Source organism: Drosophila pseudoobscura, chromosome X, assembly GCF_009870125.1.
Source record: "Drosophila pseudoobscura strain MV-25-SWS-2005 chromosome X, UCI_Dpse_MV25, whole genome shotgun sequence".
Taxonomy (NCBI): Eukaryota; Metazoa; Arthropoda; class Insecta; order Diptera; family Drosophilidae; genus Drosophila; species Drosophila pseudoobscura.
Window position 1 is genome coordinate 26269560 of NC_046683.1, and position 144179 is coordinate 26413738.

The window sequence follows — 144179 nt, forward strand, 5'->3', positions numbered from 1 at the left end:
GTTAAGATCCTGAAGTGCAATGATGACCCAACCCTAAGGTGGCTGACGCGTACGGTCTGCCAACTGGAGGCGATGTGGGAGGGGGCCAAGCTGGAGGTTGTGGACCGGGAGCTTATCCCGTCCAAGCCTAAGGCGAAGGTACTCTTCCCCATCACGATCCAGGGGGACCGAGCGCTGAAGCTCCTTCAGCGGCAAAACGCGGACGTGCCAACGGCCGATTGGAGGATCCTACACATTGGTAGCCCACTACCCAACGAGGGGGGCCAGTGTGTGATCCTCCAAATAAACAAGGAAGCAGAGGATCTGCTATACCCCAAGTTCGGGAAGATGGCGTGGGGCATGGGTAGCGTCTACCTGCGCCTCAAAAAGCGCCACCCTGAGGACAAGGACGCGCATACCCTGCAGGCAGGCGAGGTGGAAAAGGACCTAGGTCTCGAGTCCATCGTGGAGGCCGCCCAGGGTCTTGCGCTTGAAGATGAAGAAGAGGAAGACGGTGACCTGACGCTGGTAGTCAACCCGTCAGGTGCAAGCGAGCCAGCCACCCATGCTGAGTGTGCTGCAGCTCAACTTGCATAAAAGCAAGGTAGCGTCGGCGGAGCTCCTCATCGCCATGGAGCAAGGGCTCGCCGACATAGCTCTAGTCCAGGAGCCCTGGATTGCGACAGGCAATTCAGTGGCCGGACTAAAGTCCTCAAATCATAACCTGTTCTACTCAACATCGGTAAGCAGGAGCAGAACCGTCGTACTCGTACGAAAGGGAATCCATGCTTACCTTATGTCTCATTACAGCACGGATGACCTGACGGTTGTGATGCTGGAAAGTGAGGAAAAGCGCCTTCTGGTGGCTTCCTGCTACATGGCTCACGACAGACCCGCACCACCCGACGAACTCAGGAGCCTGGTGACAGAAGCCGGCACCAAAAACTATCAACTCGTCATCGGAACGGACGCCAACGCCCACCACAATGTGTGGGGAAGCACCGACATCAATGACAGAGGTGAGTCACTCTTAGACTTTATACTAGCAACTAATCTATATATAGCAAACGTTGGGGAGGAGCACACCTTCGTAGGTCCGACCTCATCTAACGTGCTAGACCTAACACATGCAATGGGAAACAGTACTACGGTATCTAGCTGGAGGGTCCTCGATAGACCATCCTTCTCAGACCATAAGTACATTCAGTTCAAGTGCGAATTCAAACACCTTTCGAAGACAACAGTCTATAGAAACCCCCGGAACACAAACTGGGCAAAGTTTAAAAAGACAGTTACTTCGAAGCTCGCGAATCCGGGCTCAGTGAAATCCGCGGAGGATATAGAGAAGTCCCTAAAGACCCTATCCAACGAGCTACTGAACGCCTACCATGCATCGTGCAAACCCTCGAGAACGAAGAGGAGGTCCAAGCCACTCTGGTGGAACCGAGATCTCTCTCTCCAAAGGAACAACCTCAAGGAATTCTTCAAGATCGCCAAACAAGCGAACGAGGAGATTGTCAATGAGGAATATAAAATCCTACTTAGGAGCTACAAGAAGGAAATACGTAAGGCACAAAGGAACTCGTGGAGAAACTTCTGCTCCAACATCGAGAAAGTGCCCGAAACCGCCAGGCTTCGGAAGCTGCTTTCAAAGCAGCCCACAGTACAGAGCCAACTAAAACTAGACAACGGACAGTGGACAGAGGGCAGCAAAGAAGCCCTAACAGCACTAATGGAGGCGCACTTCCCTGGATGCACCGAGGTCACTGACGCCAAGGAGCATCAGGCCCTAGCAACCGAGGAACAACACCCTCCAATAGGTCTGTTAACCACTAAGAGAATACACTGGGCCATAGACTCCTTCGCGGGCATAAAAGCACCAGGACTGGACGGGATATTCCCAGCCATGATGCAGTTGACCAAAGAGGTTATCACCCCATGGCTCCGCGCAATATACTCAGCATGCCTAAGTACGGGCTATATCCCCATCCAATGGAGAACCTCGAGAGTTGTCTTCCTCCCTAAGGCAGGAAAGTGCAGCCACGTGAGTCCCAAGGACTACAGACCGATAAGCCTTACCTCCTTTATACTAAAAACACTAGAAAAGCTGTTGGATTTGCACATCAGGAATGAGGTAGAGGGACTGATGTCAACAAACCAACACGCCTACACTAAAGGGAAATCAGTGGAGACGGCACTACACTCGCTAGTAGCCACCATCGAGAGCGCCCTTCACAACAAAAAGTATGCTTTGGGAGCATTTGTGGACATCTCAGGAGCATTCAACAACGTGGCCACAACCGCAATAACAAGTCGCCTAGAAGCGAATAACATACACCCTGCAATCAACGTCTGGATCAAAAACCTCCTAAGTTGCAGACGGGTGCAATCGGAGTGGGGCACTGCTTCCATGGTAAAGGGGGCACACAGAGGCACACCTCAGGGTGGAGTCCTGTCGCCACTACTGTGGAATCTGGTGGTCGACGACCTCATCAAGAGATTTGAAAGGAAGGCCCCAAAGATAACGGCTTATGCAGATGACATAAGCATACTTATTACGGGTGTATGTCCATCGACCCTCAGCTCCTTAATGGAACGTACACTCAGGGAGATACGTGAGTGGGCGGAAGAGGTAGGACTCAGTATCAACGCGGACAAGACGGACCTCATCCTCTTTACCAAGAGGTACAAGGTACCGATATGGACCCCCCCGAAAATTGACCAAACTAGGCTGACCCCAAAATCACAGGTGAAATACCTAGGCACAGTACTGGACAGCAAGCTGGCATGGAGGCCCAATGTAGTGGAAAGGGTGAAGAAGGCTACCATTGCGCTTTATGCATCCAAGAAGATGCTTAGCAGCACATGGGGCCTGTCACCTGCTCTAATGCACTGGATCTACATCTCGGTGGTGCGACCAACTCTGCTGTATGGAGCCTTAGTGTGGTGGCAGGCTACTGAAAAGAAGACATACCATAAGCTTATGGAGAAGACTCAGCGACAGGCTCTGCTCTGTATTACAGGGGCGCTGAGGTCAACCCCAACAAAAGCACTCGAAACCATACTCGGAATCGACCCCCTGGACATTCAAGCTCGCCTGATTGCGGGAAAGGCAGCACAACGCCTCATAGCATCAGGAAATCTATCGCCACAAGGATACGGGCATAGTTCAATCGGCAGGGAAATGACCAGATCAACTGACTACATGACCCCCCAAACTTGCCTTGACGTCAAAACAACCACATCTCTGGGACCTGAAGACTGGAAGATTGGAAGGGACCAAACTGAGCACCTCAATATATACACAGACGGCTCCAAGATGGACGGAGGAGTAGGAGCGGGCCTATACTGCACAGACCCCGTGATAAGGCTGTCGTATAAGCTACCCGACCCATGCAGCATATTCCAGGCAGAAGTTTTTGCCATCGGGAAAGCAGCGGAGGTCGCTCTCCGCACAGAACGAACACACGATGCGGTCAACCTATTCGTCGACAGCCAAGCGGCGATAAGATCCATGCAGTCGTCCGTGGTCAGTTCCAGAAGTGTCTTGGCGAGCAGGGAGGCATTAGACATCCTAAGCACGACAAAGACAGTGCGGATCTATTGGGTTCCCAGCCACCAGGGCATCGAAGGAAACGAACGGCGGACGTACTAGCTAAGGAAGGCGTCGGGCTGGAGAATAGGAGAACCGAGAACGTGCCTGTCTCCCTCAGAACGCTGCAAGGCGATCTAGAGAAGCAGGCTAGAGCACAGACTGATAGCAGGTGGAGGAGTACCACAACCTGCAGAACCTCGAAGATAATGTGCAAGGAGCGCAACGAGAAACTTAGCCACTACCTACTGCACCTACCACGAAAGGACTGCAGACTGATGGTGGGAATACTAACAGGTCACTGTCTGGCTGCTGCAGATGCAGCAAAGCTAGGCATCACCAACAGAGACAGTTGCAGGAAATGTGAGGAACCTGGGGCTATCGAAACCCTGGAACATCTCATCTGCAACTGTCCGGCTCTCTCAAGGGCAAGGAGGAGATACCTGGGCGCCCCAGTGTTGGCATCACTGGAAGATGCCTCCAAAAGGACGCCTCAGGAACTGCTGGCCTATGCTAAAAACACCTCGATTCTCGGGGACTTTTTAAAACCACATTAACACTCCCGCGACGGTTCATACACCCCCCCATCCGGATAACTAAGGGCCATATTGGCCTATGCGCGGCCCCGCTGAGGGCCGTCCGGGTTAACCTAACCTATTACTCTACGGAGTTACGGTGTGGTGGCTGGCCCTATCAAAAAGGACGATCACCAAACAACTTGGCAAAGTTCAGAGAACTGCCGCCCTATTTATCAATAGGTGCCACAGCGCATAGGCCACTCGACCACTACTAGACAAGAGCAACATCGTCCCCGCTAAAATGGACTACCAAGTTCCAAGAGAGTACACCTTACAATACTATCATCCCTTACAGAGACGAAGGGCTCGAGGGACTTCCAGGCTCAGATGGGGACATAAGCATCTTCACGGATGGATCGAAGCTGTACGACAGAGTCGGAGGAGGAATCTACTATGAACAGCTAAACATAAGGCTCTCAATTAAGCTACCAAATCAATGTAGCGTCTCCAAGGCGGAAGATATAGCGATCAGGGAGGTTCTGAACTGCCTTCAAGCGCGGCAACCCACCTATACATTTATAGCTACATAGCCAAGATGCGATCAAATCACCAAATGCGATTTCCTCGAAAAATGGCCACCTCTTCACGAGATGGCTCAGCAATTTGCTATTAGCCTGATATGTGCCCCGCATTTTCAATTTCGAAAACGTTTGTACTTGATTTTTGGACAGCTTTATACTCACTTTCGGTCAGTGGTTCTTACTAATTTTTCCATTTTCTCCTTTGAGAGCGTCCGTAAGGGGCCTGGCGATCTTGGCGTATTCTTTTATGAAACAACGATAGTAACTTGCAACGCTTTGAAATGATCTAAGGTCGAAAAGTGTGGTTGGGGTTGGGAAGTTTGTTGTTGCTTGCAGCTTCTCGGGTGAAGTTCTTATCCGCCTCTGGATACAATGATTCCCAAGTATTCTACGGTTTTCCTTTTAACTTGCATTTTTCCTGGGATATCCTCAAGGCTCATGAAAACTTATAATATCGACTGGGTCGACATCCATAAAATGATCTTTTGTTGTCTCTCTAAAGTCATCGTCGATAGCCCTCTGGAAAATACAAGAGGAGCTTTGTAGCCCAAACGGAAGTCTACAAAACTTAGACTTCCCGTTGTTCCTTTCCCCTTTCCTTTTCTGCTTTGGACCGAACAATACGGAATTTTCGAGATTGTAGTTGAAACTGCAGAACTAACTCAACATGCCACGAGAAATAAAAGAAGTTCAAGATTTTCTTATAAAAGCACGTCGTTCAGATGCGCGTGCTGTGAAAATCAAGAAGAATCCTACGAATACTAAATTCAATATCAGCTGCTCGCGCTTTTTGTACACGCTAGTGGTACAGGATAAGGAAAAAGCGGACAAAATGAAGCAATCTTCGCGCTCAGGATTGCAAGTCAATGGGATGGGATATTTACCATCAATCGTAATTTGATTCAGTTTCCTGAAATAACCAGCATTTACTTCTTGACACCGTTCTTGTCGGTACTCTTTCTATCAACGACCCATGTCGGGTTATTGTAGGGGGACTTTGAGGGTCGGATAGTGCCGTTCGCCAGAATCGGAAACGCCCACGGGATGTGGGTACTGCATTGCGTAAACCGGTTCCCCGTTTGTACGTATAGTTGCTATAGTATTAATCTTGTACGGCAGAGCCTTATCTGAGTCTGCAAATGCTTTTATTCTATTTTCGATCATATTGTTAAATGATGCCCTGACGGCCACTTGGACATCCGTGTCGTCGAAGTGAATGTAATTAATGTTCGGCGAACGTGTGAAAAGAATAGGTTCTGAACAATAATCTTTCTTTATTATATTTTTAGCAATGTCAATCATTGCATTTCCTTTTTTAGGTCAAGTGCTATAATTCGGACGAATTTTGATAATGTATCTATAATAAAAAAATAAGATTTTACACGAAAGAAATAAATGAGAACTTAAAATACTAAACGAGCTGGCCTTATCCTGGCCGCCCCTTGAGTTTCAGTATAATGGGACTCTTTCTCTGACCACCTTGATTATAATTTTCGTATAGTTTAGTTTTTCTGCTGGGTACTACCGCGCCAATTCTGGCTTCTATGGGTAGCAGGCTTTTGTGATTTTTCCTCAATTCGTCTGGCGAAACAGGCTAAATATTTCAAATTGTAATTAACTAACATGCCTGGAAAACGTCGAAGAATGTCTAGCTCTGCACAAATCGACAACGTAGAGGCTTAAAGATAAATAGTCGTCATTCACAATGGCGTTAATAGAGTACCGCATGGACATCTTAGAGTCCTATATTACAAGGGCTTTCAATTACAATTAGAAATTGAATATGTCTACCCTGATTTAGCTTCTCAAGCCGAACTTGAGGAATTATGTATCGTGACTAAATCCACGCTTAAGTCGATGGCTGCGCAATTCGAACAAAGGGCAGCCAATGACTCGGTAAAAAACACATCAATTTCTACAAGTAGACAATTGAAAAAGGTAAAATTGCCAAATTTAGTGGCGATTATACCGAATATAAAAATTGTATCGGCTTATTTACTAGCTTAGTGGATAGCGACTCCATATTAAGCAATATAATTGAATTGGCAAAAAGTCTGCAGTTGAAGAGAACTCGAAAGCATATTTGCTTTTAAGCTATTGGAAAGTCCAACTTATCAACACATTAAGTTGTGCAAACAAGATACACCCATTTGAAATGGTGCCAGATTTTGTAATCTTAAAATCAAGTTCCTTGCATCACACAGAAAAGAATTTTCCAACTTGTTCAAGCCAGAAGCAAATAATTTCCAAGCACTGTGCCAACTCCGTGCGCTCCGGTTCCAACTCGCTCTCGCGCGCTCGCAGGGGTGCTCGGGAGACTTACGATCCACGATCCTAGAGCACAGATCATAAGGCTTAGTTACGTTTCCACCCCCGATTCAAACGGCCGATCTACCGCGAGACCACAGACCCAAATAACAACCTCCATACCACGAAGCACAGCAGTATTTTCATTTCTCACGACGGCTGCTAAGAGTTTCACTGGATCAACGATTTTGATGTTGGAGAATTGATCTTCGATCCGCCCCACTATAAACATTGGTCCTTCGAGCCGGATCGTCGCCTTCTCCATAAGGAGAATCTTACCTCAGCCAGCAACGGCGGATCGCTCCAAGTTCAAGATAAGTACTCTTCAGTGTGCCCAGTGCAGTGATTTTGTGCGAGTTTTACATCCCAGTCCGAGTTCCCGTGGCATATGTACATACATATGTATTAATTGCTATAATTCCGACGAATTTTGATAATGTATCTATAATAAAAAATAAGATTTGACACGAAAGAAATAAATGAGAACTTAAAATACTAAACGAGCTGGCCTTATCCTGGCCGCCCCTTGAGTTTCAGTATAATGGGACTCTTTCTCTGACCACCTTGATTATAATTTTCGTATAGTTTAGTTTTTCTGCTGGGTACTACCGCGCCAATTCTGGCTTCTATGGGTAGCAGGCTTATGTGATTTTTCCTCAATTCGTCTGGCGAAACAGGCTAAATATTTCAAATTGTAATTAACTAACATGCCTGGAAAACGTCGAAGAAATGCCAGTCTATAGCCTCGACCAAGCAAAAATCCAGCAGCGCCTTCTGATGGTCATCGCTGAGGACCAGGCGCTTCAATTCCATCAGCTCATTCTTAGCGCCAACAAAATTGGTTGCGTTGTCTGACCAAATTTGCCGCGGCTTTCGTCTGGTACATATGAAGCACTTTAGTCCATGTAGAAAAGCAACTGTGGATAAGTCCTTTATAAGCTCCAGATGAACAGCCTTGGTAGCGAAACAAATGAAGACGCAGACGTAGCACTTGATTGGAGCCTTGTTTCGTGCCTCCGGTTTGTAGAAAAATGGCCCACAGAAGTCCACGCCTGTGATCTCAAAGGCATGAGAACCATCGAGCCGCTCCTTTGGAAGATCCGCCATAATATGCTCCAATACCCTGGGCTTCAGTCGAAAGCATCTTACGCACTTGTTTACTGCCTTGTTTACCGTCTTCCTCCCCCCAATAGGCCAAAATTGGGATCGAATTAGTCCAAGCAAAGCTCGAGGACCAGCGTGCAGATTCCGCTCATGAAAATGGGAGATTATTGCAAGAGTCAGTGGATGGCTGCTGGGCAAGATGATTGGATGACGGCCATCAAAATCCAACGAAGAGTTTTTCAGTCGACCATCTACCCTGAGAAGTCCAAACTTATCCATGAATTGCGATAACGATGCGATTGAGCTCGATGAGGAGACTGATCCCCTTGCCCGCAGTGACTTCATGTCCTCCCATAGCTGAGTACGCTGGACTAGTCGTAGCAATACCTGGGTTCCATGTTCAATGTCTGAGACAGTGAGTCCGGGGCGCCGAATTCGGTTGCAAAACTTGTGAATGTATCCGAAAACGCGTTGCAAAGAAGCAAATGAATTCGCATACTTGGAATCAGCAATAATGTCCATCTAGGGCGATTTGACCAGAAGAGCCTTCCGACGCAGTTCAAGGGCTGGCTTATCAGGTAGCACAGTGGGTGGCCAGTCATCTGAGGAGCCGCAAAGAAATGGAGGACCATGAGCCCAAAGAGGTGACTCATTCAGCTCAGTCAGATGAGCCCCTCGAGACAGAATGTCGGCTGTGTTTAAAGCTGTGGGAACATAGCGCCATTCCATTTTTTCGGTCATTTCCTGAATCGTTGACACTCTATTTGCAACAAAAATATTAAATCTTGACGGCTCGTCCCGAATCCAAGAGAGCGCAACGGCAGAATCACACCAACAGTAACACCAACAGTAACACCTTGAAGACATTCATTCCAGCTATCTCAGATATGAGCCTAGCCAGCAACTCCGCTCCACAAAGCTCCAACTTTGGTACTGTAAGTGTCTTCAAAGGAGCCACACGAGATTTGGCACAAAGTAAGTGACTGCTGAAATGCTGACCCTTGAACACCACATAAATGCATGCACCATAAGCCTCGATGCTGGCATCGCAAAATCCGTGAATTTCCAGCGTAGAGTCTGGAAGAAATACAAGCCGAGGAAATTCAAGTCGACGAATCTGACCAAACCCGGTGCATATTTCCTGCCACTCGGTGTTCAGTGCGACTGGAAGGCTTTCATCCCAGGACAACTTCTCTTGGCACAAACGCTGGAGAAAGATTTTGGATTTAGTAATTACGGGACCAGCTAGTCCGAGAGGATCGTAGAGTCGCGCTATGGATGATAAAACAGAGCGCCTGCAGGAATTCAAAGAAGATTTAAGGGCCGAGAACGAAAAAAAAAATTAGATCAGAAACCGGATCCCAAGCAAGTCCTAAAGTTTTAGTCACATGGCTGCCATCGTCGAACTTCAAAAATGTTTCCTTGTCCTCTTCCGGAACTCCATCCAGCACAGCAGGGACGTTCGAACACCATTTCCTCAATCTGAACTGACCTCTAGCCAAAATTCCAGAAGTTTGCTCCCGAATTCGGATAGCCTCTTCCTGAGAGCTGGCTCCAGATATCAAGTCATCCACGTAGAAGTCACGGCGAAGGATTTCAGCTCCAACTGGAAACGCCATCTGCTCGTACATTGCCAACTGATGCATCGATCGCACAGATAAATAACGGTGACGGTAACGGTAACGGTGTCCAATTGAAACACACGCAAGTCTTCTTCCCTGGAGTTTCTCCACAGAATACACTGCAAGTTGCTATCCTCGGTCGACACTCTTACACAACGTTACATCTAACAGATATCTCCCGTAATCGCAACGGCGTATGACCGAAATCTAGCAAGAATATGAATGGGTTGGATTACGGGACCAGCCATTAAAACGTCGTTCAGGGAATATCCAGATGAGGTTGAAGCGGATCCATCAAAAACGACGCGAAGCTTGGTCGTAGAACTATCTTCCTTCATGACGCAATGGTGAGGCAAAAAATATCGGCAGTTGCTGATTGACTGGGCAGGAACCTGAGACATATGGCCCAAATCAAGGTACTCCTTTATAAATGCTGCATACTGAGATTTAATATCAAGGCGCCGATCAAACTTTCTCTCAAGGGTCGGGAATCTACGAACCGCTTGATTGTAAGATTCTCCAAGGAGATCCAAATTATATTTTGCTGGCAGCCGAACTCAATAATCGCCTTTATGTAGTCGACGGAAATGCTGCACAAAGTGTGCTTCACAATCTAGCTCTTCTTTGGTAGACTTTACTATTGGTTCGATGCAATTTTCTACCTCCCAAAACCTCCGAAGAAGCACCTCAAGCCGATCCTCTGGACTATTATCCTCAGCAGCTACGGCCCGAGCGCGAGAGACCATAAACGAGGAACCTTTTAAGCGCGAACAACCTCCAGACACGACCCATCCCAAGCGCGTTTTCTGAATTGAAGGCAATCCTGGCAGTAGCTTGACCTGATCAACACACAGGAGTTCGAAAAACAGACTTGCGCCGATTAGCAGATCGACGCGCTGTGGCTCATAAAACTCCGGATCAGCTAGTGGTATGTTCGATGGAATGTTCCAGTTTTGAGTGTCAATTTCAAAGCTTGTCTGTCGATCGGTTATGCTAGAGGCTAAAATGGCAGTGATGAGAGTTGAGTAATCCAATGAGCGAGAGTGAGGCTAACGTTGACCGAAAATCCATCCGTGACGAAGCTAGAGTCGCCTATTCCCGAGACTGCAGTCGATGATTTCATTTTTCGAATCTGAAGCTGATTCGCGAAACGAGAAGTTATTAGATGCAACTGGGAGCCGGAATCCAGCAACGCTCGGCAGGGAACTAAAACTCGAGAACGATTTTTGACTAAGACCGTGGCCGTGGCAAGTAGAACAACACCATTCCTGAGATCATGGGCAATAAGGGCAGACGAGGTAGCCGCTGAAGTATAGGGCTCAGTGGTATGCTCAGAGGGCGTAGACTCAGACAGCGCAGATTGAGATGGAGTATACGGAGCTGATTTCCCTTGGACTGCGGTATCTTCAGGGCTACCAAAATGAAGGAGGGTATGGTGTCTACCCCCGCAGGTACGACAGTTGCTCGAAGTGCACTGAAGTAATCGATGCCCTGTTCTGAGACAATTTATACACAACGAAAGCCGCTTGGCTTCTTTATGGCGATTTGTGGGGGACAGCGCTTTAAACTTCTGACAGTGCTGGACCTCGTGAGCACCATCGTTGCACAGCGCGCAGCGTGCTACGGTTTGGTTCGTTGTAACCAATGTGGACCTAAAATTATTATGCTTTCTACTTCTGCCAACCTGATTGCTCAACGCATAGCTTGCCATAGAAAAGTCCATCGTCTCCAATGATCTGCATCGCTGCTCCAAGAACGAGGCCATAGATTCCCACGACGGAATTAAGTTGGCGAATGCGGGGTCGTTGAATCGTTCCTCCCACTTCTCTTGGCTCGCTGGATCCAGTTTTCGGAGAAGCTCCTGCACGATGATGCATCCTGAGATCTGCTCAGTGGTGCCCAAACCCTGGAGCGCGCGCATATGTGAATTGAACTTGTCTGAAAGCTCCCGAAGCATGACCACCGACCCAGGTTCCACAGCCTGAAGTGCCAAGATCTCATTGATGTGTGCCTGAAAAACCAATCGCCGATTATTGAATGCCACAGCATAATTGCCATCTGAGATTTCCAGCGACCGAACAGTCTCCAATGCCGAATCCCGCAGACAGGAACGCAAATGCTGGAGCTTTTCTATGTTTGTTAAGTCCGGATGGCTGTCGATTATGGTGGCAAACATTGAATAAAAGTCCGTCCAGTTCGCATACCCGCCGCTAAACGTCGGCAATTGTATAGGAGGCAGGGAAGGTACTCGTCTACGGTGAGGTATAAATTGCGAGCCGGCAAAATCAAATCAATCAAAATCGTAGTGTTTCCTCCAGCCAAGGTAGAATGAAACGGCATGCGGCCGCTACTTTTAGCCATTTCCCTCATAATCGCCGCCTTCAGCGAGCTTGCAAGTGACTCAAAAATGTCACACAAACCACTGTGAATTTCGCTTCGATCCAATTCCTCAAGCTCGCCGTGAAACATCTCAAATTTGCCGATCAACTTCTCGACTTGCTCTTGCTTTACCACGAGCATGTAGTAGTCACAGTCCAACGACTCATTCTGCCAAGCGGTAGCTAACCTTTTCATTTTCTCGCATAATTCCGTTGACGTAAGCTTCAAAAAAGACACCCTGTTTTGCTCACTGGTCATTGGAATTTCGTTAGCAGCATTAATTTCCATGGTAGCGGCAGCGTTAGCAGAAAGATCAACGTCTCTAGCGGGAAGATGATCGCAAAGAGTAACACGAGCAATAGACGACAAGAACCGAGCCCAGCAAGCGAACAGCTATGTACGAACTGTATATACAAAGGCGACCGGTGCAAGAAACGTTTCTTGCGGGAAGATGACCGAAAAGAGAAGCGCAAGCCAACAACTATGTACGTGCACTACCGAATATGCAGGGGAGGCCGGTGTGGATAACTTATGTGGTCGATGACACTGGTTGAGATGGCAATTAGTTTAGATCTTTGAACGCTATATTAGTTTGTTATTGCACTGATGGATTATTTATTGCACAATCACGTCGGGGTCACCAAATGTTAAGCTATTAAGCGTTTTTAATAACTGTTGCAATTTGAAGTTAATGAAAGTCGAGAGGCTGTTTATAATTCACAATTTATTTGCATATGTAAACCAACTTATCGCGTATGTACATATGGGGATGATTGGGCGAACGATTGATGCGAGGATGTTAATCTAATAGCTGCGACGATTAGCTCAAGACTGAAAATGCAAGGACTGACGGGACAAATGGCCGGACCCTATGCAGCTAGCTTAGACGCGAGCGAGAGAGTATGATAGCCCGGGAGCGTTAGAGCTGCTCGGGGACGCTGTTAAGCCGAGTCCGAGAGATTGCGACATAAGGAGACGAAAGAATTCCGCTGCATGCGCATATGCGGTAGCAAATGATCTTTGCAGTGGGGGCATTGGAAACGACAACACCAAAATGCATTTCCTTTGGGCCGCACCACTGGCAATAATTTAAAATATTTAAACTGCTTGACCCGACAGACGCGCTACCCTGCATTTCGAGTGTATATTGTTTTTCAACGATTGGTACCTGTGACTCAATATTATTGTTCATACTCAATTTTTGTTCTTGGTTGGACATTTGTTTGTTAATCGTCGTATTTATATCTATATATTCCGGCCACGGTGTACGATTTCTATAATAAAAGTACTCGCAATAAATTCTACCAAGACCACATATCCACGGTTCGTCGTTCAGAACTTCCACTTTTCCATTTCCGCTCACCTGCTTTGCGACTCTGGTACGCGTTATCGCAAAGCCATTAGCCAGCCACGCCCACTGGTGAAAAGAAATCTCGCAAGGAATTTAAGCGGGTGAGTTCGCTGAGTTTGACCATCCACACAGCTCCAACGGCTCAGTCACTACGCCCACATCTTTCCGTTCGGCCCCAGTTAAGCGAGGCCCGACCATGTCCAGAGCTGTCAGACCACCTGCCTTCGAGGCCTTGTTGCTCCCCTCGATAGTCGCTCGCACGGTTCCTAGCACTATGGCCCAATCGGCCGACAGTTCCGCACGGTCTAAGTTTGCCTTGGCTGCAAGCAGACTGACACGCTTCGACCAGAAGCTCAACGCTCCATCGAGATCAACTCCGAAGTCTGTGGGTTAAACTGGACGCGGGGTTCGAGCCTGTGTGGGGGCGATAGCGGAAGCAGATCCAGAGGTCGTAGCTGACGTCCAAGGGATGTACGATGACTGCTACGCGGTCTACGCGCAATGCCTTGCCGAATTGAACGATCAGCGCGAGCCCCAACTGTCCCTCACACGCCGCAACTGACCGTTCAAGTGCCGACTTCCGGCGGTTGCCGCCTCCCACCATGTGACACTGAAGTTTTCAGTGGGGACTACCAGCAGTGGCCTTCGTTCCGAGACCTGTTCACCACCATCTACATAGGAAACCCGAAGTTGGCTCCAGTGGAAAAACTGTTCCCCCTCAACAAAAAGAAGAGTGGTGAGGGCCACGACATTGTGGCACAGGGTCCACTCACGAACGAGGGTTTCGTCCGCATGAAACGCCCTCCGTGAGCGTTCCCAAAACAAGAGGCTGATACTCAAAGCCCAGCTGAATCTCCTTTTCAGTCGGCCCCAAATCCGTACCGAGTCAGCAGTAGCGCTAAAAGAGCTTCAGAGAGCCGCCCACAAGTGCCTCACGACACTCACCCACTCCGAGGTCTCCACAGACAGCGTTTTCGCTGACGGAGTGCTAGTGTACCTCATTTCCGCTAAGCTGCCAAAGACGACCTTTGAGCTTTGGGAGCTATCCGTGACCTGGCACGCCATGGACAAATTCCTGGCGGAGCGGTACCTGTCTCTCGAAGTGACCGATGACGGCCATCCAGGCATGGAGACTCAGGCCCACTCCAGGGCGAGCATACCCACTTCAGACAATTCCAGTAGCAATCAGTTTCGGACTCAAGGAAGTCCTTATCCTAGGAGTGTCCACTCGTTTGAGACCACAGTGAATCAAAAGAAAGAGTATCATCCAATCTGTTTTTGGGCCTCTCTTCCTTCAAATATCCGCTGACGCTCGCTCCGACTACATTAAGAACTAGGGTGAATGTTGTGAGTTGCTGCGGACACCGCAACTCTACAGTTATACCCGATACTAAGTCAGTATGGCTCTCCTCCGGCAGCTCCGCTAATATTAAACGACACGACAAAGAGTGCGTGCGAGAGAGACGGAAAATCAGTCTGAGCGTGACATCGGGCGCTGCGTAGCCACTGCAAATTGATTTGTTCCTTTTGGCTATAAAAATGATCTGATCTGATCCAGATTCAGCAATCTGATAGATATGGTCATTATCTATGATTCTGCGTTTTTAGTTCTCTCAAATCTGCAATATTGTGGATGCAACAGATTTTCGTAGTTTGTGGGGGCGGAAGGGGGTGGGGCGAAATTTTGAAACAAACTCGTCTCGGCCCGATATATTAGGAGTGTGGATACCAAATTTGGTTGCTCTAGCTTTTATAGTCTTTGAGATCTAGGCGCTAATGTTTTACTCTAAACAAAGGCGCCTATGCTACGTGTGTGTTAGAGAGAGACAGGGCGAGAAAAAATGAAATTGTTTTCTTGATGCTGGCTATAATAATAATACGATCCAATTCCGATTCCGCAGTCTAAAAGATATGGTCATTCTCTACGATTCTGCGTTTTTGGTTTTCTCGTATCTTTAAAATTGTGGATGCCACAGATTTTCGTCCTTTGTGGGGGCGGAAGTGGGCGGTGCGAAGTTTTAAAATATTTTTGTAGCAGTGACATATCACAGAAGTCTGGATCCAAAACATCGTTGCTCTAGCTCTTATAGTCTTTGAGCATTAGGCGCTGAAGGGGACGGACAGACGGACAGACGGACGGACGGACAGACAGACATGGCTCAATCGACTCGGCTATTAATGCTGATCAAGAATATATATACTTTATGGGGTCGGAAACGATTCCTTCTGGACGTTACACACATCCACTTTTACCACAAATCTAATATACCCCAATACTCATTTTGAGTATCGGGTATAAAAAGCAGCTTTGTTTGAACTGTTTTGCAAGGGGCCACCAGATACGAGCATGCCAAAGCGCCCAGAATTGTATCACTTATGGAGACCGGCACCACACGCTTCTACACCGTAGCAATCCAGCAAACTCCAGCGAAGCGATTTCCACAACGGCATAAAATTCCTCAGCGTGGCCCAAGCTACAAGAACCAAGCGTGCAAAATACAAGTTCGTCCGAAGCCCAGCCAACCGTTCAGGCGTATTTCGCCTCCGGCACGAGGACTGTCCTTCTAGGCACGGCCATCGTTAATATTTGCCACCTGGGGAAAAATTTCCACGCCCGCGCTCTGATCGACTCTGGCTTCGAGGCGACGTTCATTACGGAACGTCTTGTTGATATGATCAAATACCATTCCAACGTATACAGGCACAGGTCTCCGTCCTAAATAATGCCGTATCCGCTCAGTCACAGAAGCTCTGTAGTTTTTCCATTCGGTTTACAACTAAATGCCACAGCCTAGTTATTCCGGAAGTGGCCGCGAATATTCCATGCCATCCGATCTCGCCAAGGTTATTGAAAGACCTGCCGAACCTCTCATGCGATCTCATGGATCCGACGTTCTATGACAGTTCACAAATAGATGTTCTGATTGGAGCGGATATCCATCCGTCCATACAGTTAAGTGGCTCACTGACCAACATCTGTGGCTCTCTCCTCGGGCAGGAAACCATTTTTGGCTGGGTACTCACAGGTCCAGTGCCACAAGTGATGAATCAAATCTCATCGTTTTCGAGTCAAATTTCCAGACGACCTATCAAACTGGTAGAAGACTCGGGGTCTTTTTACGAAAGCAAAATATTCACTGTATGAAAGCTCAGCGCTCCGTTCCGAATTCAAGTCTGAACTTGAATCTGAATCCGCCCTTAGGTCAACACAGCCTCACAAGACAATGTAATCGGGCGGTAATTTCCAATCGCAGTGGCGGGCTGTGCAGGGTGTGTGGCAAGAACCACCACACGCTACTCCACGTAAGCCGCCCTCGTCGCGACGGCACCGTCACCATCTACATCGGCCCACGCCGAACGACACACTCGTCTCCCCGTGAGCCGCCCCGTCGTAGGAACCACGGCGCCGCCCATAGACTCCTCAAGCCCAGTTTTGCGCATCCGCACACCGATTCGACAGTGGAGCGATACTGAGCCGACGTCCTTGTCAAGTGCAGAGCACTGTTTTTGGATGAATCGGGTCCAGGGCATGCACCCAGCCATAGGCCACCCAATTATACTTTGCAATCCTGCAAGGGAGGGGGGGGGGATGTTCAGGCCAGCAGCAAATAATTGCCAAGCACTGTGCCAACTCCGTGCGCTCCGTTCCCAACTCGCTCTCGCGCGCTCGTAATGGCGCTCGGGAGATTTACGATCCACGATCCTAGAGCATAGATCATAAGGCTTAGTGACGTTTCCACCCCCGATTCAAACGGCCGATCCACACTGCGACCACAGACCGAAATCACACCTACATACCACGAAATACAGCAGTTTTTTTATTTCTCGCGACGGCTGCTAAGAGGCTTCTAAGAGGTTCACTGGATCAACGATAGATGTTGGAGAATTGATCTTCGATCCGCCCTACTACAAACATAACTGATTCATTAATGGATGGTACTGAGTACTATCCATTAGCTGATCCTATCTTTAATAAGCCACAAAAAGGCGATTTGTTATTAGTTCTAGACGCCTTTTTCGATACGTGGCTACGGACCCAGCGGCGCTCAAAGTATCACAGAATCGACGCAAGTCAAATCAGACCTACCCAGCCATGCGGCTAAGCCAGCGCGAACGACCCCGCGGGGAACCAGCATCGCTCTACGCCACGACCCGCTACGCCTGGATGACGACGTGCCAAAAGGACATGGACGGGTCAAGGTAGACCACCTCGCATCTAACCCCCCAACGGATTATCAGCATGGCCCATTATCCGATGCCGCTGCCGGTCGACAACGCAACCCTTTTCGATGGCCAGACTCGACTAACCCTATCACCGTGAACCTCGCCATCATAACATGTGCCCTGCGAGAAGAATTCTCGCCCCCCATCATCGAAACACCCCTCTCGGCGTGGGCGGCCGAGTTCTTGAAGCAAGAATTGGCCAGCGAGAAGGCGACACGACTACAGGAAGTTTTAAAAAAGGTACTGAAGAACACTCAACGTTCATCCCGAGAACAGAAGAGAACATACGACCTCCGAAGGCGCGTGTTGGGACCCGAACTCGGAGCACTGGTCCTCCTTCGGCAGCATCAGCTGTCCAAAGTCACTGACGGCTTCGCGGCAAAGCTGGCCCCTCAGTATGACGGGCCGTACAAGGTAACCAAATCCTTGTCTCCCAATGTAGTTCGACTACAGGCTCACCAAGGAAAACGAAAGAAGCGGCGAAAGTCACCGGCGCAGCAAGAGACGCCGAAAGAGAGTAAAAACAAGTGCGCCAGGTCTCTCCTGCAGCAAGAACAGAGCCAGCAGAACGCCGGTTTTGCGCCGGAAAAGGTGCAGAGAATTAAGAATAAAAGAGTTGATCAGAGAGTGCCGAGCGGAGTGGACGCGTTCGCGGTGAAAAGAAAATCAAGTCCGTTTGGCTGCAGAAAAATCGCGAGTGGAACGGTAAAATCACAATTAGTGGAACAAAAGAAAAGTATCCTGCACCGACGCCGTGCCTACGGAGGAGAAGAAGCTGCCGGCAACTATAAGCTTGGGAATTCAGGGGGTAAGCGAGTCTCTAGTCGTGCATACGGGCTGCTGAGCGGTACGATAGGCAGGGAAGTAGAAGAATAAAGAGAAGAAAAAAAGGATATAATGAAAACCAGGCTATGTTTTCATTATATCCTTTTTTTCTTCACCAACAGTCCGCAGCTATTAACTGGGGAAACTGGATGTCCGGGGTCTCGCCTTCCCTCTCCATCCTTATGCCTCTTGCCGGAGTCTCCCTTTTGTCCCACCCACGTGGTGATCCGAATTCGTTACAGTTGCCCGTCGGTACCCTGCATGATTCCCTCCAGTAGATCGTAACACAACAGGATCCCAAGGCAGCTACCCGGTGATTGCCTAGGCGCTCTTGGTGATACCTGTTGACGCTCCCGCATGACTCCCTCCAGTAGTTTGTAGCCCCGTAGGATCCCGAGGCCGCAGTCCGGCGATTGCCTAGGCGCTCTCGGTGACACCTGTTGACGCCCCTGCATAATTCCCTCCAGTAGTTTGTAGCCCAGCAGGATCCCGAGGCCGCTATCCGGCGATAGCCTAGGCACTTTCGGCGATACCTGTCGGTATCTTCGCATAGCAAAGACCTCCGTGGTATTTTGAACGCGTGGTAGGACCCCGAAAACAAGGTCTGGCGATTACCTAAATGTTCTCGGCGAGATTCGTCTGTACATCCCCAGTTACGGATCCCAGCTTCCGTCGATATCACCATACACCATCAAGCCTCCCTGGAATTCCGATAGATGGCGCGACGCCCTCAGCACTGGATCAACTATCGGTCAGGTGGGACTGGAACACAAAGGCGCCGCATCAAAGCGGATGAAACTGGAATGTCTGGAGGAGATTGTTCGGAAAATTCTTGAAGTCCAGAAGGAGCAGCAGAAATTACAAAATGAGCATGAGGAAACGAAGCGAGAGGTACTCCAGCAAATTGCGAGCAGCCAAGACCAGATCCACTTCCAAACAAAGCTGCTGCAATTTAGGGAGGCAATCAGAGAGTCCAAAGAATAACGTTTATTGTACATATATGGATTTTTGTGTTATAGTTAATAATATAGCCAATTTACTAAGTTTAAATTGTGAAAATTTCACAATTCAGACTATAAATTTATAAATTTATAACTGTAAACCACTCCCTGCAAGCACAAAAACTAGACAATTTATGGTTTCCGCCTTACCTCCTGAGATGGATTTCTAGCTACCTGTGATCCAGGTCTCAAGGAGTCCTCTTCACAAACCTCCTCTCTTCATCAGTCAAGGTTACTTCTCGGGTACCTCAGGGCAGCAATCTAAGCCACTTACTCTTCACACTCTTTATTAATGACTTGCCATCAGTACTAACATAGTCTCGAGTACTTATGTATGCGGATAATGTTAAGCTCTGTGTCCAGTATAATGACCTTTTATTTCATTCTCGGTTGCAATCCGATCTCAATAATTTTCAGTCATGGTGTTGTGCAAACTTTTTACACCTTAATGCCTCGAAATACAAAGTTATGACATTTCACCATACTAGCCCCTTGTTGGCTCCCTATACCCTATTTGGTGGTTTTCTTGAGAGAATTACCCTGGTGGATGATCTTGGTGTTATGTTAGACCCCAAGTTAAAGTTTTCCGAACAGATTTCTTCCATGGTAAATAAAGGCATGGGCGTGATTGGGTTAATAAAAAGGTGTTCAACAAATTTGATGACCCCTATATAAAACAAAGACACTCTATACCTCGCTTGTTCGTCCGATTTTAGAATACGGCTCCTGTGTATGGTGCCCTCAGTAAAAAGTACACCAGGACCGTATTGAATCATTCCAGAAAAACTTTTTACTTTCTGCTCTGCGGGGCCTTAGCTGCAATGCAAGCGTGAGATTGCCATCTTACCCTTGTAACGTAGATAGCCCAGACTTGTTGATTTTACGATTCCTTTTAGATACACTAGAGACTATTTACCTTGAACTTTCCGTTTGTAGATCGAATTATTCCCTGCATGAACCGTTTAGGGTCTTATGCCCTATATCATATTATATGCACCACTAATTCACTTCTTAGTAAATTACTAATACTAATGGTAATGGTATTTATATTTTGGATGCCTTTTTAGTTCCTTAGCAAGTTAGTTCCTAAGTTAGTACAGCGTTGTTTAAAATCAAATATAAAGGGAGAAGCCTAGAAATAATTTACTAATAAACAGGTACGTATATTATAATTAAATGGTTTCATTTAGAGATAGCTGCAATCAATACTACAGCTAGCTGGTATTTTAAGCAATTTGCATTTAATATATAATGTCGATGCGGTGCAAGGGGAGAAGGCCCTTAGGACTTACAGGGTCCTAAGCTTTGCTAGGTAAAATACCACTTACACTTCTGGAGTTTATAATTTGTAAACTAAATAAAACAAAACTGAACCCCAGAATGCATTCCGCCTGGAAATGAACCCCCGGAAAGCATTTTACGCAAAGCGATGCAGATGATGAAGGAGAGGGGTTTTAAAGGGGGGTTTCTTTTCTTTAGAAAAGAACTTGTATACATATAATTTCATATTCAGCCAGGCTCCGTTTTTCACATTCACAAAAGTTTTCCGATTTACTTTTGAATACACATAAATTGGGACTCCCGTTTTCACATTCCGAAAGATTTATTCGTTTTCAAAACGAAAACATTTTCGTTGACGAAATGAAAAATAAACGGCTCTTTATACATCGAAACGAACCTTAATTGCAAAAGAAACGAGGGGGAAGTTGCTGCGGAGACCACAACTCTACATTTATACTCGATACTTAGTCAGTATGGCTCTCCTCCGGCAGACGCCGCTAATATTAAACGACACCACAAAAAATGCGTGCGAGTGAGCCAGCAAACCAGTCTGAGCGTGACGTCAGGCGCTGCGTAGCCACTGCAAATGGATTTGTTCCTTTTGGTTTTCTCGAATCTGCAATATTGTGGATGCAACAGATTTTCGTCCTTTGTGGGGGCGGAAGGGGGTGGGGCGAAATTTTGAGATATACGTTTTATAGTGAGATCTAATAGGAGTGTGGATACCAAATTTGGTTGCTCTAGCCTTAATAGTCTCTGAGATTTTTGGATGCCCCAGATTTTCGTCCTTTGCGGGGGTGGGGCGAAATTTTGAGATATACGTTTTATAGTGAGATCTAGCAGGAGAGCGGATACTAAATTTGGTTACTCTAGCCTTAATAGTCTCTGAGATTTGAGAATATCCCCAGATTTGCATCCTTTGCGGGGGCGGAAGGGGGTGTGGCGAATTTTTGAAACAAACTCTTCTCGGTCCGATATATTAGGAGTGTAGATACCAAATTTGGTTGCTCTAGCTTTTATAGTCTCTGAGATCTAGGCGTTAATGTTTTACTCTAAGCAAAGCCGCCTATGCTACCTGTGTGTTAGAGAGAGACAGGGCGAGAAAAAATGAAATTGTTTTCTTGATGCTGGCTATAATAATAATACGATCCTATTCAGATTCTGCATTCTAAAAGAGATGGTCATTCTCTACGATTCTGCGTTTTTGGTTTTCTCGTATCTTTAAAATTGTGGATGCCACAGATTTTCGCCATTTGTGGGGGCGGAAGTGGGCGGGGCAAAGTTTTGAAATATTTTTGTAGCAGTGACATATCACAGAAGTCTGGATCCAAAACATCGTTGCTCTAGCTCTTATAGTCTTTGAGCATTAAGCGCTGAAGGGGACGGACAGACGGACAGACGGACGGACGGACAGACAGACATGGCTCAATCGACTCGGCTATTGATGCTGATCAAGAATATATATACTTTATGGGGTCGGAAACGATTCCTTCTGGACGTTACACACATCCACTTTTACCACAAATCTAATATACCCCAATACTCATTTTGAGTATCGGGTATAAAAATAACAAGTTTTTAAAACCTTTCAGCTCGGTCCATTCCGTTTCGGTGAATGTTTGTCACAAAGTCTAGTTTTACGACCGTATATATTTATAAGGTATAAAATGGTAGTAGTTGGCTTTGTTATGTACTTGTGAAACTATATTTTCTAATTTATTCGTTGGATAACCCTCAGAAACTAAAAGTGTTTTTGGTTTTTGTTTCTCATATAGCTGTTTTTCGTTCTTATTCCCGATGGAAACTATATTATATAGCAGTGGTCGGCAACACCCTTATTTAAATACAAAAATACGCGCTGCTTTGCCCTTTTAATGTGGCTGACACTTTTATTTGTTATACGTAATCCTAACGGTAAAATCGTATTTTGTAATGTGTTCGGTACGAATTGTTGAATACAGGTATAGTAGGTTTGGTCAAACGGCACCATGGCCTTCTATCCAGCTCCAAATCGATCAGAAAAATTTGGTTTGATTCGTTAAGAAAAAAAGTTATACAAAATACGTAAACTTACACATCCGAGCTCAACCCAGCACTGGATAATGATGGAGATATCGAACATTCAGTAGGAGCTCTAGAGTCACTTCTCATCTGAACTGCTCTAAGCGCAATTTTAGAATCGACGCCAACTGACTTAAGAACAGACCCAGTAAAACGATTCGAAGATTCAATAAATAGTAATAGCAGTAAAATAATCACAAAATTCAAAAAATATTCCATTATGCTGCTAGCTACTAGCTGCTAGTTATACTTTGCAGTAGTTACACATAAACAAGTTGACAAAAATTTAAATATCACTTTCGAAGTTCTAAGAAATAGATTTTACTTTTAATTCAAGTAAAGCCAAAAATAGTCCAAAGAGACCGAGAAAGCTGTTTCGAGGTAAGCAGCTTGTCATTCATATTTATCATAATTTTTACAGAATATTATGGTTATAAGCGAGTTGTTTTTGGTAAATATGTCATGTGACTTGCTTATATAAAGCCATTCGTGTTTTTCGCAGTTTATGTGATAGTCGAGAGCGTTGTCAGTTGGATTGTTTTGGTTGACGGTGATGCCATCGGTGATGGTGTCGGAACGAAGAGGCTGGAGGATGCAGTTTCTGTCGTCAAACTTCGTTCTTCATAAGTCCCGGCGCGTTCCTGCTGATTATATATTTCAGTTTGCATGTACATACATATATAATTTTTAATGATGAACGATTTTTATATCTTACAATCGATTTATCGTATTTAAATCGCTTCCAAATATTCGTTTTTGGTTCCATGGGTGTACCATCGACGTTGTAATTCGGATTTGAAAATGTTAGTACAGATCTACTGGAACCGCGAGTGTTACGCTTCTGTTTTTTTCGATTTGTATTGAAAGCAAGCACTGAAAATATTATATATGATAAATATATCAGAAAATATTTAAACAATTAATAGAGGGCGCCTTACTGAAAATGACAAGCATTATTATAACAACCATGACAATGACCACACCTAGCGCGACGAGAACAAAGAACTCCCGCTCATTATCAATTTTGCGATTTTTCTCTTGTTGATCTTCGGTATTTAAGTCACCAAACTGTTTTGGCGGCGCTGAATCCTCTATGAGTTCATCTGAGTATTCAGCTTGTTGATCGTTATCCAATCGGGCATGAACCAACACCTTTGGCCTGGTGGAACATACAGGCTCATTTGGATCGGATCGGTCGGGGCAGGCGCACACATAATCAACTGCACGATATAAACACAGATGCGAACAACCACCATTTTCCTGAGCACAGTGATTCCAACTTTTAGCCTGGCGGTGCAAAGAGACGGCGCGTATGTCCAATGCACCACTTAGAGCATCACGCACTTTAACGTATCCGCTTCGTGGTACACTCTGTGAACGGTACACCGACTTATTGTACCAATCAGTCCAAAATAAATTGTTGTCAAACTTAAAATAAAAAGAATATTTTTTATGCGCAACTGTACATTAAAAGGTCCTTCTTACCATGGTTAAACCAAATGGGTGCGGTGCATACTGTATAATAGTCTGACGGCGCTTGCCATTAAAGTCAACTTGGCCAATGTTGTCTTCCAATGCGTCAGCCCATAGCAGACGCCGGTTTCTACGTAAAATAAAATCCCTTTATTAATATATTCTAATTAGTAGGCTCGCCTGTAGAAAGCTCACTCGAAATCAATAGTAAGGCCTGTTGGAAAGCCAATTCCTGAAGTTACAATTACCGTACGGTTGGTACCATCTAAGAAGCTTCGTTCGATTTTCGCAGGTGAGCTCCAATCTGTCCAAAACAGAAATCTGACAGTAAAAAATGTAAATATTACTCTGGATTAATAAAAGCTTATGAATGCATACATACGCTTTTTTCGGATGGACTATAAGTGACCGCGGGTCACCAAGGTCTTCTTCGATTAGTCTTTTACGGCAGCTGCCATCAATCCGTGCAACTTCGATCAACTTACGATCAGTATCGGACCAGTATAGATTTTCAGCAATCCAGTCGACAGCTATACCATTGGGTGTTAGAACTTCTGTGCTCACTATAACTTTGCTATCAGTAAAGTTCAACAGATTAACTCTCCGTATCACATCCAAATTCACATCGGCAAAGAAAAGAAAATTTTTCCGGTAATGGTAATCAAGGACAACAGCTCCATGAACTCCATTTATAGGCAATACCACATCCATGTAGTCTCCAGTGTTTAATGAAATCATTCCAATTCCAGAACGCAAGGCTATGAGGAGGTAGTCCTGTAAGAAATGAACAACTTATCTTAGATGAATCATCTTCAGTTAACCGTTCTTGGTCAATGCTTACTTCGGGAAGACTCTGACATTGTGTTGTACTGTTTTCTTGCAACCGCAGTCCAATCGGGCATTGGCAAGTGTAACTTGATGGATTACGTAAACAGAGGTGAGAGCATCCACCATTATTTCGACCACACACGTTTTTCGTCATAGATTGACGCTGATAAATTACTTTAATATCCATAAGTCCATCAATGTTATTCATTACATCATGCTTTGCGGTTATATTTCGCCTTTCAGTCATGTGTAAAGCCTTCGACTTCCAGTCTGTCCAATAAATGTGTTCTTCAGTGAGAGCTAAGGCATAAGGATGGTGTAAGGACGACATAATTAACTTGCGCTGGTTCCCTGTGTAGTCACAGGAGTCAATAGTCTTTAGACGCGCATCCACCCAGTAAACGCGCTTGCTTTTTAAATCAAGTGATAGGCCATTTGGCCATCCGAGGTTGGCAGTAACAATTCGTGATCGTTCATTACCATCTAAATGAGATCGCTCGATCTTTCGGTAATGTCCCCAATCAGTCCAAAATAATAGACCCGCTTCATAATCAAGAGCAAGACCCCGTGGAGACTCGAGATCTTTGTAGGCTATAATATGACGGTTACTGCCGTCAACACTTGCCACTTCGATTGTGTGGCGTCCTGCATCGGCCCAATAAATTGTACGACCAATCGAATCAACCACCAAGCCATCAGGATTATCCAAGCTGTCTCCAACGACTTTATGAACGTGCAGACCATCGGGGCTTGAACTCATTATGACATTTTCGATAGTGTCAGACCAAAAAATGTTTCCCGTGTCTCTGTCAACATCCAAAGCTACCGCATTTGATATTGGGGGGAGAGGCAGAACCACGTCTATTAAGTGGTCAAAGTCCAAGGAAATTTGCCGTATATCAATTCTGTGAGCGAAAATTATGTATTTAGTAGGACCTCCGGAACATGTGCGCTTGTCTTCCTTCAGCTGTACTCCAACAGCGCAAGCACAAGTGTAGCTTGTCGGATTCAGTAGACACAAGTGCGAACAGCCACCATTTTCTTTGTCACAAGCATTAAATGCCCGCCTTCGAGTGCGGTGAAAAACACGTACATCCATTAGATCACTGGTATTTGCGATTATTACTCTGCTTTCTTTTCCCGTCAGTTTGTCCGCACTCATTACAGATTTAGTATCCCAATCGGTCCAGTACACACGTCCATCACTCACGTCTAATCCAAAAGGATGTTTGAGGCCATCTATTGCAAAATACGATTTTATCTAATCTATAGGAATCAAACTTCGTTTACTCACTTATAATTACTCGACGATCGCTGCCATTAAAATTCATATACTCCAAGGTCTTCGTTCCACCATCAACGAAATATAGTTTACTTTTATCGAAGTCAATGGCTAGTCCATTCGGATATATAAGTTTTTTTGAAGATATAATAACGCGGTCATGACCATCCATATTCGAACGTTCAATCATTGGTTCCTCTCCCCAATCAGACCAAAACATTAGGCCATCTTTATAAAGAAAAAAATCATTTAAGAGGTTTTATTAATTTTGTTAGACATTATTAAAAACCGGCTTCCAAATGTAAAAATTATTATGTCCGTTAAGCAAAATTTCGGATTTTCACAGCGCCCGGTATTGTTAACTTATTGCGTCAAGCTCCAACTCTCCCAACCAATAAAAAAACGGAAAACGCTAACGGAATGTTTGAATAAAAACAGGACTCGATCGCTATGAGCAAATTACAAAAAAAATTGAGCCCTTGAGCAATTCAGCAAAAAAGAAAAATAACCAAAACGTCTGAAAAACTCTGCTAAATAAGGCGCTAACAAAAAATAGTTTTGCGATTCTTAGTGATTCAAAAGAAGCTGATGATAGCGCTCAAACCCCTATGTGCGTCAAGTAAATTGTTCTCAACTTTTTTTTTTAAATTTAACTGATTAAATTGGCCAAAAACATTGTATGGCATTTTTATAAAAAAGAGGGTAACATAAATGAAACAAAAATACAAGCCAATGACGAACTTAAAAGTAGCAAATGATTATAAGTGGTTATCAAAGATAACAAATTAACAGTTCGAATCAATGGGATAATAGCTGGACTTAAAGATAAGAGCTTTAAAGTCAAAATGGCTCTGAACATAATAAATGGTATTTCTAAATAAATCTTTCTGAAATACAAATGATATTTCACACCACATGACATTAACGCCATGCTCATATCCGAGACTCATCTAACAAACAAAAATTATTTTCATCTTAATGACTACAACTTCTATGCGACAAATCATCCCGATGATATTTATATTTCATGTTAATACGCTAGTCGCATAGAAGTACTGGAGTTCTGATCACGCGTCATTATCCGTTGCCATCATTTGCAACAATTTATCTACAGGCAACATCAATTCATATCGAAACCCATAGCGAATACTTAAACCTAGCCGCCCCCCGCGCTTCTCCGTTTCCGAAACATAATTTTTAAAATTCTTCGACCTAATTAGTAACCGCTTTATAGCAACTGGTGACTAAAATGCCCATGCACAACCATTGGGATCTCAACTCAGCAAACCGAACGAAAAACGAGGAGGAACGTTGTGAGTTGCTGCTGCGACCGGAACTCTACATTTTTACTCGGTACATAGTCAGTATGGCTAAACGACAAAGAGCGCGTGCGAGAGAGACAGAAAATCAGTCAGAACGTGTCGACGGGCGCTGCCATAGCGAATTGATTTGTTACTTTTGGCTATAATAATAATCCGATCTGATTCGGATTCGGCAAGATTCGGCATTCTGGTAGATATGGCCGTTCTCTATGATTGTGCGTTTTTAATTTTCTCCTATCTTCAAAACTGTGGGCGGAAGGGGGTGTGGCCAAATTTTGAAACAAACTCGTCAAGGTCCGATATCTCAGGAGTGTGGATTAAAAATTTGGTTGTTCTAGCTTTTATAGTCTCTGAGATCAAGGCGCTAATGTTTTGCGCTAAGCAAAGCCGGCTATGATATGTATGCTTTAGAGAGAGACAGGACGAGAAAAAATGAAATTGTTTTCTTTATTATGGCTATAATAATGATACGATCCAATTCAGATTCCGCAGTCAAGAAGATATGGTCATTCTCTACGATTCTGCGTTTTTCGTTTTCTCGTATCTTTGAAATTGTGGATGCCACAGATTTTCGCCATTTGTGGGGGCGGAAGTGGGCGAGGAAACGTTTTGAAATATACTTGTAACAGTGACATATCGCAGAAGTCCGGACAGACAGGCGGACGGACAAACAGACATGGCTCAATCGACTCGGCTATTGATGCTGGTCAAGAATATATATAGTTAAAAATGCGACACTTGAGTTTAAGTTTTAAAAAAAAGTTTTATTCTTTCACTTAAACTTAGCGTACAATGGTTAGTTATTGCCCCGGCGATGACTGAGGTCCGATGTCTTGAATGGAATTAACTTGGTTGAATTCTCCGACGGTGTCGCGATTGACGTTTGTCTTGAACAGAACTGCCTTGCCTTCTTAGATGTAGACTATTTATATTATGATGCTCGGTTTGGGATTCGGATTTGGATTCGGAGGCGTTGGCTTCGACTTCGGCTTCGGAGATAGAGTACGTGACTCGATCGATATGTGGGAAAGGCGGCTTTTGATGAAAGGCTTCCGCTGCATAACTTGGGGGTGGCTGAGAATATGGCCTCTGATTGGTCAGCTACGATGGCGCGGTTCTTGAGAATCGATTAGTAATTGATCTCTGAAGAGTGGCGTGATTCTAGTGCGGCTGGATTCTAGTGCGGCATCTATTGTTTTATGTTCAACTTCTAGCTTAGGGTGTTTGTTTAGATTGCCTGCAATCGGCTACGCGTGGTCAATTTCGAGCGTGAGATTGCTTATGGGGGTTCGAAGCTGAGGGTGTCGGATTGTTTATAGTATTGTGGGTGCAGGGTAATCGACATAGACCAGGGTATGCGGAGCATGGACTATAGATATGTCACTATATACTTTATGAGGTCGGAAACGATTCCTTCTGGACGGTACACACATCCATTTTCACCACAAGTCTAATATACTCTAATACTCATTTTGAGTATCGGGTATAAAAACGCCCCCACTTTCTAACCTCTAGAAAAACGGATTGGCTGAAATACAAGAAATATATAACTTTACATATTGATAGCTGCCAAGACATTTACTGTAAAGATGACTTAGAAAGCTCAGTTAAAGCATTAGTTTCTGTTCTATCACTGGCTGCAAAGCACTCCACTGCTATAATAACAGCTAATCAACAGTAGTCGTATTCCCAGCCATTTTGATGAGCTGCTCCGCGGTAAAAGAAGGCTTCGACGAGAGTGGCAAGTCCATAGATCACCTGCCTTGAAGAAGCGGTTAAAAATAGGCAGCCGTTTACTACGCAAAGCCCTAGAAGATGAGAAAAACCGAGATCAAATATACTATATGGAGCAACTCCCCCCGTTACGTACCCAAGCAGGAGAGTGGGCTCGTAGCAACAAAGAGGAGGCAAATACATTTGCCATTTATCAAGCCACATCCAGCAATAAATAGCTTTGTGCTGCCACTAACCAGTAATCTTGAAGCCACCACGCCTATCAATCAGGAGAAGTTATTAGGCCAAGTCTCCAAGCTAAAAATGACAGGGTCACGACTTGGTCTCCCCTAAAATTTTTAATGTTTAGAGTTCAATTATGAACAGTTAAACTGTGTAAATGGGGGGCTACTATCTTTAACAATGGAGGCTGTTACGCGAGCATGCAGGAAAGATATCTGTTAGACTAATATTCGATGAAAATTAGCATTCAAGTTACTGAGAGAACTGGGCATGCATTCAAAATACAATACCACTACAATTACTAATTACTAGAAAGGTGTGTAAGGATTAGTAATTTAATAAGAGGAAGAGAATTAGTGGTGGATAGAATATAGTAGAGGGAACTATAATCTGAGCATAAGACCCTAAACGGTTCATGCTAGGAATAATTCGATCTACAAAGTGGAAGGAACAACGGTATAAAATTTCTAGTAGGTCTAATTATAATCGTGAAGTTTATGCGGCTCAACAGATCAGGGCTGTCTATGTCGCCCCTGAGCAAGTTGTGCATAAAAATCACACCGAGCATTTTTCTACGGTTAACTAAGGATGGGAGGTTTACTAATAGCAGTCTACTAGAATAAGATTGGAGTCTCACACCCGCATCCCAGTTAAGGCCGCAGAGCAAAGTGTAAGAAGTTTTTCTGTATTGATTCTATACGGTCCTGGTGTAGTTTGTACTGAGGGCACCATACACAGGAGCCGTATTCTAAGATTGGACGAACAAGCGAGGTATAGAGAGTCTGTGTTATATAGGGGTCATCAAATTCCTTTGACAAAGTCTTTATAAGCCCAAGCACGCCCATGGCCTTATTTACCATGGTAGAAATGTGATCGGAAAACTTTAACTTGGGGTCTAACATAACACCCAGATCATCCACCAGAGTAATTCTCTCAAGAGAACCACCAATTAGGGTATAGGGAGCCAACAAAGGGCTAGAACGATGAAATTTCATAACTTTTCATTTCGAGGCATTAAGGTGTAACAAGTTTGCACAACATCATGACTAAAAGTTATTGAGATCGGATTGTTAGCGAGAATGAAATTAAATGTACTTATACTGGACACAGAGTTTAACATCATTCTCATACATATGTACTCGAGAGTATGTTAATACTGATTGCAAGTCATTAATAAAGAGTGTGAAGAGTAAGGGGCCTAGATGGCTGCCCTTTGGTACTCCAGAAGAAACCTTTACTGGTAAAAAGAGGGAGTTTTTGAAGAGGACTCTTTGAGACCTGGAACAAAGATAGCTAGAAATCCATCTCAGGAGATTGGGCGGAAAACCTAAAAGGTCAAGTTTATGCGCTAAAAGGGAATGGTTTACGAAGACGAATGCTTTACTGAAGTCGGTGTAAATAACATGCGTCTGTAAGTTACCTTGAGAGCCTTGAATAATGAAAGAGGTAAGCTCTAAAGAGTTCGTGGCGGTTGATCGCCGCCTTATAAATCCATGCTGAGTTGGAGAGATAAGTGACTTGCAGAGCTGTTGCAAGTGCGGAGTTAAAACCGTCTACAACATTTTGGGAATAGCTGATAACTTTGCTATACCTCTATAATTGTTTGCGTCAGACTTGCTACCATTTTTATGGAGAGGAATTATAAACGATTCCTTCCAGATGCGGGGGAAGGAAGAAGAATCAATGGACATGGTGAATAGTTTAAGCAAGGGTCAACACAGTGCCTTGGCGCAGTACCTGAGTACACAACCTGGAACCCCGTCTGGACCTGGTGAAAACACCGGCTTAACTAGTCGAAGATCATGAAGTAGAGAACATTCATTTAAGAAGGGACTGAAAATGCCGTTCGACCTCGGTAAACCGTATGGGTACAGATGACCAGAGTAGAGCTTTCCTCAGAATAGGTGGTTTGGAAAAATTGGGCAAACAGATCGGCAATTGCCTGATCATTATTTGCCGACGTATTACGAAATGATAGCGAGGACGGGTGTGCGGACATTCTACGCTTACTGTTTACGAAGCAGTAAAACTATTTAGGGTCCTGAGAAAAACGTATCCTGCATCGAGATAGGTAGTTCTTATAGCATTGTACATTAAGAGCTGAAAAGTTTGACCGAGCTGTTACATAGCGAGAGTGAGAAGTAGGAAAACCAACTTCTTTAAATTTTGTATGAAGTCTTGATTTTAAGTTTTTTAGACTGGACAACTCTTTGGTAAATCAAGGGGTTTTCCAGATCTTATCGGACAAGAAATCGGGACACAAGAAACAAAAAATGTGCCAAGAGCATTTGTAAAAAATGTTTGTGCCTTTTATGACATCAGTGCACAAGTACAAAGCGGACCAATAAAAATCCCTAATGAGTTTATTAAGCTTCGTAAACTCGGCTTTACGAAAGCAACGGACACGTTCAGGTGGCCTACTCGACCGATCCAATACAGTTGGTCCTATATCTAGCGACACTTCCAAAGTAGGATGGTAGGCGTCCTCAGGTATAGTGAGCGGAAGAACTCAAGATCCAGCAATCGACCCAAGGAATTTTTCACATGGTTGACTTGAGACAGGGACAGGTCAAGTAAGCCGTCAACAAAGTCATGTCGTGACATGGGCACTAGGTTACTAGACTCGTTTAACGAAGACCAAACAGTTCCTGGCAAGTTGAAGTCACCAAGAACTATCATATGATCTCTATCTGATAGCGAGGAAGAAACAGCGGTTAAAGCGGACAAGTGCTGCTCATATACGAAATAATCGAGCAAGTAATGAATATAGTGAAAGTGAATGCTCCGGACAAAATTTGGCGGAGCAAATGGTGTCAAATTGAGTTGGGGAGATGCTTATCTTAAACGACGCTATCTCCCTGGCATAAGAGAAGTTAAAATTCTCCACCTTTAAACCCACGGCTTTTATTTTGCTTTGAATGAAAGCAGTTACATCATTAGATGTGAGGTCAGGGGCCAGCCGTGAAACAAAAACTTGTTTTGGTGGGACTCCCACCAGTGGTTTAGTCACCAGAGGCCTAATACCAAATTGAGATTCCATGGCTAGGAGCCGATCGTACTGCTTTTTAAAGCCAACGGTCAGCTCCTTAAAGCCCTTCCGCGTCTGCCTCAAAAAAGCCACCATGTCATTCTCCACCGCACGGCATGCCTCGCAACTGTAATGCAACCCATTACGTTTGGCTATAGTATCACTCATGAAGCCAGAAAATCCAGAGCATTTTGCGTGCACTACGCTGTCGCAGAACCAGCAGGGGACATTCGGCTGATCGTGGGTGATCTGCTTCTTACCGGTTTTTTGGCGCAGACCACAGCATATTCCATTTTTATTATTTATTTATTTACTCAAGAAAATTTACGAAAGAAAAAAATTTCCAAAACAAATTGGTATCAGACCAATGTGCCAGACAACGCTCAAAGCGGAAATGGTAAAAGATAAGAGCAGAGTAGAGAGCGGTTATAGCGAGCGGTACTGAGTAGAGAGCGCTATTGCTCAGAAAGTTCAAAGAGTGAGAGAGAAAGAACAGTTATTGACGTTGAGATGATAGCGAGAGAGTGATAAAACAATAAAAGCTACAAGATGAGAGCTGTAGTGCAATGTAATTTACTCACGGCAACAACACAAACACAACAATCCGACGCCGAAAAATTTGAAGTTCAATAAATAATAACTAAGCACAAATCAAAAGGCATGCACTCGCGGAATAGAATAGCTATTCAGATAGTAGGTGAATTAGGAAGGTATTTAATGTTTTTTTAAGAAAACACCGGTTGTTTATGTAAAACAAAGGGAAAATATGCGGAACGCAAAACAAAAACGAGGGGGAACGTTGTGAGTTGCTGCGTACAACGCAACTCTACATTTATACCCGATACTTAGTCAGTATGGCTCTCCTCCGGCAGACGCCGCTAATATAAAACGACACGACAAAGAGTGCGTGCGAGAGAGACAGAAAATCAGTCTGAGCGTGACGTCGGGCGCTGCGTAGCCAATGCAAATTGATTTGTTCCTTTTGGCTACAAAAATTATCTGATCTGATCCAGATTCAGCAATCTGATAGATATGGTCATTATCTATGATTCTGCGTTTTTAGTTTTCTCAAATCTGCAATATTGTGGATGCAACAGATTTTCGTCCTTTGTGTGGGCGGAAGGGGGTGGGGCGAAATTTTGAGATATACGTTTTATAGTGAGATCTAGCAGGAGAGCGGATACTAAATTTGGTTACTCTAGCCTTAATAGTCTCTGAGATTTGAGAATATCCCCAGATTTGCATCCTTTGCGGGGGCGGAAGGGGGTGTGGCGAATTTTTGAAACAAACTCTTCTCGGTCCGATATATTAGGAGTGTAGATACCAAATTTGGTTGCTCTAGCTTTTATAGTCTCTGAGATCTAGGCGTTAATGTTTTACTCTAAGCAAAGCCGCCTATGCTACCTGTGTGTTAGAGAGAGACAGGGCGAGAAAAAATGAAATTGTTTTCTTGATGCTGGCTATAATAATAATACGATCCTATTCAGATTCTGCATTCTAAAAGAGATGGTCATTCTCTACGATTCTGCGTTTTTGGTTTTCTCGTATCTTTAAAATTGTGGATGCCACAGATTTTCGCCATTTGTGGGGGCGGAAGTGGGCGGGGCAAAGTTTTGAAATATTTTTGTAGCAGTGACATATCACAGAAGTCTGGATCCAAAACATCGTTGCTCTAGCTCTTATAGTCTTTGAGCATTAAGCGCTGAAGGGGACGGACAGACGGACAGACGGACGGACGGACAGACAGACAGGGCTCAATCGACTCGGCTATTGATGCTGATCAAGAATATATATACTTTATGGGGTCGGAAACGATTCCTTCTGGACGTTACACACATCCACTTTCACCACAAATCTAATATACCCCAATACTCATTTTGAGTATCGGGTATAAAAACTCAAATTTACTTTTAGTTTTCTAACCTACAGTAGACTATAAAAATGTTCATCATACGCATTTTTCATTTCAAATATATATTCTATGACCGTTTAAACCTTAAAAACATAAACAAGGGCTGGCCAAAATAATAAGTACAGCAAAACTCCAAAGCGAAAAACTAAAAGCGTATCAAAATTTGTCCACTTTTTTCTTATAATTTATAATCTTTTACTGGTATCCTATATAGCCACAATTATTTTTGATAACTTCGGCCATTCTTCTTGGCATACTAGCAATAAGTTTGCGGCAAGTCTCCACTGGAATCTCACCAATCTAAACCAAGCCTTGACCAGCTTTAAGGAGTGCTTTGGGTCATTTTCCTCAAGGGCATGTTTTCTGGGTTCATAATTTCATGATTAAGTTAAATATATTTTAGCATTTGCTAAAATATCAAGCTCATAACAATGGAAGCATTTTTAATGATATATATCCAAATATTGAGCTGCATTTTTTAGAAAAATTCAGCCTAACCTACAAAATGGAAACAACCATAAAAGTGTAATGGTCGAAAAGGGTTGTAGCTAATTTAATATACATTAGTTAATAACCACTTTTTTTATTAGTTTAATATAGTTAGAAAGTGACACAAAATTTCACGGAAAAAGTTAGGGATCACAATAGACAGGCAAGTTGGTTTAGCTTTCTCAAGTTTTGAAAGGCCCAAATCAATATGCACAAACTAACAAATATGAACAACATATTTTTTCATTCAGACATTTTACATACCCCGGCCTTTCTAATCGTTTTTCTTCAGGGCCTTTCAAACCTTTCAGGGCTGCATTAAAATCAAAAGGATAAATTCAGTTTTCCTAGCTACGGTATACATTATGATTACGTGTCATTCAAAAAGGATTTCGTTTCCATGACTTTTTTAATTTATGCTAGAATATCGGCCGTCTGGCCCAATGTGTAATATCAATAAATCTATGTTCGATTGCCAGCTAGGAGATCGGAGATCCGATGCATTGGAGAACAAATTTGTAGGTTCATTAGTAACTTCAAAGCAAAAAAAACAGCACTCGAAGACGCATGGAATCGTTTTAACGAAAACGACTCAAAGATTAAAAACATATAAACGCGAAAAATATTTGAAATTCCATAAGAACATACGTATAACACTTAAAAAATACATTGCAATCTTTAACGAGAACATTGAAAAGCTAATGCAGGCATCAAGTGCTCCAGTTCCTAGAACAAAGAATTTGAGTTTTAGGAACAGGAAAGAACACTCAAATATTACGTAGAGAGCTAAAAGCGAAAAGATGAACATTACGAATACCACTTTGTGATGTAAAGAATTTCGCTCAAAATCTCCTTCAGAACGACTAAGCTGGGTGCAAAAGCAAATAATTTGCGTCAAATATTTTAGCCCATCCTCAATCAAACAATCGGAGCCAGCAGATCACGGAAGCTTAATGTAAATTGCCTTCACTATGTCGCCGAGTAAAGGCCATCCAGATTGCGTAAAATGCTATCTGAAACAATTTTCAGAGGCCGGAGGACGCTCATTAAGTGATTTGATAAAATCACCATGGACTCAAGCACGGTCTGTTATATTATATTGGCAAATCAAAAACACGATCATAAGCAGACAAAAACAAAGAAAAAGAGCCAGATCGCATATCCTCTCATCTTCCCTTTTGCGCTTTGTTCTTAAGAGAGCACCAGCATGCAGTTATTTGGCGCTGCGTGTATGGGCAGCAGGAGAGTATTGGAGAGAGAGAACCGCCTATCTTAAGCGAAGAGAGTTTTGATTACGTGAGCAACAAAAATCAAATTTCTTATAAATTTCATTGTGCAACTTACAGCTTATTTTGGGTTTTATACTTGCGTTGATCCACCGATGAAAGTGCTTACATGGCCTGCTGCAAAGTTCCTTTCAGACTGGATTAAACATGTGACAATAAAAAAATCTCACACTTTTTTCAGCAGCTCAACAATTTTAGCACAAGAAAAACACCATTATTACCACTATTTCCGTCTTATAGCTTTCGCTGCTTTTTCCAACCAGAAAAAAAGGCACCAAATATTTAAACTAATAATAGCAATGCTAAATGAATTTGCTAGGAATTTTAAATTGACGGAACAAATGGCTAACGTTGGAGGAGGTTACTTGTTACTCCTCCGCACACCGCAAAGAAGACTACATCCATATCTAGATGTCTGGCGGAAAGATGTCTGTGATGCGACCGACCGGTGAGATAGTTGGGCGAGGAGCAGAAATCCCTCGTTGAGAGCGCCCGCTCTAATAAGAGGGGAATTTGTTGTTGCGCGCTTTCGCAACTTAGCCAACTGTCTTGAAAGTTGCGACGGTATAGTTCCAACGGCTAAGGAAAATTCTCCGCTTGGTAGATTATAACATAGACTATGTTGCTTTTTAGCGAATCAAGTCGAATTAATCTTCACTGTGGAATTGCCCTCTTAACTATATTTTGACCAAATATCATACTATAAGGGCTGGAAGTATTACCTGAGTGAACGCTTGAACGCAATGAACAGCATATATGACTTAGCTGTTCGTCCCAGTTCTTCTGATCGGGTTGTACACTCCCCAACACTTGAATGCGACACTAAAAAACTTGACATAACGCAGATAGTAGAGAATGACCCTATCTTCTAGATTGGCGAATCTTGACCAGATCGGATTATCATTATAGCAAGAAGGGACAAAGCAATTTGCAATGGCTACTCAAGCCCAGCCACGCGCTTACTCATTCTCTTTCTTGGAAAGAAAGACTCACACACACTCTTCGTAGTACATTGTGTGCGCCCTATGGGGGAGAGGAGCCAGACTGACTGAGTATCGGGTATGAATGTAGAGTCGCGGCCGTAGTAGCGACTCACAACGTTCCCCTCGTTAAAACGGAAATTTGAAAAAATGGTCTAGCACCACAAATATACCAATTTTCCCAGAGTGACTCGTAGGTGAATAGATTTTTTTAAGTTTATTGCGTTTCACTCGGTTTTCCAAGAGGCGGGCGAAAGGTGTGATTTCGATATTTTGCGCAATTACACGGTCACAGCTGTTAATATTTTTCTTTACGTCTGTCACTAAGTTTGGCCAGAAAAAATGACGACATAGGTTTTCAAGAGATTTACAACTGCAAGCGTGAGAAGACAAGGGAAATTTGTGAGCGGATTTGAGCATTTCCGGAAAAAGTCTTGGAATCCATAAATTCGAACATAAATCGTCTACAGTCTACAGTGTGAGCTGAGGTCGGACTATGACATAAACTCTTTAAGGGACGTCTGTAATTATAGAAAATGATTGCTCTTCCACATAAGCTCTTAACTTCTTAATGCCCAAAATAGATGACAAGTTTTTTTCCTTAGTTACTGGTTATGAATTATTAGACTGTATTATTTTTTTATATGTTTTATTTGATATATCTAGTGATTACGTAATATCGACGGTGGTTTATATGAATAGCGGGAGTTATTACGGGAGTACGGCGGTACAGCCATATGCGGGCGGTTGGTTGCGACTCGAGTTTCTACGAGTTCAATATGAATTGCTTTGGTGGACAGTTAAACAAAGGTAGCAAACCAAGCTTTGTCTGGATGGTAACTGCTCCAGCATAACCCAATCCAGAATGTAGAAAACGGCGGGTGGGCTAAACTTGAAAAGCGGGAAGATTTGCCAAAAAGTTGCCACTAGATGTCCAGTGGTCAGCTGCTTGCAGTCCACTTGGAAGAATTCCATCTGGGCATGTTTGATTAGAGAGCGGACAGGCGTTCCTTGCAGCGAAGACGATGTACGAGGCGAAAACAACAGCTAATTGTCCGCAAGAGGTGTGACTAGGAGGAAGCTTTGTTGATCATACAATCAAGAGCATTTCGTTCATCGGAAATGTGTAGATTAACTTGAGTCTCACGCGACTGTAGATGACAGCGGCGTATGCCGGTAAATGATCTTCAACTACAAACTGTTGATTCGTAGCGATTCGTTCCATTCGACCGAGCTCAGCCCACTATCTTGAAAGAGAACATTTAGAAATACAGTTATGGGGCAACCAACCCCAGTGGATCGTAGATCTTGGCAAGCTCAGAGAGCAAAATCCGTTCTGACAGAGCACTTGGGGCATCAGGAATGGTCAACTTGAAGGAAATCTCGTCTACAGCCGTGTCCCAGCGTATTTCAAGAACTTTGACATATTGAGTTCGACTATCTTCCTCTAGAGCTTCAAGCGGATACTCACAAAATTAATTTGACAGCGCATTGAGTAGTGACCAACAGCTTGAACTCCATTATCGCAGTTTAAATTGAGCTTGGCTCAATAGCAAAATTAATTCATCTTTGAGAGCATTGAGATCAGATAATTTAGAAATTCTAAAACAGGTTGACTTTTTTCCGTCAAAAAAATCTTGTGCGCTAAGGAAAATGGAATTAGACAAATTTTTGATTATAGTTGAAAATATTCAGAAATTGAATGCAAAATATAGCGATATTAATCTAATTTAATAAAGAGGGAAAATATCAACAACAGCACTAGTTTTAGAAGGCGTACTTCTATAAAGATTCTGGTGAAAACAGCTGATTTTTTGACCTGGCAGCTGTTACACTGCAAATGATATCATTGCCGTGATTAAACACGGAAATTTAGCGGGTATTAAGCCAGGTTCATCTAGTTAAGACAAAACTAAGGAATTCCAGGAAACTAAGCAGGACCAAAATCATTCTGTGCATAAGGTAAAGTTTTATTGTCAGTGAAGGGATTACCTAATTTTGTTTTTATATGGTAGATTGGTTCGTGAAAAAACCGTGTAAAAAAAGACATTGATCGTATGCAAATTGCATTGATTCTTCACAAAATACTAGCATATTTCTATTGAAAAAATGTAATCCCCTTAAATTTACACAAATAGGGATTTCCTATATTGTTGCTATCTGCAATTACTCCGACCAGTAAATTAGCTTGTATGTATGTGTGTATACAAAGAAAATCAAAAGAGAAACAAATATGTACTTATACTCTTTACGATCTATCTTGTTTTCGTTTGGTTTCTAGCTGCTAGTGAGCTGTATGTGCTTTTATCTATTTGTGTTGATATTTTAAACCGTTCTGAATGGAATAAAAACGTTTAAAAAATTAAAAATTTGTATTTTCTAGCCGTGTTATTTCCAAACCGCGTAAGAAATGAGCGTGTAAAAACGGAATTAGATGCACTAGTTTTTATTTAAATTTACATTATGGCTTGCGAAGACTTTGAAAAAGCTGTTTTGACAACGAAGTGCCACATAACTGCGCATCAGAAGCTAGCCCCACAGAGCTGGATGAGTTAATGAAAATAATATAAAATATTAAATATCACTTTAATGCAAAATAGTTCACAACATTAATTGCGTTTTTTTTTTAATTTTTAGCTTTTACTTCGATTTCTTCACATAGACACAGCTTTTTTTCTGATAAAAAGTTGGCAGCACTGGCGCCTAGTGATCAAAGACTATAAGAGCTAGAACAACCACATTTTGTATCCAGACTTCTGTAATATGTCAGGTGTTACAAGTGTTTTTCAAAATCTCGCGCCGCCCCCTTCCGCCCCCACAAAGGACGAAAATCTGTGGCATCCACAATTTGACCGATATAAGAAAACCAAAAGCGCAGAATCGCAGAGAATGACAATATCTTTTAGACTGCAGAATCTGAACCAGATCGTATCATTATTATAGACAAAAAAAAAAAAAAAATTGCATTCAATCTCGCTCTGTCTCTCTCTAACACACACGTTTCATGGTCGGCTTTACCTACTGCTAAAAATAAGCGCCTAGATCTGAGAGACTATAAGAGCTAGAGCAACCAAATTTGGTGTCCACACTCCTGTGGTAACGAACCTGCACAAGTGTATTTCAAAATTTCGCCCCACCCCCTTCCGCTCCCTTAAAGCACGTTCCGTTCAGGTACCACGCAAAACCAATGAACCAATGGTTCTCAACAACGAGGCAAGTTTTTGTCTCCCGGCTAGATGCTTTTATATAAGTCAGAATTAAAGCCGCAGACTTGAAGGTGTAGAAGTTGAGTCCTCTTCAAAAACTTCCTCTCTTCACCAGTCAAGATTACTTCCAGAGTACCGCAGGGCAGCCATATAGGCCCCTTACTTTTCACACTCTTGACTTGCCTTCGGTATTAGCATACTCTCGAGTACTCATGTATGCGGATGATGTTAAGCTCTGTGTCCAGTAAATAACATTTCATTCTCGCTTGCAATCCGATCTTAATAATTCGACGTTCTGGACCTCCGGATATTGCCTACATTTTGGGTTCCCGCCACAATGACGAGTTTTGCTTCACGGCTGGCCCGTGACCTCATTTAATAATGATGTTAGTGCTTTTTATAAAAAACAAAATAAAACCGTCGGCTTAAGGTGGAGAGGTTTAACTCCTCTTTTGCCAGGGAGATACCTTCACTTAAGATAAACGTCTCCCTAACTCCATTCGACACCATTTGTTCTGCCAAATTTTGGCCGGAGCTTAAGCCTAAGAAGATGAATAGGACCCCATAGCTATTCCAAGTCAGAATCAGCGAAATGTTCCATTCTCATCTGCCTTCCAAAAGAACTAATTTCTCTTTATCTCTTTACCTTCTGCGGATATCTCAATTGATGAGCAGCACTTGTCCGCTTTAAATGTTGCTTCTTCCTCGCTATCAGATAAAGATCATAAGGTTAAGGTTACTTCTAGAGTACCTAAGGGCAGCCATCTAGGCCCCTTACACTTCATACTCTTTATTAATGACTTGCCTTCGGTATTAGCATACTCTCGAGTACTAATGTATACGGATGATGCTAAGCTCTGTGTTCAGTGTAAGGATACTTCACTTCAATCCGGCTTGCAATCCGATTTCAATAACTTTTAGCCGTGGTGTTGTGCAAATTATCTAGATCTAGCTCACAATCATCTATAACTGCGATCAAAAAAATAAACAACAATTATTATAACGAATCTATCATAAGATCACTATTAATAAAATATCAAAAATGTTCACTACTGTTTATACCAGGTCAAAAAAATATTGAAGGAAGTAAGCTAATTGACCTAAGCGCCAAATCTGCTTATAATACTTTGTGGATATGAATGAGTGGACTGTATAAATTTTACTAGGTTTTACAGCGATATGCAGGCGGTTGGTTATGAATCTATTTTCCTACTTACTTCCACTTCACAAAAGAATTCGAGCCAATAGGGAATTGAAAGATCACACGATGCGACGGTCCAATGCAAAACAGTACACATCGATGTATGCGTGTGAAGCTGCGGGCTTTAGCTATATTGGACACAAGCAATAACAACCCAGCTATGCGCGTACAAATAGTTACTTAAGCGGTGCAATACAATCATAAGCATATGAATAGGGCAGTTGTAATATAAATGAACATTGAACAAAACTCCGCGTCTAATTTCTCAACATACCGGTTTCCCTGAACGACTGTTCAGAACAAGGAAAGCACAGCAACTTTGGTAATAGTTCTCTTGTAAACTCCTCGGGCTGTTTTTACGGTGACCACTCGAACCCTCTCGTCTTGGCCACGGTTATGTTGGTGGACTCCTGCTGCCATTTCGTGCGAGGTTGCAAGGAAGCAAGATATTCAAGACTCCGTTTCCAGAATCCTTGAATCTTGGCTTGCAATTGCCTCTGACGCTGCAGTCTGTTAATGTTGACGTCTATCAAGGACGTCTCCGGCACCGACATGTGAGGTTGAACTGTAAGAAAATGAGAGCGGGTAAGGGGATCCAAGCTTTGATCGCTGGGCGTACACAGTGGGCGAGAGTTGAGTAAACCTTCAATATGGGTTTAAATTGTTGAATATTCCTCGAAAGTCAGCGCACTGCTACCAATTACTCAGCACAGGTGGTGCTTGATAGATCGTACGCCCGTCTCCCAAAAACCTCCAAAATGCGGGGCAAACGGCGGAATGAAGTGCCAGTTGATTTCCTGACTCGTCAGAAAATTAGCAATATCCTCATCTTGACTTTGAGATACAGCTATCCGTTGCATCCCCGTTAGTTCCTTTCTGGCTCCATGGAATGTTGTGCCATTGTCTGAGTAAAAATCGGATATAGGGCCACGTCGAGACAATAACCGTTTAAAAGCGGCGATAAATGCAGGAGTGGTCAAATCACTGACGACCTCTATATGAATTTCTTTGGTGGAGAGACAAACAAAGATGGCGAACCAACTACTGATGTCTTGATGGTAACTGGTCCAGCGTAATCCAATCCAGAATGTACAAAGCAGCGGGAGGGCTGAACGCGAAAGGCGGGAAGATCAGCCATGAGTTGTGTGCTCGTACCTTTGCGCTGGAGGAAACAAATCTTGCAGTTCAATACAATTTTGCGGACTCCAAGGATCCAATACTCCTGTCTCAACGTGTAGAATATAAGTTCGGCTCCAACGTGTAGCGATGTGACGTGCTGGTGTCTAGCTAGTAAAACAGCAACTGGTGATTCCTTTGGAAGAAGTATGGGATGTTTTGCATCATAGGTTGCCATCGAATTGCCAATGTGTCCTCATACGCGCAGAATTCCTTCGACGTCAACAAATGGAGTGTAGCGAATCAACTTGGATTTTTGAGAAAGTTCTTGTCCAGTGCTTAGCTGTTTGTACTCCCCTTTTAACCAACCAACCCCAGTGGATCGTAGTGGACCGCATCGGAAGAGCAGAATCGTTGAATTGGCCGATGTACACGCCATCGTTTCTGCGGGTGTGCGTATGAACTAAGCATTACTTGGTTGAGCTCGTTCCATGTTCATGTACGATCGAACCAAAGTGTCCAGATCCTCGTGAGCGTGACGTGCTAGTGCGTTGGTGTGAGCATCACTACTCAGATCCAACCAACATTAGTATGAAGTGCAAAAGCTCTAATCAGCTCTTAAAATCACGTCGATTTCGCTTGGTTTACCAAGCTTGTGCGGGAGTGCAGCGTGAATGTGGCTCGACCTCTAGTAACCCCAGCAGGATTTGCGCCTAGACCAACCACTGGTATACGAGCATGCGTGCGCGGCAATCTTATTCGTTGAATAAATGATTCGGCGACCATCATTATAGTTGAACCAGTATCCAACAGTATCCTGCAGGTTGACCCGTTGCTCCAGGAGTCGACTATAGTGACCAAAATCTTTGGCTATATGGCCTGACTCTTGTCCACGAGTTTCCTCCCCAATATATGATGGCCGACGACGGCTGGATCCGCATCAGCAGAGAAATTGGACGAACGGACGGTTGAGTCAGCGGATGTATTGACAGCAGCGGAAGCCTTGATAGAGCGTATATCCTCTGGATGAACAAGAGTGCGGTGCCTCAACTTACACAGACGGCACGTGTGTGTGGAATTACACTCCTTTACTTGATGAGATCGGCTTAGACAATTGAAGCACAAATAACCATCCATTGCGAACTTGCGGCGATCCACAACATCCAGAGCCTTGAACGCATAAAGAGTGCACACATAAAGACTGTGTTGCTCATGACAATATACACTGTCACGAACAGGCGTATTGGGCACGTCAACATGATGAAAGCACCGTGTGTATCATAGATTAGCTGTGGATCTGACAAGACTCAAGGGCATCGCAGCGTGCGAAGACAAAGCCGAACAGTTCATATATGGTCACATTTTCTTAGCACGATTCACTGGAGGTTACCCAAGCATCCTTGTATTCAGGGTGAAAGCAAGATGTGGATGAGGCACACATCGCGGCTGTGGCATTTTGGCGCTTGTAGACCATGTATACTTTCCTCAGCGCTGTCGACTATTTTACGCAACTTGGCGATGTTTGAACCCTCTGTGGTTGGCAACGAAAGAAAATTTGGAATGAACTAACGAAAAATCAGTAATTTTATCTTATAACGATTACTGAGCTTCTCCCATGCGTCCTGGTATTGCAATCCGAACAATTCACTAAACTGACACCAATCCTCGTATCTGCCCGAAAACGTTGGAATGTATATTTTTCCGATATGCAGCTTTGCTGTTACCGCTGTATCCCGAATCTTGGCCAGAAGTTGAGTTTTTCCACCAAATAAGCATTCCACAGTGTTTGCTCAACTTCTCCAAGAGCTCCAAAAAGCTGTTGAAAGTTGCAACCAGTCAGTCCAACTTATTCTCTAATGTTTGCCGAGAAGCACATGACTGTACAAACTCCCGAGCCTCCGCCGCTTCGTGAGCTGTTTGGGGATGAACTAAGGCTTTCATGACGAACAACGTTCAACGATATCACTCAATAAACTCACTCTTTAAACCTTCTGAGCAATAGCGCTCTCTGTTTAGTAGCTCTAGCTATAATCGCTCTCCAACCTGCATTCTTTTTTACAAATTCCGCTTTGAGCGTCGCTGCCACATTGGTCTGATACCAATTTGTTTGAAATTTTGTTGTTGCAAATTTTTAAATAAATAAATGACATGGTGGCTTTTATGAGGCAGACGCGGAAGGGCTTTAAGGAGCTGACCATTGGCTTTAAAAAGCAGTACGATCGGCTCCTAGCCATGGAATCTCAATTTGGTATTAGGCCTCTGGTGACTAAACCACTGGTGGGAGTCCCACCAAAACAAGTTTTTGTTTCACGGCTGGCCCCTGACCTCACATCTAATGATGTAACTGCTTTCATTCAAAGCAAAATAAAAGCCGTGGGTTTAAAGGTGGAGAATTTTAACTTCTCTTATGCCAGGGAGATAGCGTCGTTTAAGATAAGCATCTCCCCAACTCAATTTGACACCATTTGCTCCGCCAAATTTTGTCCGGAGCATTCACTTTCACTATATTCATTACTTGCTCGATTATTTCGTATATGAGCAGCACTTGTCCGCTTTAACCGCTGTTTCTTCCTCGCTATCAGATAGAGATCATATGATAGTTCTTGGTGACTTCAACTTGCCAGGAACTGATTGGTCTTCGTTAAACGAGTCTAGTAACCTAGTGCCCATGTCACGACATGACTTTGTTGACGGCTTACTTGACCTGTCCCTGTCTCAAGTCAACCATGTGAAAAATTCCTTGGGTCGATTGCTGGATCTTGAGTTCTTCCGCTCACTATACCTGAGGACGCCTACCATCCTACTTTGGAAGTGTCGCTAGATATAGGACCAACTGTATTGGATCGGTCGAGTAGGCCACCTGAACGTGTCCGTTGCTTTCGTAAAGCCGAGTTTACGAAGCTTAATAAACTCATTAGGGATTTTTATTGGTCCGCTTTGTACTTGTGCACTGATGTCATAAAAGGCACAAACATTTTTTACAAATGCTCTTGGCACATTTTTTGTTTCTTGTGTCCCGATTTCTTGTCCGATAAGATCTGGAAAACCCCTTGATTTACCAAAGAGTTGTCCAGTCTAAAAAACTTAAAATCAAGACTTCATACAAAATTTAAAGAAGTTGGTTTTCCTACTTCTCACTCTCGCTATGTAACAGCTCGGTCAAACTTTTCAGTTCTTAATGTACAATGCTATAAGAACTACCTATCTCGATGCAGGATACGTTTTTCTCAGGACCCTAAATAGTTTTACTGCTTCGTAAACAGTAAGCGTAGAATGTCCGCACACCCGTCCTCGCTATCATTTCGTAATACGTCGGCAAATAATGATCAGGCAATTGCCGATCTGTTTGCCCAATTTTTCCAAACCACCTATTCTGAGGAAAGCTCTACTCTGGTCATCTGTACCCATACGGTTTACCGAGGTCGAACGGCATTTTCAGTCCCTTCTTAAATGAATGTTCTCTACTTCATGATCTTCGACTAGTTAAGCCGGTGTTTTCACCAGGTCCAGACGGGGTTCCAGGTTGTGTACTCAGGTACTGCGCCAAGGCACTGTGTGGACCCTTGCTTAAACTATTCACCATGTCCATTGATTCTTCTTGCTTCCCCCGCATCTGGAAGGAATCGTTTATAATTCCTCTCCATAAAAATGGTAGCAAGTCTGACGCAAACAATTATAGAGGTATAGCAAAGTTATCAGCTATTCCCAAAATGTTGTAGACGGTTTTAACTCCGCACTTGCAACAGCTCTGCAAGTCACTTATCTCTCCAACTCAGCATGGATTTATAAGGCGGCGATCAACCGCCACGAACTCTTTAGAGTTTACCTCTTTCATTATTCAAGGGTCTCAAGGTAACTTACAGACGCATGTTATTTACACCGACTTTAGTAAAGCATTCGTCTTCGTAAACCATTCCCTTTTAGCGCATAAACTTGACCTTTTAGGTTTTCCGCCCAATCTCCTGAGATGGATTTCTAGCTATCTTTGTTCCACGTCTCAAAGAGCCCTTTTCAAAAACTCCCTCTTTTTACCAGTAAAGGTTTCTTCGGGAGTACCACAGGGCAGCCATCTAGGCCCCTTACTCTTCACACTCTTTATTAATGACTTGCAATCAGTATTAACATACTCTCGAGTACTTATGTATGAGGATGATGTTAAACTCTGTGTCCAGTATAAGTAAATTTAATTTCATTCTCGCTTGCAATCCGATCTCAATAACTTTCAGTCATGGTGTTATGCAAACTTGTTACACCTTAATGCCTCGAAATGAAAAGTTATGACATTTCATCGTTCTAGCCCCTTGTTGGCTTCTCTACCCCATTTGGTGGTTCTCTTGAGAGAATTACCCTGGTGGATGATATGGGTGTTATGTTAGACCCCAAGTTAAAGTTTTCCGAACACATTTCTACCATGGTAAATAAGCCCATGGGCGTGCTTGGATTTATAAAGAGGTTGTCAAAGGAATTTGACGACCCCTATATAACAAAGACTCTCTATACCTCGCTTGTTCGTCCGATCTTAGAATACGGCTCCTGTGTATGGTGCCCTCAGTACAAAGTACACCAGGACCGTATAGAATCAGTACAGAAAAACTTTTTACTCTTTGCTCTGCGGGATCTTAACTGGGATGCGGATGTGAGATTCCCATCTTATTCTAGTAGACTGCTATTAATAACCTCCCATCCTTAGTTAACCGTAGAAAAATGCTTGGTGTGATTTTTATGCACAACTTGATCGGGGGTGACATAGACAGCCCTGATCTGTTGAGCCGCATAAATTTCGCGATTCCTATTAGACTTACTAGAAATTTTATACCGTTGTTCCTTTCACTTTGTAGATCGAATTATTCTTTGCATGAACCGTTTAGGGTCTTATGCTCGGACTATAATTGCCTTTACCATTATATATCCACCACTAATTCTCTTCCTCTTATTAAATTACTAATGCTTACACACCTTTCTAGTAATTAGTAATTGTAGTGGTATTTATATTTCGAATGCATGCCTAGTCCTCTTAGTAACTATAGTGCTAATTTTCCCCGAATATTAGTCTAACAGCTATCTCCTACATACTCGCGTAACAGCCTTCTGCTGTTGTAGATGAAAAAAAAAGAAATGAAATAAAATCAGACGCGGAGATTCGGCTCGAATGCGGCGGTATGGATGACGGGTCTGCATCGATTGCGACGAATAAATTTGTTGTTTCACAGACCGAACGATAGGTCATTATAGATCATTAACCACGGTGATCGTATGGAATTTTTACTGATAGTACCGTTTCCAAAGACATTTAACTTATTTTAGGCAGACAGGCCTATACCAATATTGATGCCTGCAATAGCAAATCCTAAAACTTTTTTTAAATGCCACTCAAATGAATCTGATACTATCAAACGATCATCGAACTAGTTGAAAACTTCTCGCCGTAGGTGGGCTGGAATTGTTTTGACATTGCCTGTAGGGCGTTGCACTACACTACACACTACACGCCGTTTTGTCAAGTGATGATAAGGCCAAAGGTATCTGCCAAAAAAGTCTTTGATGTTGAGCTGGCAAAAATCCTCTAGCTGAACCCTCCACGAGGGTGCCGGCTGGGCAATGGACACTGCATTATCCCGGGCGAGGATAATGCACTGTCGCTTGCCCTGCCCGGGGTAATGCAGTGTCTAGCTAAGGCTATGGTCCATTGTCTTTCCGATCTAAAGTCGGGGGAAATGAACCAAGGCCATGGCTAGAGGTGCCTGGCGGCCAGGCATAAAACGCTAGGGGGTGGTCCCCCCGAAAAACATTAACCGGTATGGACCTTCGGGCCAAATATGGAGTCTGATAAGGAGCAAGCACGGGTTGGGATGTCAACCCAAACGTCGGTGGAAAGCGTGACTGCTACCACCGGCGGGCACGGGGAGGAGCAATCCTCTCGGGCATGGCGGGAGCAGGTCATGTCAGTTGTAATACTTCTTCCACAGATATCACCTCGATATCTATGGTTGCTGATGGTCGCGTCATTACTTCGCTCCGCCTAATAATTATTTTTTTCCGTGATTTAAGGAGAGTAATTACATTATAAAACGTTTATTGTGTTTGTAATTAATCGAGCATTCCGTTTGCTACATGTGCATAACCAGTACTCGTGTTTTCGTGTAGTTATTCCCACATTTTTAATCCAATTTGTGCTTTCTTTCCTACCCCGTCATTCTTAGTCACCGGCAGCTGCATTGTTGTTGACATATGTATTGTCGATGCACTCTATCTGAGCCGCTCTCTCTTCTTATCTACATTTTAATCTTCTCTGCATAAATACTAACACAGTCGTATTGCTTTTGCCGCCTCTCCGCGTCGGACGCTTTGTGTTTTTCGTGTTCGTTTTGTGTTTGTGATTTTGCGACGGCCGTTTGTTCCTTATTGTTGCTGTATTGATCTGCGTAATTGTTTGTGCTACTTGATCATTATTAGTTTCGACTTAAAGTCATCGCTCAAGCATTTTCCTCGAATAATCTCACTTTTCTCATATTTATTTTCCTCATCTTTTCATAATGAGTATTTGTTGTGCTAAACGCTGCCGCTCAGCTGCCACACGGCAAACATTCACCTTCTGCTGGTTGTGTGATAGCATGGCACACACTGTTTGCGCCGACTTTTGGCAAATTGGAGGACGCGTAGTCGACCTCATAAAGACTCGCTGCGGTCTCAACTGGACCTGTTGGGACTGCAGAGCTATTGAGAACGACATGCGGGTTTTTATGAGACAGACTCATACTGAATTCGCTGCGCTCAACTCCGGATTCAAAATGCTACAGGATAAGTTTCTTGCGATGGAGTCTCATTTCAAAAATCTATAAATTTTGACTAAGTTGCCAAAGCGAACGAAGTTTACCAATTATTTGCCAAATTCTAATCCGGTCGTTTCTCTTCCATTCCCGGGATCACCTGCATCCCAATCTCGATCACCGTCACTTATGAATTCTGACGCCATGGACCTTTGTTATAATGGTTACATTGCACCGACTACGACGGTGGCCTCATCTGCAGTCTCTCCTGCAGTCGCACCTGCCGCTCTCCCGCGCCCGTGTCTGACCAGGACGTCGGCCAGAAAGTCAACGAGGAAGCCGTCGCAAGCGCTTCTGTGGTCATACTTGAAGACGCTAACGCTGCCGTCCGGAGGAATGTCGAGGCTCCCTCAACCTCAACTCCCATAACTACTACTCTTCCAACTAACACCTTTACGTCCACTTCTCCCGTCTCAACAAATAATTCTGTGACCCCTCTATCTGTTCTTACTGCGGTTGCTCCTTCAAAACCTATTTTCGTCTCTCGACTCATGGCATCGGCTACGGAGGTCATGGTCCGAAACTTTATATTGTCTAAACTCAACATAGATAGTTCTGCGGGTCTCGTAGTTACCAAATTTAACTTCAAGGTCAAGCGAAACATCTCCTCTTTTAAAATTCTCGTCCCTGATAAGCATGTTAGTAGTTTTCTCGACCCCTCTTTCTGGCCAGTGCATACGATTTGTCACCTCTTTACAAATCCTCCCATCAGCCCGGATCATCGGTCTGCTACATCTTCTGTAGCAAAAAACTAGCTTCCCCTAGTACGTTAAAGATTGCCTATCAGAACGTTCGTGGTTTTGGCAGCAAGCTCAACAAGATACATACTGATAGTGAAACTTTTGAGGCCGACATTATCGCTTTCTCCGAAACGTGGCTTCATCCCTCAATCTCTGATTATGAAATCCTTATTGACAAATTTAACATTTATAGATCGGATCGTCCATCTTGTGGTGGTGGTGTCCTGATTATTGTCCGTTCTGACATAACATCCCAACTTTTTTCTGTCGAAGCTCATAACAATATTGAAATTATAGTAGTTAAGCTTCGACTCTCCTCGATAAATCTATTCATATCGTGCTCTTACATCCCACCGTCCTCTGAATTTTCAACCTACATGCTTCACGCAGCCCTTTTTCAAACTGTTTCGTCCCAACTTAATGAGTCCGACTTTCTTATCGTCCTCGGAGATTTCAATCTTCCAAATGCTATAATAGTTATTTGGCAAAATGTAAGCTAAACTTTAAACGAGATCCTAAACAATTCTTTAAGTTTGTTAACTCTAAACGTAATTCTTCACAATATCCCTCTTCTTTAAACTTTAATGGTACTTACGCAGATAACAATTCCGATATCGCTAACCTATTTGCTTCATTTTTTCAACTTTGCTACTCTGCTCCTTCTAATAACATGCCCCCTATTCTCGCCTCACCCCACGACTATCCTGCCTCGCACTCATATCCTATCCCTTTTAATAGTTCAAGTTGTATCCACCCCACCTTTATTGATTATGATGGCCTTCTAACTAATTAAAAATCATGTAAATTGTCTTTCTCCACTGGTCCAGATTTGGTTCCCAGTGACGTGCTCGAACTCTGTGCGGATTCTCTTTGCGTACCCCTCTTGCTGCGGACACCGCAACTCTACAGTTATACCCGATACTAAGTCAGTATGGCTCTCCTCCGGCAGACGCCGCTAATATTAAGCGACACGACAAAGGGTGCGTGCGAGAGAGACAGAAAATCAGCCTGAGCGTGACGTCGGGCGCTGCGTAGCCAGTGCAAATTGATTTGTTCCCTTTGGCTATAAAAACAGACAGACTCAATCGACTCTGCTATTGATGCTGATCAAGAATATATATACTTTATGGGGTCGGAAACGATTCCTTCTGGACGTTACACACATCCACTTTCACCACAAATCTAATATACCCCAATACTCATTTTGAGTATCGGGTATAAAAAGCTGTTGGATTTACACATCAGGAATGAGGTAGGGGGACGGATGTCAACAAACCAACAAGCCTACACCAAGGGGAAATGAGTGGAGACGGCAGTACACTCGCTAGTAGCCACCATCGAGAGCGCCCTTCACAACAAAAAGTATGCTTTGGGAGCATTTGTGGACATCTCAGGAGCATTCAACAACGTGGCCACAACTGCAATCACAAGTCGCCTAGAAGCGAATAACATACACCCTGCAATCAACGTCTGGATCAAAAACCTCCTAAGTTGTAGACGGGTGTAATCGGGTGTAATGTCCATCGACCCTCAGCTCCATAATGGAACATACACTCAGGGAGATACGTGAGTGGGCGGAAGAGGTAGGACTCAGTATCTACGCGGACAAGACGGACCTCATCCTCTTTACCAAGAGGTACAAGGTACCGATATGGACCCCCCCGAAAATTGACCAAACTAGGCTGACTCCAAAATCACAGGTGAAATACCTAGGCACAGTACTGGACAGCAAGCTGGCATGGAGGCCCAATGTAGTGGAAAGGGCGAAGAAGGCTACCATTGCGCTTAATGCATCCAAAAAGATGCTCAGCAGCACACGGGGCCTGTCACCTGCTCTATTGCACTGGATCTACATCTCGGTGGTGCGACCAACTCTGCTGTATGGAGCCTTAGTGTGGTGGCAGGCTACTGAAAAGAAGACATACCATAAGCTTATGGAAAAGACTCAGCGACAGGCTCTTCTCTGTATTACAGGGGCGCTGAGGTCAACCCCAACAAAAGCACTCGAAACTGTACTCGGAATCGACCCCCTGGACATTCACGCTCGCCTGATTGCGGGAAAGGCAGCACAATGCCTTATAGCATCAGGAAATCTATCGATACAAGGATACGGGCACAGTTCAATTGGCAGGGACATGACCAGATCAACTGATTACATGACCCCCAAAACTTGCCTTGACGTCAAAACAACCACATCTTTGGGACCTGAAGACTGGAAGATTGGAAGGGACCAAACTGAGCACCTCAATATATACACAGACGGCTCCAAGATGGACGGAGGAGTAGGAGCGGGCCTATACTGCACAGACCCTGAGATAAGGCTGTCGTATAAGCTACCGGACCAATGCAGCATATTCCAGGCAGAAGGGAAAGCAGCGGAGGTCGCTATCCTAACAGAACGAGCACACGATGCGGTCAACCTATTCGTCGACAGTCAAGCGGCGATAAGATCCATGCAGTCGTCCGCGGTCAGTTCCAGAAGTGTCTTGGCGAGCAGGGAGGCATTAGACATCCTAAGCACGATAAAGACAGTGCGGATCTATTGGGTTCCCAGCCAACAGGGCATCGAAGGAAACGAAGCGCCGGACGTACTAGCTAAGGAAGGCGTCGGGCTGGAGAATAGGAGAACCGAGAACGTGCCTGTCTCCCTTAGAACGCTGCAATGCGATCTAGAGAGCAGGCCAGAACAGAGACTGATAACAGGTGGAACAGTACCACCACCTGCAAAACCTCGAAGATAATGTGCAAGGAACGCAACGAGAAACTTAGCCACTACCTACTGCACCTACCACGAAAAGACTGCAGATTGCTAGTGGGAATACTTACAGGTCACTGTCTGGCTGCTGCACATGCAGCTAAGCTGGGCATAACCAACAGAGACAGTTGTAGGAAATGTGAGGAACCTGGGGCTATCGAAACCCTGAAACATCGCATCTGCTACTGTCCGGCTCTTTCAAGGGGAAAGAGGAGATACCTGGGCGCCCCAGTGCTGGCATCACTGGAAGATGCCTCCAAAAGGACGCCACAGGAACTTCTGGTCTATGCTAAAAACACCTCGATTCTCGGGGACTTTAAAACCACCTAAACACTCCCGCGACGGTTCATACACATCCCCCCCACCCATCCGGATAACTAAGGGCCAGATTGGCCTATGCGTGGCCCCGCTGCGGGCCGTCCGGGTTAACCTAACCTAACACATCAGCAGGTCGGACACCGAAGTTTGGCAAAACTTGGTTCGCCATCTTTGTTTGTCCACCAAAGCAATTCATATCGAGCTCGTCAGTGATTTGACGACTCCTGCATTTATCGCCGCCTTCAAATGGTTTTAATAATGTGCAAGGAACGCAACGAGAAACTTAGCCACTACCTACTGCACCTACCACGAAAAGACTGCAGATTGCTAGTGGGAATACTTACAGGTCACTGTCTGGCTGCTGCACATGCAGCTAAGCTGGGCATAACCAACAGAGACAGTTGTAGGAAATGTGATGAACCTGGGACTATCGAAACCCTGGAACATCGCATCTGCTACTGTCCGGCTCTCTCAAGGGCAACGAGGAGATACCTGGGCGCCCCAGTGCTGGCATCACTGGAAGATGCCTCCAAAAGGACGCCACAGGAACTTCTGGCCTATGCTAAAAACACCTCGATTCTCGGGGACTTTAAAACCACCTAAACACTCCCGCGACGGTTCATACACACCCCCCCCACCCATCCGGATAACTAAGGGCCAGATTGGCCTATGCGTGGCCCCGCTGCGGGCCGTCCGGGTTAACCTAACTTAAGACATCAGCACGTCGGACACCGAAGTTTGGCAAAACTTGGTTCGCCATCTTTGTTTGTCCACCAAAGCAATTCATATCGAGCTCGTCAGTGATTTGACGACTCCTGCATTTATCGCCGCCTTCAAATGGTTTTGGTCTCGATGTGGCCCCATATCCGATTTGTACTCAGACAATGGCACAACATTCCATGGGGCCAGAAAGGAACTAACGGAGATGCAACGGATAGCTGTATCTCAAAGTCAGGACGAGGAAATTGCTAATTTTCTGACGAGTCAGGAAATCAACTGTAACTTCATTCCGCCGTCTACCCCGCATTTTGGAGGTCTTTAGGAGACGCGTACGATCTATTAAGCTCCACCTTCGACGAGTTATTCAATATAATTTCAATAATATTCAACAATGTTAACTCAGATTGAAGGTTTACTCAACTCTCGCCCACTGTGCGCGCCCAGCGATCACAGCTTGGATCCCCTTACCGCCGCTCATTTTCTTACAGGTCAACCTCACATGTTGGTGCCGGAGCCGTCCTTGTTAGACGTCAACATTAATAGACTGCAGCGTTGGAGACAATTGCAAGCCAAGATTCAAGAATTCTGGAAACGGAGTCTTGAATATGTTGCTCCCTTGCAACCTCGCACGAAATGGCAGCAGGAGTCCACCAACATAACCGTGGCCAAGACGAGAGGGTTCGAGTGGTCACCGTAAAAACAGCCCGAGGAGTTTACAAGAGAACTATTACCAAAGTTGCTGTGCTTTCCTTGTTCTGAACAGTCGTTCAGGAAAGCCGGTATGCTCAGAAATTAGACGCGTAGTTTTGTTCAATGTTCATTTATATTACAACTGACCTATTCATACGCTCATGATTGTATTGCACCGCTTAAGTAACTATTTTTACGCGCATAGCTGTGTTGTTATTGCTCGTGTCCAAAACATAGCTGTAATGTTCTCGCATCGCCTGATATTTCAATTACCTTTTGGCTCGACTTCTTTTTTATTTATTTATTTAATTAACAATTATCTGTTAATAATGGTACTTAGTTACTAAAGGCGGAAAAAGATAAGTTAAAAGTTAGCTAAATTTAAATGATTATAAATATTGCATGCAATTAGTTTAAGAGACAGTTCAGGGGATAGGGTTTGACAGAGGGAGTTATAATTATGGCATAAAACCCTAAAAGGTTCATGATCAGCATAATTAGATCTACATATGGGTAGACGGATAGGCCTAAAAGTACGGGTAGGTCTAGATGGAACGGCCAAGTCAATCTGACCCAAGAGAGTTTGGGAGTCAACAGTCCCAAGAAGGAGCTTGTGCACGAACATTACGCCATTGCATATTCTGCGATGGTGCAACGACGGCAGGTCAATAAGATTTAGCCTAGACCGGTAGGGTGGCAAGATTCTACCTGAGTCCCAGTTAAAGTTCCGAAGGGCAAAAATTAAAAATTGCTTTTGCACGGATTCAATAACAGCCTGCTGTTCTTTATACTGCGGGCTCCACACACAAGAACAATACTCCAATATAGGACGTACTAACGAGATGTACAGTTGTTTTGTAACGTACGGGTCGTCAAACTCCTTGGACCAACGCTTGATGAACGCTAAAACACCCTTAGCTTTATTTACAGTTGCAGCTATATGGGCGTTAAAACACATCTTATGATCAAAAAGGACTCCGAGGTCATTTGAACTCGAAATTCGTTCAAGGACATGATTTCCTAGAACATATGGGACAAAATGAGGAGCGCGACGATAAAATGTCATAAGTTTGCATTTGGAAAGGTTCAGAAAAAGAAGATTAGTTGAACACCACAATAGTAGTTCACTTAGATCAAGTTGAAGGCGTGTGTGCAAATACCAATCAGAGTAAGAAAGACAGATTTTGACATCATCAGCATACATTAGTGCAGTAGAGTATGTTATGACTTGAGGAAGGTCATTCACAAATAAAATGAACAGAAGCGGGCCCAGATGACTTCCCTGTGGCACACCTGAAGTAACATTTACAGTATTTGACAACACGTTAGAAAACAAAACACGTTGAGTGCGGTTAGAGAGATAGGACAAAATCCAATCTAGAAGATTCGTTGGGAACCCTAATAAAGAGAGCTTGTGAATAAGCAGAGCATGGTTCACAGAATCGAATGCCTTGCTGAAGTCAGTAAAAACTACATCCGTCTGCGAACCAATTTGAAAACCACGGTGGATTAGGTTAGAAAACTCAAGAAGGTTAGTCGATGTTGAACGATGTCTGAAAAAACCGTGTTGCGACGGAGATATCAGGCTGCAACAAAGATGTTGCAGTTGCCGGGTGACCAGGAACTCAAGAAGCTTCGGGATGGCGGAAAGCTTTGCGATACCACGATAGTTTTCAATGTTTGACCTTGAACCTTTTTTGTGAAGCGGAATGATATAGGACTCATTCCAAATTACTGGGAGACAAGACTGTTCCAAAGAGAGGTTGAAGAGAAAGGTCAAGGGTTTATAAAGGGACTGGGCACAGTGTTTTAAGATGCAACTTGGTACCTTATCTGGACCCGCAGAAAACGATATGTCCATAGATGACAAACCTTCCAGAACAACGCTTTCCTCGAAAAAGGGCAGAAAAATGCTGTTAGCTTGAGGTAGCTGGTACGGATACGGAGTGGATGCGTTGTAAATATGAGACGAGTACGTTGTTTGGAAAAAGTTAGCGAATAAATTTGCAATACCAACAGCAGAAGCTTCTGTTTTGTTCTGGTAATGAAGGGACGGAGGAAAAACGTTTGACTTGCGCTTAGAGTTAACGAACGAATAGAATTTTTTAGGATCACTACGAAAGTTTCTACTACATTGTGAAAGGTAATGATTATAACACTGACTATTGACGGCAAGGAACAGAGAGCGAGCGGAGGAGTATAGAGCTAAAGCCAACGTGGAGCCCGACTTCTGGTACTTTTTATAGAGCCGGGATTTATTATTTTTTAAGTATGATAAATACTTGGAGAACCAAGGAGGCTTGGACGATACAGGTACAGTGATATCAGGAACAAACGTATTTAGGGCGGAGTAAATAGAACTATAAAACGAGTCAACAGTTGCATCTATGTTCGGTAATGAATAAAGAAACGACCAATCAACACGCGAGAGATGTAGATCTAAATCGATAAAGTTTGTTTTGCGAAAACACGTTATGTGACAAGGAGCCATGGAACTGTCAACACATCCAGATTGTGTACACTCCAGTGATATCAACAAAGTTGGATGGTAAGGATCTTCAGGGAGAGATATTGGACTTGCTCTAGATACCGTAGCAAGAGAACCATCGTTAACAAAGACGAGGTCAAGAAGTCTGTCCCTCATGTTTTTAACGGCATTAATTTGGACAAGGGAACTATCCGTTAGCCCATTGATAAAGTCATTATGGCAATTGGGAAACAATAGGTTAGCGTCATCACAAGGCAGCCAAGAAAGAAATGGGAGGTTAAAGTCCCCCATGACAATAATTCGATCATGGCACCCTAATGCAGAAACAACAATATTAATTGCTGAGAGGTGGTGTAAGTAAAGCTCAGCATCAGACCTGGGAGGAATGTAAGAGCAGGTTAAATAGAAAAATGCGGAGCCAACACGAACTTTGACTGCAACAAATTCAATTCCGTGAATGTTATTAAATGGGAATAACTCAGATGAGAAAACAGATTTAACTGCAATCAGAACCCCACCTGCAAAAGATGGGCGGTCCATTCTATAAATAGTGTAACTATCAATGAAAATTTCATGATCATTGACAGAGGAGTTAAGCCAGGTTTCGGTAAACGCGATGGCATCGAAATCAAAGGACGCGCTATTAGTATGAATTTGACGCAATTTTCCCAGCAAACTGCGAACGTTCTGATAGTGCATGGAAAAATAGTACTTCAGTTTTTTGGAGCATGTTCAGTTATTCTAGGATTCGAATTCGAATCTTTGAGAAGGAACTCATGCACAATTGTATGCTCAGGCCATATTGACGGTTTTAGAGAACTGGATAGTAAAGAATCAGGGAGAAGAATTTTAAATGATGATATGTTGCGCTTATGTTTAAATGTAAATTTAGTCACAACTATATCAACAGGCGAGGTGTTAAGTTTAGAGGAGAGATGTTGTTTAACATCCTCTGTTGTAGCCTCAGGAATAAGACGAGAAACAAATATTGCTTTCCGAGGGACCACTGCTCTAAGTTGAAGTCCCGAGCGAGATCGAGATGGTGGAGCCACTCCTAAAAGAGATCTCGGTCCAAGGGCAGAGGAATTGGCAGCAATGGTTGTAGCAGGAATTGGAGCAGAAATTGGAGCAGGAATTGGAGCAGGAATTGGAGCAGGAATTGGAGCAGGAATTGGAGCAGGAGTTGGCAAGACGTCGTCAGCAACCAGCACACCCGCACTAGGAGCACTCACCGCGTCAGAAGTGACGGCCACATTGCTCGGTGTAAAGAACTCCGGAGCCACCGTTGGCGAATTTACAGACAACGGCGTGGCATGACTACACGGAAATGCTGCCGATGGATAAAGGTGGGAGGCAGGCGTACCAATCGGATTAGATTGCAAGAGATTGGTATCATTATGCGGAATTTTCCGTCTAGGCGATTCGCTCAAGAGTTTGAGCCCAAGAAACTGTGATTCAAGGGCAAGAAAATTCTCGTTGAGAGCAACAAATTGTTTCCGGACATCCAGAAACCCAGTTCGAGTCTGTCTCATAAATGTGCGCATTTCGGCCTCAATCTCCCGACAAGCCAGACATGACCAAGACAGGCCCATGCGTTTCGAGATTAGATCATTCAGCCGGCCAAAATTTCCACCACCAGCACATTTTATGTGGGCAAAATTGTCGCACAACCAGCAGCTAAGAAATGAATCACCAATGATAACACCACCGAATTCACATTTCTTTGCACTACAAACGATTGCCATTATTGACAGCAGTAGAATCACTGTGCACGAATAATAAAAGAGCGGAGTTAGATCGCAGGTAAAGTAGGAGAGCAGACAGCAGAGCGAGCCAGACAATCAGCTGCAGCAGCAATAATTCAAAACAGATGATCCAACGAAGTGCAGAAAACGAGCAGTAAACTCACCAAAGCAGAGACACAAAAGAAAAGTCCACAGAGAGGGAGAGTATAAGCAATCCAGAGAGAGTGAGAGCAACAATGCGAGCAGCCCGCTTATGCTCACGAGAGAGTGTGGGCGATGCAAACGCTGATGCGCGAGAACAGTGCACACCGAAGAAGCGATAACGAAAAGCAGACTGAGCAAAAAAACAATAACAAATTGCCTGCACGAGTCCGATGCGTTACGATTGCAATATTGAATTTATATTAAACACTTGTTTACTAACAAAACACTGGTGGTTAACACAAAGTAGAATCAAATTAAAGAGATGCGATAATATATCAAAACAAAGTCACAACAATGTTGTATGATATTTAGGCAAAGGGCGGAGAATGCGGGAGCAAGAAAAAAACACAACCGGCTTAAGCAAGAGCTAGAAGCGAATGTATGTGAAGTAGAAGTTAGTCGAAATCTCTAGATGAAACCAACCGCATGCATAGTTTATACCGCCGTATCATAGACACCCCCGCTATTCATATACATGTGTAACATAACCACCCATATTAAATAACCAATATATGAAAATAAATAATCTCAATATATTAAAAGATTATACAGTCCACTCCATGGCTCCATGGCTTGGAGCCGATCGTTTTGGCTTTTAAAACCAACGGTCAGCTCCTTACAGCCGCTCCGCGTCTGCCTCATAAAAGTTTCCATATCTTTCTTCACCGCACGGCATGCCAACCCATTACGTTTGGCTATAGCCTCACTCATGAGGCCAGAAAATCCAGCGCATTTTGCGTGCCCGACGCTGTCGCAGAGCCAGCAGGGGACACTCGGCTGTTCGTGGGTGGTCTGTTTCTTGCTGGTTTTTTTGGTTCAGAATTTAAGTCTTTTTACCGAACAACAACTGTTCTCGGTGTCCGAAAAAAATCCCAACGTTAAAACGCTGGATGGCGTGGTACGCCAGCGTTTAAACGCGTTGGAAGATAATACGGACTCGGAGGTAGCAACCTGTCATAGCAAAGAGTCACCCACCTATGTCATAGAGACAACTAATAAACCAGTCAACTGTTTAGAAAATCAAATCATTATCGATGAAACAAAAGTTCCCTAACCAAAAAAACTTCATATTCTTTAAAGAAAAAACAAGACAAATTATAAAATTCTCCAGCCGCGACTCGTTACTAAAAACCCTAATAATTGTGGTAAAAGCCTACGTCGGCTTTTAATAATACAATCATTGCAAACTACCAATATTAGCATTCATTCAGTCTAAATTAGTCCAAGCGTTCCCTTTAACAACATTTAAACATTGTTAGTTTTTTTAACGGACATTACAGATCCTTCTGAGCAGAGAGAAATAATGACAACGGAACATAACCGAGCCCATCGGGCAGCTCAGGAAAATGTTAAACAAGTCTTAAAAGACTATTTTTTCCAAAAATGATACGGTACGATACAGAACACATTGTACCACAAATAGTGTGTGAGAGAGAAAGAGAGAGTGAGCAAACGCGTGGCTGGGTTCTTGCTATAATAATAATCTGATTTGATCGAGTCAGTCTAACAGAAATGGTCATTCTCTACGATTTTGCGTGTTTGGTTTTTTGGTTACGTAGGGGAAAAGGTTCGCACGTGGCGAAGGTTCAGTTGTGGCCCACCCTACTTAAATTTTCACAGAAAGGACTACACAAATCTGACTACAAGTCTACCACTACACAATGTTTTTATGCGAATGGTAAAGAGATCAGACTTCTAGACTATAAATTTATTATATTTTTTTGATTCAACAGCGATAGCCTACATAATGTACGTAATCTCAATTTATTTGTGCTGTTTGAAAATCACTTCCAAATATGGGTGTGGCCACTCAATTTGGTTCGGGTATGGCCACTCAATTTGGTTCGGGTATGGCCACTCAATTTGGTTCGGGTTTGGCCACCCCTTTTTTGACAAATATATCAAAATAATAGAGCTCTACTATCTTCTAGTACCACTGTACTTGTACTATTAGTTCTTTCTACATTCTGCATTGGATTACGCTAGACCAGTTACCATCAAGACATCAGCAGGTCGGACACCGAAGTTTGGCAAAGCTTGGTACGCCATCTTTGTTTGTCCACCAAAGCAATTCATATCGAGCTCGTCAGTGATTTGACGACTCCTGCATTTATCGCCGCCTTCAAATGGTTTTGGTCTCGATGTGGCCCCATATCCGATTTGTACTCAGACAATGGCGTACAACATTCCATGGAGCCAGAAAGGAACTAACGGAGATGCAACGGATAGCTGTATCTCAAAGACAGGACGAGGAATTTGCTAATTTTTTGACGAGTCAGGAAATCAACTGTCACTTCATTCCGCCGTCTGCCCCGCATTTTGGAGGTCTTTAGGAGACGCGTACGATCTTTTAAGCTCCACCTTCGACGAGTCATTGCTAGCAGTGCGTTGACTTTCGCTGATCAGTTCAGCGATAGTTCTTACTCGAACACTTTGTAGCTTAAGCTTTCGTGTACAAAATATTAAGCTTTCAAATTGAAATTTTTTAAACGTATTTTGGGTTTGAAAAATCGGGAAAAGTCGAAATAAATGTATTCCTTTTTTTTCTGGTATACGTACCATAATTGGGCGATTGGTATCGATTTAAGGTTATCGATTGAATGTATAAATACATAGATATTTACAGATGAACGGCTAAGGTGCAGCCATTTGATCAAAAATTTAATTTCCGCGTTTTACCCCTAAAATAAGGTTCGTTACGTTGCTGGTCCAAATACCGAAATCCGCTTCTACTTAGATATATTTAAACAAAACAAAGCATTACAATTGGAGGCTATTTGTAGACAGCTGAAGGAAAGTTTAAAGGCATTTTTTTCTACACAATGGAAATCAAAAGCCGCCTCTTGCAATCGTCCGAGATGTTAATATGAAAGAGTACTATTAAAACAATGACTAAATTGTTTGAAAACACCAGTGAATGGTCGCATCGTGTTATCTGGATTGCAATGAGGTTGTAAAAATACTGCTGGTCCCTGTGCCTATGGGATAGCCGAGATAGAAAAGCGCATTGCTCAAAAAAGCACTGGCCAGAACGGGACGAAAATACTTTGGGACATCAAAACGTACAAATGCACAACTAATAAATATCCGAGATAATTTTATTAAATCCAGCACTGGAAAAGGAAAGGGAAATCGATGATTTAGCTAAAGAGTTTACCGCGAATGTCGCTGGCAAAAATTAAAGAAGGCGTATTTGATGGCAACCGAAAACAACTAAAAGATAATTGAAACTTGAAAATATGTTCTCTACGAATAAGAATGCAGCCTGGATCTCATTCCAACTGGTTTAAACTAATTTCCTTGGTAACAGAAATTGATAACTTGAAAATATGTTCTCTACGAATAAGAATGCAGCCTGGTTCTCATTCCAACTGGTTTAAACTAATTTCCTTGGTAACAGAAAGAGCAAGGATTACGATAAAATATTCTAAGACCTAATTAAGAACGATGAAAAAAGTAGAGCAAAGAAGTCACCTAAAATCCATTTCCTGCAGTGTAGGACTCCTAACCTAGCGGAAGTTCGTGATGAACACGGAGATATCTTGAGCGACTATATGTCGAGAGAGGGCCGTCGGGTGCTATAGGGGGATAAACGGATGTCGGGTCGGCTCGTCACAACTGTAGACTCGGAAAGGGGCACGGGCGCCTCGGGTTCATGGCTTGCCCTGGATCCAAGGCGACTGTGCTCCGCGTCATAGGATACAGGTGGGCACGAGCGAACCGGCACCCGCCGTAACTGTACACACCGGCGGAAGTGCGACTATACTCTCCCCGTGAGGGCGGCTGGAAACAGGTCCTGGTACGGTCATGTCTCTGCCAGGATGCTGGCTAATTGTAGTCGGGCGGAGAGAAGAAAACTCTCAGTGAAATAACCCCAATCCAAGGTGACACTGTCATATGCCGAGGGATGCATGGCCGAGGGGGTGCTCGGTCGCTTATATGCGGACTCTGGATACCTGCCGACCTCCAGTTTTAATAAGGCTTCCCGGGGCACGCGGGCTATGCCTCGGGCGACTAACCCCTTCCCGCCTACTCGTGGGATCAAATATGCCAAATTTAAACATTAACACAAAAAACACCGCAAAGGAGCACGGCACTCCTCCTAAAGTGCCGGAGGGAAAAGACCATCCCTCTACAAACGCATCTGGGAAACCAGTGCCCAAAAAGACGGGGAAGGAGACTAAGTCGGTCCACCGTCTCGAGGCAGCAGGCGCTGTAAGGAGAGGACCGAAAAGCCAATCGGGCCAAGCCACGTCGGGGGGCCCCAAGGGCGACCCGGTTACCGGGGGGGCGACCATGCAGAGCGATATCGCGGCTGGCGGACCCCTTGGGACCGGGAATCCCTTGACAACCCCGGCAGGCGGCGCCTCTGCCGCGAAAGATAGGCCCAAGTTTCAGGACAAAAGACGTGCGGCCTTCATCCTGGGCAACGACGACCCGGTGTTCCTGGCGTCTGCCCAGGGAATCGAATCGCGGCGATGGGCCAAGACAGTCCTGCCCGACTACCAGCCAGCCAAAGCTGGCAAGGCCACAGCCAAGGCCCCAAGCAAGCGGCAACGCTCGGCGGAGAACACCGCCACACAAGTCCAACAGGCCAAGAGGACAAAGACACTGAGCAACCGCTCGTTTGCCGAGGTGGCGAGGGGAAAAACCCTGATTGGAGTCCTAGACAGGGGCTCTAAAGACGGGAAGATCCCTAGGGACAAGTGGCACCTCGTGGAAAACGAGCTCCAAGACCGTTTCCTCCAGGAGTTGGAGGAGAATGGAGGACCACCGCCCAAGTGTGAGGACGCCGGGTGGCACCAAGGCAGGGTGAAAGCCATCGCCTGCCAAGATGCTCGCTCGGCGGCTCTCTACGCGAAGGCGGTAGCGTCGCTCAAGGAGGTCTACCCAGGAGCCCAGCTGGAGGTCGTGAAGTGGGAGGACATCCCCAGCAAGCCGAGGGCCAGAGCGTGGGTCTCGGCGAAGCCTGCAGAGCCGGATAAGATTCTCCGGATTCTGCAGGTCTGCAACCCCCACCTTCCCACAGCCGATTGGAAGGTGGCCAAAGTAGAGGAGAGCAACGGGCAGAGGCGCCAAATTATCCTCGTCCTGAACGAGGAGTCGGTCAGACTTCTCCACGACACGGAGGGCGCTGTGGACTACGGCTACAAGAAAGTAGTCGTAGTACCGTACAAGTCCGACTCCAAAGGCATGCAGCCGACGGTCGAGCCAGACCTTGAGCCTCCGGAGATCCCTAGTATGGAGATCAAGCCTGCGGTGTCAGACGTGGCATCAGTGGTGTCGGATGACATCTTAGATGGTTACGTGTCAGACGTGAGCGATCTCACTAAGGATCTCAAACACATCGGGGTCGCGGAGGAGTTGGACTCTTCGGAGAGCGACCACGACAGGACAATGGTGGAGGTGGACCTCAGGAATGTCACTGATACTCCTGCAGATAAACCTCCACCATTGTAAGGCAGCATGCGCTGCTCTCCTGCTCCACCTAGCCAAGGGTGGAGCCGACATAGTCCTCATTCAGGAGCCCTGGATCCTCGGAAACAGGGTCTCTGGTCTGAGCTATACTGACTGACTATAAGCTATACGTAGCTGACTCCGCAGGTAAAACTCGCACCTGCATCCTTGCAAAAAGAGATTTGCACTTATTTTTGCTCCCAAATTTCAGCAATGAAGACCAAACAGCAGTGAGCCTCGAAGGCCAGGGGTGCTCACTGAGAATCTGCTCCACGTACATGGGTCACGACCAACCAGACCCCCCTCCACAGGCGCTCAGGGCGCTAATCACAGACTGCGAGGCCAAGGACACCGGCCTAATCGTAGGTTGCGACGCCAACGCACACCACTGCCAGTGGGGAAGCACTGACACCAACGAAAGGGGTGAGTACCTTTTCAACTATTTACTGACCACTCAGATGGTCCTTTTAAATAGGGGGAGTGATCCCACCTTCATTATTAAAAACCGCAAGGAGGTCCTGGACCTCACACTTGCCTCTCATGAGTTACACGGGAACATCGTATCCTGGAGGGTCCTGGAAGAGCACTCCTTCTCGGACCACAGGTACGTGGAAACCGTATTCTCTTTTTCACTACCGAGACCAGCTCAATTTCGGAACCTTGGGCGGACAAACTGGGCTCGGTACTCAGACCATCTCTGTCGTGTTTTCCCTGAGACTCCACCTGAGGAGGAGATCTCCAGGAAAGCCACGACTCATCTTGTTAAACTATTTACCGACGCCAGCAATGAGGCGCTCGATAAATCCTGCCCCTCTAGCAAGAGCAGAGGCCGGAAGAAACCTGAATGGTGGAATCCGAAACTGAGGGAACTCTGGAAAGCCTCCCGAAGACTCTTCAATAAAGCTAAGGCGGAAAACGCTGAGCAGAACTGGGCCGATTACAAGGCCAGTCTGTCAGTTTACAATAAAGAACTGAGGAAAGCCAAACGTGCCTCATGGCGTAAGTTCTGTAGCGACATTGAGAATAACTCGGATGCCTCGCGCTTGCGCAAAGTTCTCTCGAAGACTACACCCACTCTGGGCTACCTGAAGAGCGCCGACCAATCATGGACAACGTCCAGCAATGAGTCGCTAAATCTTCTCCTTAACACCCACTTTCCCGGCTGCGATGAAAATAGACCACACTACATCTCGGCTCCCTCCGTTGCCTCAAGTGGTATCATGAACCTGCTAAGCCAGGAGAACATTTCCTGGGCAATAAAAAGCTTCAAACCATACAAATCCGCGGGACCAGATGGCATCATCCCTGCCCAACTGATTCACGCTGGACAAAAGGGCACTAATTGGCTCAAAAGGATATACGAGGGAATCTTCTCCCATGGATATATCCCGGAAACCTGGCTTCATACCAAAGTCGTCTTCATCCCCAAGGCAGGCAAGCCCTCGCACACTGCCCCCAAAGATTTCAGACCCATAAGTCTATCGTCCTTCCTTCTGAAGACGATGGAACGTCTTTTGGGGATGCATCTCACGGTAAATATTCCGCCTAGTCTATTCTCAGACTCCCAGCATGCCTATCGAAAAGGAAGATCCACCGAAACGGCCCTACACACGATCACATCGATCATAGAAGCGTCCCTCAACTGTAAGGAGTACACCCTGGTAGCCTTCCTGGACATAGCAGGCGCCTTTAATAACATCCTACCGACCGCCATCACGGCTGCACTGACGGAACTGGGGGTTGACTCCCGGACGGTGAGCCTGATCGATCAGATGATACAATGCAGGACGGTTGAGGCATCACTGGGGACGTCAACGTCCACCAGATTTGTCAGTAGAGGCACCCCGCAGGGCGGAGTCCTCTCGCCCCTCCTATGGAACGTGGCAGTGAACGAACTGCTGCGGGAGATAGAGGGGGGTGGCTGCCGCGTGGTGGCGTATGCGGACGATGTTGCTATAGCATTCTCGGGTAAATTCCCGCAGACGCTGTGTGAGTGCCTGACAAGCACTCTCATGAAGATGTCAAAATGGGCAGACAAATGCGGGTTAGGCGTCAACCCGTCTAAAACGGAACTGGTGCTCTTCACTAGGAAGTACAAAGTCCCGGCACTGATTCCCCCAAGACTATGTGGGGAAGCGCTAATCTTCAGCAACAACGCCAAGTATCTTGGTCTAATCCTCGATAGAAAGCTCGATTGGAAATTGAGCATAGAGGATAGAGTAAAGAAGGCCACAGTAGCCCTCTATACTTGCAGGAAAGCCATCGGACTAAGATGGGAAATGACCCCCTATATAGTTCGGTGGCTTTACACCACCATCATACGACCGATCATGCTCTATGGAGCGGTAGTATGGTGGCCAGCCTTAGACAAAAGGACATGTCTCAACAAACTCAGCAGAGTTCAACGCATGGCAGAGCTATGCATAACTGGCGGGCTACGCACTACTCCAGGGGAAGCCCTGGATACTGTGCTGGACCTCCTCCCCATAAATCTCATGGGAATGAAAGTGGCAACACTTTCCGCACTCAGAATGAGAGAAGCCAGACTGTGGAAAGCGTCCGCGGTCGGGCACTCGGGAATCCTGACGAGACACCCGCAATTACCAGAGAGGACAGATTATTGTGTCCCTAGTGATCACCTCTCGACGCCTTTCCAGGTATCAATCCCACTTAGGGAGGACTGGGAGATGGGCGAAACAGGACCCGCAAATGCGGTTCACTTCTACACTGATGGCTCAAAGTTAGACGGCCGCGTGGGAGGCAGAGTCTACTGCAGCGAGCTGAACATCAGTCATTGCTTCAGGCTCCCGGACCACTGCAGTGTGTTCCAAGCGGAGGTTGTAGCCATCAAGGAGGCCATTTCCATCGTCTCCAAACTATTTCTAGGCACGCACTTAGTGTGCGACAGCCAAGCAGCTATTAAAGCTCTAGGCTCAATATCGTCGAACTCAGCGACTGTAAATGACTGCCGCAGGTCTCTGCACGAGATCGCAGATCAGTTAGACTTCTTCCTTATATGGGTCCCAGGCCATAGGGACATCGAGGGGAACGACGCCGCCGACGAGCTAGCAAGGCAGGGTACTACAATTCCTCTCCTTATGGAGAGGGAGCAGGTAGCGATGCCTCTGGCTACGTGCAGGCTCCTCACGCACGAATTGTTTGAGCAAAATGCCAATAGGAGATGGCAGCAAACAGCTTCCTGTAAAATCTCAAGATTGATATGGCCATATCGATCGAAGAAGCGCTCAGCCGAGCTGTATAGGCTCAGCAGAGCACAGTGCTCTGCAGTTACTCGAGCCATTACGGGACACTGGCAGATTGGCACTCATGCCTCTAGACTGTCAATCCCTCATAACGACTTCTGCAGGAGTTGTCGCAACGAGGAAGAAGAGGAATCGGTCCCCCACTTCTTCTGCCACTGCCCAGCCCTTGGAAATCGTCGTCTTCGTTTTCTCGGGGCTGCTTTCCTCACAGACATTTCGGACCTGTCCGAAATCAAACCGGGGACCTTGTCCAGATTCATCCAAGCCTCCGGATGGGACTGCCCTTAATTTGCAACAGCCTGTTTCTCCACGGTTTCTAGGCACTGGGAAGGGGCACACGCCCATGCGGCACCACAACGGACCTTCTACAGGTCCAAGTGAGCTTGGGAGGGTTTCATCACTCTCCCAGGCTACCGCCTGAACCTAAACTAACCTAACCATATGTCGAGAGAAGAAAAGAAGATCGCAAAAAAACTTTAATCAACAAAATTGATATCTAACCAAATGTATCAGTAATATTAAAAAACTTCTGGAACTTGTAGTAACATCTAAATTTTATTGCTGAACTCCTCCGAAATGGCATGACCGATTTTCGTGAAATCTTGTGTGCTTATCGGTTAGGTCTGCGCATTCGCCAACATCTATTTTTCATCCCAATCAGATCACTTTTTCGGGTACTTCCCAAACAGGTATGTTCTTTTTTTGGGAGGTACCCGAAGGAGTGGTCTGATCGGGTCAAGATTTGGAAAACATAATTTTTTTTACACGCCCTTATGTTTTGACAAAGTTTGATTCAGTTTGATTAGTTTTGAGGTATAGCATCGTGCGAAGCGCCCATCGCCATCTGGAGCTGCAGCGCATGTAAAACCCAGAAAATTGTTACTACGATTACCAAGCTTATCTCGCCAATCTGAGTCAATAGCGTCATGAAATTCAAAAATCCCAGTAGGACGAAAAAATTCGGTCCTGGGGTTTGAATATTGTGAATGAAATCATTATTCGTTTCATCACGGAAGCGAAAACATATAAAAAAAAACCTTTAATCGAATGCACTTAAAATTCTGAGAAGTTTAATAACAAACATTGTAACCCGAGAATTTAATATTTTTGAGCAAAGTTAATAAGACGCAGAGTGCCCAATTTGAGTCGTCAAACGATCAAGTCTAGAATCATGTAAGACATAAGAGTACGAATTTCAGGGGAACAAATCCAAGAAAATCCAAATCGCAGTTAAACGAATCACAATCGCAAGAGGCCCGAGATGAACGAAATCAACAACGCCAACTGGAACGGAGAGTAACGCGCAGGTACATAGTCGACAGACGTAGAGGAATTGACCAACAACGCAAAAAACGTAGAGGAATTTACCAACAACGCTAACAATGTGAACATGCGCGTTAAAATGCTTCAGGATCCATCCGCCGAAAAGTTCTCTAAACTACTGTTAGATATTGGCGATGGGAAAGTTAGTGTACATGAAAATACTGGATACATACACAAATTTACAATTATCGACTCGCAAAATACTCTCATCGATAACATGTGTATGTGGACCCCATTGACGTCCACATTTTTAAAGATGAAATTTGGAAACACCATGCTTTTCCCACGGACAACTGTACAACTATATTTTGCGTGGGAGAACCATCCAGTTTGTTTGTGTTGGCTAAAGATGGACTAACCAAGAATATTGTATACTCTAAGATTCTCTGATAAGAAATTGATAAAAATGGTTATTATACTTATTTTTATTGAACTGAAAAAATTTCCCAGAAATAATATACACGGCAAAACAACGTTTGCCGGGTCACCGAGTAGCAAATAAAAACGTCTTTATATTTAATTAAAACTTACTCAAAAGACTGAAAATTACTATGTTGTATGGATTAAACCATGAAATTCTATACCCCAGGTAATAATGCTTTGGTTTTATTTTTTGTATTTATTTATTTTCGTGCTCTATCCTAGCGCTACAAGTGACACGAGAACTTTATATATTAGATAAAAAATGTTTCAAAAAATTTAACTATAAAAAAAATGTATATACATATATGTATGTCCGTACAAAATTTCCTTAAGCCAAATCTATCAGAAAAAGTCGGATTAGTTCACAGCGTAAATGTGTTATGAAAGAAACAAATTTGTGAAAAATTACTTGCTTACATTATTCTGTGATACTGAAGTAAATTTATTTAAAATAATGGAATTAAATTCCACTTAATAATGGAAAATAAAGATCAGGGCATGTAGTATCTAAAGAATTTAGTTATATTTTGTGTAGTCCTAGGATTTATGTTTTGTGCAATGTCCAATTTATGTCTAACTTTGTAGAAAATTAACGTGCATTCCCTGTTTAATGGAATAGTACAAACGTTCTTAGGCTTACAAAGAAAAACTGTTTACATCTGTTTATACATATCAAAGTCCTATTCGATCGCCAAGTAATAACTTTGGCCCGTTTTCGCCCCTTTTTTATACCCCATACTCAAAAAGAGTATAGGAGTTTTTTTAGGTTTTGCATATCGCCCAGAAGGAAACGCTTCCGAGTCCGTCCATCTTGTTTGACGTCTACTTCTCAGAGACTATAAGAGCTAGAGCAACGAAATTTTGTATCCAGGCTCCTGTGAGATCACTCTAAATCAAGTTTGTTTCAAAATCTTCTCCACAAAGGACGAAAGTTTGTGGCATCCACAACTTTGAAGATACGAGAAAAATAAAAACCCTAAATCGTAGAAAATTACCATATCTAAAAGATTGCCGAATCAGATCGTATTGGATCAGATCAGAAGGAGCAAAACAATTTGCAGGGCCTACACAACCCCGTCCACGCGCGTGCTTATTTTCTGTCTCTCTCTCTTACACACTCTTCGTTGTGAATGTGTGCGCCCTCTGGTGGACGGGAGCCGTAGCAGCGACTCACAACGTTCCCCCTTGTTTTTATACCCGATACTGAAAATGAGTATCGGGGTATATTAGATTTGTGGGGAAAATGGATGTGTGTAACGTCCAGAAGTAGCATTTCCGACCGCATAAAGTTAATATATTCTTGATCAGCATTAATAGCCGAGTCGATTGAGCCATGCCTGTTTGTCCGTCTGCCCGTCTTTATAACCGCGTAGTGCTCAGAGACTATAAGAGCTAGAGCAACCAAATTTGGTATCCACACTCCTGTGATATCGAATCTGCACAAGTATATTTCAAAACTTTGCCTGGCCCACTTCCGCCCCCAACAAAGAGCGAAAATCTGTGGCATCCACAATTTCATAGATACCAGAAAACCAAAAACGCAGAATCGTAGAGAATGACTTATCTTCTAGACTGCAGAATCTGAACCAGATCGTATAATTATTATAGCCAGAATGACCATTTCATTCTCTCTCGCTCTGTCTCTCTCTTACACACCCGTTACATGGTCGGCTTTGCATATCGCTATGCGGTCAACCCATTCTTCGACAACCAAGCGGCGATAAGATCCATGCAGTCGTCCGCGGTCAGCTCCAGAAGTGTCTTGGCGAGCAGGGAGGCATTAGACATCCTAAGCACGACAAAGACAGTGCGGATCTATAGGGTTCCCAGCCACCAGGGCCTCGAAGGAAACGAAGCGGCGGACGTACTAGCCAAGGAAGACGTCGGGCTGACGAATACGAGAACCCAAAACGTGCCTGTCTCCCTTAGAAAGCTGCAAAGCGATCTAGAAAAGCAGGTCAAAAAACAAACCGAAAGTAGGTAGAGGAGTACCAGAGGAGTGGGAATATTAACAGCCCAATGTCTAGCTGCGGCGCTTGCAACAAAGCTAGGCATCTCCAACAGAGACAGTTGTAGGAAATGTGATGAACCTGGGCGGAAACCCTGGAACATCTAATCTGAAACTGTCATGATCTTTTAAGGGCAAGGAGGAAATACCTGGGCGCCCGGTGCTGGCATCACTGGAAGATGCCTCCAAGAGGACGCCACAGCAACTACTGGCCTATGCGAGAAATATCTCGATTCTCGAGGACTTTAAAAAATCCCATAAACACTGCCGCGACGGTTCATACCCCCCTATCTAGACAACTAAGGGCCATATTGGCCTATGTGGGGCTCCGCTGAGAGCCGTCCGGGTCAACCTAACCTATATATCTCAGAGACTATAAGACCTAGAGCAACCACATGTGGTATCCACACTCCTGTGACAACGAACCTGCTCAACTGTATTTCAAAATTTTGTCCCCACCCCCTGCCGCCCCACAAAGGACGAAAATCTGTGGCATCCACAATATTGAAGATTTGAGAAAACTAAAAACGCATAATCATAGAAAATGAAAATCTATCCGATTGCTGAATCTGGATCAGATCGGATCATTTTTATAGCAAATCAATTTGCAGTGGCTACGCAGTGCCCGACGACACGTTCAGACATGTTTTCTGTTTCTCTCGCATACACTTTTTGTCGCTCAATGTAGCGAGTATAAATGTAGAGTTGCGATCACAGCATTAACTCACAACGTTCCCCTTTGTCAATTTTTTAATATTTATTAAAGTTTGAGTTTTGTCAAAGCGACTTTATCAATCGCAGAAAAAATCTACACAAAATTTTGTCTCAGGTAAAATTTACAGTAAAATCAACACCAAATCAGTCATTAAAAGAAATCTTCCGAAATCCAATAAATTGTTGGTACGATTTGTATCGAATGCTAAATGGCTGGCGTCTAACATATCAATTACTGTTGATGAAAATTGTAAGATACCACAGAAAATGTGACGCAGGCACGCAAATGCAGGGATAAGATTAAAAAAGGAAACTGGCGTCTGAGCTTGAAAATAAAAATAATCTTAACACGAATCTTCTTATGCATGCTGGAGCAATTTTTTCTACAAAACGATGCAGGAAGGATGTGGCCTTTGCCCTTAAAGAAACGACAACATCAACTGAAATGAGAAAACTTCAAAACAACTTACACCAGACGAAATTTTAGCCTACCTTAGCCTTACCGTAGCTTTAAACTAGAACACCAGGCTTTTGAATAAAATTCATTATAGCAACATATATCCCAACTTGAATCATGCAATGAAAGACAAATTATAGTGGAGGCCCGTGAGTACAGACGGAATGGAAACTACAGCTCCAGTGTAATTACAAAATCTTTTGGTTCATTCTGCACATCGAAAATTTAAATTGTAATTTGATGTTTTAAAGCAGGGTCCGGCTAGTTCTGAAATCAAATTAATTTGCAGCTTTTAACAGAGACCTCAAATAAGAGATATTAATGCCAATATTAACTAAATAAATCAATGTAACGGAAATATGTTGCGGCAACATGGAATAAACAAAAAATACATATTTAATTCGTATTTAGCGATATCAGAAAATACTTATATTTCATCTTGATGTATAGAAAAAAAATCATTTAGATTTTAAATTAACAACCTTAAAACAACCAATTTTTTTATAAATTGGATAAGAAGGTGGACATAGCAGTGACATATTAAAAGAATATGACACTTATAGATGTGAAAGCTCTAAACATATTAGCTGGAACTAAACCTACTCAATGTTGTCCAATCTGTGGTGTCACCACAACAAAAATATTGGAAATTGTAGATTTTAGTTCAGCTTAAAGCATTGAAATTTGGGGTAAGTCCACTACATGCATGGATCCGGTTTCTAGAATTTTTCCTGAACGTACCTGTACTTCGTACAGCATAAAGATAAAAAAAATAGAATATGAAAGGGGATGATAAGATTAAAATGAGCATATGGAAAAAATATAGTCAGGAAAGGATTTGGAATGATAAGGGCTACGAAAAAAGATGAAAAAATGAGCTTTTGCAAATAGTAAACTAGTATCGTCCTTTACCAACTTCAGCAAAGAAAAAAGTTTTAAATATATGTTCACATTATATTAATAGAAAGGCGATTCGTAAAGTATTGGATCCACAGTTTTTAAATAAACAATTCGACGTTGGTTTGGATTCTAAGGTAAAAAAGCTTCAGAAGCACGGAATGCAAGGAAAAGTGGTTGAATGAATACTATGGCTGATCTTTTTCACAGAGCGATAGATTTATCGGATCCGTTACTCTTGAGAGTCTGTTTGAAATAAATTAAAGAAAAAAGCAAAGACCTATTTCGAAGAAAGTATTAAGTCTTGTGGAGTTTCCAGGTACCGAAAAAAAGATTCATATGAAAACGAATCCAGCTCGGAATCTGATTATAATGAGGACATTTACGACATCCAACCAGAAGAAGAAGACGATGACATTAAAAAATATAATTTAAAATGTAATCAATTTCAATAATTTGTAAATAAATATATCTAATTCGGCTGAATTCAGAGTAACACCATATTACTAATACTAAATAGGTCGCACTGGCCCAAAAACATTTTTACGATTATTCTTGACATAAAAATAAAATCTGCCATAATGTTAGATACTTCATATGTAACTCAATTTTTAAACTTTATGGCAAAAAATACGACTTCTTTTGGTTAAATAGCTATCTGAATAAAATTGGAAAAGAAGTCTGCAAGTCTTACCTAAGTACCTATGTCAGTAGAAAGTACGTGCAGCATTAAATGGTGGAATCGGATGGATACATTTTGGTGAATACGCGTAAATAAAATAGGTCAATATATCACAGGAGAAGGCAGCGAAGGCATTTATGATAGGTCACTCCTTCAGAGTTCGAGTCATAACTGTACATAACATAATTGCTTTAAAAAATACTAAAGATTATTCAAAAGCAAGAAATATCGCTGCACGGTGAAACAGTTACTGGACGGGCGGTGCCTCAGGACACCTTATCCCCGTAGATCCCATAAGGAGAAGGTTGTAACTTCTCTCTGAGTGAGAGAAACTAAAAATGAGAGCCATCCTCGCTTGTACACTTGAGAATCCTGGCAAGATTCCCGAAAATACACGAGAAGGAAGATTACTGCATCCATAATGAACACCTCTCAATGACCTATCTCTCCCACTAAGCTAAGAATGGGACATGTACGACCCAGGACCGACAACTGCCGTACAAATCTACCCTGATGACTCAAAATTAGACGGCAGAAATCAGAAAAGCCATCTCTACTGTCTCCAAACTATCCTTGGACTCTTCTCGAACTGCCAAGAAACGATTAAAACACTAGGCTCAATATCGTTGAGCTCAACGAACTCAATCGGATATAGGAACATCGATGGGAACGATGCCGCTATGCCACTTTGCCGATGGCCATATGCAGGCTTCTCAAGCATGAAATATCCCAGCTAAAGACAAACAGGCGTAGTGAGCAAACCATCACATGTAGAATTTCACGATCGATATGACCACCTATTTTGCGATCCATGAAATGCCCGGCCAATTTATTCAGGATTTATCCGACTCATACAGAGACTATAACGCTCGGCAGTTACCCGAGAGATCACTGGACACTGTCAGATTGAACCATACATATGGTTAGATTTCACTTTTAGATATATGTAAATTTTTGGTTTTTTCTATTAATTTCTGCTTCACAAATACTTTTTATATCACGACCATTGGGTACAAAAAAAAAATAAAGGTTACATATAATATTAATTGATTTTATTCAACTCACCTATGGGATTGACGACAATATCTCTGGGCTTGTATAATTTTTCCCATATAAGTAGCGTACGCATTTTCCCATTTGTTGTAGCCACTTCAATCCGATTTGTGGATGGGTCTGTCCAATAAAGTTTATCAGTAATCCAATCTAAGGCTAATCCTACAGGCGAAACTAAGTTTGAGTGCACCACACGCTGTTGGTAGCTGCCGTTTATATGCGCCTTATTAATTGTACTACGCTCTACATCCGTCCAATAAATGAAGTCTGTATCACTGCACCAATCTAATGCAACGGCATGCTTAAGGTTGTCCAGTGGAACAATCATATCAACCTCACTTAGCTCTGCTTGATTGTTTTTAAGTTGTCTTAAGCGTATATCCTTACGGCGTGCTACCAGAACCAATTTATCAGCTGTACTTTTGCAAGTCTTGCCATCATCCTTCAATGAAAGGCCGATGGGACAACCACACCGGCGTGACGTTTGGTTTGGCAAACACAAATGAGAACAGCCACCACGCATGCCTCTTCGGTCTTTTTGGCAACGGTCTGGGTATTCAGGTTGACGCGCAGGGTGATAGGCATGAATATCCATGGGAAAATGAAAATTTTCATGAACTGCTCTGAATTCACTTCCAGTTATTTTGTTAGCTGCAGATACTGTCTTTGTGTTCCAGTCTGTCCAGTACATGGTGTCTTCGAAGATGGTCAAAGCAAACGGGTGTGGTAGATGGGTGCTAAGAATTTTAATCCGATCAGTGCCATCCAGATTTGAGCATTCTATCGCATGCTGCTTAGCGTCAGCCCAATAAATTTTTCGATTCGGGTAGTCTATTGCTAGACCATTTGGCCAAGTTACACCATTTGATATAATCACTTGTCGTTGTGATCCATCCATATTAGCGCGCTCAATTTTTGGATTCGGTCCCCAGTCGCTCCAGAATGCTAATGCCTCGCCTGGATGGATAACAATGGCGCGAGGCTTATCCAAATCATTGGAAGCGATTACAGTGCGTAAATTGCCTTGAAAATTGGATACCTCGACTCTTCGAGTACCTGAATCAGTCCAAAATAGTAAGTCATGAATCCAGTCTACAGCTATTCCGCCAGGAGACTCTAAGCCCCATTTAATGACGTCGCGAACTCGTGTTCCGTTCATGTATACCATTTTTATGACATCAGTAGACACATCCGACCAAAACATCAGAGCCCTGCGATAATGAAAATCTAATGCAATCGCGTTGTGCAATCCCTTAACTACAGCTGTATAGCGATTATTGCTTAGCGTAACACGTCGTATATCCCAGCGATTGGCTACCAATAGAGTCATGGCGCCACCTAACGCTTTGCAAGATCTTAAATCTGGTCGAAGTATGTAACCCATTTCACATGAGCATATAAATGAGCCTAGTGTATTTTGGCATTTTTGCGAGCAGACAGGACTAGTCAGGTACTGGCACTCATCTATATCGGTGCAGCTAATCAAATAATACTGTCTTTAGAAATATGGTCGAAATTTAGTATCCTTAACACTTACTTCACTTTGTTTTTATCCATAAGGTAACCAAGTCGACAGGCACACTCATCAGAACCTTTTTTTGTTTTTATACAAAGTTGTTCACACTGTTTAGGTTCGAAACAGCTCTGCTCCTCAGGACAGTTCAATTCATCTTCACCAGAAGGGCAGTCGCTATGGCCATCGCATACGTGTTTTTGATGCACACATATTCTGAAAACGATTACAATCAACTATTATTCTATGAATGCAACTAGTTTTTAAATTTTACTGACTTAAGGTTAGTGACGTTTTGCTTTGTTGGACATAAAAATTGCCCAGGGTCGCACTGTAGATGGCAGTCAACCTCATCCTCAGCTGAAGAACAGTCTGCATATCCATCACAAAGCCATGTTCGCTAAGATATTACATAAAATTTACAAACTTTAGTATATATATACAGATTAAACTACATAGAAATAATATGTTACCAGAATGCAGCGTCCATTGTTGCAGGAAAACTCGTCAGATCCGCAATTCAATGAATGCTCAACTAACCCACAGTCATTTTCATCTTCACCTCCATCACAATCCTGCTCTTTATCACATTTCCAGCGTTTTGGAATGCACGTTCCATCTGAGCATTTGTATTCATTTGATGTACACAATGATGGTTTTTGTGGGCAATTTTCTTCATCACTCCAGTCTCCGCAATCATTATCACCATCACAGCGAAAACGATTGAGTATACATTGCCCACTAGGGCCTCCAGCGCCGCCCAAACCACCGCGACACTTAAATTCGCCTTCAGGGCAGATGTTAATCACTGCCGCACATTTAAACTCGTCTGAGTTATCATTGCAATCGCGTTCGCCATCACACCGAAACGCCAATGAAATGCAATATCCGTCATTGCAAGTGAAATGCTCTTCAGTACAGCTAGAACGATTACAGTGCGTTTCATCTGAGAAGTCTTTGCAATCATTTTCACCATCGCAGAGCCATGTTCGTGGAATGCAAAAGCCGTTCTGGCACTGAAATTGATCATCCGTACAGTTAGTGTATGCTCCGCAATGTGTTTCATCCGAGTAATCACCACAATCATCATCGCCGTCGCAAAGCCAGTACTTAAAGATACATCGAAAAGTTTTTGGACACATTACGTGTACGCCACTTTTTTCGCAGTCCATTTGCAATTTAGGGACCATATCTTCATGATTTTTGCAGGTATTCTCGCTAGACCCATCACTGTGATTCTGGCAGCTGGTAAAGGTTTCAACCATTTGACTGGGATCATCCTGGACAAGCACTGCCAAATTTACTCTAAAGGGTTTCTGTTTATTATTGGGTCCACCAAGAAAGCTTTCACGACCACGTGAATTAATTTTTCGATCACCTTCCCGTGAGCCAATTACTTCAGTCCTACTTTTCTGCGCACCAATATTGCGAAACTTTGGAATATCGCCTGTGTTGAAGTTGCCTGAGCTACCTGTTTTATGTGGGACAACAGTTTCCAAGGTAAAGGTGGGATCATAAAATCCTGTGCCAACATGTTCGCTTTCCTTGTTGTACTCTTTGTGGTTTTGATATGGTGCGTAGTCAGAAATGGAGCTAAGTTTCTCCCCATTTTTAGGAAAATTTTTTGCCAACTTATTTTCATCAAGTTCCTCATCGTTTCCTAGATAAGCTGTCTTGCCTGCCAAACGCAGTTGTGTCTGCTGTAACAAATCCTGACGTCCGGACTTATTTATTGGAACCGTGCCTAAATAAAGATCGCCATGGCTACTGTCACCATTTGCTGAACTATGATCATATTGATCAGCGCCAAATTTTGTTGAGTATGCAAGTCCAAAACCTATTTCAAGAAATAATTTTAAGTATTAGGTAATCATGCTGGGGTTTTTTCTGTGGCCTTAATATGAATTATTACAATACGCAACACCACATTTCCGATGTGAAACAAACCGACAGTTTATGATAGATTTTGAGCCTTACAAATGTTTCAAAATTTTTGTTCTTTCTAGGTGTACTGCTGCTATAAATCGGAACCAACACTTTGTAGTTTAAGCTTACCGTCTGGAAAATATTAAGCTTTCAAATTCAAAATTGAGAATTTTTCGCGGTATTTTTTTTTTAAACTTAGATTTCGATTATAATCGGAATACCCTAGCTTTTTAGTCGTGACACGTTTCGTGAAATTATAATAATTTATATTATATAAAAAAATGTAAGCTAATTTAGCATTGAACAATTGCTGGGGGATCCTGGATTCGATTTTGCGGTTAAGACTTCTGGCGACAATAAATCTCTTTTGGGCAAACAAATTGACAAAATATCGACCAATGTCTGTTGATCCTTTTTATAATGTTAGATTTGGCCTGTTTTAATTTTAAATTGATATAAAATATTCCAGATAGGACTAAAAATAAAAATATGTCACAATGTTGTTTATGGCTTATGCTCAGAGCTTGCGAAAGAGTATTTATTAATTGCTTGAGTTACTTGAGTTACTCTTAATTGAGAGTTACTTGACAAACTGAACCGACCCCTTCCCGAATATTCGTGGGAACTACTACGTCAACTACACTACTTCAAATATTAAAAAAAAAAACACCGCAAAGGAGCTCGGAGCTCCTTTTAAGTACCGGAGAGACAAGACCATCCCTCTACATCAACGGTGCCAAGCAGAGCGTAATCGCGGCTGGCTTACCGGCCGGCTTACCCATAGAAACCCCGCAGGCAGCGTCTCTGCACCACGGGGAGGATAACCGGAGCCGTCCTTGTTAGACGTCAACGTTAACAGACTGCACCGTTGGAGAAAATTGCAAGCCAAGATTCAAGGATTCTGGAAACGGAGTCTTGAATATCTTGCTCCCTTGCAACCTCGCACGAAATGGCAGCAGGAGTCCACCAACATAACCGTGGCCAAGACGAGAGGGTTCGAGTGGTCACCGTAAAAACAGCCCGAGGAGTTTACAAGAGAACTATTACCAAAGTTGCTGTGCTTTCCTTGTTCTGAACAGTCGTTCAGGAAAGCCGGTATGCTCAGAAATTAGACGCGTAGTTTTGTTCAATGTTCATTTATATTACAACTGACCTATTCATATGCTCATGATTGTATTGCACCGTTTAAGTAACTATTTTTACGCGCATAGCTGTGTTGTTATTGCTTGTGTCCAAAACATAGCTGTAACGTTCTCACACATATAGCTAAAGCCCGCAGCTGCACACGCATACATCGATGTGTACGGTTTTGCATTGGACCGTCGCATCGTGTGATCTTTCAACTCCCTTTTGGCTCGACTTCTTTTGTGAAGTGCAAGTAAGTAGGAAAATATATTCATAACCAACCGCCTGCATATCGCTGTAAAACCTAGTAAAATTTATACAGTCCACTCATTCATATCCACAAAGTATTATAAGCAGATTTGGCGCTTAGGTCAATTAGCTTATTTCCTTCAATATTTTTTTGACCTGGTATAAACAGTAGTGAACATTTTTGATATTGTATTAATAGTAATCTTATGATAGATTCGTTATAATAATTGTTGTTTATTTTTTTGATCGCAGTTATAGAAGTTTGTGAGCTAGATCTAGATAATTTGCACAACACATTGGCTAAAAGTTATTGAAATCGGATTGCAAGCCGGATTGAAGTGAAGTAGCCTTACACTGAACACAGAGCTTAGCATCATCCGTATACATTAGTACTCGAGAGTATGCTAATACCGAAGGCAAGTCATTAATAAAGAGTATGAAGTGTAAGGGGCTAGATGGCTGCCCTTAGGTACTCTAGAAGTAACCTTAACCTTATGATCTTTATCTGATAGCGAGGAAGAAGCAACATTTAAAGCGGACAAGTGCTGCTCATAAATTGAGATATCCGCAGAAGGTAAAGAGATAAAGAGAAATTAGTTCTTTTGGAAGGGAGATGAGAATGGAACATTTGGCTGATTCTGACTTGGAATAGCTATGGGGTCCTATTCATCTTCTTAGGCTTAAGCTCCGGCCAAAATTTGGCAGAACAAATGGTGTCGAATGGAGTTAGGAAGACGTTTATCTTAAGTGAAGGTATCTCCCTGGCAAAAGAGGAGTTAAACCTCTCCACCTTAAGCCGACGGTTTTATTTTGTTTTTTATAAAAAGCACTAACATCATAATTAAATGAGGTCATGGGCCAGCCGTGAAGCAAAACTCGTCATTGTGGCGGGAACCCCAAATGTAGGCAATATCCGGAGGTCCAGAACGTCGAATTATTAAGATCGGATTGCAAGCGAGAATGAAATGAAATGTTATTTGCTGGACACAGAGCTTAACATCATCCGCATACATGAGTACTCGAGAGTATGCTAACACCGAAGGCAAGTCAAGAGTGTGAAAAGTAAGGGGCCTATATGGCTGCCCTGCGTTACTCTAGAAGTAATCTTGACTGGTGAAGAGAGGAAGTTTTTGAAGAGGACTCAACTTCTCCACCTTTAAGTCTGCGGCTTTTATTCTGACTTATATAAAAGCATCTAGCCGGGAGACAAAAACTTGCCTCGTTGTTGAGAACCATTGGTTCATTGGTTTTGCGTGGTACCTGAACGAAACGTCCTTTATGGGAGCGGAAAGGGGTGGGGCGAAATTTTGAGATACACTGTGAAGGTTCGATACCACAGGAGTGTGGATACCAAATTTGGTTGCTCTATCTCTTATAGTCTAGATCAAGGCGCTCACTTTTAGCAGTAGGCAAACCCGACCATGAAACGTGTGTGTTGGAGAGAGACAGAGCGAGATTGAATGAAATTTTTCCTTCATTTTGGCTGTAATAATGATACGATCTGGTTCAGATTCTGCAGTCTATAAGATATTGTCATTATCTGCGATTCTGCGCTTTTGGTTTTCTTATATCGTTCAAATTGTGGATGCCACAGATTTTCGTCCTTTGTGGGGGCGGAAGGGGGCGACGCGAGATTTTGAAAAACACTTGTAACACCTGACATATTACAGAAATCTGGATACACAATGTGGTTGTTCTAGCTCTTATAGTCTCTGAGCACTAGGCGCCAGTGCTGCTAACTTTAACAAAGACTTCGCAAGCCATACCTGTATATTTAAATAAAAACTAGTACACCTAATTCCGTTATTACACGCTCATTTTATACACGGATGGCAAATAACACGGTTAGAAAATAACAAATTTTTAATTTTTTAAACGATTTTATTTCATTCAGTACGGTTTAAAATAAAAACACACAGCTCACAAGCAGCTAGAAACTGAAGAAATTTTTCTATACGTAAATTTGTTTTTCCAAAGTTTCCTAATTGTTTCCCTAATTTTAATAGGCTTTAAAAACAAGGAAACAATCACCTATTTTTGCATACGATCAATGTCGTTTTTACCATCTAAAGACAAAATTAGGTGTAATATCCCTTCACTGACCATAAAACTTTACCTTATGCACAGAATGCTGTTGGTTCTGCTTAGTTTCCTGGAATTCCTTAGTTTTGTCTTAACCAGATGAACGTGGCTTAATACCCGCTAAATTTTGCGCGTTTAACCACGGCAATGATAACATTTGCAGTGCAACAGCTGCCAGGTCAAAAAATCAGATGTTTTCACAAGAATCTTTATGGAAGTAAGCCTTCCAAAACTAGTGGTGTCGCTGATATTTTCCCCCTTTATTAAATTGGATTAATATCGCTATATTTGCATTCAATTTCTGAATATTTTCAACTTTAAGGTAATCAAAAATTTGTCTAATTCCATTTTCCTTAGCGCACAAGATTTTGTTGACGGAAAAAGTCAACCTGTTTTAGAATTACTAAATTATCTGATCTCAATGCACTCAAAGAGGAATTAATTTAACTATTGAGCCAAGCTCAATTTAAACTTCGAAAATGGAGTTCAAGTTGTTTGTCACTACTCAATTCGCTGCCAAAGAAAATTTGTGAGTATCCGCTTGAAGCTCTACAGGAAGAAAGTCCAACTCAATATGTCAAGGTTCTTGAAATACGATGGTACACGGCTGTAGGCGAGCTTTCCTTCAAGTTGACCTGACGCCCCAAGTGCTATGACAAAATGGATTTTGCTGTCTGAGCTTGCCAAGATCTACGATACACCGGATTGCTTGCCCCCACAACTGTAATTCTAAATGTTCTCCTTTAAAATAGTTGGCTGAGCTCGGTCGAATGGAACGAATCACTACCAGCGCAGTTATGTGCACGTTGGAAACAGTTTGTAGCTGAAGATCATTTACCGGCACACGCCGCTGTCATCTACAGTCGCGTGAGACTCAAGTTAATCTACACATTTCTGATGAAGGAAATTATCTTGATTGTATGATCAACAAAGCTTCCTCCTGGTCACATCTCTTGCGGACAATTAGCTATTGTTTTCGCTTTGTACATCGACTTCGTTGCAAGGACCGCCTGTCATCGTTTTTGTCGTCATGGGAGCTTCAATATGCCCGCTCTAGGGTAATCAAACATGTCCAGATGGAGTTCTTCCAAGTGGAGTACAAACAGCTGAGCACTGGACAAGCCCTTTCTCAAAAACCCAAGTTGATTCACTACACTACATTTGTTGACGACCAAGGAATTCTGCGCGTAGGAGGACGCATTGGAAATTCGAGGACAACCTATGATGCAAAACATCCCATACTTCTTCCAAAGGAATCACCAGTCGCTATTTTACTAGCTAGACACCAGCACGTCCCATCGCTACTCGTTGGAGTCGAACTTATGTTACACACGTTGAGACAGAAGTATTGGATCCTTGGAGCCCGTAACATAGTCCGCAAAATTGTATTGAACTGCAAGATTTGTTTCCTCCAGCGCAAAGGTACGAGCACACAACTCATGGCTGATCTTCCCGCCTTTCGCGTTCAGCCCTCCCGCTGCTTTCTACATTCTGGATTGGATCACGCTGAACCAGTTACCATCAAGACATCAGTAGGTTGGACACCGAAGTTTGGCAAAGCTTGGTTCGCCATCTTTGTTTGTCTGTTCACAAAAGAAATTCATATAGAGCTCGTAAGTTATTTGACCACTCCTGCATTTATCGCCGCTTTCAAACGGTTATTGTCTCGACGTGGCCCTATATCCGATTTTTACTCAGACAATGGCACAACATTCCATGGAATCAGAAAGGAACTAACGGAGATGCAACGGATAGCTGTATCTCAAAGTCAGAACGAGGAAATTGCTAATTTTCTGACGAGTCAGGAAATCAACTGGAACTTCATTTCGCCGTCTGCCCCGCATTTTGGAGGTATTTGGGAGACCGGCGTACGATCTATCAAGCTCCACCTGTGCTGAGTAATTGGTAGCAGTGCGTTGACTTTCGAGGAATATTCAACAATTTAAACCCATATTGAAGGTTTACTCAACTCTCGCCCACTGTGTACGCCCAGCGATCAAAGCTTGGATCGCCTTACCCGCTCTCATTTTCTTACAGTTCAACCTCACATGTCGGTGCCGGAGCCGTCCTTGTTAGACGTCAACATTAATAGACTGCAGCGTTGGAGACAATTGCAAGCCAAGATTCAAGAATTCTGGAAACGGAGTCTTGAATATGTTGCTCCCTTGCAACCTCGCACGAAATGGCAGCAGGACCCACCAACATAACCGTGGCCAAGACGAGAGGGTTCGAGTGGTCACCGTAAAAACAGCCCGAGGAGTTTACAAGAGAACTATTACCAAAGTTGCTGTGCTTTCCTTGTTCTGAACAGTCGTTCAGGAAAGCCGGTATGCTCAGAAATTAGACGCGTAGTTTTGTTCAATGTTCATTTATATTACAACTGACCTATTCATATGCTCATGATTGTATTGCACCGTTTAAGTAACTATTTTTACGCGCATAGCTGTGTTGTTATTGCTTGTGTCCAAAACATAGCTGTAACGTTCTCACACATATAGCTAAAGCCCGCAGCTGCACACGCATACATCGATGTGTACGGTTTTGCATTGGACCGTCGCATCGTGTGATCTTTCAACTCCCTTTTGGCTCGACTTCTTTTGTGAAGTGCAAGTAAGTAGGAAAATATATTCATAACCAACCGCCTGCATATCGCTGTAAAACCTAGTAAAATTTATACAGTCCACTCATTCATATCCACAAAGTATTATAAGCAGATTTGGCGCTTAGGTCAATTAGCTTATTTCCTTCAATATTTTTTTGACCTGGTATAAACAGTAGTGAACATTTTTGATATTGTATTAATAGTGATCTTATGATAGATTCGTTATAATAATTGTTGTTTATTTTTTTGATCGCAGTTATAGATGATTGTGAGCTAGATCTAGATAATTTGCACAACACCATGGCTAAAAGTTATTGAAATCGGATTGCAAACCGGTTTGAAGTGAAGTATCCTTACACTGAACACAGAGCTTATCATCATCCGTATACATTAGTACTCGAGAATATGCTAATACCGAAGGCAAGTCATTAATAAAGAGTATGAAGTGTAAGGGGCTAGATGGCTGCCCTTAGGTACTCTAGAAGTAACCTTAACCTTATGATCTTTATCTGATAGCGAGGAAGAAGCAACATTTAAAGCGGACAAGTGCTGCTCATAAATTGAGATATCCGCAGAAGGTAAAGAGATAAAGAGAAATTAGTTCTTTTGGAAGGGAGATGAGAATGGAACATTTGGCTGATTCTGACTTGGAATAGCTATGGGGTCCTATTCATCTTCTTAGGCTTAAGCTCCGGCCAAAATTTGGCAGAACAAATGGTGTCGAATGGAGTTAGGGAGACGCTTATCTTAAGTGAAGGTATCTCCCTGGCAAAAGAGAAGTTAAACCTCTCCATCTTAAGTCGACCGATTTAACATCATTAGATATGAGGTCACGGGCCAGCCGTGAAGCAAAACTCGTCATTGTGGCGGGAACCCCAAATGTAGGCAATATCCGGAGGTCCAGAACGTCGAATTATTAAGATCGGATTGCAAGCGAGAATGAAATGTTATTTACTGGACACAGAGCTTAACATCATCCGCATACATGAGTACTCGAGAGTATGCTAATACCGAAGGCAAGTCAAGAGTGTGAAAAGTAAGGGGCCTATATGGCTGCCCTGCGGTACTCTGGAAGTAATCTTGACTGGTGAAGAGAGGAAGTTTTTGAAGAGGACTCAACTTCTACACCTTCAAGTCTGCGGCTTTAATTCTGACTTATATAAAAGCATCTAGCCGGGAGACAAAAACTTGCCTCGTTGTTGAGAACCATTGGTTCATTGGTTTTGCGTGGTACCTGAACGGAACGTGCTTTAAGGGAGCGGAAGGGGGTGGGGCGAAATTTTGAAATACACTTGTGCAGGTTCGATACCACAGGAGTGTGGACACCAAATTTGGTTGCTCTAGCTCTTATAGTCTCTGAGATCTAGGATTTTTAGCAGTAGGTAAAGCCGATCATGAAACGTGTGTGTTAGAGAGAGACAGAACGAGATTGAATGCAATTTTTCCTTCATTTTGGCTATAATAATGATACGATCTGATTCAGATTCTGCAGTCTATAAGATATTGTCATTCTCTGCGATTCTGCGCTTTTGGTTTTCTTATATCGGTCAAATTGTGGATGCCACAGATTTTCGACCTTTGTGGGGGCGGAAGGGGGCGGCGCGAGATTTTGAAAAACACTTGTAACACCTGACATATTACAGAAATCTGGATACACAATGTGGTTGTTCTAGCTCTTATAGTCTCTGAGCACTAGGCGCCAGTGCTGCTAACTTTAACAAAGACTTCGCAAGCCATACCTGTATATTTAAACAAAAACTAGTACACCTAATTCCGTTTTTACACGCTCATTTTATACACGGATTGCAAATAACACGGTTAGAAAATAACAAATTTTTTATTTTTTAAACGATTTTATTTCATTCAGCACGGTTTAAAATAAAAACTCACGGCTCACAAGCAGCTAGAAACTGAAGTATCAATGCAATCAGACGTGATTAGTAAAGAAAATTTTCTATACGTAAATTTGTTTTTCCAAAGTTTCCTAATTGTTTCCCTAATTTTAATAGGCTTTAAAAACAAGGAACCAATCACCTATTTTTGCATACGATCGATGTCGTTTTTTTACACGGTTTTTTCACGAACCAATTTACCATGTAAAAAAAAATTTGGTTTAATATCCCTTATTGACCATAAAACTTTACCTTATGCACAGAGTGCTATTGGTTCTGCTTAGTTTCCTTGAATTCCTTAGTTTTGTCTTAACCAGATGAACATGGCTTTATACCCGCTAAATTTCTGCATTTAACCACGGCAATGATAGCATTTGCAGTGCAACAGCTTCCAGGTCAAAAAATCAGCTGTTTTCACCAGAATCTTTATAGAAGTAATCTGGTCTGATGAGCTCGTGAGGTGGCTCAAAGGGGGCCTAGTTGAGGCCACCGGACGGGTCGCAGGTTGCGGATATCGAACGACCTACCTATATACAGGTCATATAGGTAGGTCAGCTGCGAATAATCGGACATCCCTAGGGAGAGTACCGAAAATAAGCAGCCGCGGACAGCCAGCGGGCAGCCTACCCACATCCCAACCCCTCACATTCAGCTCACACCGGGCCGGACTAAGAGTGTTATTTGACCCGTGCCGAGAGTCAGCCTGGCTGGGGGCCCGGTATATAAAACTAGCCCAGTCGTTAACGGAGAACTCAGGGACTTGGCCCCCTGTTCTAAGTATGCCTTATCCGGGCAACGTGGATCTCTGCCCGAACGGACCGTACCCCTTCTCTGCAGCTCGTGGGAAAAGAATGGAAGATTTTAAAAACAAACAAAATGAGTCTGGCACTCCCCAAATGCCAACAGGGAGCAATCCCAAACAGGGGAAGGCAGCGGCCCAAAGGCCTGGCTCGACCGGAAAATCAGCAGGGAAAACCTGCGCGGCGGAAGATGCTAGGGAGAGCCCAAAGGGGTCCCATCCCGGTGTCGGGCTGGGTGGTGAATTGGCTCCCAAAACCAATACCTTTGAAGAGTGGCTGCGGCTGCTCTGCCTGCTGGTAAAGTGGCGGGTGATGAGTCACCATCTACTAGTGTCCAAGCCAAATCCTTTACATATGCCGATAGAAGGAGTGCTGGCAATATACTCCGTCGGCAGAACGCAAGCCAGATGTCCAGTCCGACGGACAAATGGATAAAGAAGGTTGAGTGGGCCTCGAAGGTGCTGCCGAACTTTGGCAAGGAAGCACCGAAGAAGGAAGCCCCTCAGCAAAAAAGGCAGCGCTCACAGGAGACAGGAGACTCCAAAGCGCTCCAGAGTGCTGCCTAACGCATCGTTCGCGCAGATTGCCAGAGAAAGGACGCTGATTGGCATCCTGGACACAGGCAGCGTGGACTCCCGGATCCCTAGGAACCAGTGGAAGTGGGTGGAAGCGGCACTGGCCGACCGCTGCTTCGACCTGCTGGAAAAGCAGCCTGGACCCCCCTCCCCCCCCGTCTGCAAAGACTTGGGCTGGTACCAGGTCTGCATAAAAATCGTTGCCTGTGAAGACGAGCGCTCCGTACAGGTGTACAAAGCAGCGGTAGCGCAAGTCGGGGCGAAGCTCGTCGCTGTAGACTGGAGCGAAGTGCCCAGTAGACCAAGGGCAAAAGTCTGGGTGCCCGCCTCCATGAAGGAGCCGGAACGCATCCTAAAAATGTTGCAAAGATGCAACCCCCAGCCCACGACACAGGGCTCACAAACCAGGCGGTGGTCGTCCTCAACAAAGAGTCGCTGGCCCCGATTGAGGCTGCCAAAGGCGAGCTCAATTTTGGGTTCAGCTCTGTGACCGTAAAGGTCTACAAGTCGGATGCGGCGGCCGGGGCACGTCCTGTCGACAAGCCAGTCGAGCAGGACGCTGCCTCGGAGATCGAAGCACCCGACGATCACACAGAGATAGACCCAGAGGGCTACTCCACCGATGGCACGCTGAGATGCGACTTCGAGGCGATGTGTTGCCACGAGGAAGTCCAGGACGATCCGGATGCCGACATTACAGTGGTGGAGAACACTAACACGAACACGGCAGCCTAGAGCTGAAAGGGACACATCTAGGGCTGATGTCGTCCTACATGGCCCATGAGGGAAACGATCCTCCCAACGACCTTGTTCGCAAACTAGCCAGCGACAGCGAGAGGTCGGACATAGACCTATTAATAGGTTGCGATGCCAACGCTCACCACACTCAATGGGGGAGCTCGAACACAAATGTAAGGGGTGAGTCACTTTTCAGCTTCATCCTTAACTCAAATCTATTTATTTGTAATCGGGGCAACGACCCCACTTTTATAATTAAAAATCGACAGGAGGTTATTGACATCACCTTAGTGTCTCCCAACCTGTTAGACATAGTCAAGAGTTGGTAAGTCCTTGATGGCCACTCTTTCTCTGACCACAGATACATCGAGACCACACTATCCCTCGAGTGTCCGAAACCTAAGGACTATATTAATCGCAGGAAAGCCAACTGGGAAAAATATAGCTCAGCCCTGGAGGACTTACTCCCCTCCAAAGCACCATCATGCCCTGACACAAAAGACGACCTAGATTGCCTAGTGAACAGGTTCACAGAAGCATGCAACAAAGCCTTCGCGTCAGCATGCCCCTCTAGCAAACCTAGGGGGAAAAAGAAACCCCCCTGGTGGTCAAAACAAACAGACATCCTACGTAAAAGCTGCAGGACTCTCTTTAACAGGGCCAAACAGGAGAGCCACTGGAGAACAGGAGAGCCACTGGGCAGACTACAAAATCAGTCTGTCACTATATAAAAAGGAAACAAGGAAAGCAAAAAGGGCCTCTTGGCAAAAATTTTGCTCGGAAATTGAGGAAACGTCAGAGGCCGCAAGGCTTCGCAAGATCCTCTCAAAAACGAACCCCTCGGTAGGGTATCTTAAAAGGAATGACGGCACATGGACTAACTCCAGTGAGGAGATCCTGCACATTCTACTAGACACGCATTTCCCAGGGTGCACAACCATCGAGACGGTACATCTCTCAGGAGAGGGACCGGTAACCTCGATGGATCACATCCTCACAAAAAGTAACATAAGCCGGGCAATAAACAGCTTCAACCCGTTCAAATCGCCAGGCCCAGACCAGGTAATCCCGGCCCAATTTCAGAAGGCCGGGGATACGGCCATCAACTGGCTACAAGGTATCTTCAGGAAGATACTGGCTGTGGGTACAATCCCGCGAACATGGCTTAAGGCAAAGATAGTCTTCATTCCCAAAGCAGGAAAAGCCTCGCACTCAGCTGCAAAAGACTTTAGACCGATCAGCCTATCGTCCTTCCTCCTCAAAACCTTTGAGAGACTCGTCGGGCAGCAACTGAGGACAACTATACAGCCTCAGTTGCTGTCAGGCGCACAGCATGCCTACCGGAAAGGAAAATCCACGGAAACGGCTCTTCATGAAGTGATCTCAGCTGTAGAGAAATCTCTGCATCACAAAGAGTACTCACTCATAGCCTTTCTCGATATTGAGGGAGCTTTCAACAACGTTGTACCGGGCGTCATTACAGAAGCACTGACTGACCAGGGGGTGGACAGTCATTTGGCGATGCTCATTGATCAATTGCTCACATGCAGGACGGTGACATCATCGATGGGATCGTCCGCCCAGTCAAGGTATGTCAACACAGGCACCCCGCAAGGTGGTGTCCTGTCTCCTCTTCTGTGGAACATAGCAGTCAACAAGATTCTATGTGACCTAGAGGGGGGGGGGATTGGACAGAATCGCGCGGTCTGGGAGTAAATCCCTCAAAAACGGAACTCGTACTATTCACAAAGAAATACAAGGTCCCGCCCCTCAACTCTCCAATACTACAAGGATGCAGGCTCTCCTTTAGCGACAGTGCCAGTTACTTAGGGTTGGTAATTGATAAGAAGCTTAGCTGGAACCTGAATGTCAAAGACAGAGTGAAGAAGGCAATGACTGCAAAAAGCTATTGGGCTAAGATGGGGCATGATCCCAAGCATAGTCCAATGGATATATCAAGCTATAGTTAGAGCAATACTACTCTACGGAGTTACGGTGTGGTGGCCGGCCCTATCAAAGAGGGCGATCACCAAGCAACTGGGCAAAGTCCAGCGGACTGCCGCCCTACGTACCAGCGGAGCTCTCCGCACTACCCCAAATGATGCGCTAAATGCCATCCTATGCCTACAGAGCCTTGACCTCGCAGGAAAGGAACGGGCAGAAGCAGCAGCAATACGTCTAGGAGACTCAGATCAATGGGTGACACAGTGCATAGGTCACTCAGCCATATTAAATAATAGCAGTACCGTCCCCTCAAAAACAGACTACCAAGTTCCAAGAGAGTACACAGTCACTCCCTTCGACACAATCATCCCTCACAGAGACGAATGGCTCGAGGAACTCCAAGGTACAGATGGGGCCATAAACATCTTCACAGATGGATCAAAGCTGACATCTGATCAAAGACGACAGAGTCGGAGGGGGACTCTACTCTGAACAGCTAAACATAAGACATTCCTTCAGACTCCTAGATCATTGCAGTGTCTTTCAAGCGGAAATCATAGCAATCAGGGAGGCTCTAGACTGCCTACAAGCGGCGGCCGTTACGGCAACCAAGCTAAACATTTATAGCGACAGCCTGGCTGCGATCAAATCGCTAAGCGCGATTTCCTCGAACTCGGCCACCGTGGCAGACTGCCGCAAATCTCTGCACGAGATGGCTCAGCAATTTGCTATTAGCCTGATTTGGGTCCCGGGCCACCGGGACATCGAGGGCAACTGTATAGCGGACGAGCTGGCCAGATCTGGCACTACAATCCCCCTTCTCCAAGACAAGGAGGATATCTGTATGCCAATGGCCACCTGTAAGCTCATTATAAGGGAGCAATACAAGCGACTAACAAACGATATGTGGCAAACAGTGCCACGATGTCGCACAACTCGGCAAACATGGCCGACCATGGACATGAAGCGCACCTCCGAGCTCCTCAAGTTAAGCAGGAAAAGGTGCAGCGTAGTCATACGTTCCCTCACGGGACACTGGCTAATAGGGATCCACGCTAACAGGCTGGGGGCCCCACATAACAATTTTTGTCGCAGCTGTAGAGACGAGGAAGAGGAGGAGAGTGTGGAACATCTGTTCTGCTCCTGACCAGCTCTCAGCAGAAGAACGCTACAGCACCTGAGCTCAGCCTTTCTACACGACATCTCAGAGATGTCCAAACTATGTCCCAGGAGGATAGCGAACTTTGTGAGAACATCTGGATGGGATAATTGCTGACAGGAAGTCTCACAACGCAGGAAGGAATGATCCTATGCGGTATCACAACGGGCCGAAACCGGCCTAAGTGTGACGGGTTCCGAGCGAGCCCGGCAGCCGCCTCAACCTAACCTAACCTTATAGAAGTAAGCCTCCTAAAGCTAGGGATCTCGCTGATATTTTCCCCCTTTATTAAATAAAATTAATATCGCTATATATGCATTCAATTTCTGAATATTTTCAACTTTAAGGTAATCAAATTTACTAATTCCATTTTCCTTAGCGCACAAGATTTTGTTGACGGAAAAAGATCAACCTGTCTTAGAATTTCTAAATTATCTGGTAAACAAGTGGTGGTTGACAAACATCGTTAAAACAGAATGATGAACCGGCCACTTTACGTAACCGGTAGCAACATCAAAAAAGCTGAAAAAAAGACAAAACACATTTATAATAAATCTAGAATTCCCACAATCGAACAATTTTTCCCGGATTTGGTCTTCAAAAAAAGCCAGATCTGACGGGAAAAAAGCGTAATCGGCAGCACTGCTAGGCGCTCATGGGGACGAACAGACAAACAGACATGACTGAATCGACTTGGCTATTGATGCTGATCAAGAATATATGTACTTTATGGGGTCGGAAACGCTTCGTTACACGTTACACACATCCATTTTCACCACAAATTTTATATACCCCAAAACTCATTTTGAGTATCGGGTATAAAAATAACGAAAAAAATGATGAAGCTACAAAGTGATCGGGTCAAGTTTTTAGACTGCATTTATCAGCTTTTCAGAATGGCAAAGTTCAAAACAATCAAGCGTTAGATACTTAATTTATGTAAAAAAGAAAAACCACATTATAAAATAAAAAACAATAATTCATTAAATTCATAAATTAATAATTCATGAAAAAATCTATTATCAGAAAATGTCGGTTTGGTTTGAAGCGTAAATATTGTGTTACATAGTATCATAAGCAGATTTGGCGCTAGCTTATTTCCTTCAATATTTTTGTGACCTGGTATAAACAGTAGGGAACATTTTTGATATTTTATTAATAGTGATCTTATGCTAGATTCGTTATAATTATTGTTGTTTATTTTCCGTGGAAATTTCAAACGACATCAAATGTTTAAGAGCTAATATAAGCCCTATTCCATATTCTTTTAGCTCGATATTATTTTCCAAGTTGAATGAAACTTAACTAATTTAACTTATTGGCATTTCATTTTATTAACTTAGATCTGAAAACGTATTAAAATAGGCAAAAGATCACAATTCGATATTTTTCGGTATTTTTATAGTCACGTTTTCCTTACTACTTTCTCTTTAATATTACTAAGTTGTTTGTTAGGGAAAGTGCTTTATGGGAAAATGTGAGGCGATGAGTTAAAAAAACTTTTTTTTTTCTTACAATTTTTTCTTTTGGTAAAAAATTTCAGTTTGGTGGTCCTATGCTGAGGAGGAATATAAATATTTGTGGCTCCGAATGCTTCTTTTGTTCATTCAAAATAATTGGAATTGAAACAATCTGGTGTAACGAACTTAAAAGGATTCGCTACAATGCCACTCCCAACATAGAATAAGAAATGCCAACGTAGCTACTAAGACACGCGCCGGCCCTCAAACCGCCGACTAAGCCCGCCTGGTCATGCGGACTTTCTCCACCCCAAAACCGAACGACCGGTCTGACGCGTTTTCCCGGGTTCGTAGTCCGTGTTCATCAACCACGGAAAGAAGACACCGGCACAAAGAAAGCCCAAAGAAATTTCAGCATATGACCAAACACACCAGGCTGTGCGAGCCTCCTTTTCCCTACTCCAGACTTAGCGACGGTCGGGTGCAATCGTCCGACATTTTTGAGTCACTTGCCAGCTCGCTGAAGGCGGCGATTATGATGAAAATGGCTAAGAGTAGCGGCCGCATGCCGTTTCATTCTATCTTGGCTGGAGGAAACACTACGGTTGAGTTTGCCGGCTCGCAATTTCTACCTCACCGTAGACAAGTACCATCCATGCCTCCTATACAATTGCCGACGTTTAGCGGCGGGTATGCGAACTGGACGGACTTTTATTCAATGTTTGCCACCATCATCGACAGCCATCCGGACTTAACAAACATAGAAAAGCTCCAGCATTTGCGTTCATGTCTGCGGGATTCGACATTGGAGACTGTTCGGTCGCTGGAAATCTCAGATGGCAATTATGCTGTGGCATTAGATTTGTTCGAAAACAGATTCAATAATCGGCGATTGGTTTTTCAGGCACACATGAATGATATCTTGGCGCTCCAGGCTATGAAACCTGGGTCAGTGGTCATGTTTCGGGAGCTTTCAGACACGTTGAATTCTCATATGCGTTCACTCCAGGGTTTGGGCACCACTGAGCAGATCGCAGGATGCATCATCGTGCAGGAGCTTCTCCGAAAACTGGATCCAGCGAGCCAAGAGAAGTGGGAGGAACGATTCAACGACCCCGCATTCGCCAACTTAATTCCGTCGTGGGAATCTATGGCCTCGTTCTTGGAGCAGCGATGCAGATCATTGGAGACGATGGACTTTTCTATGGCAAGCTATGCGTTGAGCAATCAGGTTGGCAGAAGTAAAAAGCATAATAATTTTAGGTCCACATTGGTTACAACGAACCAAACCGTAGCACGCTGCGCGCTGTGCAACGATGGTGCTCACGAGGTCCAGCACTGTCAGAAGTTTAAAGCGCTGTCCCCCACAAATCGCCATAAAGAAGCCAAGCGGCTTTCGTTGTGCATAAATTGTCTCAGAACAGGGCATCGATTACTTCAGTGCACCTCCAGCAACTGTCGTACCTGCGTGGTAGACACCATACCCTCCTTCATTTTGGCAGCCCTGAAGATACCGCAGTCCAAGGGAAATCAGCGCCGTATACTCCATCTCAGTCTGCACTGTCTGACTCTACGCCGTCTGAGCATACCACTGAGCCCTCTACTTCAGCGGCTACCTCGTCTGCCCTTATTGCCCAAGATCTCAGGAATGGTGTTGTTCTACTTGCCACGGCCACGGTCTTAGTCAAAAATCGTTCCGGAGTTTTAGTTCCCTGCCGAGCGTTGCTGGTTTCCGGCTCCCAGTTGCATCTAATACCTTTTCGTTTCGCGAATCAACTTCAGCTTCGAAAAATGAAATCATCGACTGCAGTCTCGGGAATAGGCGACTCTAGCTTCGTCACGGATGGATTTTCGGTCAACGTTAGCCTCACTCTCGCTCATTGGATTACTCAACTCTCATCACTGCCATTTTAGCCTCTAGCATAACCGATCGACTGACAAGCTTTGGAATTGACACTCAAAGCTGGAACATTCCATCGAACATACCACTAGCTGATCCGGAGTTTTATGAGCCACAGCGCGTCGATCTGCCATTTGGCGCAAGTCTGTTTTTCGAACTCCTGTGTGTTGGTCAGGTCAAGCTACTGCCAGGATTGCCTTCAATTCAGAAAACGCGCTTGGGATGGGTCGTGTCTGGAGGTTGTTCGCGCTTAAAAGGTTCCTCGTTTATGGTCTCTCGCGCTCGGGCCGTAGCTGCTGAGGATAATAGTCCAGAGGATCGGCTTAAGGTGCTTCTTCGGAGGTTTTGGGAGGTAGAAAATTGCATCGAACCAATAGTAAAGTCTACCAAAGAAGAGCTAGATTGTGAAGCACACTTTGTGCAGCATTTCCGTCGACTACATAAAGGCGATTATTGAGTTCGGCTGCCAGAAAAATATAATTTGGATCTCCTTGGAGAATCTTACAATCAAGCGGTTCGTAGATTCCCGACCCTTGAGAGAAAGTTTGATCGGCGCCTTGATATTAAATCTCAGTATGCAGCATTTATAAAGGAGTACCTTGATTTGGGCCATATGTCTCAGGTTCCTACCCAAGCAATCAGCAACTGCCGATATTTTTTGCCTCACCATTGCGTCATGAAGGAAGATAGTTTTACGACCAAGCTTCGCGTCGTTTTTGATGGATTCGCTTCAACCTCATCTGGATATTCCCTGAACGACGTTTTAATGGCTGGTCCCGTAATCCAACCCAAACTGTTTCATATTCTTGCTCGATTTCGGTCATACGCCGTTGCGATTACGGGAGATATCTGTTAGATGTATCGTTGTGTAAGAGTCTCGACCGAGGATAGCAACTTGCAGTGTATTCTGTGGAGAAACTCCAGGGAAGAAGACTTGCGTGTGTTTCAATTGGACACCGTTACTTATGGGACGAAGCCTGCCTCGTATTTATCTGTGCGAGCGATGCATCAGTTGGCAATGGACGAGGAGATGGCGTTTCCAGTTGGAGCTGAAATCCTTCGCCGTGACTTCTACGTGGATGACTTGATATCTGGAGCCAGCTCTCAGGAAGAGGCTATCGGAATTTTAAAGCAAACTACTGGAATTTTGTCTAGAGGTCAGTTCAGATCGAGGAAATGGTGTTCGAACGTCCCTGCTTTGCTGGATGGAGTTCCGGAAGAGGACAAGGAAACACTTTTGAAGTTCGACGATGGCAGCCATGTGACTAAAACTTTAGGACTTGCTTGGGATCCGGTTTCTGATCTAATTTTTTTTTTCGTTCTCGGCCCTTAAATCTTCTTTGAATTCCTGCAGGCGCTCTGTTTTATCATCCATAGCGCGACTCTACGATCCTCTCGGACTAGCTGGTCCCGTAATTACTAAATCCAAAATCTTTCTCCAGCGTTTGTGCCAAGAGAAGTTGTCCTGGGATGAAAGCCTTCCAGTCGCACTGAACACCAAGTGACAGGAAATATGCACCAGTTTTGGTCAGATTCGTCGACTTGAATTGCCTGGCCACCCACTGTGCTACCTGATAAGCCAGCCCTTGAACTTCGTCGGAAGGCTCTTCTGGTTAAATCGCCGTACATGGACATTGTTGCTGATTCCAAGTATGCGAATTCATTTGATTCTTTGCAACGCGTATTCGCATATGTACATTCACAAGTTTTGCAACCGAATTGGGCGCCCCGGACTCACTGTCTCAGACATTGAACATGGAACCCAGGTATTGCAGCGACTATTCCAGAGTACCAAGCTATGGGAGGACATGAAGTCACTGCGGGCAAGGGGAGCAGTCTCCTCATCGAGCTCAATCGCATCGTTATCGCCATTCATGGATCAGTTTGGACTTCTCAGGGTAGATGGTCGACTGAAAAACTCTTCGTTGGATTTTGATGGCCGTCATCCAATCATCTTGCCCAGCAGCCATCCACTGACTCTTGCAATAATCTCCCATTTTCATGAGCAAAATCTGCACGCTGGTCCTCGAGCTTTGCTTGGACTAATTCGATCCCAATATTGGCCTATTGGGGGGAGGAAGTCGGTAAACAAGTGCGTAAGATGCTTTCGACTGAAGCCCAGGGTATTGGAGCATATTATGGAGGATCTTCCAAAGGAGCGGCTTGATGGTTCTCATGCCTTTGAGATCACAGGCGTGGACTTCTGTGGGCCGTTTTTCTACAAACCGGAGGCACGCAACAAGGCTCCAATCAAGTGCTACGTCTGCGTCTTCATTTGTTTCGCTACCAAGGCTGTTCATCTGGAGCTTATAAAGGACTTATCCACAGTTGCTTTTCTACATGGACTAAAGCGCTTCATATGTACCAGACGAAAGCCGCGGCAAATTTGGTCAGACAACGCAACCAATTTTGTCGGCGCTAAGAATGAGCTGATGGAATTAACGCGCCTGGTCCTCAGCGATGACCATCAGAAGGCGCTGGTGGATTTTTGCTTGGTGGAGGCTATAGACTGGCATTTCATTCCTCCGAGCTCCCCTCATTTTGGTGGTCTATGGGAGGCTATAGTGAAGACGGCAAACTACCACTTCTACCGTGCGATAGGCAACTCGGTTCTTGGATTTGACGAGTTGCGGACGCTGTTGTGCCACATCACGGCAGTGATTAATTCAAGACCTTTAGTTTCAATTTCAGAGAGCCCTGCCGATCTAGATATTCTAACTCCAGCGCATTTCTTGAATGGTGCACGCAGCTAAACTTCGATCGCCTGGACGGCTACCGCTTATGCGCATGCAGCGGAATTCTTTCGTCTCCTTATGTCGCAATCTCTCGTACTCGGCTTAACAGCGTCCCCGAGCAGCTCTAACGCTCTCGTGCTCGGGCATACGCGCTCGCTCGCGTCTAAGCTTGTTGCATAGGGCCCGGCAATTTGGCCCGTCAGCCCTTGCCCTGTACATACGCGATAAGTTGGTTTACATATACAAATAAATTGTGAATTATAAACAGCCTCACGACCTTCATTAACTTCAAATTGCAATAGTTGTTAAAAACGCTTAATAGCTTAACAGGTGGAAAAGTGCAAAAATTGTATATTTGTTCAACGGCTGCACTAAAAACGACACCCAATTAGTGCAATGTATGCGTATACCAGCAAATTAAAAACCCCAAGGAATAAATTTATTTAAACTTTTCCCAAATTTTCAAAGTTTCATTTAAAAATACCAAAAAAAACTTGTAGTTTTTAATTTGAAAGCTTAATACTTTCCAGACGGTAACCTTAACCTACAATGTGTTCTGGTAGGATTTATAGCTGCATTAATCAGATTTGCAGAATTATAAAGTTCAATATAACCAGATGTCAGATACGATTCTATGATTTCAGGTTTGGGCAGATCGGAAGACGAACATCCGCAAGACGCTGGCCACGAACAAATTAGAATCTCGAGCTACAGGTGGTGGGCCCTTTGCACAGTAATCGCTTGGCGAATTGGAGGAGGATGTGGCAAAGCTATGTGACCTGTTCATACAGGTGGAAGGACTATATGGACCAGCGTATGGACTTCCCACCCCTTACGACCAAGGAGGATGACACTGGGGTTAAATGCGTGTTGGAAGATCTCATTGAGGAGGAACCCTCAGAGAAGGAAGAGCCCATGGAAATGTCGACAATGTCAACCAAAATTTCGAAAGATTTCGACAGAATGGATGCGTTAGAGATGGAGGAAGGAGTTTGAGGTCCAAATGCGCTCTTAAGCAATTTAGCCAAATTTTGGGCAAATTGTCGAAATAATTAGTTTCCTACTATTAGTGCTCGGGCGAAGCCCAAGTGTAAATTTTGTACCATCTTTCTTTTGCCTATCAATTCACTTCTTTTCCATTTTAGTCATTATACTAAACTAACGTAACGTAAGCGTAGCTTATCTATGCTCGCTCAGCAACATGCTCGCATTAATTCATCTAGTCTTTATTTATGCTCGCTCTTGTTATCTTTTCCTATTTTCCTTCCTATGCCGTCGCTAAGCCGTCAGCAGCTGCGCCTGCTCTATCTGTTAGCGCTTGATATAGTTGGAGAACAGACCTTTTTTGTCCCCAATCGAGATCGGCTCGCTTGCCTCATCCAAGTGTATCACTCTAATATTGTAAAAGACTCTGACATCTTCGGCCACCCTCAACACACAAAATACCTATAATAAAATTTATAACGTTTCGGAAATTATTAATTCGTGAAATTATTGAACAATCATAGTCAGCAAAAAAAGCTCGTTGTCTCAACATTTGGTGACCCCGACGTGATCGTCAATAACAATTTGGAAATAAACAACTATAAACAGTGTTTTCAGTGTTCGAACGCGAAGCGGCTAGTTCCCATTTCGTCGCGCGCTTGCTTACAAGCACTAATACAGCTACGTGCATTAGCGGCTTCGGGTTCGCTGCACTTGCGCTTGCATACCAAAAAAAATCAAACGGTTGGTTCTTCGATTCTTCTTTGTGCTTTGCTCGCTGCTGCCTGTCGAAAATGGATGAGTCTAATGACTTGCCAGAAAACAGAGTGTTTTTTTACAAACTAAAGGCACTCTCAATATACAACAAAGCCGTTTCACTTTGAGAGACGATATTGAATGCTGAAAATAACCCAATCAGTGAAGATGCGCTAAGTGTTCATTTAAAATTCTTGGAAAAAATGTCCGACTCATTTAATGTTACTCATTCTAATTTAGAAGAGCATGATGTAAGCGAAATTGGCAGCGACTTAAGCAACAATTTTGAGGATTTGGCGATGGAAATCGAAGTTCGTATTCGCTCAGCACTCCGCAGGACTACCCAGAACATGCCGCATCACTCAACGATACGACCCGAGCTCAACGTTACTGCCTCCGGAAATGTACGGTCACGATATCATATTCCTGACATTAAACTTCCCACTTTCCGTGGAGGTTATACTAAGTGGGCAGACTTTTACTCGATGTTTAGCACATGAGAGCGCTTAGGTCGATGGGTCCCATGGAGGAAATAGCAGGATGCATCATCGTTACTCCACATATATGTATCTCGACTCTGATACCAGGACCAAATGGGAGGAGCTGTCACCCCATAACGTCATACCAACATGGGACCATTTTTCGGTTTTTTTGGAGAGGAGATGTCAAGCCATGGAGACCATGGATCAAGCTATGTTGATTCAAACCCATAACAGTCAGGTTGGAAAACATAAACGAATCACTCATTCAAAACACAGTCTTGTTGCTACAAATACAATCGTATTGGAATGCGTATTCTGTGACAGTAAAGGGCATAACATTTACAGCTGCACTCGCTTTGGAAACCTTTCGCCATCTTTGCGTCTTAGAGAGGCAAGGAAGCTTAGAGTTTGCTTCAACTTTTTGAAGAAGGGACATCGGAATACCTCCTGCAGTTCAGGCTCTTGTCGCACATGCGGTGAAAAGCATCATACCCTTTTACATATCAACAATCCGCTGCCTACGTCAGTTAACACGGAACCTGCAAACGCTACTACGTCTCCTATTTAGACAAACTCATGCTCAGGCCCCAATCTTTCAAGTTTTCTTGTTGCCGCTTTATCACCATGCTCGCCTCCTGCTCAGAATCTTAGCTCAGACGTAGTGCTTCTAGCCACGACAGTCATTATGCTAAAGAGTCGATTTGGTATCTTCTTCCTTGCCGGTTTTTTCTGTATTCAGGCTCTCAGATTAATTTAATAACCTCTCGCTTTGCTCAAAAGCTTCAGCTGAAACGAGCCAAAGGGTCGGTATCAGTATCCGGTATCGGCGCTGATTCGGCATTTCACACGGAAGGTTCAGTTAATTTGGTCATTCAATCCAGGACTTCCGACTACTTCACTAGTCTTACAGCTCTCATTGCTCCACGTATTACAGGAAACCAGCCTGCTTCTTCATTTGATGTATGCAAATGGGAAATGCCTTCCAATATCAGCCTTGCTGACCCACACTTCAACAAATCTCAGCGCATCGATGTACTTATTGGAGCCAGCTTTTTTTACGATATTTTATGCGTTGGACAGATCAAATTGGAGAGGGGACTTCCTATAATACAAAAAACCCGTCTCGGCTGGGTTGTCACAGGTGGAGGTCATTACTCCCACAGCTCAGTGCTCCTAGCCGCCCCTAGTTCGACGGAATTGAGTCAAACGCCTACCGTTGGTTTGGATGAGCTAGTGCGAAGGTTCTGGGAAGTGGAAAACTGCCACGGTCCCGCTACAGAAGCAACAAAGGAGGAAATTGCTTGCGCATTTCAAAAAACATTGCGGTCGGCTTCCAAGTGGCGAGTACTGCGTTCAATTGCCTTTAAAACTGAGTGACATTCTTCTTGGAGATTCTTATCAACAAGCCTATGACGCACTTATAAATTGCAAATTTTTTCTTCCTCATCACTGCGTCTTAAGAGAAGACAAAACCACCACAAAACTCCGAGTAGTTTTCGACGGATCCGCTTGTACATCTACAGGATATTCCCCCAACGATATATTGATGTCAGGCCCAACAATTTAGCCAAAGTTAGCTACGACTCTTCTTCGATTTCGTACCGTTCGTATAGCATTGACTGGTGACATTTGTAAAATGTATAGATGCGTCCGTGTCTCGCCCCAAGATAGTTTTCTGCAGTGCATACTTTGGCTTGACACACCCCTCGAGGAGTTAAGAACATTCAAGATGGATACCGTGACCTATGGAACGAAACCAGCAGCATTTCTGGCCGTCCGTTCTATGCACCAACTAGCGGCAGACGAGAGTTCGTCATATCCAATTGGCTTTGAAGTTGTGCTGCGGCACTTTTACGTGGATGATTTGCTAACGGGGGAGATACTACAAATGGGGTGCTGGAAATAATTCGCCAGGTGACAGGACTCTTAGCCAAAGGAAATTTCAAGATCAGGAAATGGTGTTCCAACGATACATCTGTACTCGATCAAACACCCCATGAAGATAGGGAAACATTTGTTAAATTTACCAATTTACCAATTTACCGTTGTAACCAAGACGCTAAGTTTAGCATGGAATCCCACTTCGGATGAGCTACTATTTTCATTCTGTCCCAATCAAGTCCCTTCGAAACCAACTAAGCGAGTTGTATTGTCAACTATTGCACGATTTTATGATCCACTCGGACTTATAGGGCCAGTAATTACCAAAGCAAAAATATTTCTACAGCAGCTGTGGAAAGAAAAGAAAGAAAAGGAAAGAAAAGCTTCATTGGGATGAATGTCTGCCAGTCTCCTTACGCACAACTTGGATCAACCTTTTTCAGCAGTTTGACTCTATGCAACAAATTTCTTTCCCGCGCCTATCGTTCCGTCGAAGCAGCAACTTTGAAATGCATGGATTTTGTGATGCCAGCATGAGTGCTTATGGAGCTTGCATCTACGCTGTTTCGCAAGGCGACAATGGAGTCAAGGCAAATCTCCTATTTTCCAGATCTCGTGTAGCGGCACTGAAGACTATCACAATACCCAAGTTGGAATTATGTGGTGCAGCGCTACTCGCTCAGCTTATGCATGAAGTGTCTTTGATGAACTTCAATTGCTCTTATTATTGCGGGTGTGACTCCACAGTCGTTTTGGCTTGGATCAAGAATCAACCATCCAACTTCAATGTATTTGTCGCTAATAGACTTTCTGTTATTTAGGAACTCACATCTGGAATGTCTTGGCTGCACGTGCCAACTGATCTAAACCCTGCCGATATGCTTTCTCGAGGATCATTACCAGCTGAGCTCATCAATTCTCATCTTTGGAAGTATGGACCTACATACATGACAGCCAGTAAGGATCAATGGCCAAGTACGCCTGCTCTTCCAGAGCCAGTTTTGGAGGCACGAAAAACCATACTAATTACAAACTGCGCGTCAAGATATTTGGTGGAAGAATCAAAGTTTTGTAAATTCCTTCCCCAAAATGCAACGAATTTTTGCGTATGTATGCAAATTCATTCATCGACGAAAGTCTGGAATAACTGTGGAGGATTTGCGTTTGGGAACCGAGTTGCTTCTTCTTCTTACTCAGCAATCTCGTCAATCTACTGAAATAAGAGCCCTGGAAACGCGAAAGGACATCAAGGCTTCAAGCTCGATCGTCTCGCTTTCGCCATTTTTACGTGATTGCGGTTTGCTTCGAGTTGGAGGGCGTCTTAAAAACTCTACCTTGGACTTCGAAGCACGGCATCCCATAATATTGCCCAAGAATCATTCCATCACTTCTGCTCTGATACGGCACTTACACGAAAAACACCTTCACGCTGGACCCCAGTCGGTATTAGCCATCATTCGTCAAACGTACTGGCCAATCGGTGGCCGAAAGACCGTAGCACACATAATCCAAAAGTGTGTCAGATGCTTTAGAGTGAAGCCTCGAACTCTCGAGCAAATAATGGAACATCTTCCGGTGGACATAGTCAGCGAATCTCGTGCATTTTTAGTTACCGGCGTGGACTATTGCGGTCCGTTCCTGTATAAATCAGAAGTTCGAAACCGACCCCCACTAAAGTGCTACATGAGCATTTTTATATGTTTCTCCATTAAGGCGGTTCACATCGAGCTTGTGAAGGATCTTGCAACGTCTGCGTTCCTCTCTGCTCTTCGCCGTTTCATTTGCACCCGTGGAAGACCGATTTGTATTTGCTCAGATAATGCCACAAGTTTTGTTGGAGCGCGGAACGAACTGGCGGAACATAAGTCGCTATTCCTAAGCGACAGTCATCAAGAAGCCGTGCATCAAGCTTGTCTCGCCGACTGCATCGATTGGCGTTTCATTTCTCCTAGATCGCCACATTTTGGAGGATTGTGGGAGGCGTCAGTCAAGCTTGCTAAACATCATCTTCGACGTGCCCTTGGATCCTCGCTTCTTGGATTCGATGAGCTGCGCACTCTCGCGTGCAATATCTGTGCAATCATTAATTCAAGGCCATTGTTTCCTCTTTCAGAGAACCCTGCAGATCTCGATGTACTCACGCCCAACCATTTTCTGGTTGGCGCCCCCATCACAACCTTCTTGGAGCCTGACTTGGTTCATTTAAACGTCGATCGCTTGGACCGTTGGTAGAAGGTCACACAGCTTCAGCAAATCTTTTGGTCTCGCTGGCGCCAATCGTATTTAACCAGTCTTCAAGAAAGAACGAAGTGGCGCACCCGGAATCCTGAGCTTCACGTCAATGATGTCGTTCTTGTTAAGGACTTCCCTCCTCTGAAGTGGCCTCTAGCGAAAATCCTCGATCTCATCCCAGGAGCTGATGGCGTATCTCGAGTCGCCATGATCAGAATGGCTACAGGTGTTAGCCGAAGAGCACTTGCAAAACTATGTCTTTTGCCTCTACGAGATGAGAAGAAAGGCATGGATCCTTCCACGGGGAGAGTATGTTCGGGCGAAGCCCGAGTGTAAATTTTGTACCATCGTTCTATTGCCTATCAATTCACTTTCCTTTCCATTTTTGTCATTATACTAAACTAACGTAACGTAAGCGTAGCTTTATCTATGCTCGCTCAGCAACATGCTCGCATTAATTCATCTAGTCTTTATTTATGCTCGCTCTTGTTATCTTTTCCTATTTTCCTTCCTATGCCGTCGCTAAGCCGTCAGCAGCTGCGCCTGCTCTATCAGTTACCGCTTGATATAGTTGGAGAACAGACCTTTTTTGTCCCCAATCGAGATCGGCTCGCTTGCCTCATCCAAGTGTATCACTCTAATATTGTAAAAGACTCTGACATCTTCGGCCACCCTCAACACACAAAATACCTATAATAAAATTTATAACGTTTCGGAAATTATTAATTCGTGAAATTATTGAACAATCATAGTCAGCAAAAAAAGCTCGTTGTCTCAACATTTGGTGACCCCGACGTGATCGTCAATAACAATTTGGAAATAAACAACTATAAACAGTGTTTTCAGTGTTCGAACGCGAAGCGGCTAGTTCCCATTTCGTCGCGCGCTTGCTTACAAGCACTAATACAGCTACGTGCATTAGCGGCTTCGGGTTCGCTGCACTTGCGCTTGCATACCAAAAAAAATCAAACGGTTGGTTCTTCGATTCTTCTTTGTGCTTTGCTCGCTGCTGCCTGTCGAAAATGGATGAGTCTAATGACTTGCCAGAAAACAGAGTGTTTTTTTACAAACTAAAGGCACTCTCAATATACAACAAAGCCGTTTCACTTTGAGAGACGATATTGAATGCTGAAAATAACCCAATCAGTGAAGATGCGCTAAGTGTTCATTTAAAATTCTTGGAAAAAATGTCCGACTCATTTAATGTTACTCATTCTAATTTAGAAGAGCTTGATGTAAGCGAAATTGGCAGCGACTTAAGCAACAATTTTGAGGATTTGGCGATGGAAATCGAAGTTCGTATTCGCTCAGCACTCCGCAGGACTACCCAGAACATGCCGCATCACTCAACGATACGACCCGAGCTCAACGTTACTGCCTCCGGAAATTTACGGTCACGATATCATATTCCTGACATTAAACTTCCCACTTTCCGTGGAAGTTATACTAAGTGGGCAGACTTTTACTACATGTTTAGCACAGTAATAGATCAGGAGCCCTTTCTATCAAAGATTGAGAAGTTCCAGCACCTGCGCTCATGTTTGGATGGACCCGCCCTGGAGGCTGTTCGCTCTTTGGAAGTATCGGAGAGCAATTATGATATTGCATTGGACATTTTAAACAATTGTTTCAATAATAAACGTTTAATCTTTCAGGCACACGTCGCTGAGATTCTGAGGCATGAGAAGGTTGAAGATGGGTCAACTACAAAGCTACGTACTTTATCGGACAAGCTTCATTCTCACATGAGAGCGCTTAGGTCGATGGGTCCCATGGAGGAAATAGCAGGATGCATCATCGTTACTCCACATATATGTATCTCGACTCTGATACCAGGACCAAATGGGAGGAGCTGTCGCCCCATAACGTCATACCAACATGGGACCATTTTTCGGTTTTTTTGGAGAGGAGATGTCAAGCCATGGAGACCATGGATCAAGCTATGTTGATTCAAACCCATAACAGTCAGGTTGGAAAACATAAACGAATCACTCATTCAAAACACAGTCTTGTTGCTACAAATACAATCGTATTGGAATGCGTATTCTGTGACAGTAAAGGGCATAACATTTACAGCTGCACTCGCTTTGGAAACCTTTCGCCATCTTTGCGTCTTAGAGAGGCAAGGAAGCTTAGAGTTTGCTTCAACTGTTTGAAGAAGGGACATCGGAATACCTCCTGCAGTTCAGGCTCTTGTCGCACATGCGGTGAAAAGCATCATACCCTTTTACATATCAACAATCCGCTGCCTACGTCAGTTAACACGGAACCTGCAAACGCTACTACGTCTCCTATTTAGACAAACTCATGCTCAGGCCCCAATCTTTCAAGTTTTCTTGTTGCCGCTTTATCACCATGCTCGCCTCCTGCTCAGAATCTTAGCTCAGACGTAGTGCTTCTAGCCACGACAGTCATTATGCTAAAGAGTCGATTTGGTATCTTCTTCCTTGCCGGTTTTTTCTGTATTCAGGCTCTCAGATTAATTTAATAACCTCTCGCTTTGCTCAAAAGCTTCAGCTGAAACGAGCCAAAGGGTCGGTATCAGTATCCGGTATCGGCGCTGATTCGGCATTTCACACGGAAGGTTCAGTTAATTTGGTCATTCAATCCAGGACTTCCGACTACTTCACTAGTCTTACAGCTCTCATTGCTCCACGTATTACAGGAAACCAGCCTGCTTCTTCATTTGATGTATGCAAATGGGAAATGCCTTCCAATATCAGCCTTGCTGACCCACACTTCAACAAATCTCAGCGCATCGATGTACTTATTGGAGCCAGCTTTTTTTACGATATTTTATGCGTTGGACAGATCAAATTGGAGAGGGGACTTCCTATAATACAAAAAACCCGTCTCGGCTGGGTTGTCACAGGTGGAGGTCATTACTCCCACAGCTCAGTGCTCCTAGCCGCCCCTAGTTCGACGGAATTGAGTCAAACGCCTACCGTTGGTTTGGATGAGCTAGTGCGAAGGTTCTGGGAAGTGGAAAACTGCCACGGTCCCGCTACAGAAGCAACAAAGGAGGAAATTGCTTGCGCATTTCAAAAAACATTGCGGTCGGCTTCCAAGTGGCGAGTACTGCGTTCAATTGCCTTTAAAACTGAGTGACATTCTTCTTGGAGATTCTTATCAACAAGCCTATGACGCACTTATAAATTGCAAATTTTTTCTTCCTCATCACTGCGTCTTAAGAGAAGACAAAACCACCACAAAACTCCGAGTAGTTTTCGACGGATCCGCTTGTACATCTACAGGATATTCCCCCAACGATATATTGATGTCAGGCCCAACAATTTAGCCAAAGTTAGCTACGACTCTTCTTCGATTTCGTACCGTTCGTATAGCATTGACTGGTGACATTTGTAAAATGTATAGATGCGTCCGTGTCTCGCCCCAAGATAGTTTTCTGCAGTGCATACTTTGGCTTGACACACCCCTCGAGGAGTTAAGAACATTCAAGATGGATACCGTGACCTATGGAACGAAACCAGCAGCATTTCTGGCCGTCCGTTCTATGCACCAACTAGCGGCAGACGAGAGTTCGTCATATCCAATTGGCTTTGAAGTTGTGCTGCGGGACTTTTACGTGGATGATTTGCTAACGGGGGAGATACTACAAATGAGGTGCTGGAAATAATTCGCCAGGTGACAGGACTCTTAGCCAAAGGAAATTTCAAGATCAGGAAATGGTGTTCCAACGATACATCTGTACTCGATCAAACACCCCATGAAGATAGGGAAACATTTGTTAAATTTACCAATTTACCAATTTACCGTTGTAACCAAGACGCTAAGTTTAGCATGGAATCCCACTTCGGATGAGCTACTATTTTCATTCTGTCCCAATCAAGTCCCTTCGAAACCAACTAAGCGAGTTGTATTGTCAACTATTGCACGATTTTATGATCCACTCGGACTTATAGGGCCAGTAATTACCAAAGCAAAAATATTTCTACAGCAGCTGTGGAAAGAAAAGAAAGAAAAGGAAAGAAAAGCTTCATTGGGATGAATGTCTGCCAGTCTCCTTACGCACAACTTGGATCAACCTTTTTCAGCAGTTTGACTCTATGCAACAAATTTCTTTCCCGCGCCTATCGTTCCGTCGAAGCAGCAACTTTGAAATGCATGGATTTTGTGATGCCAGCATGAGTGCTTATGGAGCTTGCATCTACGCTGTTTCGCAAGGCGACAATGGAGTCAAGGCAAATCTCCTATTTTCCAGATCTCGTGTAGCGGCACTGAAGACTATCACAATACCCAAGTTGGAATTATGTGGTGCAGAGCTACTCGCTCAGCTTACGCATGAAGTGTCTTAGATGAACTTCAATTGCTCTTATTATTGCGGGTGTGACTCCACAGTCGTTTTAGCTTGGATCAAGAATCAACCATCCAACTTCAATGTATTTGTCGCTAATAGACATTCTACTATTCAGGAACTCACATCTGGAATGTCTTGGCTGCACGTGCCAACTGATTTAAATCCTGCCGATATGCTTTCTCGAGGATCATTACCAGCTGAGCTCATCAATTCTCATCTTTGGAAGACTTACATACTTGACAGCCAGTACGGATCAATGGCCAAGTACGCCTGTTCTTCCAGAGCCAGTTTTGGAGGCACGAGAAACTATACTAATTAAAAACTGCGCGTCAAGATATTTGGTGGAAATTTGTAAATTCCTTTCCCAAAATGCAACGAATTTTTGCGTATGTATGCAAATTCATTCATCGACGAAAGTCTGGAATAACCATCACTTCTGCTCTGATACGGCACTAACACGAAAAACACCTTCACGCTGGACCCCTGTCGCTTTAGCCAGAATTCGTCAAACGTACTGGCCAATCGGTGGCCGAAAGACCATAGCACACGTAATCCAAGAGTGTGTCAGATGCCTTAGTGTGAAGCCTCGAACTCTCGAGCAAATAATGTCAGATCTTCCGGTGGACAGAGTTAGCGAATCTCGTGCATTTTTAGTGGCCGTTGACTATTGCGGTCCGTTCCTGTATAAATCAGAAGTTCGCAACCGGCCCTCACTAAAGTGCTACATGAGCATTTTTATATGTTTCTCCATTAAGGCGGTTCAAATCGAGCTTGTGAAGGATCTTACAACGTCTGCGTTCCTCTCTGCTCTTCGCCGTGCATCAAGCTTGACTCAACGATTGCATCGACTGGCGTTTCGCCACCCTCAACACACAAATTACCTATAATAAAATTGATAGGGTTTCGGAAATCATTACTTTGTGAAATTCTTGAACAATTATATTCAGCGAAAAAGGTCGATGTCTCAACAATTAGTTTATTGTGAAAGATATAAAGAATGGTCGCGTATAGCTGATCCATTATTTTCAGCATCGTCGAATTCATTTTTAGTGTCTAGAGGGTCGTTAAATCGAACATCCTTCTCAATTAAGACATTACGTCTTCTACAAATATTATGCAGGGTACAGCATACATTTATAATATGGCAGCATAATTTTGGTTGGTAATTTAAAGTGCGTTGCATGCAACGGAAACGGCTTTTAAGGACTGTTGAATCTGTGCTGAAAGGTGGCTATCTCCGCGAACAAAACTCTCTAAAGCGTAGCCCGAAACAAACCCTTTGATGGTCGTGGATAAATATTCTCTAGCAGGGGAGTGATTTCAAATGAAGGAGTTATGGCAGGAACCAGGGTGCGTGGCATCAATAGTAATTATCTCCATGTTGTAGTTACACACCACCAGGACACCATATTTCATGCTATAAAATACTTTCCTATTATAGAACACGGAGCGGTTTTGTACAGGCTTTAGTATTCTGATGTGAGTTCCATCCACACAGGCAACTATTCGAGGCAACATGCTGTTACTCACAGCTCGTCAGACATTTTAAATACACAAGTGTTGCATCTATGAAGTCTGGATCGTCTTAAATACGTAATTTCTGCCGACCTTTTTCTTCAAAACAAGCAATTGAAAAAAAAAGGCATTTAAATCATGCTGTATTTTTACAAAGCAGCCAGGTCAGCTGATTTTGTTTCTCATAAACGATGAAAATTAAACATATCGATAACAAAAATATGTGAAAACTGGAGCACCTTACAACGACAACGAAACGTTTTGGCTGAAAGCGTGATCCGCAAAAGTAAGTGAGAAACGGAGCCTGCTTGAATATAAACTTTATTTGGTCGGAAACGGGAAATATAATGTTTTCAAATGAAATATTTATGATATTATTAATTTTGTTATAAACAGACAACATTCTCGATAGTACGAGAAAATAATGATTATTCTGGGAAATAGTTTTTGATTATTTCGCTATATATTCGGTCAAATGCTTTTGATGTACAAAAAAGATAGACAAATTTTTCCAGTTTTTATACCCGAAACGTAAAATGAGTATAGGGGTATATTAAATTTGTGGTGAAAATGGATGTGTATAACGTCCAGAAGGAATCGTTTCCGACCCCATAAAGTATATATATTCTGATCAGCATCAATAGCCGAGTCGATTGAGCCCTGTCTGTCTGTTCGTCCCTATGAGCGTCTAATGCTCAGATACTATAAGCATCAGACACCGGCGTAGGGTTGCCAAGATTCTCCCAGCGGACCTGCACAACAGGACGTTCTAAGTCGGAGAGAGCCAGACGATAAATCGCCGTGCCATATACCGACATTCTACTGACCCTGGGCAGCTGATTACTTAAATTTATTTAAAAAAATATTTTATTTTAATTTATTTTAAAAGAAGATAAATGTAGGTTTCTATTGAGTACTTACACAATAAATTATCTCAATTGGTATTTTTAAACTTGAAGTACCGGTCGCAAAACTACAATTTTTCCAATCATTATTGTTTACTTTAAATATACCAAACAAATATCTTTTGCTTATTTTAATTGGGTTTCATTAGTTAAATTAGTTAAGTTTCATTCAATTTAGAAAATAATACCGGGACAAAAGTATATGGAAATGGGGTAGTATTAGCTCTTGGTAGCAAAAAATGTGGACGTTCCTGCCTGGGGACTTGGTGTCATACAAATCTATCGTTGCAGTTTGCGATACCAACCGAACTGTGAATTATCCAATTAAATTCACTGGATTTGACAGGCATTCTACAACAAGATTTAAAATTGATGGTTGAATCTCCGATCATTCTGCTTCGTAACTTGAATCCACCACGGCTGTGTAATGACAAACGATTAGTCATTAAAAAACTAATGAGAAACGTTATTGAAGCCATCATTTTGAATGAAAACTTTCAAGGCGAAAATGTGTTGCTGCCACGAATCCCTATGGTTAATACAGATGTGTCAATTGAATTCAAACGTAATCAATTCCTAATTAGATTGACATTCGTTATGACGATCAATAAGTCACAAGGCCAGACATTGTCTGTATGTGGCTTAGATTTGGAAAAATCATGCTTTTCCCACGGACAACTGTATGTGGCATGTTCGCATGTGTGAAAACCATCCAGTTTGTTTGTGTTGGCTAAAGACGGACTAACCAAGAATATTGTGAACTCTCTTGCGCTGAGAGGTTAATCTTTATTGTTAAGTAATCTTATAATTGATGAGTAAATACCTCAATACTTTATAGTAGTGTAAGTTAGGCTAGGGCTAAGCGGGACCGCTCGCTTCCTCGCTAATCCTGACGAATTAGAACCGCTTTGCCACCGTAGCTTATCAAGGCAAAGCGATGAAATTGTAAAAATAGAGGATTATTCGTTGAAATTGAATACTATCGAACACACAAATTTTCATAAATAATAAATTTAATATCATAGCCACCCAAAGTTTTCGGTACACTCTTTTGAAAAACTATTCTAAAAATTCACAAATTGGAACTGTATTAAACGCTTCGTCCTTCGTACTAAACCATATTCTTGAGATTCAACTTTTTGAATTATTCCTTGCATTTCTCATAAAAAGTGGTCTGCTTAAACACAATGAAATTTGTTCACTTATATGTACAGTAAAAACAGGAATGCGCTTAAAAAAAATCCCCGCCACCCAAGGTTTCAGTGTCAAACCAAAAATCATCCGGTCAGATCGATATAGCTTGTTGCAGTGCACAGTGGTTGCGCCCATAGGCCAAAAATCAAAAAATCAATTATAAAATATTTTGACAACATGTAACCATATCGTCTCATAAATGTCCAAACTTCTTTGTGGCAAACCGGATTTGCAACAGGACTTTCAAAAAATAGAATTGAAATGACGAACACATGCTCACTTTTGCGACGCGTCTCTGCTTTTTATGCTTTTGGTCAAAACAAAAGCGCACTTCAAAGTGATTACACGTTTGGCAAAGTGTTCGAAGATTAATTATTTAAAATGGATTTTATAGTTGAAGGTATTTAGTTAAAGAAATTATTATTGTAACATTAATATAATTAATTAAATCTTTTTGTGTCCTTTTAACCAACTTAACTGTTTTTGTGTATTTGTGTATTACTGTGATTACTGTTTTACCTGCTGATAGTTGCTTATTTGCGTACATTCTTAAATAAACTAAAGCGGTCTCACTATTTTTCAAGGACAAACATGCAATGCAATCAGCTGCTATTCTTTTGTTTATTTGATGTTTCTGTCGTTTTCGTCAATTCTGTTTGTTTATAAAACTTTTTAAATATTATTGTTTATAATTTTGTCTTCTTTTGACATTTTACTATTCATTGTAAAGGAGATTGTCATAGCTCTGTGTTTTCACGCATGCACATCTTTGATCTTTGGTGCCAAGAAAAGGTCACGAATGTCGAAAAAATGTAAGGCATAAATAATTTACTGGAACTTAACATAATAAGCAAAGGCTACGAAGTCAATACGATTGACCTTAAGAAATGCATTCAGTACATTTGCAAAAAGATAGTTGCCTACTGAGTTCTAGTCGTGGACGGCCCAAAAATGGATTTGGCTGAGTCCTCAAAAAGGACCAAACGTTGCCGAATAGCCCTGCTACAAAAGCATGATGAGTCTGCAGCTTCTGTTTTCGTTCATCTGATTCTCAGTCAAAAATGTATGCCACTGAAATAAATATTGAAAAAATCTTGTCGCTTTTCGTGGACATTGGATTGTCCAAGCACCAATACTTTGTCTTTAGATCATTTATCAATTCAGAAGTTCCCTACAACTTATTGCCAAGCTATGAAAAAATTCTTAAATTTAAAACATTGAGATATCCAAATGATATTGTTATAGACGAAACATATGCAGAAGTGGAACTACAAAGTCTTTTAGATAACACGGCTTCAAGTATTTTAGAGCTTCAAAAGACTATAATTGAAGAACGTTTGGAACCTTAGCATTAATTGGAAAATGGGGATTCGATGGCAGCTCTGGTCACAGCGAGTAAAAACAAAAGTTTCCCAATTGTATTGATGACGAGAAAATTTTTTTTGTCACATCGTACGTCCCACTTCAGCTTGTAATCGACTCTAAGATAATATGGAAAAATCCTAGGCCATCGTATACCCGATATTGTAGACCACTCAGACTTCAATTTAAAAAGGAGACCGCCGCACTTTCCGTCGAAGAAGAGCACTACTTCAAGGAGAAAATAGCTGACTTAAAGACAAATGAGCATACAATTTGCAATACAAAATTACTTCGGGTTATCACCACTTTCGTATAAACTGGATGTAAAGCTTTGGCAAATACGATCGGTAGAACTCAAGTCTATTGTGTTAAAGAGAAAACATCAGAGGCAGAGGAAACTCCAGCGATGGAAATACTGCCAGGAAATTTTTCAGTAACCCAAGCTTAGCATCTCAGATTACAGGCATTGATGAAGAAGTAATTGCCCGATGCGCTACGATATTGCAAGCCTTAGCATCAGAATACAAAATGAATATACAAAAATTCAAAAAATACCCCCTAGATACGGCTAATAAATTAATTGAAATGTATCCATGGTACTATCTTCCAGCAACAGTGCATTAAATTTTAATTCATGGACCCAAGGTAATAGAGCACGCTTTGGTTTCGATCGGAGAGCTCTCAGAGGAAGCTGCAGAGTCAAACAATAAAGAAATAAACGAGGGGGAACGTTGTGAGTTTCTGCGGAGACCACAACTCTACATTTATACCCGATACTTAGTCAGTATGGCTCTCCTCGGCAGACGCCGCTAATATTAAACGACACGACAAAGAGTGTGTGCGAGAAAGACAGAATATCAGTCTGAGCGTCGGGCGCTGCGTAGCCACTGCAAATTGATTTGTTCCTTTTGGCTATAAAATCGATTCGATCTGATCCAGATTCAGCAATCTGATAGATGTGGTCATTATCTATGATTCTGCGTTTTTAGTTTTCTCGAATGTGCAATATTGTGGATACAACAGATTTTCGTTCTTTGCGGGGGCGGAAGGGGGTGTGGCGAAATTTTGACACGAAACGGTCAAGGTCCGATATCACAGGAGTGTGGATACCAAATTTGGTTGCTCTAGCTCTTATGGGTTCTGAGATCCTTGAACTCATATTTTGCAATTGGCAAAACCGACCATGACACCTGTGTGTTAGAGAGAGACAGAGCGAGAAAGAATGAAATTGTTTTCTTGATTCTGGCTATAATAATTATACGATCTGGTTCAGATTTTGTACTCTAGAAGATAGTCATCTTCTACAATTCTGCGTTTTTAGTTTTCTCGTATCTTTAAAATTGTGGATGCCACAGATTTTCGTCCTTTGTGGGGGCGGAAGTGGGCGGGGCGAAGTTTTGAAATATTATTGTATCAGTGACATATCACAGAAGTCTGGATCCTATAGGATCCTATATATAAACTCATTTTGAGTATCGGGTATAAAAAGTGCCGTCTGCAGCATACTCGGAAGATGTCTCGTATACTGACAAATACCGATTTGATTAAAACTCTTCTTTTGAGGTCAGACCCTTTTATAACAGGTCAAAGAAATCTGCCAAAGAATCACAAATCCACTTTTATATCATCTACATATGACTTATTAGATAATGTATGTTAATCTTTTTTGTTATTTCTTTTTAATTTTCGTAATTTGTATTATCTTATAATTAAATTGCATTGGCTGTTATATATGATTGAAAAACGAATTTTTTTTTTTAAATATTTTCTCTTTCACAAATATTTACTGTATGCTATCTAAATTCATCTCTAATACCCAGAAACAAATCTCAGCGCTCTATCTTTACGGGAAGTATTTTTGGCCACCAGCCCCATATAAGCGCAACCACTGTGCAGTGCAGTATGACAGAAGTCTGGATACGAAATTTCGTGGCTCTATATATGGGTATAAAAATTACACCTTTAGAAATAGGTGCTTGGTACTGTGGTGCCTATGGCAACGATCACTTGCCTATGTGAATAAAAACCTTTCTCCCTAAGTGCGGAAAATATGAACTATTTGTTAGAGGGTAAGCTTATCTCTGATTAATAAAATGTATGCATATGTACACAAAAATGTGCACGTTTAGTGTTTGAAATCAATTTTTTAGATATTTTTGGGGCAAAATGAAGTCATTACATCTTTTTTTCATCACCTCTCTTTAGGTTGCAGAAAATTTGCAGATCTATAAAAATATATTACAATTGCAATGATCTAAAATTTGCAGGAAACTAAAGAGACTTGACGCAGACAAATTTTGCTCATCTACAATCAAAATTTTCTGTGAGCTCAACTTCGCACAAACGAAGAGACAAATAGTGTTCTACTCAGTGAGAGGGCATGAGTGCGTGGTGTTTACCGATTTTGTCAGTGACCATGATGAATTAATACAAGGCGGTCCGCTCCCGCAACGCGCTCTCTTTTCGGGTCTTATTTTGGCCAGTCCGACTCGTTTGCTTGTTGCGAGTGATTGTGTGTGACGGACGTTCGGAAAAATGCTACAAATTTTTGTGTAATAAAAGAAAAACTTGTAAGAAAAAATATAATTTTTGTTCCTTTGATTTTACACATTTCACAGCAGCGGAAAGCAGCGAGGATTATAAAAACAAGACAAAACGAAACATCATCCATATACATATGTATCTATCTTTTTCTCCGCTCTTACATCAAACATGGCGTCAAAGCGGAGTCAGTAGTGCTGAGCGTAAAATAAGAAAAAAAGTAAGCGGTGGTACTTGTATAATTTCATCATGGCAGGGACCAGACAGCAAAGGAAAGACCGTTATTTTCCAGTTATGCTTGAATACCGTTCCAAAGATAATTACTATTTACTTAGACCATAAGCATAGAAGGAGGTTAGGATAGATACACACGGTTTCGGCCCATTGTGATACCGCTTGCGATCATTCGAAGGAAATTTCTATACGCTTAAATCTGCGGATCAAGAACATAAATATTTTGGGAGAATATACTAAAATACCCTCTGACAGAATATAAAATCATAAACAAAAAAAATTATTTTTTTGAATATACACATTAGACATAATATTATTAAAGTTATATTGTTAAATTCCAAAGAATACTTACACAACCATACAAAGCAACCCAATGAGCGAAATAGAAAGGGTATCCAATACATTGCCACGCACCATACAAAAACTCGAACACTTCTAGGCAACGGTCGCCCGGTACCGTTTCTGGAATTCGAGTTTTTTTGACGGATTAGAGTTGTAGGGGAGGTAGCTATTCAGGTAGCCTGCGTGTTACGACGCTGGAATTGTGTTCTGAATACTTCACTTCACTTATTTTATGAGTAGGTGTAAGAATAATATATAAGACACTTTTATGCGCTACAATGATGTGCATACAATGATGATCAAATTTGTTTTGAGGTATTTTATTTTAACATACATATATTGTTTTTATCACTGATGAGTTAATTTTGAAAGTAAGGTCAAGCTTTGTTAAAAAATGATCCCGGACAGATCAATTCCGTTGCCAGAGTAGGTTCTTCGCACAAAGAAAATGTACATTCTCAAAACCCCGAACGGCCCAGTTTATTTTTAAACTACAGTATGTACATTTATTAAAATGTATTATGTTTTTCTGGTTATTACATTTTTCGTCTTGGTTTTCTAAACTGTTGAAAGGTGCACGGTGACGAACGTAACGGTTAATGGAAATACGTTAAGATATGCCATGCTTTAGCGTTGTTGATGTCCCGCATACATATGCACATATACATATGTATATGTATATGTAGACATACATATGTATTTGTGTACATATGAATGTATGTATGATATGCACATTTGAGTCATGTTATATACATACATATGTACGTTTCGAATTTAAAACGATGACTACATAATCCAAAATTCTTAGTTCATTCAAATTTCATTCAAATATATATTTACATACATCCAAAGGTATATATATTTTGGTTTTAACTACTACTTTAAATTGAATTTAAATTCAAACATTTTTGTAGTGTTATATATATATATTTGTGGTGCTTGATGATGCAGATCACACAATCCAACCGGATATAATTATGTATTTTTATTAATAAAAAGGATACAAAATTCGTTCTATGTATCCCTATACTAAAAGCTTTCTTTTTATTGGTGGGATGGAGGAAAAATACATAGCTCCACTTACATACATATGTACATATACAGTTTGTAAAGATTTTTATCTTTAATATTACGTAAATTGTATATTAATCTGTTTTTTGATCTGTCTAAAGGCATGTAATGTATAGCAAATATTTATATGTATATGTATTTTATGAATATACCTATAAATGTTGCATACATACAGGAGTAGCCACTAGAACATGTGAAGCATGCGCATTATGCACTTGAAATGTTTATATACTCAGATATATGTAAGTATGCAAATGAAAATGTATCACATAAACTTAAGGTCGATTTCTACTTTTGTCTTTTATTGCACATTTATTTACACCCCGTTCGAAATTTGAATTATATATATATTTATGTCCATGCTAGTAGGTGGTTAATCGAATTGTATGTATGCTTTTTAGTTTGGAATCTTGTGTTTGGCACATGCGACGGGAAAAAGCACAGAGCTTGTGCCGTCGTGCTTGGTAAAATGACAAATGTAAGGTATCTCGAGATTACAGCACCGCTCAGCTCAAAAGCCCAGACCGTGAAAGAAACGTTTCACTAGAAGTCCTCTTTGTTATTAAAAGTTTCCTCTGTACACTTGAGCTTTAGCTTGTCAAATTCAAGCTCGCTCGCTATACACGTAGCTTTGGGTGTTGCCATTGAGGGTAAAGTCAATTCAGTGTTAAGAAAATATATATGAAGGACATAATTGAATAGCCGCCAATTTAAAAATGAGTACTGTGTGAGCAGATGTACAGGGTTACGAATCGCCTGTTTTACCCGATACCCAGTCGAAATATATGTAATCTTATGATTTATATGTTATGTATATAATTTATACATATGTATATATGCCCAGACCGCTTGATCAGCGTCTCATGTGTAGGCACAAGAGATTGAAAGATATAGAGAAAAAAAAAAATAATTACAAATTAATATTTTTAAAAAATTTCTACAGCTGTTGCTTAAATAAAGGTGCAATAATATTTGTTGTTCTTGCAGAAAAATAAAGATTTCTTTTTTTAAAATAATAATATATTTATGTTTAAATACTTTTGTCTACCACTGTAACCTGGACTGTCAGTAAAAAGTTTATTTTTATACCCGATACTCAAAATGAGTATTGGGGTATATTAGATTTGTGGTGAAAGTGGATGTGTGTAACGTCCAGAAGGAATCGTTTCCGACCCCATAAAGTATATATATTCTTGATCAGCATCAATAGCCGAGTCGATTGAGCCATGCCTGTCTGTCCGTCTGTCCGTCCGTCCGTCTGTCCGTCCCCTTCAGCGTCTAATGCTCAAAGACTATAAGAGCTAGGGTAACGATGTTTTGGATCCAGACTTCAGTGATATGTCACTGCTACAAAATTATTTCAAAACTTCGTCCCGCCCACTTCCGCCCCCACAAAGGGTGAAAATCTGTGGCATCCACAATTTCGACGATACGGGAAAACTAAAAACGCAGAATCGTAGAAGATGGCTATATCTTCTAGAGTCTATCTTATAGCCAGAATCAAGAAAACAATTTCATTCTTTCTCGCTCTGTCTCTTTCTAACACACAGGTGTCATGGTCGGTTTTGCCAATTGCAAAATATGAGTTCAAGGATCTCAGAACCCATAAGAGCTAGAGCAACCAAATTTGGTATCCACACTCCTGTGATATCGGACCTTGACCGTTTCGTGTCCAAATTTCGCCACACCCCCTTCCGCCCCCGCAAAGGACGAAAATCTGGGGCATCCACAAATCTCAGAGACTATTAACGCTAGAGTAACCAAATTTGGTATCCGCACTTCTGTTAAATCTCACTATAAAACGTATATCTCAGAATTTCGCCCCACCCCCTTCCGCCCACACAAAGGACGAAAATCTGTTGCATCCACATATTGCAGATTCGAGAAAACTAAAAACGCAAAATCATAGATAATGACCATATTTATCAGATTGCTAAATCTGGATCAGATCAGATAATTTTTATAACCAAAAGGAACAAATCAATTTGCAGTGGCTACGCAGCGCCCGACGTCACGCTCAGACTGATTTTCTGTCTCTCTCGCAGGCACTCTTTGTCGTGTCGTTTAATATTAGCGGCGTCTGCCGGAGGAGAGCCATACTGACTTAGTATCGGGTATAAATGTAGAGTTGCGGTATACGCAGCAACTCACAACGTTCCCCCTCGTTAGAAATCGATTTGCGATAAGAAGCGGTTAACGTATCGTTAAACTTTTTTATGCATTGGTTCTTGTCTAATTTGGTGATTGCTTGCAATGGGTGGTAAACGTGAAAGTATTGTCCGCGTATTTTTTTTATTTTAAATTGAATTACGACAACTCTGCACATTAAGCACATCCCAAGGGAACGGTGGGATTTTTTGACAAATGTGATTCACTCAGATTCACACTGGCACCATTCACCATCTACCATTCGTCAAAAACCGGCTGATGAGCATAAAATAACAAAGTTTTGGTCTGAATTAGAAAATTTACACAATTTTAAATTAGTAAATAGGCTATTTAATTGGCTATGAAAAAACAATTTATATATGTGCAAGAAAAGTTATTTTTGCGCTCCAGTTTTGTTGCTTTGGTGGATCGCTTTGATCGCACAAAGATACTGGATACTAGAGCAGTACTCTCATGCCAAATGTTTATATTGAGATTCACCTATGCAGTCCATTTCGACTTGCGTGTATTGTTTGTTTATTTAATGGCTGCAAAATACTAATCATCAAAAAATTCAATACATACATACATTTGTTTACTTATTACGACCAATTTCTGGTTTCTCCATTTTTTATTGTGTCTGTGCCATTTTTTTTTATTTTTTTCTTCTTCGAATTACGATTTGAAATATGTCTAGAGCACGTAATTTAAAAATTTCAAGGGATATCTACAGGTGTGTCATGACAATGTCTGCACTTCTGAGCTGGACCAGGAAAAAAGGATGCTACAGGAGAAGAAACAATTCCCTATCTAATCTTAGCCAGCGTCTTAAAAATATCCAGTCTCTTGAAAGCTGTAGGACTTCTCATGGACTTCTCTTTCGTCATAAACTTCTCTCTGCTGAGGTCGAGTCCACTGCCCGCATCAGTTTTATTGGTTTTGCTGTCTACCCATTCCTCGAGCATCTACATATACTCGGAAAGCTGCTATCAAAGAGGATACCATACAGAATCATACGGAAGGAGGACTGAGGGTAGCGAAGAAGCCTTCCTAGGATGCACCGAGATCACAGATACTCAAAAGCATTAGGACATAGAAACAGAGGATCAGTATTCGCCAACAAATCTGATAAACTTTAAGAGAATCTACTGAGCGGGTGTAAAAGCAGCTGGACTAGACCGAAAATTCCCAGCAATACTACAGGTGACCAAAGACCTGATCACCCCATTGCTGTCCGCAGTATACTCGGTTTACCTACGTACAGGCTATATGTATACCTATCCAATGAAGGATTTAGCAGATTTTCTTCCTCCCAAAAGTGCAGCCATATAAGTTTCATAAGGGGCTAGATTGATGTCGCTCAAGATTTGAGCCTTTTAACAGACCTTTAAAGCTTTGACCTTTAAACGCCCATTCACCACTAAAACTGAAATACAACAGTACATTTGTACAACGCAGATCTAAAACCAATTTTGACATTCAGCTAATAACAAGGGGAAACGGTTGTACTAGTAACTTAGAATTAATCCATAGAGCTCAATCGAAGATCATGAGAAGAACTATTATGAGCTGGGGCACTTAAATGAATGATCTGTTAAAGATGAAATCACAAAGGTAAAAGCAAACTAGCACACTAGCCATACACGACTCCGGCGTAGAGTTCTCCCCACCCAACCATAATAGTTAGGGCCGTTCTTTAAATAATTCAATTCAATTGAATAACTAGAATATATATTGAATATATTAGATGATGATTTGCCTACTTGTCGTTAGTCTCCAAGAGAGAAGATTAAATAAATAAATTACCGTAATAAGAAAAAGGGCCCCAAGAGCCTCACCTCTTTTCTACTTAAAACCCTGGAAAAGCTGCTGGTTCTACACATCAGGAATGATGTAGGCTACTAATGTCGACCACCAGCATGCTTCAATCAAAGGCAAATCGGAGGCGGCGGCATTGAACTCGTAGTAGTTACATACGAGAAAGCCCTTCACAACGAAAAGGATGTACTTGAAGTGTATTTAGTTATATCCGGAACATTCCACAACGTGAGTACGAACGCTATAATAGACCGCCTAGGAGCGACCAACACATACCCCGCACTCAACCCGCGTATAGGCTGGTGTAAAAAGGGTGGGGCACCGCTTCCATGTCAAAAAGGGCCCACAAAGGCACACCTGAGGGTGGAGTCCTGTAGTGGAGACCTCATCCTCTTTACCAAGAGGTTACATGGTACCGATATTCATCTCGTCGAAAATTGAAAAAACTAGGCGGACCCCATAAAATTAAGTCAAACACCACAAGTCAAACAATTGACATGGTGACGTAATGAAGTGGGGAGGGTGAAAACAGCTTTGACTCCTTATTAAAGACGGTGACTTTAACCCTATAAATATTAAAAAAGAAATCAACAGCAACACAATACTCAAAAAATTGAATGCCTTTGCTGCACTTCGTGGTAGACAGCGTTTGTTGTTGTTTGCATTTCTACTCTTCGAGTACGCTGCTCTTCCGGCTCATCGCACTGCTGCCTACTCTCTTTGGCGCCTACTTCTCGTTTGCCTAACAGATCTGTCCGGTGCAGTTTCATTTCGGATCTTCGCCACGTCGCGCAGTGGAGACTTCTGCCATTTCAGCGTTCGAAAATATTACCTTCTGAACGAAATAAGAAACAAAATGAACTTAAAGGAAAAACTTGCAATTTTTTACACTTCACCACTAATAATTTTTTGTAGTATTTTGAGAGTACTATCCATGGTAAAAGGAATTGAGAGCCTCCCATTTGTTTTTTTTTTTTTTGTTGAGGTAAAAGCCACAAAAGAGCGGTCACTCACGCGACTTCAAATAGTCATGTCTTTAGACATCAATGCTAATAATCGGCAAACTCTGCGAATTGTGTGCAAATTTGGAACTTGAAATATTTTTGACATAAATAAGAAATATGAAGCTTTATTAGTAGACTTATGATTTTTCAAAATTTGGCCTGTCCTGTTTTTGCGAAGGATTCTTCTGGGTCACTCACGCGACGTCACTAACGCGACATTTTTTCCAATGCAGTTTTGTGTGCAATTATATTTATAATAATAGTCATCACATTAATATTTAAGCTAAGAACAAGAAAAAATAAAAAAGCGATATCCATGAGCTCCAAACGACTTAAAAATACTCGATGTTACAGAAGAAAAGAAATTAATTTATTTTAAATTCGTTTTTGCTTAACATATTGTTCCAGTCCCACCTGAACGATAGGTGGCCAGGGCTGATGGCTTCCGCCATCTAGCGGAAGTCCAAGGAGGCTCGAGGTGTATGGGGACATCGGGGGGAGCTGGAGCCGTTACTGGGGATATAAGGAAGAGAATAGGATTAGTTATATGTATTAGTAAAGGAAAAAGGGATAAATTGGAGTGAAAATATTAGAAAACGTGGATTGGATTATGGAATTCGTGGAGCGTGGAAGGAAGATTAACGTCGAAAGTTGAAATTTTGTGCTTAAAACAGAAAGTTTGAAGTGAGTACAGAAAAATGCGGGCGAGAAAATAGGTTGTAATGCAGAAAATTTTACTCACAGCCGGCAAGGAATATAGCCACCAGAACCGGGCCAGAAGGTTTCCTGGAGAGGAACACTGGAGTTCGAGAAAGTCGACTGCAGAGAAGAAGACTGTCCAACGTGAACCTGAGTGATTTCGTTCCAGTTGCGCGTGTGTGAGCCAAGTAGCGCGGGACGTGTGAAGGGGGAGGGTGAAAGAGGACGATTTAGCTGCCAGGGCGATTCTAGACACACCGCACGATGGTTGCATCGCCTTCCAGTGCGTGCCACACGTTTGGTCTCATTCACCACGTAAAAACCCCGAAACCCTATTCACACACACACACACACGCGCACACGTATACACGGACCTATATAAATTTAGGGCTGACCGGCCACGGCCAGCGATCGCCCACGTCGTGTGAACTTAAAGAAAAAAAACATAATCCGCACTCCAAACACCGTTCCACATTAAATGTTATTTTGTTCCGTGTGTTGTCCTTTATTCAGTATTTAGTATTAGCTTAAACCGTTTAACGTAAAATCTTGGCCATTGAAAAAAAATATGTAAAAACACCAACACCTTTCACGAACCTAAATCTGCGATCAGCTGTTCAGTTCCAGAAGATTAACCCTTAGTGGGTGACGCGGGGGTCCCACCGTATTTGGTCGAGCGATTTGTGGAAAAATATTGTTTATTGTTTATGTCCCGGGGACCCTTAAAAAGAGCTCTTGGTAGGTTAACTCTCCGTAGAGGCCCGAGTTAAATTAACTCCCGTAAAACTGGATCCACTCATCTACACATATTCCATTACGTATGGGTGAGGGCATCCCTTTTGGTTGAACGAAATTTCAGCAGTTATTTCCGTGTTTGCCTTTGTGTCGAACGTTTTGGTGTTTCTTTTTGGTTAGTGATAATTTTGAGTATATCTTTTTATTAATGAGAAAGATGAAATTGTCAATTTATAATTATTAAAGCTTGGATATATACTGAAGCATGATGCAGTAAATTTAAAATAGAGAGAGGACGCGTGGCGTAAGCCATGGAGTAGGCCAGCCGTTACCGTTCCAGCAGAGGGTGGCCAAAATGAACGTTGTGTTTGGTCCCAGGTAGGGCGGGCGCGCGAAGTGATAACACCCAAGCTTCACCCACTTGATAGCCGTCTGTTTATGATTTTCTTTGTTGTTGTTAGTTTTGATGTCCCGAGAAGTAGTATGTCTCCTGTTTTGTCTACATTTGGCGGGCAAAGGGAACTACCCAGCCCTGGGGTCGACAGCTAGCCGCCATTGCCCCCTGTGAAACAAGCCAAGTGTAACAAATGGCGCCCAATCTATTTTCGAATTCGCATGCATCTTGACTGGCGCAGGTTCGGGTGGTATTACAACAAATGTCACAGATGCAGGGAATGAAAATAAATAATAAATTTTGTGGAGAAGACGACAGCTTGCGAAGTGCAGTTTAGCTGTCCCGGCAGAAGTCGCTGGTGCAGGCTTAAGGTGAGCGTAAAGCTGGTCCTTAATGGACCGGGGTGATTGATGGTAGGGATGGATGGACGGAGGCAGTTAACGGAAATATAAAATATGTGATAGGGACTTACGAATTACAGTTGAACATTTTGTCGCTATTCGATGTCGCAAGTGAACGTAAGTCACTGCCGTTCAACAAAAAAATGGACAGGGAATTTGCGACGGACACATTGCCTGGTGGACTGTGATATCGAATAAATCTGTGATGGAATATGATATTGGAATAAGTTAGAGTAAGTCATGTAGGTAAATGTTCATTATAGTTTCGCACCTGTTTGTTTAAAACAAAGCCGCTTTCGTGTTTTTGAACCTGTTGTCTGTCTGCCGAGAGGTGGTGAGGAGTAGGTGGCCCGGGAGTCGTAAAGACAACACACGATGCATCTGTTGTCATGGCAGATCGGTATGATGGATGACAGGAACAAATCACAAGCAAAGTGAGCTCATGCACCGTGAGGCTTCTCGTTTATCGGCCATCGCTTAGTTTCGCACCTGTTTGTTTAAAACAAAGCCGCTTTCGTGTTTTTGAACCTGTTGTCTGTCTGCCCAGAGGTGGTGAGGAGTAGGTGGCCCGGGAGTCGTAAAGACAACCCACGATGCATCTGTTGTCATGGCAGATCGGTATGATGGATGACAGGAACAAATCACAAGCAAAGTGAGCTCATGCACCGTGAGGCTTCTCGTTTATCGGCCATCGCTTAGAGCGATGACTAGAGTAGATGACAGGCCACACAAAGGTGGTGTTCGTAATTGTAGGATATCCGTAGAGCGACTGTCAAGTGGAGCGCAGAAACTGGAGCGGTTACTGGTCCCGGCTAGTCACGTGTCCCCCTCTTAATGAATCTTGTAAGAAGAAGAAGGTTAGGTTAGGTTAAGGCGGTAGCCGGGAGGGGGGGATAAGAGCCTCCCGCCCCCAAGCTCACTTGGACCTATAAAAGGTCCGTTGTGTTGCCGCATGGGCAAGTGCCCCTTCGCGTTGCCCGAACCGTGAGAGCATACTACTGCAGGTTAAGGGCAGTCCATCCTGTGGCTTGGATGTATTTGGACAAGGTCCCTGGTTTGATTTCGGACAGGTCCGAAATGTCCGTGAGGAAAGCGGCCCCGAGAATACGAAGACGACGATTTCCAAGGGCTGGGCAGTGGCAGAAGAAGTGGGGGACCGATTCCTCCTCCTCCTCGTCGCGACAACTCCTGCAGAAGTCGTTATGAGGGATTGACAGTCTAGAGGCATGAGTGCCGATCTGCCAGTGTCCCGTAATGGCTCTAGTAACTGCAGAGCACTGTGCTCTGCTGAGTTTATACAGCTCTGCTGAGCGCTTCTTCGATCGATGTGGCCATATCAATCTTGAGACTTTACAGGAAACGGTTTGCTGCCATCTCCTATTGGCATTTTGCTCGAACAATTCGTGAGTTAGGAGCCTGCACGTAGCCAAGGACATCGCTACTTGCTCCCTCTCCGATAGGAGAGGAATCGTAGTACCCTGCCTGGCTAGCTCGTCGGCGGCGTCGTTCCCCTCGATGTCCCTGTGGCCGGGGACCCATATAAGGAAGAGATCTAACTGATCTGCGATCTCGTGCAGAGACCTGCGGCAGTCATTTACAGTCGCTGAGTTCGACGATATTGAGCCTAGAGCTTTGATAGCTGCTTGGCTGTCCGAGAAGACGCACACTAAGTGCGTATCTAGGAGTAGTTTGGAGACGATCGAAATGGCCTCCTTGATGGCTTCAACTTCCGCTTGGAACACACTACAGTGATCCGGGAGCCTGAAGCAATGACTGATGTTCAGCTCGCTGCAGTAGACTCCGCCTCCCACGCGGCCGTCTAGCTTTGAGCCATCAGTGTAGAAGTGGACCGCATTTGTCCTGGTTCGCCATCTCCCAGTCCTCCCTAGATGGGATTGATACCTGGAAGGGCGTCGAGAGGTGATCACTGGGGATACAGTAATCTGTCCTCTCTGGTAATTGCGGGAGTCTCATCAGGATTCCCGAGTGCCCAACCGCGGATGCTTTCCACAGTCTGGCTTCTCTCATTCGGAGGGCGGAAAGTGGTGCCACCTTCTTTCCCATGAGATCCACAGGGAGGAGGTCCAGCACAGTATCCAGGGCTTCCCCTGGAGTAGTGCGTAGCCCGCCAGTTATGCATAGCTCTGCCATGCGTTGAACTCTGCTGAGTTTATTGAGGCCTGTCCTTTTGTCCAAGGCTGGCCACCATACCACCACTCCATAGAGCATGATTGGTCGTATGATGGCGGTGTAGAGCCACCGAACTATATAGGGGGTCATTCCCCATTTTAGTCCGATGGCTTTCCTGCAAGTATAGAGGGCCACTGTGGCCTTCTTTACTCTATCCTCTATGCTCAATTTCCAATCGAGCTTTCTATCGAGGATTAGGCCAAGATACTTGGCGTTGCTGCTGAAGACTAGCGTTTCCCCACATAGTCTTGGGGGAATCAGTACCGGAACTTTGTACTTCCTAGTGAAAAGCACCAGTTCCGTTTTAGACGGGTTAGGCGTCAACCCGCATTTGTCTGCCCATGCACTCACACAACGTCTGCGGAAATTTTCCGGAGAATGCTATGGCAACGTCGTCCGCGTACGCCACCACACGGCACCCACCCCCCTCTATCTCCCGCAGCAGTGTGTTCACTGCCACGTTCCGTAGGAGAGGCGAGAGGACTCCGCCCTGCGGTGTGCCTCTGCTGACAAATCTGGTACACGTTGACGTCCCCAGTGATGCCTCAACCGTCCTGCATTGTAGCATCTGATCGATCAGGCTCACCGTCCTGGAATCAACGCCCAGATCCGTCAGTGCGCCCGTGATGGCGGTCGGAAGGATGTTGTTAAAGGCGCCTTCTATGTCGAGGAAGGCTACTAGGGTGTACTCCTTAAAGTTAAGGGACACTTCGATGATCGATGTGATCGAGTGTAGGGCCGTTTCGGTGGATCTTCCCTTCCGATAGGCATGCTGGGAGTCTGAGATCAGACTGGACGGAATGCAGTGAGATGCAGCCCCAGGAGCCGCTCCATCGCCTTTAGAAGAAAAGACGATAGACTTATGGGTCTGAAATCTTTTGGGGCAGGGCGAGGGCTTGCCTGCCTTGGGTATGAATACGACTTTGGTCTGAAGCCAGGTGTCAGGAATGCACCCGTGGGAGAAGATTCCCTCGTAAATGGCTTTATGTCCCGCGTGAATCAGTTGGGCAGGGAAAATGCCGTCTGGCCCCGCGGACTTGAAGGGTTTAAAGCTTCTGATCGCCCAGGAAATGTTCTCCTGGCTTAGCAGTCTCAGGATGGCATTTGAGGCGACAGAAGGAGGCGCGAGGTAGTTGGGTCTGTTTTCATTGCAGCCAGGGAAGTGGGTATTTAGGAGAAGATTTAGCGACTCATTGCTGGACGTAGTCCACGACTGGTCGGTGTTCCTCAAGTAACCCAGGGTGGGTGTTGTCTTCGAGAGAACTCTGCGCAAGCGTGAGGCTTCTGAGTTACTCTCGATTTCGCTGCAGAACTTATGCCAGGAGGCGCGTTTGGCTTTTCTAAGTTCTTTGTTGTAGGTTGACAGACTGGCCTTGTATTCGGCCCAGTTTTGCTCAACGTTTTCAGCCTTAGCTTTATTGAAGAGTCTCCGGGAGGCTTTCCGGAGTTCACCCAGTTTTGGATTCCACCATTCAGGTTTCTTCCGGCCTCTGTTCTTGCCAGAGGGGCATGCTTTGTCGAGCGCCTTATTGCAGGCGTCGGTAAATATCTTAAGAAGACGAATCGTGGCCTCCGTGGAGAGCTCCTCCTCAGATGGGGGCTCAGGAAGAACACGACAGAGGTAATTAGAGTACCGAAACCAGTTTGTCGGTACTGAGAAGGAGAAAACAGTTTCCACGTACCTGTGGTCCGAGAAGGAGTGCTCTTCCAGGACCCTCCAGGATACAATGTTACGCTGTAACTCATGAGAGGCAAGCGTGAGGTCCAGGACCTCTTTGCGGTTTTTAATAATAAAGGTGGGATCACTACCCCAGTTTAATAAGACCATCTGAGTGGTCAGTAAGTAACTGAAAAGGTACTCACCCCTTTCGTTTGTGTCAGTGCTTCCCCACTGACAGTGATGTGCATTGGCATCGCACCCCACAATTAGGCCGATGTCCTTGGCCGAGCAGTCTGCGATTAGAGCCCGGAGAGGCGCGTGTGGAGGGGGGTCTGGTTGTTCATGCCCCATGAATGCGGAGCAGATCCTAAGTGAGCGCTGCTGGCCTTCGAGGCTCACTGCGGTGTGGTCTTCATTGCTGAAATTTGGGAGCAAATGGCTTTCACCTTGCCTTGATGCCACCCTGCGTCCTCACACTTTGGCGGTGGTCCGCCGTTCTCCTCAAGTTCCAGTAGGAATCGGTCCTGGAGCTCGTTCTCCACCAGGTGCCACTTATCGCGAGGGACATGGCCGTCCTCGGCGCCCCTGTCCAGGACACCGATCAGGGTCTTGCCCCTCGCCACCTCAGCGAACGACCGGTTCGAGCGGGTTTTCACCCGCTTGGCTTGCTGGGCTTGGCCTGGCTGATTTGCGGGGTCCTCCGCTGAGCGTTGCCGCTTGTTGGGCGCCTTGGCTGCGCCCTTTCCGGCTTTGGCTGGCTGGAACAGTGGAAGGATTGAGGAGGCCCACAGCCTCTGCTCCTTTCCTTCGGCTGACGCCCTGAAGTTCGGGTCTTCGCTGAACAGGATGAAAGCCGCTCGTCTCCTGTCCTGGTACGACGGCTTTTCTCCCCGTGGTGCAGAGACACTGCCCGCCGGGGCTCCCATGGGTTCTTCGGTCCCGGTGCGCTTACCAGCCGCGATTACGCTCTGCTTGGCAGCCACCCCGGTATCCGCTTCGCCCTTGGAGCCACCCGACTTGGAAGGACCCGATTGGCTTTTCGGGCCCCCCCTGGCTGCGGCTGCTGCCTGAAGACGGTGGACAGACTCAGTCTCCTTCCCCGTCTTCTTTGGACCCGGTTTCCCAGGCGCTGGTGCAGAGGGATTGGCTTGTCCCTCCGGTACTTTAAGAGGAGTACCGAGCTCCTTTGCGGTTTTGTTGGTTTTTATATTTAGAGTGTTTGACATAGTAGTTCCCACGAGTAGGCGGGAAGGGGATGGTCACCCGAGGCATAGCCCGCTTGCCCCGGGAAGCCTGATTTAAACTGGAGGTCGGCAGGTATCCAGAGTCCGCATATTAGCGACCGGGCACCCCCCCGGCCATGCATCCCTCGGCATATAACAGTGTCACCTTGGATTGGGGTAATTTCACTGAGAGTTTTCTTCTCTCCGCCCGACTACCATTCGCCAGCATCCTAGCAGAGACATGACCGTGCTAGGACCTGTTTCCAGCCGCCCTCACGGGGAGAGTATAGTCGCACTTCCACCGGTGTGCACAGTTACGGCGGGTGACGGTTCGCTCGCAACGCTCTTTGTAATAGGGGGGGGTGTGAGACGCAGACCGCACCGGGTATTACTAACCGGAGCGGCTGCGCCTCAGTTCCGAGTTCACAGTTGTGCGAGCCGACCCGTCATCCGTTTGTCCCCCTGTAGCACCCGATGGCTGACGGCCAACGGAATTAGGAATTTTTGTTGTTAGGTTTTGTGTTGTGTTGAATGTGTTTAAAGTTTGAGTGTCTTAGGTGTCGATTGAATATACATGTATGTTATTATTTATTTATTTATTCAAATATTTAATTGCATATATATCGTTAACGGCGCTAGTTGGCGCAATATTTATATCGGTATTTATTTATTTATTTATCGGAGTATTTATTGGTCCGAAGCGTGGTGTTATTTATTCTTACTAGTTATTTCTTTGGGTATTTATTTCTTTATTTATGTATATTATCTTAGTTTACGAGTTTCCCTTTTTTTTGTAATATTGGTGTTGCTCGGTGCAGATGCCACAAGAAGGGGGTAGTCGACAGTATCATACGCGATCACGCGGAAACAAAACAGTGGACCAGATAGGAGAAAGGTCAGGGCGATGTTTGATCAAGCTCGGGAGGAACTTGGAGCTGTGGGTGGGTTGCCAAGAACACCGGTCCGTTGGCCCAGGCTCATGCGACACACAGGGCAGCGAACACTGACTCGATTAGTCGGGTGTTGCAGGAAGAGTTGCGTAAGGGGTTTATCGAGCTGATGCACCAACTCAACGAGGTACTCCAGCCGGTTAGACAGCTGCAGCAGCAGAAGGAACCGCAGCGGCAGGAGGTTCACCACGAGCAGGAGTATCGAGGAGCAATCCCGAAAAGGAAGCCGTCTAGCACCAAAACCATTTTTGTCTCGCTCGGGGCGAGGTGGTATTGGTCCGGAACCGTCTTCAGGAGTAGGACAGACCGCATCCAGTGAGCAGCATCAACGGGGTGGGCGTCAAGCGCGAAATTGGCGAAACCCAATAGCACTCAGACACTCGGGTCAGGGTCGTGGCGAGGGTAGGAGAGCTGGTGGGATTCCTCGAGAAGATCCGCATCCAAATCCCCTGGGTTATAGACCTTGGCTACGGTGGGGCCGAGTCGAAAAATGGGACGTGACGTTCGACGGAGACAGCAACAAAATAACAGTCGAGGATTTTGTGTTCCGAATTGAATTCCTACAAGCCCAATGCCGCTGTCCGTGGGATGAAGTTCTAAAGGGATTTCATCACCTGGTTACAAAAAACGCGCGGGAATGGTACTGGCAGTACATCCGTGATCATGGCGGTGGTGTTTGGCAGGAACTAAGGGGCGACTTAATTGCTCGTTTCCGAGGCACGGCGTCCGAGTTCGACCGCATGAGAGAACTGCGAGAAAGAATGCAGCGGTCAAACGAGAGAGTGGAAGACTTTTTCCATGTCATGAGAAAGCTCGCGTCGAGGTTGGAGATGCCACCACCTGAAAAGGAGATTTTAAAAATCGTCAAAAAGGCACTCATAGATGAGATAGCCAGTTTCGTCTACGGCTTACGGGTTTATTCCTTAGACCAACTGCGGGATGAGTGCGTGGAAATAGAGGCACATCTGAAGAGCAAGGCTCGATCTTCGTGGCGAGGAGCACTCAAAGCCACAAACTATGGTCGCGGGGCGAATGCGAACGTCAGCGAGGTCGCGCAGGATCGGTCGATTAGCGATGAAGAGGCAGAGGTCATTGTGGAAGCGCAAGTGGCACAGCGTGTTCCACAGAAGTTGATTTGCTGGAACTGCGGGCAGACCGATCATGGCTTTAGGGACTGTATGGCATCGGAGAGGCGAATTTTCTGCTACTGGTGTGGAAAGCCCGATGCATATTGTCCAACCTGTCCGAATTGCGCGGGAAACGTGAAGAGGGGTGCGATCCAAGCAGGCGAATCACGCTCACAGAAGGGGCCTGCGCAGAGAAAGTAACTTAAGGAACTTATCATATGAAGAGCGCTTAAGAAATTATTTAGAAACCAGAAATAGAATATTTTCTGAACTACGAGTGGATGGTATGAGAGCACTGTCGGTGCGGGTTAGAAAGGCGAGATCCCGTTTTAAGCAAAGGCGAGCTATGTGAAGGCAGGTGATTGCGTCAGTAAAGCGTTGTTGCAAGAAAGACCCGAGAGTTTTCGCAGAAATCTCTATAATGGGCGAGTCCGTGCGAGGCCTGTTGGATTCAGGCGCTACACACAGCATGCTAGGGTGTAATGGTCACGAATTCCTGGAGAAGCTGGGCGTGGAGGCTGGTCGATATTCTTCTATAGTGAAGGTAGCGAATGGGGAAGATCGCGCAATCGTTGGCCGAGTAGAATTACCGGTGAGATACAAGGGAGAGGTAAAAAGATTAACGTATTTCGTATGCCCTTTCTTGGAACAGGAAATTTACTTGGGGGTAGACTTTTGGCGGGTATTCTCATTGGCTCCTGAGGTGATGGGAGAAGGTCCAGTAGGGGCATCTCACAGATTAGTGGAAGAAGTGCTGGCTGATCAAGTCGCTCACTATGTGGAAGGCCCGGAGAAGGAGATAGTGCAGGAAGAATTGGAGTTGTCAGAAGAGCAAAAGGCAGCCTTGGATCAGGTGAGGGCAGAGTTTCTGACTTTCGAAGCCGTAGGCCTGGGGAGGACGTCGAGAGAGACTCACAAAATTCAGTTGGGGAAGGCCGAGCCTGTGAAGGATCGATATTACCCGCTGTCGCCAGCGATGCAGGAAGTGGTGTGTAGTGAGGTGGACAAAATTTTGGCTTTGGGAGTCATCGAGTACAGTGATAGTCCGTGGAGCAACCGTACCACCGTGGTGCGAAGGCCGGGCAAAAATCGTTTCTGTCTCGATGCCCGAAAGCTCAACAAAGTAACCATCAAGGACGCTTACCCACTTCCTAGCATCGAGGTGATTTTGTCGCGTCTCGATCAGACGATATATACCTTCAGCGTCGACTTAAAATTCGCTTTTTGGAAAATCGAGCTGGACGAGCAGAGTCGACCATATACGGCGTTCACGGTGCCGGGACGGCCTCTGTACCAGTTCCGTATGATGCCCTTTGGCCTCTGCAACGCCGCACAACCTATGTAGACTGGTCGATAAGGTGATTCCGGTTGAGATGCGTTCAAACGTCTATGCGTATCTCGACGACTTGCTGATTATAGCTGAGGACTTCCAAACGCACATAAAGATTCTGCGACAGGTTGCCGAGCATCTACGAGAAGCTAATTTAACGATAGGGCTGAGCAAATCTCATTTTTGCTATAAAAACATTAAATACCTGGGATTTATAGTGGGAGGAGGAGCGCTGAAGATGGATCCGGATCGTGTGTCGGCCATTTTGCGCATTCCCGAGCCGCGATCTGTTCGAGAATTGCGTAGTTTCCTCGGAACTGCGGGCTGGTACCGCCGCTTTATGAAAAACTATGCTGAGATGGCCGGTCCGCTCACAGACGCCCTGAAAATGTCGGGAAATGGAAAGTTTCAATTGACGGAATAGGCAAAACGAGCCATGGGGGAGCTAGAAGCTGCACTCACCTCGGCACCAGTCCTGGTACACGCGGATTTCAAGCGGCACTTCTACATACAGTGCGACGCCTTACATTATGGAGTAGGAGCCGTACTCTTCCAACGGGATGACGAGCAGAACGAGAGGCCCATAGCGTTTTTCTCTTCCAAACTGAATTGCCACCAAAAAAACTACTCGGTGACAGAGAAGGAGTGTCTGGCAGCCCTCATGGCGATCCTTAAGTTCCGTCAGTACGTAGAGCTTATGCTGTTTACAGTCATAACTGACCACGCTAGTCTCAAATGGCTCATGACCATGAAGAATCTGGATGGTCGCTTTGCTCGTTGGTCCCTTCAACTGCACGCACGCCTTCGATTTCGGCATAGAACACCGGAAAGGAGTGGACTATATAGTGGCAGATATATTGTCGCGCAGTATTGAAGAGGTGGATGTGGATCCGAGTGGTTCCTGGGTTTCGAAACGGTGGAGTTTGAATCTGAGGAATATCAGGAGTTAAGGAATGCAATCACAGAGAACAAGGAACGCTTACCTGACTTCCAGATTTTTGATGGCATTATATTTAAGCGCATGCGCTTTGAGCGATTTGACAATCAACTGGAGGGCTCCGTCTGGAAATTGTGGGTTCCGAGTTCGCTGAGGGCCGCGCTGATAGACAAAGACCATTTGGATGAGAAGACAGCGCACGGAGGAATCGCGAAAACCTTGCACTTATTGCGTAGGCAGGTTTACTGGCCGAACATGGCGATAGAGGTGCGGGATTATATCCGACGGTGCACCGTGTGCAAGGAGTCGAAAGCGCCGAATTATCGGATGCAGGTCGGGATGGGGCAAGAAGTGGTCACTGAGCGCCCGTTCCAAAAACTTTATATTGATTTTTTGGGCAAATAATCACGGTCAAATAACGGTCAGGCGTGGATATTTATTGTAGTTGACCAGTTCTCTAAGTTCACATTCCTAAAAACCATGACCAAGGCCACAGCAAAGGAAGTTGTAAGATTCCACGTTCACGAGGTGTTTTACAAGTTTGGAGTGCCGGAGATGATTCACTCGGACAATGGGGCTCAGTTCGTCTCGTGTAGTATGCTCATATTAAAGTAAAGTAAAGTATTCATTATTTCGAATCCCCACTGTACCGACGGTACTTAAAGAATACACACTGTAACACTTTGTTTCAGTGTTTACGTAACAATAAAGTCCCAGACACTCTGGGTGATCGTATTACGATTCACTCAAGAATGCCTCGAGCGACCCAAGTGCAGCGTCAGCATGTTCCCATGACTTGACGGCACTAATATACATGCATACACACATATATCTTCCCTCGCGCTCTCGCTGCTAACAGCGCTGAGCATACTCACACATATACATACTAACATATAAGAGATAAGAACACATAGTTCTGCCGCTCCGCTGCCGGCGTCATTGGCAGCGCAGCTCCGCGGCTTTTGGCTTACAAAAGCCCAAAACACAATTGTAAAATTCAGAATATAAAACACAATAAAACAGATCAGAGGGTTGACCCCCAAAGATCCAAGAAAAGGATTGTACGTCGGTCGTCGACCGTGACAGGACCGATATACGTCCTACGCGATGATCGATCTAAGGATTGAAAAAAAAAATTTCTAAAAAAGTGTTAAAAATAATAGAGACAAAGAATGGTCGACATTAAAAAAAAAAGAAAAATAATACTATGTGATTTTGTTTTAAAAATCGGACACAGTCAAAAGAAAATTGATGAATTGGAAAAACTATTGAAATAGTGTTGTCCCCAGTGCCAGTGCCAAGGAAAACCCCCAGCCGTTTCACCAGACCCATGCACGACTGCCGACGATATTACGCACAAACCCATGTTGGATTATAATTTATACCCTTAAATTTGGGGACTACAATGCGGCCCGAAATATATAATACCCAAGAAGATTTAACAGCCCACGCTACAAAGAGCGTACACGCAACATAAAACCTGTGCGAAGACCAGCACCGGCCCCACCAGACCCAGCAAGGGCCAATAATATAAGTGCGAGTGGCATAGGACCGCCCCTTGCACCGTCGATGGACCAACAGGCCAATAATATAAGTGCGAGTGGCATAGGACCGCCCCTTGCACCGTCGATGGACCAACAGATTCTGCTCCTACCGAGCAAAGGGATGCACTCAGCCTACAGAGGCTTTACAAGTGTACCCAAACGATGGACCTCGCCCACTCACAATAGCTGAGTACCGGGCACGACAAAAAAAAGCCCCAACCCCCCACCAACAAAGGATCAACTTAGCACTGGTGCGAAGAAACGCAAATGAGCTGCAGAAATGCCATGCCTCATATTGCCAATAATTATAATTTTCTAACTCAAGTTGAAGCACCCTTAAAGTGCAACTTGAAAGTTCTAACCTCTGTTAGGCTGTTATATTGATGAAATTTTAAAGAGTAAAAAAAAGGAAGGGTGTTCATGAAAAAAAAAATTTTAATAATTTTTTTTTATTATTGAAAAGAATAAACGAATAGCAGATAATTTAAAAAAAAAAAACCCCCAACATTGTAGAAACCAATTTTTGAGAGAAAATCATCACCATGGGTTGGTTCGGTTCTGACGATAGTCAGACCAAAGACAATACGGCCAATGTGGTCAATAATGTCAAAATAATAGACCACAGGGATGATCTCAATGCACTCTGGTTATTACTTCTGATTTTAACCATTGTCAGTGTTTTACAATTCCTTTTAACATTGTATGTAAAACATAATAAGATATTTATTTATTTATTTATTTACAGCGAGGTTAGAGTTAAAACTATTAACCTAGCTTATTAATGATAGCACTGGTTACTATGACCTTCGGCTATGTTGTTATTATGTTATGCTTATTATATTATGTTTATTATATGTGAGATGTATTCCATAGGTTTTATATTAGAGTTAGATTAATGGATATAAGTTGGTTTCTTTTAGATATTTTATGATTAGGTCTATTTCAGTTTTAGTTGGGTTAGAGAGGAATGTCAGTGGATTATTGTTAGCGAAGATTTTAAAACGTATGTCTGTGAGTTGTGAGGATGGGCAGTCTTTGAGTAGGTGTTCTATAGTTACTGGAACGTTGTTCAGGCAATGCGTACAAGTATTTATTTTGGTTGGGTCTAGGTAATGTTGGTGAGTTATTCTTGTATGTCCTAGTCTTAGTCTAATTATTTTTGTTTGTTTTATCCTTGATGTGGTGTTTTGGTCTAGTCTTTTGGTGAATTTGTCGGCTGTTATTTGGTTGGGATTGATAAATTGATACCAGTTCGATGTTTGCCCTAGTTTTATAAGTTTGTCTTTAAGCATTTTTGTCTTGAGGTCTTTATTAATGTCTGATATATTGTTATTGTGTGTGTATGTAAGGGGCATTGTTGAAGCTGATTTTGCTTTTTGGTCTGCTAGTTCATTTCCTTTTATGTTTTTATGACCTGGGATCCAGAGTAGTTTTATTTTTGGATGTAGTTACATTAGAAGAGATCTAATTTTAGATTCATAATAGTTGAAGTTATCGGGGTTGCCTATGGCTTGAAGAGAGGATAGAGAGTCTGAGCATATCATATATATCCCGCGCATAGATTTGACAATTTGTATTGCCTCGAATATGGCTATGATTTCGGCAGAGTAAATTGAAGAAAAATTTTGTAGTAAGCCCACTTTTAAGGTGTTTTTTTCAGTTGTGATTGCAAATGATGTGGTACTTATGGTTTTGGATCCATCCGTAAACAGAAAGGTGTGATCATTAAATTGGTTTTTGATGGTAAGAAAGTGTTGTTGGTATATAGAGTCGTGTGTATTATTTTTGTCTAGTTTTTCAAGTTCGGTATTTATGGTATTTGGTTGGAATTTCCAGAAAGGTAGCTTAGTTTTTATTTCGGGTTTTATGAGAAGGCTTATGTTTTGTTTTTTGCAATGTTGTAGAGAGGTATTGCTGAAGGTATTTTGTTGTTGAAGTGGATTCTGCCTTGGAGGGACTTTGAGATTTTGTGAAGAGGTGAGTTGTTTGGAAAATAAAGGTTTTTTATTAGTTTGGCTTGTAGAAAGTCACGTCGATCTGCAACTGTGTTTATGTTAGCTTCCATTAAAAGATTTGTAATCGGGGTTGTCCTGAATGCTCCCAAAGCTATCCTTACTGCACAGTTTAGAATGGTTTGAATTTTTTTAAGCCAAGTTATTGAGGAATTGCCGTAAAATACTAGTCCGTAGTCAATTTTAGAAACTATTATTGCTTTTGTGATTGATATTAGTGTATGCGTATTGCAATTGAACTTGTTCTTGGAGAGACATTTTATTATATTAATTTTGTTTGAGAGAGAGCTAGCTAAGTCTTCTATGTGTCTAGTCCATCTATATTTTGAATCGAATGTGAGTCCTAATATTTTTAAGTGGTCTACGCTCGGAATGTTTAGGTTTCTCGTTGTTATTGTGCATTTACAGTTATGTTTACGGCATATATGTAAGTGTTTGCATTTATCAAATGATAAGGATGAGCCTGAAAACGAACACTATTCGTCGATTTTTTGGAATAGATCATCGAGATTGAAATTTTCTTGGGTTTGGTTTTTTTTAAATTTGACAATAATATGAAAATCGTCTGCATAGGCTGTGAATGTGAGATTTCGTTGGATAGTAATGAGGTTTGCTAGTTTATTATATGCTATTAAGAATATAATAACTGATATCGGTGATCCCTGGGGGATTCCGTTATGCAGAGGAAAAGTGCTCGATAGGTTGTTTGCTACGCGACATTTGATTTTTCTCTTGCTCATAAAATTAATAATATAGTTAGGTATTTTTGGGCCGATGTTCCATTTTTGGAGTTGCTTAGTTATTGCATTTAGTCCAATTTTGTCAAAGGCTTTATTGAAATCTAATGATACTATTGACAAATGTTGTTTGTGGGATAATGCATCAGTTATCAGATGATCTAAGTACGCTAGATTGTCTGTAACTGATTTTCCACGTTTGAAACCAACTTGATTTGTGTGTATATGTTTGTTTGTAGCAACAAACCACCACAACCTCTTGGCTATGATTTTGTCTAGGACTTTTGCGAAGCAAGAGTTTAGAGAAATCGGGCGGTATGAGGTTATTGATGTTTTGATGTAGCCGGGTTTAGCTATTGGTATAACAAGACCTATTTTGTAAGCTTGGGGTATATAGTTATTAAGTATATTATTGTAGTGTTTTAAAATTCGATCCTTAACTGCTGGGGATGTATTTGAATTAATGGGTAGGAGATTCGATCAATACCTGGTGTATGGCCCTTTAAGCTTGAGAGTGCGGAGGAAAGTTCTATGGAAGTGATATCTGATTCTATTTTCTGTGCAGATTGCGATAGAGGAGAGCTTTGATATGTTGAAATTGAATATTTGTTGTTAGTGAACATGGATGAGAAGTTGGAATCTTTGGACTGATCAGACCAGTATTCGGCAAATGAATTGGCAATGGAGGGGTTATCTGAAGTTGGCTGTAAAGTGGTCGGATGGATAATTGTATGGATGTTTTTCATATTATTCAGTCCACAAAAGCGTCTTATATTTGACCAGGTTTGACTTGTCTTTGTTTGTGGTTGGATTTCTGAAGTAAAAGAGGAAAGTGACTTATTTTTTGCAGATTTAATTACTTTTTTAAATTTTGCCGCTGCTTTTCGAAATCTAATGATGTTTGTAGTTGTAATGTGTTTTTTTAGTTTGTTCCATGCTTGTTTTCTTTCGTTGTTGAGAGTTTGCAGTCCATTGTTCCACCAGGGAACGTTTCTGGGATGGTTTTTAATTGATGTTTGTGGGATGGTAAGATGGGCGCTTTGTAGTAGAATTTTATTTAGACATGATGATTCTTTATTGATATTGTTTGAGCGCGAACTTTTTGTATTAAAGTAGTCAGTTTTTTCCTTAAATGCATCCCAGTTGGCTGAGTTTATTTTGAAGATTGGGTTGTTTTGTGTTTTATTCTGTTTGTTATTGTTAAAGAGTGTAATGAGGATAGGGAAATGGTCACTTCCGTGAAGGTCGTCGATGATTTTCCAGTTAGCGTATTGGAATAAGTCTGGAGAGCAAAATGATAGGTCAATATGTGTGTATGTATTGTGTTAATCTGTGTATGTGTGTAGGAAGCTGGGTTGCATACGGTACATAAACCGTCTACAGTTTGGGCGTCGCAACTAGAACTTGAACCAGTTGGACTGCGGAGAGGGTATCCTACGGTGCGCAAATGAGGATCTGAAGACACAGCGACAGCCTCTGTTGATTGCGATGGAAGATGAGTGACAGGCAGTTGTGGTACTGTTTCTGATACTGATTTTATTTACAAAAATGATTCTTATTTATAGGTACAAAAGTGCTGAGTATTTAAAATATATGTTTGTGTATTATGGATAATTTTGGTGTCTGGTGGGCAATTGCGACATTTTGATGGTCAGCAAATGCCTCCGCTGTCTTTGCACTCTGCGGAAAGAGTGCATTGTCAGCAGAACTCACTGCAGTGGCTAGTGCATTGTCAACAGAACTCACTGCAGTGGCTAGTGTGTTTGTCGTGAGGTATTATATTTCAAACAAATGGAACACTGTGTCATGCCGACGGGTCTTATACGCTATTGCTTAAACATACTTCTGCAACTGAACATTCTCCCGGCCGTTGAAACTGTGTTCAACCATCGTTCAAGTCGACGGTAAACCGGCGTGCTAGGGGTATAGGGGTTGATGACGTGGCTGGATCGGGATTTGATGGCCTTGGTTTCCATAGTTGATACTTCTTCCGGGAAATGATGGCAATGATCAGTAGAATTGATATTGCTAGGGCTGCATAAGCAACGAGTTGATGGTGCTGCACGGTGGTGAGATGGTGTGGCAGCTCGTGCTGATTGATGGCTGATAGTTGCTGGCGTAGATCATCAAGCTCTTGAAGGAAGTCTGATGTCTGGTTCTTCAGTTGCCACATTGGTGGCGAGGGTGATGTCTCCGGTGGGTTCACGTCACCAAATCGAGTGTACGTCGATTTTACTTCGCTGATTGTGGTGCTGAAGGTACTGATGCTTAATTTAGGATTGCGAGCAGTGCAACCAGGGGCCATGGAGAGCAGCCCAGTTCCTTCCAGTGTTATGGTTGACGGAACTCCGTTGCATACTGCTTGAAGTTTAGTTGTAGAATGCGTTGCGAAGATCCATTTGTTTGGATGCTGAGTTTTTAGCCACACCGTGTCAGCCTTTGTGTGTGTTACCTGACACAGTGTTTCTGTTTTATTGTTAAACAGTTGAAACTCACAGCGATTGTCCACATTGAAGATCGTCTGGTGGTCAAAGCAGATGAACTCCTCGTTGTGTACTTTAAGACAACGTCGGAATTCCTCTTGGGTAGTGCCCATGAACTGGTCTCGGTGGATGTTAACTGTTACTATGGTGGTCCTGAGGTTAAATAGACTCCAGCTTGTTGAATCCCAAAACGGAATTGGGATGATGCTGAAGACTTCGAGCTGAGCTGTTGAGACCAGCGGTAGTGTCAGCTTGAAGATGACGTGCCTTGCAGTAGGGGTTCCTTCAGCTCGCATGATTCTGTATAGTTGAATCACCTCCTTCGTTGTGACCGGCAGTATTTGATCTTGTGGCAAATGCTCCCGTATCTGGTCTAGTTGGTCTATTAGTTGCTCGGGAGACACCAGAGTGGGGCTTATTCTCCGATGATGAATACCGATTAGGACATCAGATATGTCGGACTGCATTCGTTGGAGAGTTGTTGTGAGCAGCGTTAATTGTGCTAGTAGTCCTAAGTACGCTTGAGTCAGATGATCGCTGTGATACGACCCTCTTTCTCGGTTGATAGTAGCCAAGTGCTGTTCCAAAGTTTTTAGGCGATTATCAGTTGTTAATTTGTCCTTTCTGACTACGTTTATTGTCGCGTCGACAATTGATGTTTGGTTTTGGAGCAGATGTAGTAGAAAGTCTTCGTTGGTTTTCACTTTCTCAATCACTTGAGTCATCTCTTCTGCGTATTTTGCGTCGAGAACACCAAACAGGCTGCTTGCTATGTTTCCTATGATGTCCAGCGGCGATCTGCGTTTTCGAGAGTTTTTCATTAAAACGCTTCCTGCTTGTAGCTCGTTATACACATGTTGAAAGTGTTGAACTATGGAGTTACATGCCGGAACATTTTTTAATTCAGGGCACATGTATCGTAACTCTGAAATTCCGGCAGACATTAGTTGCATATCCTTCCAATATGGGTCCAAGTCATAGTATACGATCATGGTCCACTCAGACGTTGCTATTCTTGATGTTCCAAGTTTCTCATAAAATATTCCAGGCTTGTTTGCGAATTGTGTCACATTTATTGACTGTGACCATGCTAATGGAAGCATGAGCAACAGCACCACTAACGTTGATGTTAGTGTAGGTGACAATTTTGTTGTTCGCTGTGTGGGTGGCTCATCAATTTCCGTGGTGTCACTGATCACGTTGTGGGGGCGTTTGATTGCCACATCTTCCGGAAAGAGCGGCGCTAGACGAGTGATCGGGCGCTTGTATACGCCAGATGCTGTCTTAACGTCAACCACTCGTACGTGGTTGTCCTGTCCAGGATATGTCTTAATGATGCGACCCATTGGCCACTTCATTACAGGAAGGTTGTCTTCTTTAACCAAAACTAATAATCCTTCAGGTACGTTTGGTGAAGCGGTCTTCCATTTATGCCGAGCTTGCAATTCTTGGAGGTATTCTGTAGACCATTGTTTCCAGAATGAATGCTTTAGGCGCGATACCAATTCCCAGCGCTTGACCAATGTTCTTCCTTGATGATCAGCGTTGACGTCAGGAGGCGTTGTCAATGGTTCACCAATCAAGAAGTGTCCTGGGGTGAGCGCTGTTGTATCAGTGGGATCATTTGACATTGGAGTGATGGGTCGAGAGTTGAGAATTGCTTCAATTTCGATTATCACGGTGTTTAGTTCTTCAAATGTCAGTGAGGCTGTGTTCGTGGTTGTTATCAACAGCCTTTTTGCTGATTTTACCGCCGCTTCCCAGAGGCCGCCGAACGATGGGGCCCTGGGAGGAATGAATTTAAAATCCACTTGTTTTTTGTTGCAATGATTCGTGATCAGAGCGCTTGCCTTTGAGCTGAATATAGAGTCTTTTAATTCTTTAAGCTGGTTGTTTGCACCCACAAAGTTCGTTGCATTGTCGCAATGAATAGTTTGGCACTTCCCACGTCTACTTAAGAATCGACGCAGGGCGGCCAAGAATGCCTCTGTGGTCAAGTCGCTTACCAGCTCCAGGTGTACTGCCTTTGTGGAAAAGCAGCAGAACACGGCGATGTATGCCTTATCAGGTCTTTTGCCTCGGATCTTATGGTGGATCGTGATTGGTCCACAGTAGTCGACGCCTGCGTTAAGAAACGGGCGTGCTTGTGTGACTCGTTGTGCTGGGAGATTGCCCATGATCTGGTGCATCAGCTTTGGTCTTGCCTTGGTGCATCTAACACAGCTGTGGATGATGCTTCTAGCCATTGTCTTGTCATTGATAATCCAATATTGTTGTCTTGCGATTGCCCTTAGTGCTTGAGCACCACAATGCATGTTCTCCTCATGTAGCTCCCGCAAAATCATTTTAACGATTGGGTCATTGTAGGGCAGCAAAACTGGGTGTTTTGCGTTGTATGGAAGCAGGGCTTCTTCAAGTCTACCACCAACTCGGATGAGCTCATCGTCTCCTAGGAAGGGAGATAACGATATGATCGAGCTCTTTTTATCCACAGTCTTATATCGTTGGAACTGTTTTAACTCTGCTGTAAACTCGACTTGTTGTATGGTTCGCAGGATTATAGTGCGGGCGTGAGTCAGTTCTTCTGCGCAGAGCGTTGTGG

General features: G+C 43.7%; 1 protein-coding gene and 1 long non-coding RNA gene across 7 annotated transcripts; both read right to left on the reverse strand.

The window, feature by feature from the left end:
- Positions 1 to 23118: 23118 nt before the first annotated feature.
- Lrp4 (LDL receptor related protein 4) lies at positions 23119 to 118771 on the reverse strand. 6 transcript variants are annotated; one of them, XM_033382097.1, is made up of 13 exons: positions 117125 to 117773; positions 77655 to 79018; positions 77460 to 77581; positions 77206 to 77397; positions 75681 to 77146; positions 26421 to 26636; positions 25140 to 26365; positions 24681 to 25072; positions 24494 to 24619; positions 24311 to 24428; positions 23764 to 24253; positions 23541 to 23698; positions 23119 to 23469 (listed from the first exon to the last, which is right to left on the reverse strand). In XM_033382097.1, exons 1-13 carry the CDS (start codon positions 117174 to 117176, stop codon positions 23329 to 23331), a joined length of 6063 nt encoding a protein of 2020 aa, XP_033237988.1. In that variant the 5' UTR covers positions 117177 to 117773; the 3' UTR covers positions 23119 to 23328. The 6 variants fall into 6 exon arrangements, 5 of the variants coding, with proteins under 5 accessions (XP_033237988.1, XP_033237989.1, XP_033237990.1 ...); XM_033382098.1 differs by having other exon boundaries at positions 23119 to 23466; positions 117125 to 117677; XM_033382099.1 differs by lacking the exon at positions 117125 to 117773 and adding an exon at positions 113155 to 113197.
- A 13270-nt stretch (positions 118772 to 132041) lies between these two features.
- On the reverse strand, positions 132042 to 133343 carry LOC117184860 (uncharacterized). Its single transcript, XR_004470330.1, has 3 exons — positions 133196 to 133343; positions 132320 to 132718; positions 132042 to 132247 (listed from the first exon to the last, which is right to left on the reverse strand). It is a non-coding gene; the product is annotated as an uncharacterized lncRNA (long non-coding RNA).
- Between the last annotated feature and the right edge of the window lie 10836 nt (positions 133344 to 144179).

Excerpts from the sequence above, each read along its gene's own strand:
- Lrp4 (XM_033382097.1), bottom strand. The coding sequence starts at position 117,176 with ATGTATTGGATACCCTTTCTATTTCGCTCATTGGGTTGCTTTGTATGG. Across the intron at positions 79,019-117,124 it reads GGGTTGCTTTGTATGGTTGT|GTTTTGGACTTGCATACTCA; the intron begins GTAAGTATTCTT and ends TTCTTGAAATAG. Across the intron at positions 24,254-24,310 it reads ACCCATTTGGTTTAACCATG|TTTGACAACAATTTATTTTG; the intron begins GTAAGAAGGACC and ends TTTTATTTTAAG.